The sequence below is a fragment of the Primulina eburnea genome, chromosome 14 (genome assembly GCF_022965805.1).
Source record: "Primulina eburnea isolate SZY01 chromosome 14, ASM2296580v1, whole genome shotgun sequence".
NCBI lineage: Eukaryota > Viridiplantae > Streptophyta > Magnoliopsida > Lamiales > Gesneriaceae > Primulina > Primulina eburnea.
Window position 1 is genome coordinate 1,300,164 of NC_133114.1, and position 121,491 is coordinate 1,421,654.

At 36.5% G+C, this 121,491-nt stretch overlaps 10 protein-coding genes and 1 non-coding gene across 12 annotated transcripts; 5 read left to right on the top strand and 6 right to left on the bottom strand.

Annotated features, from left to right (window-relative positions):
- The first annotated feature begins 10,031 nt into the window (after positions 1–10,031).
- Positions 10,032–14,605, top strand: LOC140812249 (putative disease resistance protein At1g50180). The gene is given in 3 exon segments (XM_073170476.1): positions 10,032–11,016; positions 11,019–11,178; positions 13,552–14,605. Coding segments are annotated over 3 exon segments (1,548 nt in total). The 5' UTR covers positions 10,032–10,161; the 3' UTR covers positions 14,085–14,605.
- Positions 14,606–18,430: 3,825 nt separating this feature from the next.
- Positions 18,431–19,996, bottom strand: LOC140812397 (uncharacterized). Its single transcript, XM_073170652.1, has one exon. It carries the CDS (start codon positions 19,994–19,996, stop codon positions 18,431–18,433), a length of 1,566 nt encoding a protein of 521 aa, XP_073026753.1.
- A 2,736-nt stretch (positions 19,997–22,732) lies between these two features.
- Positions 22,733–24,418, top strand: LOC140812398 (putative disease resistance protein At1g59780). The gene is made up of 2 exons (XM_073170653.1): positions 22,733–22,746; positions 23,464–24,418. Exons 1-2 carry the CDS (start codon positions 22,733–22,735, stop codon positions 24,416–24,418), a joined length of 969 nt encoding a protein of 322 aa, XP_073026754.1.
- A 1,473-nt stretch (positions 24,419–25,891) lies between these two features.
- LOC140812399 (uncharacterized) lies at positions 25,892–26,745 on the bottom strand. The gene is made up of 2 exons (XM_073170654.1): positions 26,434–26,745; positions 25,892–26,296 (listed from the first exon to the last, which is right to left on the bottom strand). Exons 1-2 carry the CDS (start codon positions 26,743–26,745, stop codon positions 25,892–25,894), a joined length of 717 nt encoding a protein of 238 aa, XP_073026755.1.
- A 5,451-nt stretch (positions 26,746–32,196) lies between these two features.
- Positions 32,197–36,098, bottom strand: LOC140812402 (uncharacterized). The gene is made up of 4 exons (XM_073170656.1): positions 35,985–36,098; positions 33,969–34,240; positions 33,252–33,838; positions 32,197–33,134 (listed from the first exon to the last, which is right to left on the bottom strand). The coding sequence occupies exons 1-4, from the start codon at positions 36,096–36,098 to the stop codon at positions 32,197–32,199; spliced, it is 1,911 nt and encodes a 636-aa protein (XP_073026757.1).
- A 5,043-nt stretch (positions 36,099–41,141) lies between these two features.
- LOC140812403 (uncharacterized) lies at positions 41,142–46,292 on the top strand. The gene is made up of 7 exons (XM_073170657.1): positions 41,142–41,378; positions 41,499–42,036; positions 42,181–42,577; positions 42,875–42,933; positions 43,018–43,475; positions 44,217–45,266; positions 45,666–46,292. The coding sequence occupies exons 1-7, from the start codon at positions 41,142–41,144 to the stop codon at positions 46,290–46,292; spliced, it is 3,366 nt and encodes a 1,121-aa protein (XP_073026758.1).
- Positions 46,293–63,846: 17,554 nt separating this feature from the next.
- Positions 63,847–67,122, bottom strand: LOC140812408 (uncharacterized). The gene is made up of 5 exons (XM_073170666.1): positions 66,138–67,122; positions 65,716–65,987; positions 65,408–65,658; positions 65,052–65,164; positions 63,847–64,883 (listed from the first exon to the last, which is right to left on the bottom strand). Exons 1-5 carry the CDS (start codon positions 67,120–67,122, stop codon positions 63,847–63,849), a joined length of 2,658 nt encoding a protein of 885 aa, XP_073026767.1.
- A 5,254-nt stretch (positions 67,123–72,376) lies between these two features.
- LOC140812409 (uncharacterized) lies at positions 72,377–73,390 on the bottom strand. The gene is made up of 2 exons (XM_073170667.1): positions 73,233–73,390; positions 72,377–73,142 (listed from the first exon to the last, which is right to left on the bottom strand). The coding sequence occupies exons 1-2, from the start codon at positions 73,388–73,390 to the stop codon at positions 72,377–72,379; spliced, it is 924 nt and encodes a 307-aa protein (XP_073026768.1).
- An 18,381-nt stretch (positions 73,391–91,771) lies between these two features.
- LOC140812245 (disease resistance protein RPP8-like) lies at positions 91,772–95,017 on the top strand. 2 transcript variants are annotated; one of them, XM_073170472.1, is made up of 2 exons: positions 91,772–92,904; positions 93,146–95,017. In XM_073170472.1, exons 1-2 carry the CDS (start codon positions 91,893–91,895, stop codon positions 94,810–94,812), a joined length of 2,679 nt encoding a protein of 892 aa, XP_073026573.1. In that variant the 5' UTR covers positions 91,772–91,892; the 3' UTR covers positions 94,813–95,017. The 2 variants fall into 2 exon arrangements, with proteins under 2 accessions (XP_073026573.1, XP_073026572.1); XM_073170471.1 differs by having other exon boundaries at positions 91,774–92,904; positions 93,125–95,017.
- A 6,154-nt stretch (positions 95,018–101,171) lies between these two features.
- LOC140812248 (putative disease resistance protein At1g50180) lies at positions 101,172–104,455 on the top strand. Its single transcript, XM_073170475.1, is given in 3 exon segments — positions 101,172–102,083; positions 102,085–102,275; positions 102,699–104,455. Coding segments are annotated over 3 exon segments (2,679 nt in total). The 5' UTR covers positions 101,172–101,262; the 3' UTR covers positions 104,366–104,455.
- A 1,905-nt stretch (positions 104,456–106,360) lies between these two features.
- TRNAM-CAU (transfer RNA methionine (anticodon CAU)) lies at positions 106,361–106,434 on the bottom strand. Its single transcript has one exon. It is a non-coding gene; the product is annotated as a tRNA-Met (tRNA).
- Between the last annotated feature and the right edge of the window lie 15,057 nt (positions 106,435–121,491).

Sequence of the window (121,491 nt, forward strand, 5' to 3'; positions counted from 1 at the left end):
GCAACTTGTGGAGAGTTTCTGAAGTGGTGGAATCTAGACTTCAAAACGCTACGGCAAAGCTTCGAATTAGCTGCTGCAATGCCTCGATCTTGGCTGAATTCGGCTACTGTCACCTTCGGAAATGGACAGATAGTGGTCTGGAAAAAAAGGCATCAACCTTGCTTCGAACCGTTGCGGGATTCTCGGGTTTTTGGATAGCTTGTTTGATCAAGCTCCTCGGCTATTCCTGGACCAATTTTGAGCAGCAACTGCTCTCGAAGAAACAACAGGAACTTGGCTAAGGTTGGGTTGTTAACAACGATAGCAACTGGACTTCGAAATGTTACTAAAATGCCTCGAATTTGGGTAGGAGGTTGGGCCAAGAAATCTGTTTTCCAGCAACTGAACTTTCGAATTCTGCAGGTACGGGGATGAAGCTTACAGTATGTAGTATCCCTTCGGTTCACCTATAGGTGATTACGGTTTCCTCTTCCAAGCTGAATGTGGCCCTTTTCTTGGTTCAAGTTCACGTCCGAGACTCATGCTGCAAATGGAGTGATTGTTGGCTTCTTTAATTTCAATAGGAGAGTGATTTTTGGGTTGTGAGGATTTCCCCCAAGACTGGTGCCTTCCATAATGCACGGTCTTCACATTCTCCCCTCCTTATTTTAAGTTTCGTCCTCGAAACTTGGATTAACTTGTCCTTCGAAAAGATAGGGGTATTGGTCTCTCATTTTCTCTTCGAGTTCCCAAGTGGCCTCTCTTTCGGTATGATTAGACCATTGTACTTTGACATATGGAATCGTTCGTCTTCTTAGTACTTGGTCCATTGTATCCACGATTCGGATCGGGACTTCTTTATACTTAAGTTCTTCATTCAAGTCTCCCTCGATTAAGAGTGGTTCAGCTTCAAGAATGTGGCTTGGATCTGAAACATATCTTCTTAGTTGCGAAACGTGGAAGACATTATGGATTCTAGACATATTTGGTGGGAGTGCCAGTCTGTATGCAAGTGTTCCCACTTTCCCCAGAATTTCAAAAGGTCCAACATATCTAGGGTTCAGTTTTCCGGGTTTGTTGAATCGAACCACACCTTTCATTGGTGATACCTTCAAGTATGCTTTATCTCCCGCTATGAATTCCACTGGTCTTCTTTTCAAATCAGCCCAACTTTTCTGTCGATCTTGTGCCACTTTAAGTCTCTCCTTGATTATAGCGATTTTGTCCACTGTTCCTTGGATCAACTCGGGTCCAGTGATGGCCTTTTCTCCTACTTCATCCCAATATAGTGGTGACCGGCATTTTCGCCCATACAGAGCTTCATACGGCGCCATTCCGATGCTGCTGTGAAAACTGTTATTGTAAGCAAACTCAATAAGAGGCAAATGTTCACTCCAATTACCGCTAAAGTCTAGGGCACATGCTCTCAGCATGTCTTCTAAAGTTTGAATTGTCCTCTCTGTTTGACCATCGGTCTGAGGGTGGTAGGCCGTACTGAGGGTGACCTTAGTTCCCATGGCTTGTTGAAAACTTTTCCAAAAACGAGATACAAACCTCGGGTCTCTGTCTGACAAGATGCTGGCTGGAACCCCATGTAATCGTACGATGTTATTCATGTACAATGTGGCTAGCTTGTCCAAATTATAGTTCATGCGGACTGGTAAGAAATGCGCAGATTTTGTGAGTCTATCTACGATTACCCAGATGCCATCATGGCCTTGTCTAGACTTTGGTAATCCAACTACAAAGTCCATGGAGATATGTTCCCATTTCCATTCTGGAATTTCTAGAGGTTGAAGAAGTCCTCCAGGTCTTTGGTGCTCTGCTTTGACCTGTTGGCACACAAGACATTTGGAAACAAATATCGCAACATCCTTTTTCATTCCACTCCACCAGAAATTCTTCTTTAGGTCTCTGTACATCTTGGTACTGCCAGGATGGACTGAAAATTTCGACTTATGTGCTTCTGACATTACTTCTTGTCGAAGGTTATCTATGTCTGGTACGCACAATCGTCCTTTCATCCAAAGGACTCCTTTGTCGTCGATCTGAGTGTCTTGAGACTTTGCTTCCTTAGCTTGTTCCTTAAGTTTTACTATAACTGGGTCTCGATCCTGGTTCAACTTGACGATTTCTCGCAGACATGGTTGAGCGGAGATTGCAGCTAAGGTAACCTTACTCATATTCCTCCGACTCAAAGCATCAGCTACTTTGTTTGCCTTACCTGGATGGTAGCTTATAGTCAAGTCGTAATCCTTCAACAGCTCAATCCATCGTCTTTGCCTCATATTTAATTCCTTTTGGGTGAACAAGTATTTGAGGCTCTGGTGGTCTGTGAAGATTTCGCACTTGGAGCCATAGAGATAATGTCTCCATATCTTCAAAGCAAAGACGACTGCTGCCAGTTCGAGGTCGTGAGTGGGATAATTTCGTTCATGCGGCTTCAACTGCCTTGATGCATAGGCAATCACTCTTCCTTCTTGCATGAGTACACATCCCAACCCTTCCTTTGATGCGTCACTGTAGATGGTGAAATCCTTATCTTCGGTGGGCAAGACTAACACTGGTGTAGACGCGAGCTTTTCTTTCAATGTCTGAAAACTTTTCTCGCAGTTGTCATCCCAAATGAATTTAGAATTCTTTTGAGTAAGTCTTGTTAATGGCACGGCTATGGAAGAGAATCCTTCGACGAATTTCCTGTAATAGCCTGCCAGTCCGAGAAAGCTTCTAATGTCTGTGGCGTTTCTCGGTTTCGGCCAATCTAGAATTGACTCCACTTTCTTTGGATCTACTGATACTCCTGCTTCCGATATCACATGCCCTAAAAAGGACACACTGTTCAGCCAGAATTCGCATTTCTTGAACTTGGCGTAGAGTTCTTTCTCCCTTAAAGTTTGTAGAGTGAGGCGGAGATGCTCTTCGTGATCTTCTTTGCTAGGAGAATAGACAAGGATGTCATCAATGAATACCACTATAAACCGATCCAGGAACGGCTTGAATACTCTGTTCATTAGGTCCATAAAGGCTGCTGGTGCGTTTGTCAGACCAAAGGGCATCACTGTGAATTCGTAGTGTCCATACCTTGTCCGAAAGGCCGTCTTTGGGATGTCTCCAGCCCTGACCTTCAATTGGTGGTAGCCCGTTCTCAAATCCAATTTGGAAAACACTGTGGCTCCCTTAAGCTGATCAAACAAGTCATCTATTCTCGGAAGAGGGTATTTGTTCTTGATAGTGATCTTATTCAATTCTCTATAGTCAATGCACAGCCTCATGCTCCCATCTTTCTTCTTGACAAAAAGTACTGGAGCTCCCCATGGAGACGCACTTGGTCGAATCTGCTTTTTGTCCAGCAATTCTTGAAGTTGCTCCTTTAGCTCCTTAAGTTCAACTGGTGCCATTCTGTACGGTGCCTTGGAGATGGGTGCCGCTTCCGGCACTAAGTTGATTTCGAACTCAATTTCACGATCCGGGATTGTCCCTGGTAGTTCCTCTGGAAAGACGTCTTGGAAATCTCGCACGATAGGGATGTCCTCTGGTTTAAGTTCAATCTCCTCCTTCACTACATTAACCATTGCTAGATAGATATTTTCTCCAGATTTCATGGCTTTCCATGCTTGGGATGCGGAAAGAAGTGACTTCCGTTCCTTGGATTTGCCATGATACACGACTTCTTTTTGGCTCGGGGTTCGGAGCCTAACACTCTTTCCCTTGCAATCTACCATCGCATTGTTTCTTGCTAACCAATCCATTCCTAAGATGATGTCGAACTCCACCATGTTCAGTTGTATCAATTCTGCTTGGAATAGGTGCTCATGGATACAGATTTTACACTGTCGGTGCACTCTATGTGTTTCGATTGTCTTACTAGTAGGAGTTGCTACTCTAAATGGTTCGACTAGTATTTCAGGTGTAAGCCCTAGTTTCTTAGTGAACCTTTTAGATATGAATGAATGAGTAGCACCACTGTCAAACAACACATAAGCTGGCATTTCATTGACAAAAATAGTACCTGCCACGACATCGTTTGCCTCATCTGCTTCTTCTTGGGTTATTGCAAACACACGAGCGTTGGGCTTATTCTCCCTTGGCTTGTTGGGGTTAGCATCAGCATTAGGCTTGGTACCTCTTTTCAATGGCTCGGGGCAATTAGCAATTCGATGCCCTAATTTCCCACAATTGAAACATGCTCCCGTCTGTCGGTGGCATTCTCCAGAATGACGATTATTACATTTGGGGCACGTCTTTAGTTCTTGGTAGGTTGGGTGGGACGAAGCGCCTTTGAACGACCCATTGGACTGATTGGGTCTCTTGAATGATTGTTTCCCTTGAGATGATTGTCCAGTAAGGTGCCGCTTATTCTTGTTCTCGTCTTCACGACGCTTGATGTCTGTCTCAGCTCTTATTGCTGCTCCCATTAAATCAGCAAAGCTTGTAGGTTGATAAACTGCTAAGGATGACTGAATGCGGCTGCTCAATCCCTTTTTGTATCTGTGCATTTTCAGAACTCCATCTGCCATGATTGTCGGGGCATAAGTTCCAAGGTCATTGAATCGGGAGGTGTAATCTACCACTGACATGTCTGGAGTTTGCGAGAAGTTCTCAAACTCGCTCAATTTCTGTAGTCTGACTTCTGCTGGGAAATATTGTTTGAGAAAGACATCTCTGAATTGTCGCCAAGTGATTGCTCCGGCGGCTGTCAGGGTAGGTGAGACTGTTTCCCACCACTTGCTTGCCTTATCCTCCAGGAATGGCACTATCACCTCTACTTTAAGTGCCTCAGGTATTTCTAGCAGTCGCAGTTGGGTTTCCACGCTTTTCAACCAACTCTGGCTACTCTCAGGGTCGGCGTCTCCCTTGAACACTGGGCAACGGTTCTTACGAAGGGATTCATAATGATACTTGATCCCATTCTGTGCCCGTGGTTGTTGTGGCTGCTGATTACCATTGGGGTTTCCCAAACCCTGGATGGTTGTTGCCACTATGGTGGCTATAGCTATTAAATCTGCTTGGCTCAGGCCCACTCTGGGAGGTGATGGCGGTGGAGGTGGATTTCCGTCAGGATTCGGATTCTCATTATTGTCATTGTGGTTGTTGGCGTACCGTGGGTTGCGATTGGCTCGTGGAGGTCTTCCGGCCATTTCCTACAAGTGTACAAGTTTCTAAGATATTTGTTGCACAATTTGATAGAATGTATTGAATAATTTGTGCGAAAGTAAATTGACGCCAACAAGTAATCGAACTAACAACGTTTATTGATTTCTCAATTAAACATAAACAACTGAATGGGAATTTATTGGAATGGAAAAAAAAAATGGCAACAACGGAAATAAACAAAAAAAAAGGTTCACTAAAATATTCTAATCTGATATCTCTCCATTCCCCACAGCTACGTCAGGTGGGGCTTCCTCCTCTTCGGAATCCTCCTCCGGCATCTCCGGGTCTAAAAATTCTGCCAGCTGCATCTACAGACTTTGATTCTCCGATTCTAATTCAGCAATCTGTTCCTTATGAGTCAGAATCTTCCCTATCGCGTTGTCCAACTCATTCTTTGCACGCGCGCAGTTGGCTTGATCCTTCTAGATGAGTGCCTTCTCCCTTGCCTTCCTTTCGTCTATCTCCCTTGATAGCCTTTGGTTATTTTCTGACAATTGCATGACCACCTTCCACGACTCTTCCACTCTCTCCTTATCTCTTACCCGTGCGTGACGAGCTTCAGCCAATTCTACGGTACGTCGGTCCAATTCATCCATAGCTCGTTTGGTTTGGACCCTCGTCAGTTGTAGTGACTCTCGCAGTTCGCCGTTATCTTCATTAACGAGTTGAAACATCTCATATACCTGATCGACCCTCTTTTCTGCTGCCAATAGCTTGGTAGTCAGATCCTCCACTTGCTTCCTCCTCTCCAGGTTGCTAGCTCTTAGCCTCCTAGCCGTCCTATCGTGGCGTGCTAGAGTCAAATCATCTAAACGTAGAAGGGACTGGGCGCGCGGGCGAGGTCGGGGACTGTCTAGTTGGAACGTCTCTCTATGAGTAATCGAAGCTACACTCTTACGGGCAGTCAAACGTGTGCGAGCCATTTCCTGAAATAACGAGAGGAAATGTTTAACAAGTATCGGAAAAGCGGTCAAGGAACATGATACAAAACAAGGAATATTTTCCAAGGGTTCTAAAGAATGAATCATAAGGATATTGATGACAAAGTTGGTTAGGAAAATGATTAAGCTTTTGCCAAAATTTGACTTCGTCAAATTTCCTATGGCAATCTCCCATCCGGATTATGAACCTGGTGTGCTCTGATACCACTTAAATGTCACGCCCCGAGACCGGGGTTAGTCGACACCGGCGTTGTCTCACAATCACATAATTGCAAAACAACAAGCCTCGTAGTAAATCAAAATAACCTGTCTTTTTCATAACCAATAATCGTCTTTACAATGCGATAGAAATAAAATGCGGAAGCGGAATACATGATGATAAAATTAAAGACGGAATAAATTCGACTGGTCTCAAATGGAGTTTTCTTCATTACCATCCCCAAAAGTGATCTTGCTCTTCACCCTCGATTTGTTCCTCGTTCTTATCTGGGTGGGAATGTAAGGGGTGAGTATTTTGGGGAAATACTCAGTAAATGGGGGTCGATCGAGCATAACAAATATCGAGGATATACATACGAATAATTTATCGAAATTTCAATATTAAGCATGTTGAATCAAATAATAACAAACTACGAATATAGCACTGAAAATCATCTCATTTTCTATGGTTTTACTGATCAGTCCCCTATATGTTACTCCTCTAAGGGGCGAGGCCAAAGGAACGGTTATTGTAACCCACCGCATCAGGGCCTAAACAAAACATATCGAAGTTCGGAATTTCCTTTACCATTTCTAAATCAAATCATTACAGTGCATTTCAAATAATTCAACATGCTTTCGAATATTATAACTGATATCGAACAACGAATAATTCAAGGGGTTTTATACCGAATGGAAATGAATAGGTTATGCCGATCGAATTTTTAAAGTCGTATTTAAATTATTTCCTACATATATCATTCTCACAAAAATAAAAGGATTTAGTGTGCCCAAATATTTTATATAAAAATATACATATTCAAAAGTTTACCTTAAAAACAATTAAATAATAAGTCATATTTATTAAAAGAGTATTTATACTAATAGTCACTTAAAATAACTATATTTGTGAAATTTTTATATAATAAACAAAAGAAGTCCACAACAAAATAATCAAATAAGTGGACCATATTTATTTAAGAGTATAAATATCAAGGCCACTTAAATAAATATGATTGAGCAATTTTATTCAATAAAATCAGAGGCAAAATAAAACAAAGGAGAAAACCCACTTACGTTTCAAATAAGATAATCGAGAATTGAGTTTGTGGGGAGGATTTGAAGCTTCAAATGGCTACTGGTCCAAGACAGCAACTTGTGGAGAGTTTCTGAAGTGGTGGAATCTAGACTTCAAAACGCTACGGCAAAGCTTCGAATTAGCTGCTGCAATGCCTCGATCTTGGCTGAATTCGGCTACTGTCACCTTCGGAAATGGACAGATAGTGGTCTGGAAAAAAAGGCATCAACCTTGCTTCGAACCGTTGCGGGATTCTCGGGTTTTTGGATAGCTTGTTTGATCAAGCTCCTCGGCTATTCCTGGACCAATTTTGAGCAGCAACTGCTCTCGAAGAAACAGCAGGAACTTGGCTAAGGTTGGGTTGTTAACAACGATAGCAACTGGACTTCGAAATGTTACTAAAATGCCTCGAATTTGGGTAGGAGGTTGGGCCAAGAAATCTGTTTTCCAGCAACTGAACTTTCGAATTCTGCAGGTACGGGGATGAAGCTTACAGTATGTAGTATCCCTTCGGTTCACCTATATTTATAGGCTTGAATTATCAGCTCCAAGGCAAGCTCCCATCACTCCAAGATTTCTGCTGATAGCTTAGTCAACGGGTGATTACGGTTTCCTCTTCCAAGCTGAATGTGGCCCTTTTCTTGGTTCAAGTTCACGTCCGAGACTCATGCTGCAAATGGAGTGATTGTTGGCTTCTTTAATTTCAATAGGAGAGTGATTTTTGGGTTGTGAGGATTTCCCCCAAGACTGGTGCCTTCCATAATGCACGGTCTTCACATTCTCCCCTCCTTATTTTAAGTTTCGTCCGCGAAACTTGGATTAACTTGTCCTTCGAAAAGATAGGGGTATTGGTCTCTCATTTTCTCTTCGAGTTCCCAAGTGGCCTCTCTTTCGGTATGATTAGACCATTGTACTTTGACATATGGAATCGTTCGTCTTCTTAGTACTTGGTCCATTGTATCCACGATTCGGATCGGGACTTCTTTATACTTAAGTTCTTCATTCAAGTCTCCCTCGATTAAGAGTGGTTCAGCTTCAAGAATGTGGCTTGGATCTGAAACATATCTTCTTAGTTGCGAAACGTGGAAGACATTATGGATTCTAGACATATTTGGTGGGAGTGCCAGTCTGTATGCAAGTGTTCCCACTTTCCCCAGAATTTCAAAAGGTCCAACATATCTAGGGTTCATTTTTCCGGGTTTGTTGAATCGAACCACACCTTTCATTGGTGATACCTTCAAGTATGCTTTATCTCCCGCTATGAATTCCACTGGTCTTCTTTTCAAATCAGCCCAACTTCAAGTATGCTTTATCTCCCGCTATGAATTCCGCTATGAATAATGAATATTACTAAAAACCAAAATCACAATATTTTTAAATGAAGTGCATATAGCGATTGTCAAATAAAATTCTCTTAAGTAACAAAATTATCATAATGATGTTAAAATAAAACCCCTAAACTTATTATTAAGTTAAATATCAATTTTTTTTTTGCTAACTTTTAACTCCTTGCGAATTTTGTTTAACTTTCTCCTTTTTCAAATATATATTATACATAGTTAATTTATATCATAATAGATCATTTGAAAATTAATATTGATGATTGATAATTTCATGTTAAATAAAATTTTAAAATAATATCAATCAAATAAATATGTGTAGTAAAACACATATACGTAACATTCAGTTTAAAAATACCATATATAAAAAATTTAATTTCTAACCAATGATAATAAACTATAATTCATACTTATTATAAGGATTATCTTAATTTAAAAAATTATAAAGATTATTTCATAAATTTAATGCAAATGTATAAAGTAATTTTCATTCTTTTTAATTTCACATTAATTTCTTTTTCTATGAATAAAGTTGAAATAACTCAAAATAATCAAATTATATTGCAAATAAAATATTAAAAAAAATTGCAAAAGAGCATATAGAATCTGCATGCTCTCAATATCCATTTTAATTGAAAAAAAACCATAAGAAAAATGACATTTTCTATGGTTGTAAAATTTGTAGTTCATTCAACTAAAATAATGAAATAAAATTATTTTTACTTTCAATATCAATCTTTAGATCAGAAAATTGAAAAATCACATAAATAAATAAATAAAACATTAATGAAGTAATGGTGAGTGAAATGATAACTAAGTAAATTAACAATTCTAACTCATATCTCACTTAAATTAACAAATAAATAAAACATCCATGAAGTAATTATGAGTGAAAGGGTAACTAAGTAAAAAATTTAAAAAATTAGTGAAGTAATGATGAGTGAAAGGGTAACTAAGTAAATTCATAATTCAAACTCACATATTTATAGATAGTATAGATATATATATATATATATATATATATATATATATATATATATATACAGTTTTGTTATCCTGCACACCCACCGTGCACACCTCCGTGAGCACCTATGAGGTGTCACTCACCCATTGGATGCGCAATTTTTCTATATTCCATCACATCCAATAGGTGAGTGACACCTCATAGGTGCTCACGGAGGTGTGCACGGTGGGTGTGCAGGATAACAAAACTGTATATATATATATATATATATATATATATATATATATATATATATATATATATATATATATATATATATATATATATATATTTTACATTCTTTGACTTTTGGTTTGATTCTTAAACTTCTCAATTGGAAAAAATGCACTGTACCATGTACTTAAAAAATGGACGAGGTCATTTGCTCATTTATAAAAAAATTCACACTCAAAAGAAGGTTAACTACTAAAAATTTTCTATCTTCTTCCAAAAACTCTTGACTAAATGATGGTTGACGCTGCTACAACAATGGCTTTGGAAACTCTACGTGATCTATTGACCGAAGAGGTGAAGTTTTTATCAGGTGTCGAAGGTCAGGTTGAGGATGTCGGAAGGGATCTTCGAAGGATGCGAGATTTCTTGAAGGATGCCGACAATAGGCGGGACAGATACGACTCTGCCATCGTGCATGGTTGGGTTTCAGAACTTATGGTTCTGGCAACAAGGGCTGAGGATGTTCTTGAAAAATATGCTGTTGAAGTTGCATCAAAAAGAGGATCCAAGAACTTGAAAAAAAGGCTCAAAAGATTCACTTGCATATTGGGTGAGTGTTTGGCTCTTCACGAGATAGGGAACGAAACTGCAGGAATTATCTCTCGCATGGCTGAACTCACCAAAAAATTGGAGTCTATAAGTAAAGGGGAGGGCTCGTCAAGTTTCGGATGCAATGACGATCAACAATTGCTAAGGCTGACATACGGTCATGGGATTGAAGAGCACTTCGTTGGGATGAAGAATGACATAAATCGTCTTGCGTTAAGTATGAAAAATATTGATGATAGATCATCTCGAGTGATTTCTAAATGTGGGATGGGTGGTTTGGGGAAGACCACTCTTGCCAGAAAAATTTACCAACACAAGTTCGGTTTTGAAGCTCGTGCTTGGGTTTGCATTACGCAGAAACTTCAAGCAAAAGCTATTCTCCAGGAAATATTGAGGCAACTTCTTCCGGGAGAAAACAATGAACGAGTAACGAGAATGGAGGAAGCTGAATTGGTGAGAGAACTATATGATATACAGAAAAAGAAGAAGTGTCTGGTGGTTCTTGATGATATATGGGAAATTCATCATTGGGATATCTTAAAGAAGCATTTCCGCTTGCAGAATCGAAATCCAAAATTTTGCTCACAACTCGAAATCAAATGATCGCAGACACAGAATTTGTCTACAAACTAGATTTCCTGACGGAAGATGAAAGTTGGGATCTGCTTCGAAAGATAGCTCTTCCCCTCCATCAATCCGAAGGTTAGTTTTATTATGTTGGTTGATCGATACTTGTAATAAATAAAATCCAAGCAAGTAATCTCAAAGGCATAGTTTGGTGCACTTGATAACTAAGTGATTCATAATTTATCCCTCTTCAACCTATGTTTGGCTCATTTTTTAAAAGCCCACAAAAACTAGATGGGCCCGTGATGATGTTGGTCTAGCATGGAGAAGACATCCCACCAAAGGTTAGGGATATCTGCATGATAAAATAATAAATAATATGAAATGACGTTATTAACCCCCAAAGTTTTGAATCGACAGCAACCCTAAAATTTCATTTTACCTTCTTCAAAATTCATTTCTCTCTGAGGCGGCGAGAGATAGAGAATCGAGGCTTTTGAAGCCGCTTCTTGTGGAGGTTAAAGGATATTAACAGGTAAAACTTTGGTGTTCTTCAATATTTTAATTTAATTTCGTTTGGATTGAAGAATTTATTTGGAGTTTGTGGAAGTGTTGATGTTTTTTGAAGTGTAATGCTCTGGGTTGTAGTTGATTTTCTCATATGGGCTGTACTAGCATGCAACGGTTTTCAGAAACTGAATCCTCCCATTAACACGCTCGAGAATTTTATTTTGTTTTCTTCTTGGTTGTCTGTTTAAGTTTTCCAGTAGTGTCCTATCAACTGCAATAACGTTGGAGCAATTAGTATTTAAAATATCTTATAATGATTTTATTCAATTCATGGGAAGTATTCGAAAAAAACAGCTAACGATCGCCTCCAATATGATAATGAACTTAATAATATCGCTGGAAATAAATACCATTTCACTAATTATTCATGCTGTAATGGGTTTGAACAATTCCCCAGAACACGTAATTGGTGTTGTTGGCTGAAGTTCTTCTATTTCTTTAATAACTTGAGCTTTGTCTGATTCAAACATCTCATCCTCTGCATAACAAATTATGATTATGTATCCATATAAATATCATGTACTGGTAAAGAACGTTGATAATATCAGCGGGTTTGCACTGGTTAGCCACGAAAAGCTGCAAGATGGACTAATTAATCCAGTTAACATGATGTAAATTTTTGTTATAATGTGGCAGAAGTTATTATATCATGGACAATCAAGATGAGAAGGTTATTATATCTACATATGACCCTGTTGCTACTAAAGATGTGTGGGGTGCTATGGGTACAATTCCAGGGTTGACAATAGATGAGAAGGTTTTTGCAGCTGACAAGTTAGTGGAGAATCCAAAGAAATTGGCTTTTTTTTTCAGTTTACCCGACGAGGCTCGACACTCCTTGGTCAAGCAACTCTTAAAAAAAGAGTGAGTATGATATCTACAACATGGTTGAAAACAATGATTTATTTTGTTGACTGTGAGCTTTTTCATGGATTTGTCATACTATATTCCGTACTTTGGTTTTATTTTTTTTAATATGCAATGTTTTAATCTGCCTTTGTTGTTTGGTATCTCTTTGTGTCAATATTTTAAATACATTTAAGTTAATGTTTATTATATATATATATATATATATATATATATATATATATATATATATATATATATATATATATATTATAGCATAATTTGGTGTGGACAATGAATTTTTTTATTGTTTTCTAAATTCTCTCATTTTTTTAAAGGAAATAAAGATGAATAATTATTTTTAAAATTGTTTAAAATTATTCATCATTTATGATTTTATTTTATTTATTTCTAATATATATTTTTAATAATTTTTTTAATATAATCAGGATTTTAAAAAAATAATAATAAGAATTGAGACATGCAATTACAAGATATTGATAACAAAATATAAGTTTTTAAAGTAGGGTTAATTTTGTCATTACAATTCATATATAAATTTAATCACTCATGTTAAAATCATACCAAACATTCAACATATTATCTTATCATTATATTTATCCTTGATTTATCCTTATACTATATATCCCTTACTTATCCTATCCTATGTACCAAACTGTACCAAAGTGAATATCCAAAACTAAAAAGTGATTATTGTGCCAAAGTCTTGGTGCGAAAAAATAAGGCCAACAAAATACATCTCTCTTATATTTTTTTTCTTTGTTTAGTGTTTTTCTTACCCTCTAAGTCTTCAAGATTCACGTACGTTTGGAAAACTAATTGCTTCCTTAAATATGCCAATATTTTGTAGCACAAACGTTTTCTTTTCTTTACAGGGCAACCTTTCAATTTTTGATTTCTTGTTTTCTTAACTTCTTACGACTTGAGTTGACTCTGGTGCGCTGAATGCAAATGAATTTATTTGTTATATTTATCGAACCTATTATTTGTTTATTGTTGTATACTAATGTAATCAAGATGGAGATTTATTTATTTTGCCGAATGCGCACACAGCCAACTCGAAACTTGAAGCTATAGGAAGGGAATTGGTACGCAAATGTGGGTGCCTACCCCTAGCAGTATCCGTTATTGGTGGAATTTTGCGAGGACAACAAAATTTAGGGGACTGGAATAAGGTCCTCAAGAATATGGATTCACATCTGAAGCGTGGGAAGGAAAGTGTAGGACAGGTTCTAAACTTGAGTTACAATATATTGCCTTACCACCTAAAGTTATGTTTTCTGTATTTAGGATTTTTTCCGGAGGACAAGAACATAAATGTGGAAGATGTTTATTTGATATGGATGGCAGAAGGATTGATTTCATCAGATGATAAAGGCCGAAATGAAACTCTTAGGGATGTTGCTGAACATTATTTAAATGAGCTAGCAAGCAAATGCATGGTTCAGGTGAAAATGGATTGGGGATATAAATCATGCCATCTTCATGATTTGGTGAGAGATCTATGTTTGTCCAAAGGAAAAGAGGAAAAGTTTTTTGCGGATTCTCAAGGAAAAATTCGAAGATTGGTGTCACGCCCCGAGCCCAGGCCCGCGCCTGCGTGACTGCACAATGGGCCCCTATAGCAACTACTTCGTATTCGTCCTCGCTTTACGAAAATGATTAACCCAAGTTGCTATAGAAGTCCATTGTAAACCATTATAAACTCATTTTAAATCTTGATTTTTTTTTCGATGTGGGACAAGGGTATCATAATCACCCCTCCTTCAGAACGCGACGTCCTCGTCGCGGCCTGACCCCTCGATCCACCAGCACCGAGAATCTAGAGATGGCTCCTACAGGTTCAAGAGGTGGCTCCCGTCATGTAGCACTTTGCCCCGCAGGTTCAAGAGGTGGCTCTCATGCACGTAGCACTTTGCCCCGCATAGCACTTATTTCCCGGTGTTCCATGCCGGTGACCGGCTCTGATACCATTCTGTCACGCCCCGAGCCCAGGCCCGCGCCTGCGTGACTGCACAATGGGCCCCTATAGCAACTACTTCGTATTCGTCCTCGCTTTACGAAAATGATTAACCCAAGTTGCTATAGAAGTCCATTGTAAACCATTATAAACTCATTTTAAATCTTGATTTTTTTTTCGATGTGGGACAAGGGTATCATAATCCTAAAATGTCACGCCCCGAGATGCATGGCATGAACATCGGCAATGTTCTTAAAAATTCAGTAATTAAATAAACCAAGAACACTAAGCCTAAACAACAGTCTTATTCCAAAGTAGAATTTATTCAAATAATTCGTTGTCTTACAAAACCAATGACAGAAGAACAAGTCTAATGTTCACAACTTATTCAAAAACAAATGATTATAAATTGTCTAGCCAAATCACCATCCCCAAAATTCAGCTGATTCCTGCTCTTCTATCTCATTCTCATCTGAAATACAATGTAAGGGGTGAGTGATATGGTCGTCACTCAGTAATTGGAGGGAGCATATCTTCAAATTTACAAAAAAAACATTATAACATTTTTGTTATCACTGGATCATATATTTAAACAAAAACTTATATTTGAGTAGATCTAAACATAAAACAATCAATGTCAAATATCTGGTTTAACTCCCCAGATGGGATCATAATATCTGGCTTAACTCCCCAGACCGGATCATATTATCTGGCTTAACTCCCCAGACCGGATCATGTATGTCTGGCTTAACTCCCCAGACTGGATCGTAAGTATCTAGTTTTACCCTACTAGACGAGGTCACAAACAAGATCAAAACATCTTCAAAAATATTTGTTGAAAACGATCATCATGAAATACATCGTATATTCAAATTTAAAATACCATGAAATAAATATTATAACGTATCAAGAAAATACACGTTCCACTTACTATCTTTTGCTAGTCTTGAAATCAAAGTTGACTCCAAGAGAGCTTGAGAGAGAGTTGAGAGAATTATATTTTTTTAACGTAGTGTGTAATGTGAAAAGTGAAGGGTTAAGTTTTATATACCTAGGGCAAGTTGGGCCAAGGTTGTAATTGGGCTCCAGGGCTTGGGCCTCACATCCCTCCCTCCTTATAAGAAGTTTCGTCCTCGAAACTTGGTTCCGAGAAATCTGTAAAGAGGTATGGGTAGAGTTGGCGCATCCTCTCCTCTAGTTCCCACGTAGCTTCTCGAGTTGTATGGTTTGACCATTGGACCTTGACATAAGGGATGGTTCTTCGCCTCAGGACTTGATCTTTCGAGTCCACGATTCGGATTGGGACTTCCTCATACACTAGATCTTCATTTAGTTTCCCTTCACTCACTAAGGGTTCTGCCTCTAGAATGTGGGATGAGTCTGATATATATCTTCGTAATTGTGACACATGGAAAACATTGTGAACCCTTGAAAGATTTGGAGGTAGAGCTAATCGGTATGCAAGTGTGCCGACTTTGTCTAGAATTTCAAAAGGGCCCACGTATCTTGGACTCAGCTTACCGGTTTTGTCAAATCTTGAGACTCCCCGCATTGGTGAAACCTTCAAGTATGCTTTTTCGCCAACTTGAAAATCTAAGGGTCGTCTCTTCGTGTCGGCCCAACTTTTTTGTCGATCTTGGGCTGCTTTGAGGCGTTCCTTGATGACTGAAACCTTCTCTATAGTGATTTGGATCAACTCTGGTCCTGTGACTGCTTTTTCTCCAACTTCGTCCCAATATAATGGCGACCGACACTTTCGGCCATACAGAGCCTCGTACGGTGCCATGCCGATGCTACTGTGGTAACTATTGTTGTAGGCGAATTCAATGAGGGGTAGGTTCTTGCTCCAGCTGACACTGAAATCTAGTGCGCAGGCTCTCAGCATGTCTTCCAATGTCTGAATGGTTCTTTCAGTCTGTCCGTCCGTCTGAGGATGGTAGGCAGTGCTAAGTGTCACCTTCGTGCCCATTGCTTGTTGGAAGCTCCTCCAAAATTTTGCTGCGAACCTCGGATCTCTGTCAGATAAGATGCTGACTGGGACGCCGTGAAGTCTTACTATGTTGTCCATGTAGAGGGTTGCTAGCTTGTCCAGATTGTAGTTCATGCGTACGGGTAGGAAGTGGGCAGATTTAGTCAATCTATCCACTATCACCCAAATTGCGTCCTGCCCTTGATTGACCTTCGGTAGTCCCACCACGAAGTCCATGGATATATGTTCCCACTTCCATTCTGGAATATTCAAGGGTTGTAGAAGTCCTCCTGGTCGTTGATGTTCCGCTTTAACCTGTTGGCATACCAAACACCGCGCAACAAATTCTGCCACATCTTTCTTCATACCATTCCACCAAAAATTTTGTTTCAAGTCTTTATACATCTTAGTACTACCCGGATGTACTGAAAATTTTGATTTGTGTGCCTCTGACATCACTTCTCGTCGAAGGTCATCTGTTTCTGGTACGCATATCCTTCCTTTCATCCATAGTATTCCCTCGTCATCAATACAGAAATCCGGAGCCTTCCCTTCCTTCACTTGCTCTCTTAGCTTGGTCAAATTCGGGTCGTTTCTTTGACTCACCTTGATGTTTTCATTCAAACAGGACTGTGCTGTTAGTGATGCTAGAATCGCTTTACCTGCACTTTTTCTACTCAAAGCGTCTGCTACTTTGTTTGCTTTTCCGGGGTGATAGTTGATTGTCATGTCATAATCTTTTAGAAGTTCCATCCACCTCCTTTGTCTCATGTTGAGTTCTTTCTGAGTGAACAAGTACTTTAGGCTTTGATGGTCGGTGAAAACTTCACACTTTGATCCATAAAGATAGTGCCTCCAAATTTTAAGCGCGAAGACCACTGCTGCCAGTTCCAGATCATGAGTAGGGTAATTCTGCTCATATGTTTTTAGTTGCCTTGAGGCGTACGCGATCACCCTTCCTTTTTGCATGAGCACACATCCGAGTCCCTGCTTGGATGCGTCACTGTAAACGGTGAAGATTTCATCTCCAGAGGGTAGCACCAAGACTGGGGCGGATGCTAGCTTTTGTTTTAGCGTCTCAAAGCTCTCTTCACATGCTCCATTCCATTCGAATTTGGAATTTTTCTGTGTGAGTTTAGTAAGAGGTACGGCTATAGAAGAAAATCCCTCAACAAATTTTCGATAATAGCCTGCCAAACCCAAGAAACTCCGAATTTCGGTCACGGTCGTTGGCCTTGGCCACTCTAGAATTGCTTCTACTTTCTTTGGGTCTACAGTCACGCCGCCTTCGGAAACGATGTGACCTAAGAAGGCAACACTCTTCAGCCAAAATTCACATTTCTTAAATTTAGCATAGAGTTCCTTCTCCCTCAAGGTTTGGAGTATGACTCGAAGGTGTGTCTCGTGTTCTTGCTCGTTAGCAGAGTAAACGAGGATGTCGTCAATAAACACAACAACAAATTTATCTAGAAAAGGTCTGAACACTCGATTCATGAGGTCCATGAAAGCGGCTGGGGCATTTGTCAACCCAAATGGCATCACCAAGAATTCGTAATGTCCATATCTCGTCCGAAATGCAGTTTTCGGGATATCTCCTGCTTTTATCTTCAGCTGGTGGTATCCTGACCTCAAATCTAGTTTCGAGAATATTTTAGCTCCCTTCAATTGGTCGAACAAGTCATCTATTCTAGGCAGTGGATACTTGTTCTTAATGGTAATTTTGTTCAATTCTCGATAGTCTATGCACAATCTCATGCTGCCATCTTTCTTTTTCACAAACAAGACTGGAGCCCCCCACGGTGATGAACTAGGTCGGATCTGTTTCTTGTCAAGCAATTCCTGAAGTTGTTCCTTGAGCTCCTTCATTTCTGCTGGAGCCATGCGGTAAGGTGCCTTGGATACTGGGGCGGCCTCGGGAACAAGGTTTATCTCAAATTCAATCTCTCGATCTGCTGTTGGAGCTGGCAATTCTTCAGGGAAAACGTCAGGGAATTCTCGTACTACTGGGATGTCTTCGAGTTTTACTTCTCCATTTTCTTTACTTCATTGATGAAGGCCAGAAAGGCTTCATTCCCCTCCTTCATAATCTTCCATGCCCGAGAAGCGGAGAGAATGACTTTCTCCTTAGATTTTCGTTCTCGTCTGCTTCCTTGATACTTTACTTCTGCATGATCGGGCCGTTTAAGTGTCACACTCTTGCCATTACAGTCCACAATGGCGTTGTTCTTTGATAGCCAATCCATCCCTAAAATAGCGTCAAAGCCCGACATGTTGAGTTGTATAAGGTTGGCGCTGAATTTGCATCCTTTCAAGTCAATCTCGCATTCTCGATAAATGGTGTAGGATACCAAGGTATCCCCTCCGGGGGTTGCAACTTTGTATGGTTCAGCTAGTAACTCACTATCCTTTCTAAGTTTTCTAGCAAATCGCTTTGATATGAAGGAATGAGTAGCACCACAATCAAATAGCACATAGGCAGGTAAGTGGCTAATAAGAATGGTACCTGCCACCACGTCATTTGAAGCGTCAGCCTCCTCCTCTGTCATTGCAAACACTCGTGCGTTGGTGCCCACCTTGTTCTCCTTATTGCTAGTAGATGCTGGGGTACTTTCTTTTTCTTCTGGCTTTGTGCATTGGTTCATGCGGTGCCCAAATTGTCCACACCGAAAACACGCCCCCACAGTGAACCGGCATTCACCAACATGCTTCTTCTTGCACTTCGGGCATTCTTTGACTTCTTTCTTGTACTGCGGTGGTGCTTGCCCTTGGTACTGGCCATTTGAGGCTGGCTTCTTGAACTTTTGGTTTTGGTTAAAGTTGGGCGAAGGCCTCTTGAGCTTATTTTCTTCCTCTCGTCTCTTGATGTCAGCCTCTGCTCGGATAGCGGCTCCCATCATGTCCTCAAAGTTGTTCGGCTCATAAACGGCTAGAGCAGACTGAATTCGGCTTGATAAACCTTTTGTGAAGCGGTGTATTTTCAGTGTCTCATCAGCCATAATTGTAGGTGAGTAGGTCCCCAAGGAGTGGAACTTGGAAGCATAGTCTATAACCGTCATTTCGGGCGTCTGTTTCAAGTTTTCGAACTCAGACATCTTTTGCAATTTCACCGCAGTTGGGAAGTAGTGTTTCAGAAAGGCTCCACGGAACCTTTGCCAAGTTATGGGTCCTGTCTGCGCCATCGGGGGTGAAACTCCTTCCCACCACTTGGTTGCTTCACCGACAAGGAAGGGAATGGATACTTCAACTCTTATGTCTTGAGGAACTTCCATTAGCCGCAGATTAGTCTCCATTTCCTTTAGCCATTTCTGTGCTGTTTCTGGGTCGGGACCCCCTTCAAAGGTGGGGACTCTCGCCTTCTTAAGTGCTTCATAATGGTACTTAGTCCCCTGAGGTTGTGGAGGTGGATTCGCCAGAGGAGGGTTCCCCAAGCCGTGCAAGGTCGTTGCCACTACTGTTGCTATCGCCATGAGGTCTTCACGGCTGAGGCCTCCAGGGCGTTGATTGGGTTGATCATCACCCCCACCATTGGGGTTACGTGTGTTGGCATAGCGAGGGTTGCGGTTGGCGCGGGGTGGTCTGTCTGCCATCTCCTGCCAGGAGTGTAGCTAACTAAGATGGTTTGTCGTAACTAGTAACATGGAAGAAGGTGTAATTGGAAGAGAAAGCAAGTACTGGTAAATGAATTGCTCATTAATTGAAGATAAACAGTTGAAAGTTTTAACATACTAAATAATAAGCATAATAGTCATACCAAAATCAACATTCAACCTCACCGATCCTAAAATGCTACTAATAAACCACCAATCCTAATAAGATCACTAGAACTCTAAATTATCAATATTAGCACTGAGTTGTTAGCACTAGTCCGTATCATCCTTGTTTCGTGGGTCTTCTTCTTCTTCTTCCAGGTCGGTTGGTTGCTGTTGTGACACTTGTTCTACCAGCTGGTGTTGTGTGCATGTCCTTTGATAGAGATCAAGTCTGTCTTTCATCATGGTGGTCTGTCTTTTCTCTTCCTCACATCTAACAACTAGCTCTTGGTTAGTAGTTCGGACTTCTTGGATCGTCGTCTCGGCCTCAGCTAAGTAATACGCAAAGCGTTCTACATCCTGTCGGTGGTGCTCGACCTCATCCTTGAGGTCTCTTAGCTCCTGCCGGGTTTGTTCCAAGGTTCCTCGAAGTGCGCGATTCTCTCTTGTCTTGGTTCGTAGTGCGTGTTCGAGGGTGAGGATGAGAGACTGAGAACGAGTAATCGGCATCTCCTATATTAGTATCAAGAAAGTTAGAGTGCACAACCGTAACTCAAGTTAGTAATGAATAAGGATTTGCATGGTTACTGCCACTGTGCGTGAGTTTTTTTTTTTTTTTTTTTTTTTAAACAATAATTAAGTAATTACAATTTAATTAACTACATTACAATAAATCAATTATTTAATAATTAATTAATTAATTAATATTATTTTTTTTAGAATAATAATTAATTAATTACATTACAATTAATCACTTATTTAATAATTAATTAATTAATTAATATTATTTTTTTATTAGAATAATAATTAATTAATTACATTACAATTAATCACTTATTTAATAATTAATTAATTAATTAATATTATTTTTTTAAAAAAAATAATTAATTAATTACATTACAATTAATCAATTATTTTAATAATTAATTAATTAATTATTCCCTTTCGTCAGATATAAACGTATTTTATTTTATTTATTCTTAATCGATTAAACATTAGATAATTTATTATTTTAAATTAATCCCTCTTCCCATAGTTTAATGATCTACAATCTAGTTCAATCGATCTCCAGAATTAGATTAGATTTGATTTCTTGACATCCCATTTATATTTATCTTTTAGTTAATATCTAATTATATTCTCTTGTAGATCGGTTATGATTAATCCAACTTTGAAATTTGAATAATGATAACACTTTATCTTCAAAGATTTGATTTGATTTTATTTTAAATTTAAATCACTCTTGATAAATTGGGTGGATTGAGTAGATTTGGTGAAAAATTCGGTTCTATCCTAACTATTCAATCTCACCTCCTAATAAACCGATAAAAAAAATCTTATCCTACAATCAAAATTGTAATTTGATTTATTAAATTTATTTATTTCTCTTTTTTTTTTTTTGTTGCGATATTCTTATAAAAAAAAAAAAATTTATATCCTATGCCACTGCTTCGAATTACGGCAATTGGTATCCAGCCAAAAATTAAATAATTTGGTTATTTTAATTTCCTGGATAAGGTAAAGGTTATTTTCAAGACTAAAAGAAGGAAAAGAAAAAAAATAATAAAATAAGAGATTATTATCCTCCAAAAGACAGCTACCTACTGCCACGTGAACAATTCTCACACCTATGTTCTCAACTGAATTTGGTATAATAAGGGACACGTGTGACTCCATAAATCCCAAAGATATCAACCACCAAATCCTATCACATCTAACCAAAATTTGAATTTTCTTATCCTCACTAGTCACAAATTTAAATTAATAAAATTTTATTCTGATATTGCTTCGAACTACTGATTCCAAAATTCGATCTTCTTAAGGTAACTTAAATTTCCCATCAAGATTATGAACCTATCGCTCTGATACCATTCTGTCACGCCCCGAGCCCAGGCCCGCGCCTGCGTGACTGCACAATGGGCCCCTATAGCAACTACTTCGTATTCGTCCTCGCTTTACGAAAATGATTAACCCAAGTTGCTATAGAAGTCCATTGTAAACCATTATAAACTCATTTTAAATCTTGATTTTTTTTTCGATGTGGGACAAGGGTATCATAATCACCCCTCCTTCAGAACGCGACGTCCTCGTCGCGGCCTGACCCCTCGATCCACCAGCACCGAGAATCTAGAGATGGCTCCTACAGGTTCAAGAGGTGGCTCCCGTCATGTAGCACTTTGCCCCGCAGGTTCAAGAGGTGGCTCTCATGCACGTAGCACTTTGCCCCGCATAGCACTTATTTCCCGGTGTTCCATGCCGGTGACCGGCTCTGATACCACTAAAATGTCACGCCCCGAGATGCATGGCATGAACATCGGCAATGTTCTTAAAAATTCAGTAATTAAATAAACCAAGAACACTAAGCCTAAACAACAGTCTTATTCCAAAGTAGAATTTATTCAAATAATTCGTTGTCTTACAAAACCAATGACAGAAGAACAAGTCTAATGTTCACAACTTATTCAAAAACAAATGATTATAAATTGTCTAGCCAAATCACCATCCCCAAAATTCAGTTGATTCCTGCTCTTCTATCTCATTCTCATCTGAAATACAATGTAAGGGGTGAGTGATATGGTCGTCACTCAGTAATTGGAGGGAGCATATCTTCAAATTTACAAAAAAAACATTATAACATTTTTGTTATCACTGGATCATATATTTAAACAAAAACTTATATTTGAGTAGATCTAAACATAAAACAATCAATGTCAAATATCTGGTTTAACTCCCCAGATGGGATCATAATATCTGGCTTAACTCCCCAGACCGGATCATATTATCTGGCTTAACTCCCCAGACCGGATCATGTATGTCTGGCTTAACTCTCCCAGACTGGATCGTAAGTATCTAGTTTTACCCTACTAGACGAGGTCACAAACAAGATCAAAACATCTTCAAAAATATTTGTTGAAAACGATCATCATGAAATACATCGTATATTCAAATTTAAAATACCATGAAATAAATATTATAACGTATCAAGAAAATACACGTTCCACTTACTATCTTTTGCTAGTCTTGAAATCAAAGTTGACTCCAAGAGAGCTTGAGAGAGAGTTGAGAGAATTATATTTTTTTAACGTAGTGTGTAATGTGAAAAGTGAAGGGTTAAGTTTTATATACCTAGGGCAAGTTGGGCCAAGATTGTAATTGGGCTCCAGGGCTTGGGCCTCACAATTGGCAATCAATTTGGGCGATGACGATGAACAGTTTAAAAATGCAAACTTACGATCTCTTCTATGGCTATCCAAATCGAGATATGATTCTCATGATATTACTAACATTTGGCAAAATATACTCAGCAACGCATTGCTCAGATCTCTCAAAGTCTTGGTATTGGAAAACTGCACATTTGGGGATAAAAAGTTTCCTGATGCTGTGAGAAAGCTAGTGATGCTCAAGCATTTGAGTGTAAGATATAGCTGGGTCTGGGAGGTGCCAAAATTTGTCTGCAAGCTACCATGTTTACAATCATTGGATCTACGAGTCGCGGGATGTTGTAATAAGTTACCAAGTTCGATTGGAAAGATGGGACAATTGAGGCATCTATTTGTGAACCCGGGAAATATAATAACAATTGATGGTGGCCGACTGAGACTCGATGGCTTAACGGAATTGGAGACATTGATTGGGTTCAGTAGTAAGCTCTTTGATACTAACCATCTCCTCAAATTAACCAACCTCCGACGTTTTCATGCGATTGTTGATGATATAGAAAGCTTATTTGTGGTTGTTGATCACATCATTAAACTCAAGGATCAGCTTCGGGAAGCAAGTTTAGAAATTAGTATGGGGCATGATTTGAGTTCCGAACAACGTTCACTTGTCATTGATTCGATAAAGTATTGCCCACTCAATTATTTGTCAATTTATGGGAAATTGAGGAGATTGCCGACTTGGGACCCTCAGTTACTCCAGAATCTTGTTTTTTTGGTGCTTTCTGGTAGTGAAATTGTGGAAGATCCAATGGAAACACTACAACATCTTCCCACGCTACGAACTCTTCTGTTAGGCAATGACGCATTTGTTGGCACAGAGATGGTTTGTGGGAGTAAAGGATTTCCTCAACTCAAGAGTCTTACACTTTGGGGATTGAGGAATTTAGTGGGATGGAGAGTGGAAGAAGAGGCAATCCCAAATCTATCGGATCTCTGGATCTGTGATTGTCCAAAACTGGAGATGGTTCCAAAAAGAATAATTTACATGGCTTCCATTTCTCGCACACCCTCTAATTTAATGGAGCGGTTGAGAAGGTGAGGAGAAAATCACCCCCCAAATTAGTGATATACCATTCCTTCGTATGGACAATGAGTAAGGTCAGTTTTCTGCTGAACTTTGCCTAGCTACTCTCATGTTTTATCTTGTATACACAACATTTTGGATTTGTGTGCTTCCAAACGAAAGGACAGTAGAGACCTTTTAATGTACAATGACTAATAATATTTTTGTACTCATACTGCACTTTATCCCTCAAATATTTAAAATTAATCAATAATTTTATATATATATATAATTATGTTGTCTTGTATTTTGAGATTAAAAGTATTTTTTTATTTAAAATTAAAATTTTGTTAGTAACTTAACATTGTGATCATTTAAATTAAGTTACGTTAAAAAAAATAAATATAACATTACTTAATTCAAAATTTCGAAATAAAAGTAAATTACGATGGAATGACGATTGAATGAAAATAACAATTAGTTAATGTATTTTATGTTTCTTTCTTGGGTGATTTTTATATATTTATGGATATTGCAAATTAAATCATAATATTTAGTAACTAAAGTTCAAGATATTTATTTGAAAAACGAAATTAGTACCCAAAAAAACAAGTTAGCAAATCAATTATTTCAGAACTGCCAGAAAAGCCTTCCACTTGAGCCTTTGCCTCTTCCCAGATATCGTAAATTCCAGGCTGACGCTCCTAGGCACCCCCAAATGAATTGGCCTCCTAGGATGACGCTGACTAGGTGGTTTTGTATTTTTTTAAAAAAAGATCAAAATAATAAGATTAAAAATTATTCTCCAGTTTAAAGTTCAAAACATATGATGTGGTTGATTAAAATATATAAAAAAATTATTAGTATCTATATATTATTAATCTATTATCATAATTTTAAATTTTATATATTTCATAAAAATACATAACACTCATGAATATCTTAAGGAATTTAAGATTAAAAAAAACCGCCTACACGGCCGCTTAGGCTCGTCTAAACGCTAGAACACTGATTTTTATCCCGCTATTTTGGTCTATTTTCTCCCTAAGGGCATCCGCAATGGTGTTATTTATAACACCCACCAACTCAACAAAAATCATGGGGTCCACTGTCACATACTTATTATAACAACATTTCTCTTTCACTCACATTCTTTTTAACATTAAAACTCATTATTTATAGGTCTCACAGTCCACTCAATCATCTTAAATTTTTTTCATACTAAATATGTTTTACAATATTTAAATCTTTATTCTATTTTTTAAAAATAATCTGACTTTTTAATAAAATAATTTTATTAATTTTAAAAAAAATAATATTAATATTTTTTAAATATATTTATTAAATAAAATAGATGTTTGAAAGAAATACAACGGCGAAATAATTATTTAAACAAGGGGTGAACACGATTTATTTAAAGTTACAATATAATTATGAAATTGAAATGAAACAATAACTAAGAATAAACCACACTTTGATGAAATTAAAAATAACATATGAAATACTAATTCACGGATTGTTGTTGTATTGCCCCCAGATATGCTCAACTAAGTCTGAGCGAAGTTGGTGATGAACTTGAGGGTCACGTAGCTCAGAATTTGTCCGAAGATAATCCTGAAATCCTCGGTTTGAGCCATGGATAGGTTGTGCGGGTTCGTCATCTTCATCGTTGTACCAATTTTTCACGTGACCTTCCTCATCCTCAACAATCATGTTATGCAAAATAATGCATGCTAACAAGATTTGTTTTAACTTTTTCCTATACCAATAACGAGCTGGACCCCTGACAATTGTCCATCGATTTTGAAGCACCCAAAATGCCCGTTCGACATCTTTTCTTGCGGACTCTTGTCTTTCTTTAAACAACTTCCTATTGGGATCCTCCGGGCAAGGAAAAGCCTTAACGAAAGTAGCCTACTCAGGATATATTCCATATGTTAGATAATAACCCTTCGTATATGAAGTGCTTTTCACCGTGAAATTAATCTTCGGCGCATTTCCTTGCAAGATGTTGAATATGGGAGATTCATATAACACGTTAATATCGTTACGTTAACCGGCGACCCCAAAGAATGCATGTCATATCCACAAGTCATGAAACGCGATCGCTTCAAGCACGATTGTTGGTGACCCATGTCCCCTTGTAAATTGACTTTTCCAAGCAATTGGTTAAATTTTCCATTTCCAGTGCATACAATCAAGGCTACCCAACATGCCAGGGAAGCCGTGCCTCTCATCATGCATTTGAAGAAAACATTGAACATCATCAGCATTGGCCTACTCAAGTACCTATTACCAAATATTTCAACCACGGATTTGCAGAAGAACTTGAAAAGACACTTGATGACAGTTGATTCACCCATACGTAGGTACTCATCAAGACGGTAGGTGGGGACTCCGTAAGCCAATTGAAAAATCTCAGCTGTTCATTTTTGTAGTGGTGACAATCCTTTTCTTCGCACAACATCGTCCGTCTGTAGAAAAAACGTTGAATGATTCTCTAATGCATTCACTATGCTGATGAATAACTCTCTTCGGATTCGAAATCGTCTTCGAAATATTTCATCGTGATACACTGCTGTTGCGAGTTTTCACTACCGCAAGTGTACGTTGTCAAGTTTTAGTACTGGTTAGAGTACAGATATCGATCCCACAAGAAGTGTGTATAAAAATGTATATCAATTCTTGTAATTAAAATAGCCAAGACTTTATCTAAAAAAATAAATGATCAGATTGGTTTGTTTAAACGAATTAATTGAAAACAATGAATTAATTAAATCACCGAATTGAGAAATAATAATGAGAGAAAATATCTAGAGAAATGATTTCACAAAATTTCCACGATAATTATTCACAGTTGAATTTATATTCCTGAATTCCAATCATTTAATGGCCAAGAACACTTAATTGTTTTATTCTCCCTTTCCCAAGTGACGAATAAATTGTATCTATCAACTTCGATTCAATTATTCCTAATTAGAATCTAAGTTTCATAGATAAATGCAAACAATGTTCTTACTAAGCCTCGCTAAAGTTATACGCCTTCCGAACGCTATAAACATTTAACGATGTGTCCCTAATGATCTATAATCCTAGTCCCTCTCCCGAGTTATAAGATTAATCAAACAACAAACAATTTATGGCCAGTAAATTGCAGTGCAATAAACACAGAGAAACACAAGTAAACATGAAATTGAATTCAATCTTATAAAATAACCACGTCAAATCATCGTTTCCACCAAGCTACATCATTCTCTAGAATGGGAGATTAGTTCATCACGAAATCGAAATAAAAACGACACATATTCAAAGTTTTAGACATTGACATATGAGAAAATAGAATTGCAAAAGACAGATAACAAATCCGAAGTGTCGTCTCTGTCCCTAGATTCGTCGCTCTTCGTCTTTGTAATCGATCTTCGCGTGTCTTGCCTTCGTCTCGCCTTCGCTCCGAGTCTTCCCTCTGTATTTTCGTCCAAAACGGCGTGTTTCGTGTGTTTTTTTCTCTCAAGACGGCTGTCCCCCATTTCTGACCTAAGAATCGCGAATTTATACTCAATCTGGACGCGGTGTGCGCGCGGTGGCGCGAGTTCTGGCGCTGCTGCGCGTGCCGTGCTGCTCATCTGCCCATTGCATGTATGCGCGCGGTCGCGCGAGAAGTGGTGCGATGGCGCGTTCCTCTCGGGTGTGTGCACGCGGTAGCGCGTGTTTTGGCGCGGTGGCGCGCGCTTCTCTGTATGTTCTGCTCGTGTGCATCATCTGTGCGCGCGTGGCTGCGCGTGAAGTGGCACGAGCGCACGCACACTTCTGTTGATCATCCTGCACCTCATTGCGCGCGGCTGCGCGTGATCTCGCGCAGGCGCGCGCGAGGTTCTGTCCGAGGGCTTCATGGCGCTACGTCTTCTTGTCTCTACTCGGCTTCGTGTCCGCTATTTTCTCCATTCCTGAAAAGACAATCAAAACAAACCAAAACCGCATAATTCTGTTCGAAACAAGCATAATTCAGAATGGATTCTAATGTAAATTAAGTGCAAATCTTGCACTTATCAAATCCCCAACACTTAAACTTTTGCTAGTCCCGAGCAAAATAGAATAAAAGCTAATAAAGAAAGAAAAATACGCAACTACTAAAGTCATGGATATGCGAAAAATGATATTGACCTCCGACTCATCTAATTTCATGTAATTCACGATTTCCCAAGAGTCATGTGTGTGTGTGATATGTCAATGTTCGTTTACCCCATCGAATGCTCAGATAGAGTTGTAATGCCCGTTTGCCTTACAGAATCAAGAAATCCTCAGTTCAGTTCAACTCACATTTCATCAAAATACAAATTTGTATTCACAGATCACATAGGACTTTATCGATGATTATTTGGCTTGAAAGATGGTCAACACAAGTATTCCAAAGATGAAATCACAAAATGAGATGCTTGCAAGCAAGTGATTAAAGTCTATACTCGTTGACAATGAATTTCAGGTATCCATAGGCTTAACTTGAACAACTTTTCTCCACTAGTATATTGGATAAATGTGACAAGGTTAATAGGTCTTGTAGGCTTGTAACGTTAGGCCACGTCTCACGGCTACAATAAAAGGTATGGAATTCAAAATTTGAGAGAAATATTTGAACTTCATCACTTTCACTCATTTTCATTCTCTTTTCATTCACCACCCAATTACTGTTTTCTTTTCATTCATATCCTTCATTTCCCATATTTTCTTTTTCACCACTTTTGATTCATTCTTTTTATTGTTTTTTTTTCTTTTTGAACTCCTTTCTGTACATTCATTTTTTTCTCTTTTTCTTATCAAGGAGTGTTTGAATCATTCCAACACCAATGAACTTATTTCTCTCAAAATGTAGGTAGGACAATAAGTGTATAAGCTTCATTAGGTAGTTGTTGTGGGATGTAGAATAGATACAAGTGGGGGCTAATTGTGTGTCATTGACACACACCACTTGATTTTTAGTCGGCTCAAAATGGGACACTAGGGATATATCATGTTCATTTGGTAGGCTCGAAGGCTCAACGGTTTCAAAGATCGCCTAAATCATTCCTATGTCACATATTATCCGTATTTCGCCTCGAAAAGGGCTCAAACAAGTTCTAGATTACCGTCAATCCATTAGTCAACTCATACAGACCAATCACATGCAATTTTCAATAAAAATGATATATGTGATAGGTGCACGAAGAGAATTTAAGCATCTCAAAAACTTCGAGGCTCAAAGGGCTACAATTGACAGTAAACAAAGAAAACAGGCCCAAAGATATTGTGAAAAACTGCCTAGATCATTTCTATGTTTGTAAAAGTGTCAATCAATGTCATGCAAGAATTACCAATAATCAGATATCCGTCGTCTGTTTAGCATCACAGGCATACAACTTGTCTCTAAGCAACAATAGTATCAATAAACATGACAGTGCAAAATATTTGTGACTCCTAAGTTATCATGAACACATATATATTTCAGGATCGCAATTCAGTTTTCATCATCGGTCACACATTTTACTTATCCATGACGCTACCTAACAAGTTCTAACATGCAATAAGAAATCAAATTAACTAATACTACGCAATAAATAAATTAAAAAAAACTAACTAACAAAGCAATTGCACCCCCCCAAACTTAAAGTATGCATTGTCCTCAGTGTATAGAAATGAAAAACATGACAACACATACCTCGCTCCCAAGTGTCAGAACTCGGGGCTCGAATCATCGTTCCCAGTATCTTCGGCATCCTCGTCCATGTGCTGCGGTGGTGAAAGATCTGGTGGTGGGTACTGTGGTGGCCAGGCTGGTTGTGGTGGGTAAGGAACATCCTCGGGTCCAGGTGGGAACCGCTGGGCGATCACCAATGTGAACATGAATGTATTAGTCGTTTTTCGGTGTTCGGCTTGCTCTCGGCGCTCAGCCCGCGCCTCTTGTTCCATTCGGAACATCATGTCTCGCAAACTAGATCGAGGAATCGATGGTGGTGGTGGTGGCTGGCGTTCTCTGGCCCTCTGATTATAAGTTGCCCTAGCCTCTTGCCTTTCTCTTTCGCTCGCAAAGCGTGAACGGTCTACTTCATATACTGTGATTGGGCCCTTGGCATTCAAAACCTGTTCATCGGCGCCCCATTGCACACCGGCATGAAGACATAGGGCGGTGATAGTATGTGCACAAGGGAGGCTGACGGTCATGAGTCCCGTACCAGCGCGCATGATATAACTGTGAATGAGCTTCCCAAGATCGACGGTTTTCCCAGTCATGATGGCGTAAATCCACGCCACTTTAGCCTTTGTAATTTCAGTCTGATGGGAGGAGGGCATGATCCGTGAGAGAATAAAAGATGCCCAACGGCATGGGTCACGGCGTAAATCAGATTTCTTTAGCGTAATCGGGGAGCCCTGATTCAATCGCCACTCTGCACCCTCGATGCATAAGTTCCTGATAATCTGATCGTAGTTCACATCCCCTGTGATCAACTCAGTGTACCCGTCATTTTCAAAATCCGGCAGATTGTAGATTGCATTAATGGTGGCCGAATCAAAATAGACAAGTTGCCCTCGCACCAAAACTCCGTATTCCTCATGTTTGATTCTCAAATTCGCATAAAATTCACGGACTACGGATATCACGGCGTCTGGCGGAGATTGTGCTATATCTACCCATCCCCTTCGCACAACTTCCTCAATTATATTACAGTCAAGGTGGCTCATATCTAGCCCTCTTTCATTAATGATAGATCGAGACATGGTGCTCTGATATACCCGAAAGGCTTCCTCGTTCCAAAATTTGTGAGCATCGTAGGAACGAGACGAGGAAGCCCCATCTTTTGATCTCTTTCTCGGCGGCATAATTTTCAATTTGTATCCACTCCAATAATTAACAAATATAGAGCACAAACCCACCAACAATTGCTTGAAATCTGAAAATTATCCCAAACAATAATAATGTAGAAGAAACGGTACCCTTGAAGACAATAGCTTGAGATGGCACCCGGCGGCAGGGGAAGGTGGCGGTGACGGCGGCGGCGTTTGCTGTTGGATGTGCGGCGATGACGGCGGCGGCGTTTGCTGTTGGTGGTTGGGTGGGTATTTGTTGAGGGAGGTGATGTATTGTAGGAGTTTTGGGAGAAATTTAGGCAAGGTTAGGTATTGGATTTGGGAGAGATGAATTTTGAGAGGAGAGTTTATGGAGGAGGCGGCTGTGTTGTTGTGGGAGAGAGTTTTTGGAGTAGGGTTTGAAAATAATGGGTGAGGAGATGAGGAAGATCGGTTTTGTAAAGAAAAACTGGATCTACGAGGCGCGCGGTCGCGCGGGATGTGGCGCTGCCGCACGCGCTCCTCTGTTTTCTGGAAATAATTGAGCTTGCGCGGTCGCGCGAGATGTGGCGCGGTCGCGCGCGGGCCTCGGGTGTCCTTCGATAATGAGATGCGCGCGGTTGTGCGAGAATAAGTGCTGGGGCGCACGGGTTTCTGATTTCTACAGCTTAGTTGAGGGCGCGCGGTAGCGCGAGATGAGGCGCTTTCGCGCGCATGCTTCTGGTACTTGCCCACTGATTCTAGGCACGCTGCTGCGCGAGAAGATGCGCGGTGGCGCGCATGCGTCTGTTCTTACCTCCTTTTTTTTTAAATAAATAACCTGCAAAAATAAAACGATCCAAATTAATACTTAAATAGCGAAAATTTAAAAAAATATTAACTAAGAAATTGAAATAAAATAATAAAACAAAAAGAATGCAAAAATAAATAAATGAATGTGGGTTGCCTCCCACACAACGCTTGGTTTATTGTCGTCAGCCTGACTGTCACCAGTTTATTCAAGGTAGGTCGTGAGAACTTTTGGATGCTTTGATCTCCACCCTTTGACCTTCAACATCCATTGTCAATATTCGTTGCTTCAAGTCGATAATGGCTCCAGCAGTAGCTAAGAATGGTCGTCCTAAAATGGTGCGAACATTCTGACTGTTCCCCATGTCAAGTATCACAAAATCTGCTAGAAGCCTCAATTTATCGATCCGAAGCTCAACATCTTCCACAATCCCCAATGGTGTCCCGATCGATCTATCTGCCATCTGTAAGCTTAGTCCTGTGGGTTTCATCCTGCTCAGTCCAAGTTTCTCGTAGAGAGAACTTGGCATTATATTTATGCTCGCTCCTGAGTCACAGATAGCTTTTTTCATTGATTGACCCCCTATTTCACATGGTACGATAAATTCTCCGGGGTCTTGCATCTTCTTCGGAAGGTTTCTTGGGGATGCCAACTCTTCCTGCTCTGCAGACTGAATGTTAGTTTTTAAGGTCTTGAGATCTTCAAGACTTTTTTTCTTTTGAAATTCAGCCTTTAATTGTAAAAATCTTTGGGGATAGGGAAGTAAAGAAGTATCGATGCATTGATCAAAATCAGAACTCATACCTTTCTTACCTCGGTTTCCTTTGCTTGGAGTCGACTTATCTTCCCGGCTGGGTGTGCAATCAACTTTTTTCTTTTCTCCTTCTATCATCCCAATCTCTTCATGATGTATAAAAATGGCGTTCACCTCTCTCAGATTTGAGTCTACAGTATTTTGTACTGCGCCTGATGGTTGAGACGCGAGTTGCTTCGTTATTTGCCCAACTTGCGACTCCAGGATTTTCAAAGTAGCACCAATACTTGCCATGTGGGTTTCTAGGTTGTCGAGTCTAGACTCAGTCCTAGCCATTCTCTTGCCAGATTCAGCAACAAAAGTTCCAACCAAATCCTCAAATGATGGCTTCCCTTCCCCGTTTGATGTGTTGAACCCCGGTGGAGGATTCAACACATTCTTATTGTTTGTATAAGAAAAATTTTCATGGTTTCTCAATCCAAGATGATAAGTATTAGGAGGGGGGTTACCTCGATATCCGCCAAAGCCACGATTGTTGATGTACTGAGCTTCCTCCACAATTGGCTCTTCTTCGGCAGTCACCAGTGCTACATCAGACGTAGGTTGGCCTGCTTTGTTCATTGCTGCAATCTGTGTGGTCAATGCTGAAACCTGTGCGGTAAGTGATGTGATTGGATCCACGACATAAACTCCAGCAGTCTTCTTTACCCCTGACCTCTCAGACGGCCATTGGTAGCTATTAATAGTCATCTGCTCGAGCAAGTCATAGGCTTGAGCAGGGGACTTGGCAAAGATCGTGCCACCTGCCGCTGCATCCACTGTTGTCCGTGTCTGACCATTCAACCCATTATAGAAAAGCTCAATCTGCACCCAGTCCTCAAAGCCATGATTTGGGCATCTCCGCAACAACTCTTTATACCTTTCCCAAGCTTCGTACAACTGCTCGAAGTCTGTCTGTCTAAAAGTTCTGATCTCAATCTTTAATTGTGCAGACTTCGCAGGTGGAAAATATTTAGACAGAAATTTCGTTGCCAACTCTTGCCACGTCGTGATACTTCCCAAGGGAAGAGATTGCAGCCAGCCTCTAGCTTGATCCCTGAGAGAAAACGGAAACAAACGCAGTCTAATAATATCATCAGAAAACACCATTTATTTTTACAGTATCTGTAATTTCAAGGAATGTTCTGAGATGTAGATGAGGATCTGCAGTAGCTGCTCCAGCAAACTGGTTCTGTTGAACCATATTTATCAGTGCAGGCTTCAACTCGAAATTGTTGGCATTTATAGTCCCTCGAGCAATGCCAGAGTAATGCCTGTTGATCACTGGTTTGAAGTGATCTCTGATAGGTATAGCGTCTGGCGGGATGTGTCTGTCGTTCTCTCTGTTATCAGCCATTGCTTTGATCTCTTCCCTCCTTGATTTTCTTAATTTTCTCGCAGTTCTTTCGATCTCCGGATAAAAAATAAGCAAGTCAGGGCTTTGCGATCGTAGCATACACTGTCAAACAGAAAAAAATGAAAAACTTAATCAATATAAAATAAAATAAAAATAAAAGCTCTAAATTAAAATCTAGACTAATTGGTAACAATACTGATATAAATTCAAATTTAACACTCCCCGGCAACGGCGCCAAAAACTTGTTGCGAGTTTTCACTACCGCAAGTCTACGGTGTCAAGTTTTAGTACTGGTTAGAGTACAGATATCGATCCCACAAGGAGTGTGTATAAAAATGTATATCAATTCTTGTAATTAAAATAGCCAAGACTTTATCTAGAAAAATAAATGATCAGATTGGTTTGTTTAAACGAATTAATTGAAAACAATGAATTAATTAAATCACCGAATTGAGAAATAATAATGAGAGAAAATATCTAGAGAAATGATTTCACAAAGTTTCCACGATAATTATTCACAGTAGAATTTATATTCCTGAATTCCAATCATTTAATGACCAAGAACACTTAATTGTTTTATTCCCCCTTTCCCAAGTGACGAATAAATTGTATCTATCAACCTCGATTCAATTATTCCTAATTAAAATCTAAGTTTCATAGATAAATGCAAACAATGTTCTTACTAAGCCTCGCTAAAGTTATACGGCTTCCGAACGCTATAAACATTTAACGATGTGTCCCTAATGATCTATAATCCTAGTCCCTCTCCCGAGTTATAAGATTAATCAAACAACAAACAATTTATGGCCAGTAAATTGCAGTGCAATAAACACAGAGAAAGACAAGTAAACATGAAATGAAATTCAATCTTATAAAATAACCACGTCAAATCATCGTTTCCACCAAGCTACATCATTCTCTAGAATGAGAGATTAGTTCATCACGAAATCGAAATAAAAACGACACATATTCAAATTTTTAGACATTGACATATGAGAAAATAGAATTGCAAAAGACAGATAACAAATCCGAAGTGTCGTTTCTGTCCCCAGATTCGTCGCTCTTCGTCTTTGTAATCGATCTTCGCGTGTCTTGCCTTCGTCTCGCCTTTGCTCCGAGTCTTCCCTCTGTATTTTCGTCCAAAACGGCGTGTTTCGTGTGTTTTTTTCTCTCAAGACGGCTGTCCCCCATTTTTGACCTAAGAATCGCGCATTTATACTCAATCTGGACGCGGTGTGCGCGTGGTGGCGCGAGTTCTGGCGCTGCTGCGCGTGCCGTGCTGCTCATCTGCCCGTGCATGTATGCGCGCGGTCGCGCGAGAAGTGGTGCGATGGCGCGTTCCTCTCGGGTGTGTGCCAGCGGTAGCGCGTGTTTTGGCGCGGTGGCGCGCGCTTCTCTGTATGTTCTGCTCGTGTGCATCATCTGTGCGCGTGTGGCTGCGCGTGAAGTGGCGCGAGCGCGCGCACACTTCTGTTGATCATCCTGCACCTCATTGCGTGCGGCTGCGCGTGATCTCGCGCGGGCACGCACGAGGTTCTGTCCGAGGGCTTCATGGCGCTACGTCTTCTTGTCTCTACTCGGCTTCGTGTCCGCTATTTTCTCCATTCCTGAAAAGACAATCAAAACAAACCAAAACCGCATAATTCTGTTCGAAACAAGCATAATTCAGAATGGATTCTAATGTAAATTATGTGCAAATCTTGCACTTATCAACTGGGTTCGTTGAGAAATAATCATTGAGGAGCCTCTCATGCCCGGCCACACGATTTCTTTTGATGAACCTTCTTCTTCTATATGTTTCCCTCCTCTGATATGATTCCATAAGTTGTTGGTGTTGTTGAAGTACCAATGACATCATTTCTTCAACCGGATCAAAAGCTTGCTCATCAATTTCAACATGAACTTCGTCTTCTCTTGTCGAGCTGGAATTTGAGCTAGAGCTGCCTGTAGAGTGAGACATTTTTTGAGGAAACACGTTTTAGCATATGTGTTTGCGAAAGGGTATGTTAGTCGAATGAAATTCTCGTAGCACAATGTGTCTATATATATTGTTTTCCTCATGCAACATATATTTTGCAACGGCTAGTTTCCAACGACTATTTTACAATGACAATTTTTCAAAGATGATAATAATTGAAAATCACATTAATCGAAATGAGAAATAAAATAATTAATTTAAAAAGTTAAAAAAATAATAAAAAATCCAAAAGAAACCTAAAAAAAGTTTAAAAAATAAATAATTTAAAAAATAAGATGCAGAACGCATGGGGCCATACAATAAATTTTTTTTAAAAAAAAGGAATGAACCCCCTCTCTCTCTCCTCTCCTGTGAGTGGGCATTATGGAGAGATGGCCTATTTAACACCCAATGTGGGTGCTCTTAGTAGGTTAAATAAATATCATTTGCTATATCTCATTTTGGTTCCATTCATATACAGATTTTGTAACGTTCAATCCAAATTAATTTGCAGATATTTTGTATAGAATGAAGGCACAGTCAATGAAGGCACAGTCATTGCATTAAATAATTAAAACGTGGGTTGGCTGCAGGGGTTTCGGACGGAATTTGAATACGCGTTTTTAACGCGTATTCACACGGATAAGGGGCTCTATAAATAGAGCTCCCCTCTTCATTCTGAAATCATCCCTTCTTCGAGTTTTCTCTCATCTTATAAGCATTTGAGTGCTTAGTTCTATAATATTTGTGAGGTGTTTGTTCTCCTGTATTAAGAGAGTGTGTGTTCTCTTTGGAAACACAGTGAGTGAGTTGTACACCACAAATTATTATAGTGAAATTCTTTTCATCTTGCCCGTGGTTTTTACCCTAATAATTTTTAGGGGTTTTCCACGTAAATCTCGGTGTCCAGTTTATTCTTTATTTTCGGGTTTTATTATCTCAAATTCCGCACGTGGGACCAACAAGTGGTATCAGAGCCTTGGTTTAAAATTTCTTAAAATTCTGAGTATGCTCTGTGGTTGCAGCCTTGACTGATCTTCCACATCAGAAAAGATTTTTTTAATTTTTTTTATTAAGGCATGATTATTTTGTCCAGTCTACTAAATTGTTGTAGACATAATGGCGGGAAGGTACGAGATAACAAAGTTCAATGGAAGTAATTTTCTGTTGTGGAAAATAAAGACGCAAGCAATTTTAAGAAAAGAAAATTGTTTGGCGGCTATTGGAGAAAGACCGGAGGAAATGGCAGACGATGTAAAGTGGAATGAGATGAGTGATAATGATGTTGCCAATTTACATTTGGCCATAGCAGACGAAGTATTGTCAAGTATCTCCAAGATAAAAACGACAAAAGATATCTGGGATACTTTGACAAAGATGTACGAGGTCAAGTCGCTACACAATAAGATTTTCCTAAAGAGAAGGCTTTATACTCTTCGGATGACGGAATCTTCATCGATGACCGACCATATCAACACTCTAAATACTCTATTTGCTCAACTCACCTCTATGGGGCATAAAATAGAGGAAAATGAACGTGCAGAGTTTCTACTTCAAAGTCTACCAGATTCATATGATCAACTTATCATCAACCTAACCAACAACATCCTTATGGGCTCGCTAAAATTCGATGATGTCTTGACGGCGGTTCTCGGAGAAGAAAGCAGGCGGAAGAATAAGGAAGATAGGTTGGTGACTTCGAAGCAGGTGGAAGCTTTACCGATGATAAGAGGGAGGTTTATGGAACGTGACTCCAGTGGGAGCCACATGCACGGTAGATCAAAGTCTAGAAGTAAGAAGAAAAATATTTACTGCTTTAAATGTGGCGGTAAAGGGCACTTCAAGAAAGAGTGTACGAGTAATGAAAAGGGATCTCAAGGAAATGTGGCCAGTACTTCAGGAAGTGGTGAAATATTGTTCAGCGAAGTAGCAACAGTTGCAGAAGGTAGATACAAATTTTGTGACGCATGGATTGTGGATTCAGGAGCGACGTGGCACATGACGTCTCGAAGAGAATTGTTCGATCAGTATGAACCAATCTCAGGATGATCTGTATTCATGGGCAATGATCATACCTTGGAAATCGCTGGGGTCGGTACCATCAAAATTAAAATGTTTGATGGCACCATTCGCACCATACAGGAGGTACGACATGTGAAGGGACTGACCAAGAATCTTTTGTCCTTGGAGCAATTGGATGATAACAGATGCAAAATACGTATCGAGAACGGGATCATGAAAATCGTAAAAGGCGCGCTTGTGGTTATGAAGGCGGAAAAGGTTGCTTCAAATCTGTATGTACTTATGGGAGAAACACACAAAGAAGGCAGAACTAGCTGTTGCATCAATTGGTTCAGGAGAAGAATTAACAGTGTTATGGCATAGAAATTTTGGGCATATGTCAGAACGGGGGTTGAAAATTCTCTCAGAACGGAAGCTGCTGCCGGGACTTACAAAAGTTTCATTATCCTTTTGTGAGCATTGTGTTACCAGTAAACAGCACAAATTAAAGTTTGGCACTTCTACTGCCAGGAGCAAAAGTATATTGGAGCTGATTCATTCGGAAGTTTGGCAAGCACCGGTTGTATCCCTAGGAGGAGTGAGATACTTTGTCTCGTTCATTGATGATTTCTCTAGGAGATGTTGGGTGTATCCGATCAAGAAGAAATCAGATGTTTTCCAGATCTTCAAAGATTTCAAAGCGCGGGTTGAACTTGATTCTGAAAAGAAAATCAAGTGTCTGAGGACTGACAATGGAGGAGAATATACCAGTGACGAGTTTGATGCATTTTGTCAACATGAGGGCACCAAAAGACAGTTCACAACGGCTTACACACCTCAACAGAATGGAGTGGCGGAGCGGATGAACAGAACTTTGTTGGACAGAACAAGAGCTATGTTGAAGACTGCAAGTCTAGAAAAGTCATTTTGGGCAGAAGCAGTCAAAACCGCTTGTTATATTATCAATCGTTCTCCTTCAGTGGCGATTGAGCTGAAGACTCCGATGGAGATGTGGACCTGGAAACCGACAGATTATTCTCATTTGCATACATTAGGAAGTCCGGTGTACGTTCTGTACAATGAGCAAGAAAGATCGAAGCTAGATTCGAAATCCAGAAAATGTATCTTCTTGGGTTATGCTGATGGAGTAAAGGGGTTTCTCTTGTGGGATCCTACTGTTCACAAGCTTGTCATCAGCAGGGATGTTATCTTCGAGGAAGATAAATTAAAGGGAGACAAAGGCACACCGAATTCAGAAACTACTATATTTCAGGTGGAAAATAAGACGGATGAAAGTCAAGTTTCTTGTGAAGCAGTACCAGAGCACGAAGAACAAGAACATGTTGAGTCTGAGGTTTCCAATGTGAGGCAGTCAACTCGAGACAGAAGACCACCAGGTTGGCTTTCAGATTATGTCACTGAAAGCAACATTGCATATTGTCTATTATCAGAGGATGATGAGTGATAAGTGCAAGATTTGCACTTAATTTACATTTAAATCCATTTTGAATTATGCTTGTTTCGAACAGAATTATGCGTTTTTTGGTTTGTTTATGTTGTCATTTCAGAAATGGAGAAAATAGCGAACACGAAGCCAAGGGGACTAAGAAGCGCACGACCACGAGCACGTCACTGGACAGGAGCTTGTGCGCCCCAGCGCCACTTCACGCGCACCCGCGCGCACACCCATACTTGTGCATGAAACAGAGATGCGCGCGCGATCGCGCCAACTTCCGCGCAGCCGCGCGCACAATGACACCCTTTCGGACAGAAGCTTGCGCGCCTCCGCGCCACATTTCGCGCCACCGCGCGCACGTCGCGTCCAGAAAAGGTATAAATGCGCGAATCGTCTAGGTCAGTAGGGATCGGCCGCCGCAGAGAGAAAACACACGATCATCAGCCGTCACAGGAGAAAAAGACGAAGAAACGGAGCGCCTACAGGAGATAGAGATTCAGAGTGCGAAGAACCATCGCAAATACGAAGAACGACGGATCTGGGGACAGAGACGACACTTCGATTTGTTATCTTTTCCTTTGTTTCTTTATTTTATTGCGTAGAAATGTCCAGAATCACAAACATGTCTTGTTTTCTCTTGGATTTCGTGATGAACTAAACTCTCATTCTGGAGAATGACGTAACTCTGTTGAAACGATGATTTGACACCGTTATTTATTGATTGAATTCTGCTTTCGTTTAATTGTGTTCTCTGCGTTTACTGCACTGCAATTTACTGGCCATAAATTGTTTGTTGTTTGATTAATCTTATAACTCGGGAGAGGGACTAGGGTTATAGATCATTAGAGACACATCGTTGAATGTTTATCGCGTTCGGAAGGCGTATAACTTTAGCGAGGCTTAGTAAGAACATTGTATGCGCTTATCTATGAAACGTAGATTCTAATTAGGAATAATTGAATCGAAGTTGATAGATACACTTTATTCGTCACTTGGGAAAGGGGGAATAAAACAATCTAAGTGTTCTTGGCCATTAATCGATTGGAATTCAGGAATATAAATTAAACTGTGAATGATTGTCGTGGAACTTTGTGAAATCATTTCTCTAGATACTTTCTCTCATTATTATCTCTCAATCCGGTGATTTAATTTATTCATTGCTTTCAATTAATTCGTTTAAACAAACAAATCTGATTATTGATTTTTCTAGATAAAGTCTTGGCTATTTTAATTACAAGAATTGATATACATTTTTATACACACTCCTCGTGGGATCGACACTTGTACCCAAAAGTACATTTTACTATAACTTGACATCGTGCGCTTGCGAGCAGTTAAGAAAACGCGCAACAAGTTTTTGGCGCCGTTGCCGGGGAGTGTCAAATTTGAATTTATATCAGTATTGTTACCAATTAGTCTAGATTTTAATTTAGAGCTTTTATTTTTATTTCATATTGAGTTAGTTTTTCATTTTTTCTGCTTGACAGTGTATGCTAAGATCGCAAAGCCCTGACTTGCTTATTTTTGATCCGGAGATCGAAAGAACTGCAAGAAGATTAAGAAAAGCAAGAAGAGAAGAGATCCAAGCAATGGCTGAGAACAGAGAGAATGACAGACACATCCCGCCAGAGGCTATTCCTATCAGAGATCACTTCCGACCAGTGATCAACAATCACTACTCTGGTATTGCAAGAGGGACGATCAACGCAAATAATTTTGAATTGAAGCCCGCCCTAATTAATATGGTTCAGCAAAACCAGTTTGCTGGGACTGCCACTTCTGATCCTCACGTTCACTTGAGGACATTCTTGGAGATAACTGATACGGTAAAGATTAATAATGTTCCTGATGATATTATTAGACTGCGTTTGTTTCCGTTTTCTCTCAGGGATCAAGCTAGGGGATGGCTCCAATCGCTTCCCTTGGGAAGTATCACAACATGGCAGGAGCTGGCGACGAAATTTCTAGCAAAGTACTTTCCCCCTGCAAAGTCTGCGCAGTTGAAGATTGAGATTAGCACGTTCAGGCAGACTGATTTTGAACAATTGTATAAGGCATGGGAAAGATACAAGGAGTTGTTGAGAAAGTGCCCAAACCATGGTTTCGAAGACTGGGTGCAGATTGAATTATTCTACAACGGTCTAAATGGGCAAACAAGAGGAACAGTGGATGCTGCAGCTGGTGGCACGATTTTTGCTAAGTCTCCCGAGCAAGCATATGACTTACTTGAACAGATGACAATAAATAGCTACCAGTGGCCGTCTGAAAGGGCAGGAGTAAAAAGGACAGCTGGAGTTTATGCGGTGGATCCTATTACGTCACTCACTGCGCAGGTGTCTGCATTGACCACTCAAATAGCCGCGATGAACAAAGTGAGTACATCTGACATCGAGGGTCCATCGATGGTTACTGAGGAACTATCCACCCCTGAAGAAGCACAGTATATCAACAACAGAAATCAGGGTGGATATGGAGGATATAGAGGTAACCCTCCCCCTAACACTTATCATCCTGGATTAAGAAATCACGAAAACTTTTCTTATGCAAACAATAAAAATGTGTTGAATCCTCCACCGGGGTTCAATACATCAAAGGGGGAGGGAAAGCCTTCATTGGAAGATTTGGTAGGAACATTTGTTACTGAGTCTGGAAAAAGGATGGCGAGAACCGAGTCTCGTCTGGACAACATGGAGACTCATATGGGAAATATGGGGGCCACAATGAAATCTCTGGAGACACAAATCGGACAGTTGGCCAACGCCTTGAGAGATCAGAACAGGGGTCAATTTCCTAGTAACACGGAAGTTAACCCAAAAGAACAGTGCAAGGCAGTCACTTTGAGGAGTGGGAAGGAATTAGAGGTACAGAATCCCAAAGAGAGAGTGGACAGTGGGAAGACAGTTGAAGAAGGTGAAATGGAGAAATCCACGGCTGAAATCAAAGTTGAACCACCTCCAGTGTATAAGCCGACTCTACCCTACCCTCAGAGATTCAAGAAGAAGAGCTTGGATGATCAGTTTGCAAAGTTCTTGGAAATTTTCAAGAAGATACACATCAATATACCATTTGCTGATGCTTTGGAGCAAATGCCGAACTATGCCAAGTTTATTAAAGATGTGATGTCTAAAAAGAGGAAGTTGCAAGAGTTTGAGACAGTGAAGCTTACGGAGGAGTGTAGTGCCATCTTGCAAAAGAAATTACCACAAAAATTGAAAGATCCAGGGAGTTTTACTATTCCTTGTTTTATTGGTGGTTCTCATTGTAGTAAAGCTTTATGTGATTTAGGAGCAAGTATTAATTTGATGCCCTTTTCTATTTTCAGGAAATTGGAGCTTGGAGAAGTTAAACCAACTACTATCACCCTACAGCTTGCAGACAGAAGTCTCACATATCCACGTGGGGTCGTCGAGGATGTACTGGTAAAAGTAGATAAATTTATTTTTCCTGCTGACTTTGTGATTTTAGATATGGAAGAGGATCATGATGCTCCATTGATCTTTGGGAGACCATTCTTGGCGACTGGAAGGGCATTGATCGATGTTCATAAGGGTGAACTCACCTTGAGAGTTGGTGGTGAAGAAGTTATTTTTAACATCTATCACGCCATGAAGGGATCCAATGAGGTAAGCACTTGTAAAAGCATTAATGTTATAGACTCATGTATGTCTCTTGATTGTGCAGGAATGAGAGATCCCTTGGAGAGCTGTCTGATAGGTGCGGCAGGAACTGTCGATGAAGATAATTGGGAAGTGAAAGAGCAATTAGTGGCTCTTGACGCGCTGCCAAAAGAAAAGAGAAAAGATGCACCGCATGATGAGCTGAACGTGAATGAGAAACTAGAGGTAAAACCACCTTCCCCTGATTTGAAGGAGTTGCCAAGCCACCTGTGCTATGCATTTTTAGGTGAGAAGTCGACGTATCCGGTAATTATCTCTTCCTCCCTTTCATGTGATGAAAAAGATAAATTATTGAGAGTGCTGCGAAAGTATAAAAATGCTCTAGGATGGTCGATATCTGATATTAGGGGAATTAGCCCCACTATATGCATGCATAAAATTTTGATGGAGGAGGCGTATACTCCTTATGTGGATCACCAGAGGAGGTTGAACCCAGCAATGAAAGAGGTTGTGAAGAATGAGGTACTGAAATTGTTAAATGCTGGTGTAATTTATGCTATTTCTGACAGTAGCTGGGTATCTCCTGTGCAAGTTGTACCAAAAAAGGGTGGGATGACAGTGGTCAAAAATGAAAATGATGAGTTAATATCTACTCGTACTGTAACTGGTTGGCGAGTATGTATTGATTATAGAAAGTTGAACAATGCCACACGAAAAGATCATTTTCCATTGCCTTTTATTGATCAGATGCTTGATAGACTTGCAGGTTATTGTCACTACTGTTTCTTAGATGGATATTCAGGTTATAATCAAATTGCCATAGCACCAGAAGATCAGGAGAAGACAACATTCACATGCCCCTATGGCACGTTTGCCTTTAGAAGGATGCCTTTTGGACTATGTAATGCACCTGCTACTTTTCAGATGTGTATGATGGCCATTTTTGCAGACATGGTGGAGGACATCATGGAAGTCTTCATGGATGACTTCTCGGTATTTGGCTCTTCTTTTGATCACTGTTTACATAACCTATCCCTTGTTTTGCAGAGATGCCAAGAAAAGAACCTAGTTCTTAACTGGGAGAAGTGTCACTTTATGGTCCAAGGGGGCATTGTTCTTGGACATAAAGTATCTTCTAAGGGATTAGAGGTTGACAGAGCCAAGGTGGTTGCAATTGAAAAACTCCCTCCGCCAAAGAACATCAAGGGAATAAGGAGCTTCTTAGGGCATGCCGGGTTTTATCGTAGATTTATCAAAGATTTTTCTAAGATTACTAAACCTCTGTGTAATTTGCTTGAAAAAGAATCCACCTTTATTTTTGATGATGATTGTCTGCAGGCATTTGAGAAGATCAAGAAAGCATTGGTGACTGCACCAATCATGATAGTGCCGGATTGGGAGCAACCCTTTGAGCTGATGTGCGATGCCAGTGATTATGCAGTGGGTGTGGTGTTGGGACAGAAACGTGATAAATTCTTCAGATCAATCTACTATGCAAGTCGTACCATGGATGCTGCACAGCAAAACTACACAACCACCGAAAAGGAGATGCTCGTAGTAGTATTCGCCTTTGACAAGTTCAGACCCTACTTGGTAGGTACAAAGGTAATAGTTTTCACTGATCATGCAGCTATCCGATACTTATTTGCCAAGAAGGATGCAAAACCACGCTTGATAAGGTGGATCTTGTTGCTCCAAGAGTTTGATTTTGAGGTAAGGGATAGAAAAGGATGTGAAAATCAAGTGGCTGACCACCTGTCAAGACTTGAGCGAGAGGAGAAGGAAGAAGAGGGAGCTATACAAGAAACTTTTCCAGATGAGCAGCTCTTTGAGGTAAACTCTGTACTTCCTTGGTTTGCTGATATTGCTAATTATTTGTCTTGTGGAACCCTTCCCCCAGATATGAGCTACCATCAGAAAAAGAAGTTTGTCCATGATATCAAGTTTTATTATTGGGATGACCCATTTGTGTACAAGAGGTGTGCTGACCAAATGATCAGGAGATGCGTAGAGGGTCTCGAAGCGCAACAAATTCTGGAGAAATGCCATTCTTCACCATATGGTGGACATTTCGGAGCATCACGAACAGCAGCTAAGGTATTACAATCTGGTTTTTACTGGCCTAGTTTGTTTAAGGATAGTTATACCTTAGTGAAATCATGTGATAGATGCCAAAGGTTAGGAAACATCTCTAGGCGTCACGAATTACCACTGACAAATGTTTTGGAAGTGGAACTTTTTGACGTTTGGGGCATAGATTTCATGGGACCTTTTCCCCCTTCCTCTGGCTATTCTTACATTCTGTTAGCTGTTGATTATGTGTCGAAATGGGTGGAAGCAATCGCCACCAGTACTAATGACTCTCATGTTGTAGCGAAATTCGTACAGAAAAACATTTTCACCAGGTTTGGAACACCGAGGGCCATCATAAGTGATGAAGGTACACATTTTTGCAATAGAATTTTCAACTCACTATTGGCCAAATACAATGTGAAGCATAAGGTGGCACTAGCATATCATCCGCAGTCAAATGGACAAGCTGAAGTATCCAACCGAGAAATTAAGCAGATACTGGAAAAGACTGTCAACACAAACCGGAGGGATTGGGCATTGAAGTTGGATGATGCGCTTTGGGCTTACAGAACTGCATTCAAGACGCCTATTGGGATGTCTCCCTACCGGCTTGTATTTGGAAAAGCATGCCACCTACCATTGGAGTTGGAGCATAGGGCATTTTGGGCCGTGAAGAAGTTGAATTTTGATCTGAAAGCGTCTGGCGAGGTTAGAAAGCTGCAATTGAGCGAGATGGACGAATTTCGAAATGACGCCTATGAGAATGCAAAGATCTACAAAGAACAGACCAAGAAGTGGCATGACAAGATCATAGTTCGAAGGGAGCTTAAACCAGGACAACAGGTACTGCTGTACAACTCTCGTCTGAAGTTGTTCCCTGGTAAGTTAAAGTCAAGATGGTCAGGGCCATTTGTCTTGGAAACGGTGTCCCCCTATGGAGCCGTCGAGCTAAAGTGCCATGACGGACGAACTTTCAAAGTAAATGGACAGCGAGTTAAACCCTACTATGGGACTGAAGCAAGAAATATCGACAGCTACAAGTTGATCTGATCAGACAGGGTACCGTCGGGCTGATGACGTTAAACCAAGCGGTGTGTGGGAGGCAACCCGCATTTATTTATTTTCGCATTCGCTCTGCTTCATTATTTCATTTAAATTTCATAGTTAATATTTGTAATTTTCTACATTCAAGTTTTTAATTTGAATCACTTTATTTTACTCGGAATTACAGAAGCTCGCGCGCCCCAGCGCCATGTCTCGCGCGATCGCGCGCACAGCAACTTTGCACGAAGACAGTAGGTCACGCGCGATAGCGCGACTTCTCGCGCGCTCGCGCGTGCTACTTTATTACCGATTTACAGAAGCTCGCGCGCGGTAGCGCGATACCTCGCGCGACCGCGCGCCCTGAATTATTGCTGACAGACCCGAGGACAGCGCGCCCTAGCGCGACATCTCGCGCGCCCGCGCGCCGCGTTCAGCCCCACTTCTTTAAATACCCCTCCTCGCGATTTTATAACCTAAATTCTTCTCTCCCTCACCACTCAGCCGCCTCCCCCTCACAAATCCACTCTCCTTCTCAAATCAAACTCCTCCCCCACTCACAAATTTTCATTCCAACACCACCATCTACTTACCTCTCCACCTCCCTCACACCTCAACACCACAAACACTCCTCCTTCAACACACCCAACCACCACAAGCAACCACCACTAGCGCCGCCGCCGTCCTCCCAACGCGCCGCCCCTCTGCCGCCGCCACTCCTCAGCCGCCGCCTCCGCCACGCCGGTGTTCTCTCTAGTCGTTTTCTTCAAGTAAGGTTACCGCTCCTTCCACAATATTATTGTTTGGGGATAAATTTCAGAATTCTAGCTGTGTTGGTGGAATTGTGCTCTCGATTTGTTGATTATTATTGTTGATACCAAGTGATAATTATGGCACCTCGTAAAAAATCAAAGGATGGGGCTTCCTCCTCTCGTTCCTACGATGCTCACAAATTTTGGAACGAGGAAGCCTTTCGGGTATATGAGAGCACCTTGTCTAGGTCGATTATTCCAGAAAGAGGGCTAGATATGACATACCCCGACTGTGCATTCATTAGAGAGGTCGGGCGACGAGGGTGGATGGATATAGCTCAGTCTCCACCAGACGCTGTGATATCCGTAGTCCGTGAATTCTATGCGAATTTGAGAATCAAACATGAAGAATACGGAGTTTTGGTGCGAGGGCAACTCGTCTATTTTGATTCGGCCACTATTAACGCAATCTACAATCTGCCGGAGTTTGAAAATGACGGGTACACTGAGTTGATCACGGGGGCTATGAACTACGATGAGATTATCAGCACCTTAGGCATCGAGGGTGCAGAGTGGCGATTGAATCAGGGCTCCCCAGTCACTTTAAAAAAATCTGATTTACGCCGTAAACCACGTTGTTGGGCATCTTTTATTCTATCACGGATCATGCCCTCCTCCCATCAGACTGAAATTACAAAAGACAAAGTGGCGTTGATTTACGCCATCATGACTGGGAGAACCGTCGATCTTGGGAAGCTTATTCACAGCTATATTATGCGTGCTGGCACGGGACTCATGACCGTCAGCCTTCCCTGCGCACATACTATCACTGCCCTTTGTCTTCATGCCAGCGTGCAATGGGGAGCCGATGAACAGGTCCTGAAAGCCAAGAGCCCAATCACAGTATTTGAAGTAGAGCGTTCGCGCTTTGGAGACGAAATAGAACGGCAACGGGCTAGGGCAGCTTATAATCAGAGGGCCAGAGCACGCCAGCCACCACCACCACCATCAATCCCTCGATCAAGTTTGGGAGATCGCATGTTCCGACTGGAACAGGATATGCGGGTCGAGCGCCGACAGCAGGCCGAACACCGACAGACTACTAGTACTTTCATGTCTTACATGATGGATTTCACATCGGCACTTGCCCAGCGGTTCCCACCTGGACCCGAGGATGTTCCTTACCCACCACAACCAGTCTGGCCACCACAGTACCCACAGCCGATGGATGATGATGATGAAGGATCTGGGGATGATGATTCGAGCCCTGAGTTCTGACACTCGGGTGCGAGGTATGTGTTGTCATGTTTTTCATTTCTATACATTGAGGACAATGCTTAAATTTTCTTCGTGCACCTATTTCATATATCATTTTTATTGAAGATTGCATGTGATTGGTGTGTATGAGTTGACTAATGGATTGACGGAAGTCTAGAACTTGTTTGAACACTTTTCGAGGCGAAATACGGATAATATGTGACATAGGAATGATTTAGGCGATCTTTGAAACCGTTGAGCCTTCGAGCCTACCAAATGAACATAAAATATCCCTAGTGTCCCATTTTGAGCTTACTAAAAAATCAAGTGGTGTGTGTCAATGACATACAATCAACCCCCACTTGTATCTATTCTACATCCCACAACAACTACCTAATGAAGCCGATACACTTATTTTCCTACCTGATTTTGAGAGAAAGAAATTCATTGGTGGTGTAGTGATTCAAAAGCTCCTTGAAAAGAAAAAAATAAAAAATTGAAGTGAGCAAAGAGGGAGTTGAAAATAGACAAAAAGAAAGAGAAAAAGTTCAATCAAAGAAAAATATAAGGGAGATGAAAGATATGAATGAAAAGAAAACAATAAGTGGATGGTGAATGAAAAAGAAAATGAAAAAGAGTGAAATTGATGAAGAGTTGATTATTTCTCTCAAATTTTGAATTCCATACCTTTTATTGTAGCCGTGAGCCGTGGCCTAACGTTACAAGCTTACAAGACCTATTAACCTTGTCACATTTATCCAATATACTAGTGGAGAAAAGTTGTTCAAGTTAAGCCTATGGATACCTGAAACTCATTGTCAACAAGTATAGACCTTAATCACTTGCTTGCAAGCATCTCATTTTGTGATTTCATCTTTGGCATACTTGTGTTGATCATCTTTCAAGCCAAATAATCACCGAAAAAGTCCTATGTGATCTGTGAATGCAAATGTTTATGTTGATGATGTGAAAGTTGAACTGAACTGAGGATTTCTTGATTCTGTAAGGCAAAGGGGCATTACAACATTATTTGAGCATTCGATGGGGTAAACAAACATTGACATAACACACACACACGTGACTCTTGGGAAATCGTGAATTACATGAAATTAGATGAATCGGAGGTCATTATCACTTTTTTTTGCACATCCATGACTTCAGTAGTTTGCGTATTTTTATTCCTTCTTTATTAGCTTTTCTTATATTTTGCTCGGGACTAGCAAAAATTCAAGTTTGGGGGGTTTGATAAGTGCAAGATTTGCACTTAATTTACATTTAAATCCATTTTGAATTATGCTTGATTCGAACAGAATTATGCGTTTTTTGGTTTGTTTATGTTGTCATTTCAGAAATGGAGAAAATAGCGAACACGAAGCCAAGGGGACTAAGAAGCGCACGACCACGAGCACGTCACTGGACAGGAGCTTGCGCGCCCCAGCGCCACTTCACGCGCACCCGCGCGCACACCCATACTTGTGCATGAAACAGAGATGCGCGCGCGATCGCGCCAACTTCCGCGCAGCCGCGCGCACAATGACACCCTTTCGGACAGAAGCTTGCGCGCCTCCGCGCCACATTTCGCGCCACCGCGCGCACGCCGCGTCCAGAAAAGGTATAAATGCGCGAATCGTCTAGGTCAGAAGGGATCGGCCGCCGCAGAGAGAAAACACACGATCATCAGCCGTCACAGGAGAAAAAAACGAAGAAACGGAGCGCCTACAGGAGATAGAGATTCAGAGTGCGAAGAACCATCGCAAATACGAAGAACGACGGATCTGGGGACAGAGACGACACTTCGATTTGTTATCTTTTCCTTTGTTTCTTTATTTTATTGCGTAGAAATGTCCAGAATCACAAACATGTCTTGTTTTCTCTTGGATTTCGTGATGAACTAAACTCTCATTCTGGAGAATGACGTAACTCTGTTGAAACGATGATTTGACACCGTTATTTATTGATTGAATTCTGCTTTCGTTTAATTGTGTTCTCTGCGTTTACTGCACTGCAATTTACTGGCCATAAATTGTTTGTTGTTTGATTAATCTTATAACTCGGGAGAGGGACTAGGGTTATAGATCATTAGAGACACATCGTTGAATGTTTATCGCGTTCGGAAGGCGTATAACTTTAGCGAGGCTTAGTAAGAACATTGTATGCGCTTATCTATGAAACGTAGATTCTAATTAGGAATAATTGAATCGAAGTTGATAGATACACTTTATTCGTCACTTGGGAAAGGGGGAATAAAACAATCTAAGTGTTCTTGGCCATTAATCGATTGGAATTCAGGAATATAAATTAAACTGTGAATGATTGTCGTGGAAACTTTGTGAAATCATTTCTCTAGATACTTTCTCTCATTATTATCTCTCAATCCGGTGATTTAATTTATTCATTGCTTTCAATTAATTCGTTTAAACAAACAAATCTGATTATTGATTTTTCTAGATAAAGTTTTGGCTATTTTAATTACAAGAATTGATATACATTTTTATACACACTCCTCGTGGGATCGACACTTGTACCCAAAAGTACATTTTACTATAACTTGACATCGTGCGCTTGCGAGCAGTTAAGAAAACGCGCAACAGTGAGCCATCGAGTTTCCACGAGGCTACTCAAAGCTCGGATGTATCCTTATGGATGATAGCAATGCAAGAAGAGTTGGAGGCATTAGACAGAAATAAAACTTGGGATCTTGTTACACTACCACGAGGGAGGAAAGCCAATGGAAACAGATGGGTCTATAAGATCAAGCGTGATGTCAATAATCAAGTGGAGCGGTATCGTGCTAGATTGGTGATAAAAGGGTATGCTCAGAAAGAAGGCATTGACTTCAATGAGATATTTTCTCCTGTGGTTCGGCTTACAACAGTCAGAGTAGTGTTGGCATTATGTGTGGTGTTTGACCTACATCTGGAACAGCTAGATGTGAAAACGGCGTTTCTTCATGGAGATCTTGAAGAAGAAATCTATATGCTCCAGCCAGAAGGTTTTGCGGAAAAGGGCAAAGAGAACTTGGTTTGCAGGTTGAACAAATCTCTGTACTGTCTCAAACAGGCGCCGAGGTGTTGGTACAAGAGATTTGATTCCTATATCATGAGCCTTGGATACAACAGATTGAGTGCAGACCCTTGTACGTATTTCAAGAGGTCTGGTGATGATTATATCATTTTGCTGTTGTATGTGGACGACATATTGGTAGCACGCCCCAACAAAGATTAGGTCCAAGGATTGAAGGCACAGTTGGCTAGGGAATTTGATATGAAGGACTTGGGACCAGCAAACAAGATTCTAGGTATGCAAGTTCATCGAGACAAAATTAACAAAAAGATTTGGCTTTCCCAGAAAAATTATTTGAAGAAAGTCTTGCAACGCTTCAACATGCAAGATAGTAAGCCAATATCGACCCCTCTTGCTGTTAACTTCAGTTTATCTTCCGAGATGTGTTCTAGCAGTGAAGCAGAGAGGATGGAGATGTCTCGAGTACCATATGCATCAGCAGTGGGGAGTTTGATGTTCGCTATGATCTATACAAGACCGGACATTGCTCAAGCAGTGAGAGCAGTTAGTCGGTATATGGCAAATCCTGGACGAGAGCATTGGAATACTGTTAAGAGGATCCTTAGATACATTAGGGTACCTAAAATGCTGCATTATTTTATGGAGGATCGGATTTTACACTCAGGGGCTATGTCGATTCAGATTATGCAGGTGATCCTGATAAGAGAAAATCTACTACTGGTTATGTGTTTACACTTGCGAGGGGAGCAATAAGCTGTGTTTCAAAATTGTAGACAGTTATGGCGTTATCTACAACAGAAACAGAATACATGGCAGCTACTCAAGCATGCAAGGAGTCAATATGGATTAAAAGGTTATTGGAGGAGATCGGGCACAAACAAAATGTTTCTTTGTTTTGTGACAGTCAGAGTGCCTTGCACATCGCAAGGAATCCAGCGTTTCAATCCAGGACGAAACACATTGGAGTGCAATTTCACTTTGTGCGGGAAGTAGTAGAAGAAGGAAGCGTCGATATGCAGAAGATCCATACAAAGGATAACATAGCTGATTTTCTGACCAAGCCAGTGAACACTGATAAGTTTGAGTGGTGTAGATCCTCAAGTGGCCTAGCGGAAATGTAAGCAGCAGGGAATGGCAAGATTGAAAGGATGTGTGGAGATGTGTTTGATTCTCAATCAAATCTCTAAGTGGGAGAAATGTCGGCAAAGTCAATGAAGGCACAATCATTGCATTAAATAATTAAAACGTGGGTTGGCTGCAGGGATTTCGGACGGAATTTGAATCCGCGTTTTTAACGCGTATTCACACGGATAAGGGGCTCTATAAATAGAGCTCTCCTCTTCATTCTGAAATCATCCCTTCTTCGAGTTTTCTCTCATCTTATAAGCATTTGAGTGCTTAGTTCTATAATATTTGTGAGGTGTTTGTTCTCCTGTAATAAGAGAGTGTGTGTTCTCTTTGGAAACACAGTGAGTGAGTTGTACACCACAAAATATTATAGTGAAATTCTTTTCATCTTGCCCGTGGTTTTTACCCTAATAATTTTTAGGGGTTTTTCACGTAAATCTCGGTGTCCAGTTTATTCTTTATTTTCGGGTTTTATTATCTCAAATTCCGCACGTGGGGCCAACATTGGTCCCTCCATTTTCTTAATATCAGCCTCAAGTACCATCTTCAACATTGAATCCTCTTTTTCAACTGCTCGGAATAATAAACTTAGGCAAAAACTTGTGTGAGACGGTCTCACGGGTCGTATTTTGTGAGACAGATCTCTTATTTTGGTCATCCATGAAAAAGTATTACTTTTTATGCTAAGAGTATTACTTTTTATTGTGAATATCGGTAGGGTTGACTTGTCTCACAGATAAATATTAGTGAGACCGTCTCACAAGTGACCTACTCATAAACATAGGCAATACTCATTGCTATAAAGTTATCCAAGTTTTGGAAATTGTCAAAATAACCTCTTTCTTCATGATGAAACACTTAGTTAAATTAATATGTGAAGACAATGTTGATTTCCACAAATGTAATAACAATGGGAAAACGAGGAAACATTGAAGATGAACCAGAAACTAAGCAAGAAAGATACAAGAATCATGGAGCGATCCCTTTGAGGGTCGCGAGGGAAAAGCGACGTCTTTCGGATGTTGTTGAGAGCACAGAACGGCATAACCACACGCTCCAAACCAACTCCAAATCCACCATGAGGTGGTGCTCCATACCTATGATGAATGTGACATAATGAAAAACATGGCATTTTTATTTTTTTTAAATAAATAAATAAGACTCGGCTATAGTGGTGGAAACAATCTCATATAAAAACAGTTCAAATTTTTTATGTGTTTTTCTTAAAATTGTGTCAAGAAAATATATTTCAAGCCTAAGAAATGGACATTTTCCTTGCATTACTCATAGACTAATAATTTGTATATAATATATAACTACTGCACGACAATATCTTTATGTGCATTGTCTTATTTTATTTAGACATTTTAACATCTTATTTTTAAAATAAGATATCACAGCTTATAAGATATTAGAACTTATAAGTCGTTTGAGAGCTTTTTGTTTCATAATTTTTTTGAAAAGAAGTTATAAGCTTTCCAAATAAGTTGTTTGACAGCTTACAAGCTCTCAAAATGTGTTTTGTAGTTTTTTAAAAAGAAAAGAGTTTATAAGGTTTCAAAATAAATTGTTTGACTATTTATAAGAAGCTTTTTTTAAAAATAAATAAATTTGGTTCCCAACTTATTTGAAAATATCTTATTTCAATAGTTGAACAAACCAAATTATCCTCAACAAGTTAATCATATCTCAAATCTATCCTTGTATACTATCCGATTCTTCTTATAGAAGAAAAGATATTCAATGGGAACTATGGACTATCATGAAAAGATATTTATCCAATATATCATATTTTAATGGATCATACAAACAAAGAGAATTTTATGAAAATATTCTATTATCCTTAAAAAGTGTAGAAATTACTCACTTTTTCAGTAATATTCAGCAGAAAGGAAGTTATAGCTTCTCAAAATTTATCATAAAGAAAATTATACCTATTGAAGAATGTGGTATATCTCCATTAGTGAAAAAATAATTCTATTCTTTTATTCATCAAATGAATTTTAAATTTAATTATTGAGTTATATTGAAAGTAAACTTTATTATACAAAAATGAAAAAAAAATAAAACATTAATGGTTCTTAAAGATCCGCGAAAATGTTTTTAATTATTCAATTCTTAATTGGTTTTTTATTTGGTGGAAATCATATGGTCCCTCTGCCAAAATCTTACCAGAGATTGTTAATAATCCGATGAACAAATGGATATCATTTGCTCCAAATGTCACTGCTCAGTTCTCTCAAAATTTTGTCAATGGGAAAACGTTATGTTTATTCTTCACAGAATTCGGTATCCCATGGATTTGGAAATGAAAACTTGAATCAGGATTCAATGATATTGGAATTCCTTGCTTGTGGCATGTTTGTGAGAACCGATTTTTTTATCCCATATGATTAAACAATTGTAAGGAAATTTAAGAGTAGAGGATATTCTTTTTGGATTTATTGTGTTAAAATAATATATGTATATTGGAGAATATTTTATGGAAAATCTTTAATGTCAAGATATTATTACATGCACTTGTACAAGCCTAATTTCGAAATTTTGGGGAGGAATTTTACAAGATTTGGGATATCATACAAGTAGAGGAATTAAGGTTAAATCTTACTAGAGATTTTCGAAATTTCCCTATAATATATGACTAGTTATTGTGATAGGTAGATTCTTGGTTACTTGGAAGCAAATAATCAAAGATTGCTAAAAAATCCTCCCCACCTAGCAACACAAATTTCGAATCAATGGAGGGCAAGGAGATCAAGGAATAAATCTCACCAATTTGGTAACTGAATTTTCGATTTTAGCAAGGAGAATTGGAGGCAAATATTGTGAGATTTGAGGCAATATTGAGCATGATTTAGATGTTATACTTAGCCCCATCCCTCTCCCCTATAAATAGTCCATCAACACCTAGCATTCCTACACTAATTTTCGAAATCCCTTGCTGCATATTCTCGAAATTTTCAGCAACTCCCTAGCCAAAGCTCTGCCCGAAAAATCGTCACCTAGCAATCGAACCGAAGCGCTGCGAGGACGAGGAACGCGAAGTGATCCATTCCCGAAGCCAAGCAACCACGTTTTAGCAACAATAATTATTGTAAGTGGGCTTGTTTGTAAATTTAAAAATCTCGGTTTTATGCATATAAAATTTTCGGTTTTTGGTTTTAAAATTCGATCGAGCTCCGTCACCCGTCTATACATTTTTATGAAACTTTTGGTACGTTTATGTGTTGACACTGTGAGGATACCCTGAAAATGAGTGGAATTCCAACATATGGCCCTTCACGGTGGTATAGAACCATTTTATGGCCTCGCCCCTTAGAGGATTAAAACTTAGGGACTGACGTCAGTAAACCGTTAAAGGTGAAAAATCGTAGTGTTATTACGTTATGAAATTGATGTTACGATTATGAAAAGCATGTTGTATGTATATGATATTTTCGAAAATGTTGCAAAATTTTTTGTTGTGTTCAATATGCCCTCATTTACTGAGTATTCCCAAATAATCACCCTCCTTACCACCCTTCCCAGATAAGCTTGAAGAAGAAATTGAGGAGGAAGAATCCGAGAAATTCTGGGGATGGTGAATTCTCAAGAAATTAGATTATGTTTAAGTTTATTATTATTTAGTTTTAAGTTAATACATTTCCCCATTTACTGAGTATTCCCAAATACTCACTCCCCTTATTATTTTTGAACTCGCCAGCCATGACAGCCCCAGGACCAATTACTTGGCAGCATTTTCGAGAGACCTTTCTGAAACAGTATTGTCCAGCCGAGGTCAAACTACAGAAACTGAGTGAGTTTGAAAATTTCATTCAAGCTCCGAATATCTCAGTGGTAGAATACACCTCCCAGTATAATGCCCTAGAATCATATACTCCAGCAATCATGGCGGTTGAAGTTCTGAAATTGCACCGCTTTAAGAAGGGTTTGAATAGCAGGATCCAATCAGCCCTACCCGTCTACCAACCGGCGAATTTTTCAGATCTGTTGGGCGAAGCTATTCGAGCTGAAACCGATATCCAGCGAAGGGAGAAGGAATTTAATAACAAAAGGCCTATGAATAGAGTCAATGGAATTAAGAAAATGTCAAAAACGTAAAATTTTACGTCTAGGGGTGAAACGATAATTTTTGGGTTTCCAGGGGAAAAATGATCATTTTGCACTCAGGGTAAGATTTTGGTCCTGGCTGCGCCCTGAGCACGTTCTATCATGTTTTTAAATGTTTATGCATCATGTTTATGATTTTTATGAAATTATGATAAATACGTTGCGTGCTTGGTTTTAAGGAAAATGTTACGTATATGCATGTTTTTATTAAGTAAAGAAAATGATGTTATATTTTTTGAAGGATGAGATTTAGTTGTGACTAATGATGTATATGTATACGATGATATGAGATATGATGATCTGAGGCCCGTGCTCAATGGACGGGTAATGCTGTCGCTGATGTCCCCCGCCGCCGAGTACACGGTTACATGTAGATGGATCCATCGACAGAGCTGATACGAAAGTCACAACTAATGAACTGAATTCAATTAAAGAAAATGTATACGTTTATGATGACATGAGATGACATGATTTAACATGTATATGCTGATACTATGATACATGCTATGATTATTACCATGTTTTGACAGGATACGTTTACTTATACGATTTTTACTGCAGACACGAAATGTATGTTGATTATGCTATTTTTCACTGCTGTGTGCTACATATATGTACTTGTTATTATTGGTACAGGTGTGTTGAGTCTTTAGACTCACTAGGCGTGCGTGATGCAGGTGATCTTTATGATGAGGAGACTGGAGGTGCCGAAATCTGAGTAGGCAAAACTGGTGGGACAACACGACCCGAGGACCACATGTTTTCCGCACATCATGATTTTATGAGCTTTGAGTAGACACGAGCAGTTTACACATTTTTATGATACACTGTTAATTTTCAGGATTTTACTCGTTTATTTTATTTATGCATGATTGTGGGCCGAGTTGGCAATATTTTAAACTGCTATAATTTTACTGTCATATATTTACGATTATTTTTAAATGACATATTTTTCAGTAAGGTTATATGCATGCAAAACATTTAAATGTTATTTCGAAAATAGGAGCTTTAAAAAAATATTTCAGCACTTTTAAAATTAGTAGACGTTTCACATTATCCATGCAACCTCATGGTACCGACGATCACTTCTCACCCTTTTCGACCCCGAGCTTCACATTATTTAGACTAAAAATACAAACTTTTTATTAACGTATTCAGAAGTAGCAAAAATATAAATTAAAAAACAAAAATATAATTATCCCTAACTTGGTTTTAGATGATTAACAATTTTTACATGATTAACAGTTGTGCTATCATTGGCTGGAACATATCGACATCGATTTTAGGACGACATCATTACAACACGCGTTATCTATCTATCATGACTCATGTTGCAGTTGCAGATAGAAAAATTTAATTCGTAAGTAATTAAATACGAATGTCGAGAGAAAAAAGTTCTGAAGCAAGTACTTGTATAAGATTAATACAAACAGATGGTGCAACATGATTTCTCACACATCTTCTTCTTGACTTTCTTTAGATGTGTCATCATTCCATGTGGTCATTGCCTTAATTCTTCTTAGTGCTTCTATGACTAGGATTAAACACGAAGAATTTGACTCTTACGTATTTAACAACTCGATAATTATATGAACATCATATTCAACTATGACATGATCGACATTCAAATCTTTAAGTCAACTTATGGTTTCTCGAATGCTCAAAGCTTCTGCTATCGTTGGAGTGTAGTTAACAACCAAAAGTACATAGTTACTTTAATCTCCAGGAACATGACTAATCTTCAACACAGAACGTACAAATTGTAAAATCCATATCAGAGATATACCATTTTATGTTTAGTTTTGTGTATAGATCAGCGAACCAAGTTGTCGACCATGCTCTTACTATAGAGATTGTTTCTGTGTTTGACCTGGTATGTCGAGTTACTCCTTTCGCCTGCTCTAATTTTTAGTGTAAACATTCATAATTTTTTTTAATAACATTTCTTTTGTAAGGATAATTTTGTCCGACAGATACGAAAATAATGAGAATATCAGTATACGATGTAAAATAGTAAATTTGTATTTTGTCAGAATTAGGTATTGTTCCAGATGTTACAACATCTCGGACAACTTACAGCGGAATATGATATTTTGTAACACAAATTCACTTAACATAAACAAATGGACATGATTAAATTTGCACAAGTATAAATATTTGTGCGGTGTCTTATGACAAAAATTAATCACTAGAAAACCAAATCGTTTACACGAAAACTTATTACTAGTGATTTCACGAAAATCAATTTCCTCAACAAGTTGAGAAAACAAATACTTTCTAAAACAAATAACCAAAACAAAACGACTAAACAAGAAAGCAAAACGTGTGCCAAAAGGGAATCCAAGAAACAGTCTTCAGCCAACTTCTGCACAGATGTGGTCTTCAGATGTTCCCAACATTCAAAGCAACACTTGTTATCGGCATTCTTCAAAGCAGCAACGTTGACAGTGATTTTCTCTGAGATTCAGAACGTGCAAAGTGTGCGTATTACTTCGAGTAGAAAAACGGCCACCTTCAAAGTCCTAGGTTTTCCTTTTTATATATGAGAGCCTTATCTCATAAGAAAACCTATTAAGCAAGGAAAGTAAGAGTTTAATTAGGAATAAACTCTATTTAACCATTGATATCATATCTTATCAAATCAATATCATATCTTATCAAATCATTAACATAAATATAATATCTCAATAGATCAACAGTCTAAGAAATGCAAAATTACATAATATAATCATACTCAATTTAAATCAAAAGATATAGTTAGGGAAATAATTTAATTCTATAATTTTTTTCACACTTGACAATATTATTTCCCTTCAATCTCCCCCTTTTTGCCTTTCTTGGACAAAATGAGATCAAACCCATTTATCATTTGTCAGCTCAAAGCAACTCCCCCTGAATTCAGGAATGTTTGTCTCCCCTGAATAAGATACTGTTAGCAGAAGTGTTGTTAGTAATGTTGGCAACATTCAGGACAACACCTGCACAAACTCTTTGATTTTTCAGTAAGACATGAGAAACAAGTAAAAACATAAGAAGTTAGTCTCAACAAAAAAAACGCAAAACACTAGAAGAGCAGAGCCACCATAAACATTTAAAAAAAAATAACCCTCATTCATCATCCTCATCACTATCAGTATCATCCTCCTCATCTTCATCACTGTCATCCTTAGTTCCAGAGGGACCAGCATCATCTCCCCTTTTTGTCAATGAAAGAAACCTATTGCCAATAAAACCTCGATGGTAGTAGCCATATTCTCATAGTAAGCCAAATCGGCTTTGGCCTGGGCAATCTTTTTACGGGCATGAGCGAGATGAGCCTGAGCACCAGCGACTGGAATCTTCAAATACCCAGACGTGGGTGGAGAATAGGTGGTATGTGGAGAAGGATCAGCGGCAGAGGGTGCTGAGGCAGAGGCATTCCAAGGAAGATCAACCTTCCTCTTGCCTTGCAGAAGAGCAGGAGCAATCTTGAGGGAGTCACTGGCCAAAGATAAAGGTTCTACGATGTCCTTAATAAACCCTTGTGACGCCAAGATTCCATAAATGAGAGATGGAAATGGGAGCTTGGATGACTTCAAACCGCCGATGGCATACTGCAAAACTGTGTTGAACACTAGGCGGCCAAAATTTAAGGTTGAGTTCCCAACTGCAAAGAGAGTCAGTGCCTGATCCTTGGTGACAACAGTGGTATTAGTAGTCGGAGTCCAATTGTGGATGGCAATCTTGTGCAGTACCGAATAGAGTGATGTAAGTGTAGCAGCTGAGACCTTGTGTGGATGGAGAGGAAACTTGCTGACCATGCCACCAGTTAGGACAGAAATTACCTCACTCAAATCCGGAGGAGGGCCTTCGGCAACAGCAGGTGTACCATAGTGTGCATTGATTACATCGGCTGTGAAGTTGTACACCCTGTTGCGGACAAAAACTTTTCCAAATTTTGCCGATCTCGGATCGCCAACACTCAAAGAAATATTTCCATAAAATTCGAGGACAGCCTTATGACAGTAAGGGAGAGCAGATGAGCATGTGGAAAACAGACCCCTAGACTTCAGAAACTCAATTAAATTGTACCGAAAAAATGCTTCCAAATCCACATTGCGCTCCGCAACAAACTCTTGATTTTCATAGAGAGGCCAGTTCGAGAATGCCGGCTCAGAATAAAACATGTTGTTGTAGCTGTTGGCCAGATCATAGGCAGATAGATCAATGTCGTCCTCAGTGTCCTCAACATCTGGGTCGACATCCATAGGTTCAGGGTTATTGGCTTGTCTGGCACCACCAGAAGCCGCTTCGTCAGCAGAGTCACCATTAGACTGACTAGATGCAGTTGGACTTGTAGAGATATGGTGAGCAGTAGAGGTAGATGGAGCCTTACCCTTCTGATTTTTCAAGTTGGCCATAAATTGGGCCAACGAAATTTCAACCTCACTTTCTTCAAAAGGATTCTGAGAGGGTAGTGTTGGAGAAGGGGCAGGCTCAGAAAGAGCATCATCATCATCCTGGCCGGAAGACGAGGATGACGGGACAACAGTAACAAGTGGTGCAGGCTTTTTACGAGCAACCAATTTGTAGTCCCCATCAGCGGAGTCATCTCCCGAAGTCTCTGCAGGGTCAATCAACGATGGGCGAGTGGATGATTGCCCTTTGTACCGAAACCGTTTCCCTGGTGTGAGGTCAGGATTATACCCAGCCTGTCTCTTGGATCGACGAACAAGTTGACGCAGAGGATTGAATACTTGGATAATTGGTGGATTCTCAACATCGAAAGCATTTACGGGTTCGCCTGGTGCAATTACCTCCAAAGGGACTGGATCTTCAGTCGTAAGCACCAATGGTAGAGACGATTCGACAGCGGGTGTCGTAGTAGATGTTGTCTCAATAGTGGCAACATTTTCTGTGTGCCCCATTTCACTCCGAATATTAAGGGGGTCAAAATATTTGCCTGCCATTGATGGTAAATTGCAAGTTAAGCCGAGAAAGGAGGAAAATTTCAGAGAGAAATGAGAAAATGTTGGTGCAATTGCTTAGAGTTTCTAGAACAGTTAGAATGAGTGTAATGTGAGTGGGAAGTGGAGAAACTAATCATCACAATTAAGCACAATGTAACTGCCCTTAAGTCTAACGGTAATAAAAATGAAACCCAACAAAAACTAGCCGTTAACCCCATCGATTAATTACAGAGTTAATTTTCGCACAAAACTGATTCAAAATTACCAGAAGTAACCCACATCGATTTTCGCTCCACTAGACATCGAGCATCACGTAAATTCGAGATTTTCGCACAATCTGGATTTTCATCGAATTTTCTTTTGTCGAATTATCAATATCCTTGTGTCACACCAATATTCACGGAAATATGTTTATGCATGACCTAATTATGCCTAAAACAGAATGTAACAGAAATAGAAACATGAGAGCAGATATGAGATATGTTTACAGATGAAGTGTTATCACAAATGTTGGCAACATCTCCTGACAACACGCACAATTCCCGAAAACAAATTTGATTATCTTCACACTTGGTGACTTACCAACTTTCTGAACATAGGAGTGGTAGCTCCCACACTAGGAGAACGGTCTTCATTGGACTCCCCTAGGTAGCTTTTTCCATTTTCTCCTATTTCTGTGTTAATTTTAGAAGGGGTAGCTCCCACACTAAAAGCACAGCCTTCATTGGGCTCTTTTAGGTAGCTTTTTCCATCTTTCTTCTAATCACAGACCCATCTCTTTACTTTTCAATGTTTCTTAGGTGACTTGTCACATTGGTTAGAGTCAAGTGACCAATCGTCAAGTTCCTTGTGACTAAGTTCAAATGTATAGGTGTGAAGATTTAAAAGATAACAAGGAATTGTAAGTGCATCAGAAAACTATGCTACATAATTTCAACACAACATATCACAGTATGAATGCAATGTGGTATGCCTAAGTCCTAAAAATGCACATGCAAGTTAGGTGTTGTCCGAGATGTTGTAACATCTGGGACAACATCTATCAATGATCAAACAAAACACATGCTGAGAGATTTCCTAAGATTGGAGAATATCTCAAAGTCCAATGCTTTTATGAATATGTCAGCCAATTGGTTATTTGTATCAACAAAATCAATTCTAATCAATCCTTTTTCTACTAAGTCTCGAATAAAATGATGCCTTATGTCAATGTGCTTTGTTCGAGAGTGTTGTACTGGATTTTTTGAAATGTTAATTGCACTAGAATTATCACAGTACACCACCAAAGATTCACTTTTAAGTCCATAATCTTCTATCATTTGATTCATCCACAAAAGTTTAGGAATTTTCATGTGCTTAGTGTTTTCATTTGCAAATTTCTTAATCAAATTTTTAGCATACTTGCTTTGGCACAAAAAGATGTCGTCATGCATTTGTTTTATTTGCAAACCCAGAAAGAAATTTAGCTCACCAACCATGCTCATTTCAAACGTAGATGACATGCACTCAACAAAGTCATTGGCATTCTTTTGTGATGAAGAACCAAAGATCATGTCATCGACATAGATCTGACAGATAAGAATCTCACCTTGGGTCTTTTGAATGAATAGTGTTTTATCTACCTCAACTCGGGTAAATCCAATGTCAAGAAGATAGTCAGTCAATCTCTCATACCATGCACGGGGTGCTTGCTTCAAGCCATAGAGAGTCTTTTTCAATTTGTACACATAATTTGGATTATGTGGATTCTCGAATCATTTAGGCTGTCTCACATGTACTTCTTCACTCAAGAACCCGTTCAAGAAGGCACTTTTGACGTCCATTTGAAACAGTTTTATTTTCATGTAGCATGCAATGGCAAGCAAGAGCCGAATTGAATCAATGCGGGCAACAGGAGCAAAGGTCTCATCGAAATCAACCCCCTCAACCTGTGTGTACCCCTGAGCAACCAGCCGTGCTTTATTTCGAATGATGTTTCCTGACTCATCAGTTTTATTTTTAAAAACCCATCTTGATCCAATAACATTGCCATGGTTAGGGGGTGGGACTAGAGTCCACACATTATTTCGAACAAACTCTTCAAGCTCATCATGCATAGCATTAGTCCAAAATTCATCTTTTAATGCTTCCATAACATTTTTAGGCTCAATTTGAGACACAAAGCATGAGAATCTAACCTGCGAGTACATGGTACTCATGCACACAAGTCCAACCATTTTTCTGTAGTCAATTTTATCCTTCTTCCTGGTCTGCACATCTTCACTCATTCCTCCGATGATTTGAGATGACGGGTGGTTCTTTTGGATTTTGCTTGGAATACACGGTCCATCAACGACTACCTCATTATCGCTGTGAGCATTTTCCTGTCTTTTCCAGCGGTATTTGAGTCTCCAAAAGATCTTCAACATCATCTTCAGTAGTTTTCTTCTTAAGATCTGCACAGTCATCAAAAACAACATTAATTGATTTCATAATAGTCCTTGTTCTAAGATTAAACATACGATAAGCACGACTATTAGTGGCATAACCGAGAAACAGACACTTATCACTTTTGGAATCAAACTTAGCTAGTTGATCTCTGTCATTCAAAGTGTAACATACACAGCCAAAAACATGAAAATATCTAAGATTAGGCTTCTTTCCCATAATTATTTCATAAGAGGTCATGGTTGATCCACTCCTTAGATACACCCTATTTGAAATATGACATGTTGTGTTAAGGGCTTCTGCCCAAAAACGCTTTGCAAGGTTCTTTGAAGTTAGCATTACTCTTGCCATTTCTTGCAAAGTCATGTTCTTACGTTCGGCAATGCCATTTTGTTGTGGTGTTTTTGGTGCTGAAAATTCATGAGAAATACCTTTCCTGTCACAAAAGGATGAGAATGAGCGATTTTCAAATTCTTTACCGTGATCAGTTATAATCCTTCTTATCTTCAGACTGTGGAGGTTAGTGATTCTTGTGATCAAATTTTTGAATACATCGAACATATCTGACTTCTCTTTAATGAAATTAACCCATGAAAAATGGGAGAAGTCATCAACACACACAAAAGAGTATTTCTTACCTCCGAGGCTCTCAGCTTCCATAAGACCCATAAGATCCATGTGTAGTAATTCCAGACATCGTGTTGTCCCAGGTGTTGGCAACACTGGATGTGACACGTGGGTCTGTTTACCCTTTTGACAATCCCCGCAAACATATGGTATACCAGAAGAGAGATTAGGCATACCTCTTACTGCATCATACTTACTCAGGTTCTTCAAGGTTTTAAAATTTGCATGTCCTAGTTTTCTATGCCAAAGGTCAAGATCAGTGATTTGCACATGCTTGCACGAAAGTTCCTCACCTATTTGATAGCAATTATCTGAGGACCTTATACCTGTCATAATACACAAATTGGATTCATCAAAGACTTCACAGTTATGTTTATCAAATTTAACAAACAAATTATCATCACATAATTGACTTATGCTTATCAAATTTGAATTCAATCCTTCAACATGGAGCACATTGTGGAGTCTTGGTAATCCTTCAACATTTAGTGTACCATTTCCTACAATTTTTCCTTTTGCTCCCCCTTCATAGGTCACTCTACCACACTTTTGTTCAACATAATCGATCAGATGATCTCTTGAGCCCGTCATGTGACGTGAGCTACCACTATCAAAGTACCAGTGACCTGTAGTGTTAGTTTTCAACGAAGTGTAGACAACTTTACAATGAGTTTTTACCTTTGGTACCCAAATTTGTCTTACTGTAGGTTGACAGTAGGAGGTGTTGCGGAAGGTGTTGTGCAACATTTGAGGCAACATTCATCTTGACTTTTGGTTCAAGCGATCGTCCCTGAGTCTAAAACAGTAGGGCCTGATATGACCAGGCTTAAAACAGTAATGACATACATACCTTCGTTTTCTCTTCTTAGGAACAGATGCAGTGGGTTGTCTTTTTGATGGTATGCTTTTGATCGGAGACTTAGATAGTGGCGTTGTGAATGTTTCAGTTTTTACTTTTACAAAGACGGTGGATTTTGAAGTTTCACCAGTTTCGTACACACTGTCTTTAAATCCCAGACCCTTCTTGTCATCTCTTCCCATTGAAAGAATGGTTTCAAGCTTTGATGTGCTCGAATTAAACTTGGACAAGGTTTCAGTTGCCTTTTGAAGTTCTTATTTGATATTACCAAGTTCTAAATCATTTTTGCTCAAAACTACCTCAAGTTTAGCAACCACTGCTTTTAGATCAGCATTTTCTTTCACCACCGATTTCAGTTCGGCATTTTCTTTCATGAGATTTGCATTAAGCTTGTTTCTTTTGGTCCAATCTTCAAACAGTTCTTCATAAAGCTTCTGGACACTTTCAAGAGTAAGTTCTTCACCATCAACCTCCAGATCATCTTCACTCAAGTTTCCAGAAACTGTAGAGTTGAAGCAGACTGATTTTTCACAATTGTTGCGGCCAGGTGTAGCAACACCTAGGGCAACACCTAAAGGATTCACTTGTAGCTAGTGGGTTTCTTTCAGTAGTGCAGTCATGGAGGTTTGATTGTCTTCATCAGTGGACTTCTCCTCAAGATCAGATTCTTCATCGCTTAGAGATGCATTGTAGCCTTTGTTCTTGCGTAATCTGTTTGCACACTCATTGGCATAGTGGCCGAACCCTTGGCATTCTTTACACTGCACCGAATCATACTTCCTTGGTTTAAATTGTCCCTTGCCTTCGTTCCTTGTTTGAATTTGTAACTTCGCAGGAAACCTTTGTGGCTTTTCAGGTGCAAGGAGGCTTGGAGATTTGGATGGTTGTGCATCCTTCTTCTTATCTCGGATTCTCTTCAAGTAATCACCAAATTTCTTTGTGATAACGGAGATAGAGTCCTCGCAGAGATCAGAATCATTGACTTCTTGGGATATTTGAAGGAGTTCATTATAGGAGTCATTTGAAGCTTGAAGTGCAATTGTCTTCCCTTTATCCTTTTTCTGCATGTCCAGGTTCATCTCGAAAGTACGTAATGAACTGATAAGATCTTCCAATGACATTTTAGAAGTATCCTTAGCCTCATCTATTACACAAATCTTTATGTTGAATCTTTCAGGTAGAGACCGTAGAACCTTGCTAACTAGACGCTCATTGGAGATGGCCTCTCCAACATTGAAAGCCTCATTAGCAATTTCCCGTAGGCGCCGATCGTACTCAAGTATGCTCTCCGATTCTTCCATCCTCGTCATCTCGAATTTTGAAGTAAGCATCCTTAATCTGGTTCGTCGCACGCTCTCAGACCCTTCACAGTGACATTGGAGGATATCCCATGCACTTTTAGCCGAAGTACAGTTTGTGATTAGGCTGAACATATTCGTGTCAACTGATGTGAATATTGCATTCAAGGCCTTTGAGTTGTGGTTCGAATTTTGCACTTCATCAGCAGTCCAGCCAGTTTCAGGCTTTGGTCGATTGTCCCCCTCTTGATCTGTTGCGACTGGTGGAGTCCATCCGTTAATGACACGCTGCCATGCCCGTTCATCTAGAGATTTTATGTAATATCTTATCTTAACCTTCCATAAGCTGTAATTAGTACCATCAAGAACTGGTGGTCGAAGTGCCGCGCTTGCAAACGAGATGTCCATTAGTTATTTTTCTGTCAAACAAAACAAAAACCAGAATCAGCACTTAGTATATCAAGAGAAGGCTCTGATACCACTTGTAAGGATAATTTTGTCCGACAGATACGAAAATAATGAGAATATCAGTATACGATGTAAAATAGTAAATTTGTGTTTTGTCAGAATTATGTGTTGTTCCAGATGTTACAACATCTCGGACAACATGCAGCGGAATAGGATATTTTGTAACACAAATTCACTTAACATAAACAAAAGGACAGGATTAAATTTGCACAAGTAGCCTTATGGCAAAAATTAATCACTAGAAAACCAAATCGTTTACACGAAAACTTATTACTAGTGATTTCACGAAAATCAATTTCCTCAACAAATTGAGAAAACAAATGCTTTCTAAAACAAAACGACTAAACAAGAAAGCAAAACGTGTGCCAAAAAGGAATCCAAGAAACAGTCTTCAGCCAACTTCTGCACAGATGTGGTCTTCAGATGTTCCCAACATTCAAGGCAACACTTGTTATCGGCATTCTTCAAAGCAGCAACGTTGACAGTGATTTTCTATGAGATTCAGAACGTGCAAAGTGTGCGTATTACTTCGAGTAGAAAAATGGCCACCTTCAAAGTCCTAGGTTTTCCTTTTTATATATGAGAGCCTTATCTCATAAGAAAACCTATTAAGCAAGGAAAGTAAGAGTTTAATTAGAAATAAACTCTATTTAACCATTGATATCATATCTTATCAAATCAATATCATATCTTATCAAATAATTAACATAAATATAATATCTCAATAGATCAACAGTCTAAGAAAGGCAAAATTACATAATATAATCATACTCAATTTTAATCAAAAGATATAGTTAGAGAAATAATTTAATTCTATAATTTTTTTCACACTTGACAATATTATTTCCCTTCATCTTTCTTGTTCCAAAAAAAAAGGGTCCAGAATTGGAGGCAACTACACGACAGTTGGATAAGCCATAAGAGACTTTTGTGTTTGCGTATAGTGGTCAAGGGGAAATTATAACTACTAACTTCAGGTGGCTAGCTAGCAACGTCACCGACACCTCTGCCATCGTCATCGTAACGACGACTGCACAATCACTAGCAACATCATTGAACGTAAACATTAATCGTATAACCTGGTTTAAGATGGCTATGGATTATGACCTGTGCACTGCATTTCCAAAAGACTGGCATTCAATGAATCGTATCCAAATCAATTTATTAGATCATTTAATAGATGCTCTTCGAAGGACCTTATTTAGTAAGGATATGAATTTGGTCTAAAAATGCTCGAAAGATTTTTAAGTATAAATGTTTCCATTCTGAAATACATGTTTCCATTCTGGGGTAAATGACTTGCGCATTTGGAACACAATTTCTAACATGTTTAATAATCATAAATTTTGAAACTACATATTGCTCTTCGTGCTTATTTGCAACTTCCATTTCTTCCACTTGGTTCCACAAAGTCTGTAATAACAAAAAAATCTACAATGAGTCATCATGATAATTTGAATGTCTGATCATGTAAACTGTAAAAGAAACCCAACAAAATATAAAATACATAAAAACTTGAAGAATTTTTCTAACAGGCATTGAACAATTCGTTCAACTCATAAAAATATTGTAACAAATGCTTTTCAACTCAACTTCGTACTCCTTTTGAAACGAAAGCTCGTGGTGAAGCATCCGCGAAGGAGATCGTGAAAGAAGAGTGCAGCAACGAAGGGCAGTGAAAGTTTGAAATAATAAAGACTGTAACTGTGGAAGCGGCGCCGGTGCCTCTACAACAACAGAGGCGGTGAAAATGGAGCGATGAATAAAAATGAGTTCAAACTTTTTGATCTGAAAATAAATGAGGCTTTGAGAGTGTATTTGAAACGCAAGGGCTAAAAAAATCAGAGAACAAAATAAATTATTTGGACAATATGTGTCAACATTTGAATAGCTTTTAGTGCAATGCCCCTAAGCTACCCATTTTAGACATCACAAAAAGTCAAAACCAATGATGAATCGTCTCTTAAAGTTTTTATTGTGTTTGGTTAATTCTCGGTTTTGTCTTTAATGTTTAGACCGTTTCTAACTTAATCATTTTTTTTAGTCTAATTTAGTCATTTTTTCATGTATTTGACCTAATATTGTCCAAATTCTCATTTTACCCCATCGTTTTATTTTTTATTTACCTTTTTTAGATTTGAATATGTGACGTTGTTACACCATTTGAACCACCTTAAAAGCATAAGGTTACGCGATATTTCCAGCTTATATACCATAAATCTGAATCTTTTATGGTTCATCATGTTTCCATTAAATAAAATAAATCTTACATCCTTTTGACCAAAATGTCGTCGGGTCGTGTCCACCGGATTTTACAGACTGCTCCTCACAGCTCAATCACACAATCACAACTTATGGTTCATGTTGTGAAAGCCGCAAATTTCTACTCGGTGTATTATTTTTGTGTATTTCGAAATTTGAGAAATAAAATACAAGATAAAGGCATAAGATAAGAGATAATGATTATATATATATTTGGATAAAAATAATGAGATAGATAAGAGATGGAAATTTTTTATAAATTCAAAATTTAATTCAAAGTATAAATGATGAGATAATACACAATCTGGATAAGTAGCCACCCTCTATAAATAGTAGAAGTTCTCATTCAGAATTTACACATCGAATTTTCGAGTTTTCACTCCATATTTTCGAAATTCACTCCCAAATTCTGCTGCAACATCAAAATTATGTCAAACTTCTGAAATTTATTTCCCTCGCTCGGGTGCTCGGAATCCAAGTGTGAGATCTTCACTGATCATCAAAGCCTCGAGTACTTTTTCATGCAGAAAGAATTGAGCATGAGGTAGAAACGATGGATTTAATAATCAAAAGATTATGGACGTAACGATAAACTACCATCCAGGCAAGGCGAACGAGGTAGCTGGCGCTTTAAGTCAAAAAAACATAAGTAAGACAATTCTGTCAAAGTTCTGAAAATTATTTCCCTCGCTCGGGTGCTCGGAATCCAATCTCCACCTTTCATAATATTCTTTTGTATGTTTTGAATAACATATCTAAAATTCAGCCAAATTAAATGGTTAGTTTTTCGATTATAGCTTTTGCAAAAAAAAAAAACTGCTCAGATTCTAGACCTGAACAACATACCTATGATTTTTCGTTAATAAACAGGTCAAAACAGCTTCCAAACCCGATCTCCACCGTTCATAATTTATTTGACGTATTTTTTAACGTACTATGAAGCCCGATCCAACGGTTCAATAAGGTGCAAAGAATTTTTCAAGACGACTAATTTTCCGATCGAAGTGCTGCTGCATTTTCGAAGTGTCGGTTGCATGATACTATGGTTTTCGAAATCTTCACGTTTGTATTCCAGGTCTAACGTAAGTAGGTTTGTTTTAAAAGTATAATTTCGGTTATGCCTTGTTTTGTTTTTCGAAATATATGGTCGAGTGAAATTCTTTTTCCACCCATTCTTGATATCGTATGTTTTATGTTTTGGCACTGTAAGGATTCAACTGGATATGTGTGGGAATCCCAATGTTACATAGTGGGATTGTAACAGTTATATATCCTATCACGCCCCGAAACTCGGGATTTGACACCGGCGTTGTTTAGCAATCACACAATCGAAACAACAAGCCTTTCGTAGCACAGTATAAACCGAAACCGGTTTATACATCATAATCTCAATGAAATAACATTGTCTTTACAATAACGAAATCCAACTAAATAGTAAATAATGAGGAAGCGTCTTACAATTATTAAATCATAAATTCGAACATAACTACTACCGGTCTCGTGAATCACCAGCCCCAGAATTGTTTGGACTCTTCATCCTCAACCTGTTCTTCAGACTTATCTGGGAAGGGTTGTAAGGGGGTGAGTATTTTGGGAATACTCAGTAAATGGGGGACTTTGAACACAACATAACAATTTTATAACATTTTCAAAACATATCATAAACGTACAGCATGCCTTTCATAATCGTAACGTAAATTCCATAACTTAATAACACTGCGATTTTTCACCTTTCAACGGTTTACTGACATCAGTCCCTAAGTTTTAATCCTCTAAGGGGGCGAGGCCATAAAACAGTTCTATTCCACTGTTAAGGGCCATATGTTGGAATTCCATCCATTTTCAGGGAATCCTCACAGTGTCAAACATAAACGTACCAAAATTTCGTAAAAACGTATAGACGGAACGACGGTGCTCGACCGTATTTTTAAAACAACAAAACCGAAACTTTTGACATATGCATAAAACCGAATTTAAAACAGCCCACATACAGTGTATGGATGTAATAAAAACGAAGATGCTTGGCTTCGGGATTTAGGTTGCTTCTTGTGCTTGCTCGGACAGCACTTCGGCTCGAATTTTAGGCTAACATCGGAACGATTTTCAGGCAGAGTTTCGGCTATGGAGAGTTGCTGAATTCTCGAAAATTGCAGCCAAGAATTTCGAAATCATGGGGTAGAGAATGCTAGGTATGGTGGAGTATTTATAGGTGAGGAGAATGGTGTTAAACATGGCATCAAAATCCCACACAATTGCACTCAATATCACACGATTTTTGCCTTATAGAAAACCATTCCATGATGGGTTTATTTGCTACCAATTTGTGAGATTCCTTCCTAAATCCCTTGCCCCCTCAAAATTTCGAGAATAAGGGGATTAGGTGAGGGGATTTGCTTCTAAATTGTATTGTATGTTTGACTTAATATTGAATTTCCAATGCATTCCAATATATCCCCTAAAAATATGTGTACCCAAAAATATAGTAATAAAATCCCAAAAATTTTCTTACAATTATTTCTTTATATTATTGCAAGATTTTCGGTTCTCACATCCCTCCCTCCTTATGAGAAGTTTTGTTCTCGAAACTGGATTTGGCTTGGTCTCCAAATAGGTAGGGATATTCCTTTCCCTTACAATCTACTACCGCATTGTTTCTTGCTATCAATCCATTCCTAAGATGATATCGAAATCGACCATGATCAACTGTATCCGGTCGGCTCTAAAATCCTAACTTCTTACCAAATCTCTTAGATATACAAGAATGTGTAGCGCCATAGTCAAATAATACATAAGCAGGCACTTGCTGAAAAAATATGGTATCTGGCACAAGATCGCTTGCATCATCTGCCTCCTCCTGCGCCATGGCAAACACCCTGGCATTTGGTTTGTTCTCCCGTGGTTTATTGGCATTCGCCCCTGAGTTCGACCCGTCTCATTTACCTGGTCCAGTTGTTTTGTTGCTGGCTGCTGGACAATCTGCCATACGGTGTCCTGGTTTTCCGCATCCAAAGCAGACGCTGCTGGCTCTACAACATTCTCCCAGGTGTCGTAAGTGGCAAGTTGGGCAAGGCTTAATGGCCTGGTAGCCTGAGACAGGCGAAGTTTCTTTAGATGGTTCACCGGAATGGTTTGGTTTCTTGAACGACTGACTGCCATGAGAGGATTGATCATTCATAGGCCTTTTGTTCCTAATCTCCTTCTCTCTGCGCTGGATATCAGTTTCAGCTCGGATAGTTGCGTCCATCAAGTCTGAGAAGTTCGCAGGTTGGTAGACTGTCAAAGCCGACTGTATTCTGCTGTTCAAACCCTTTTTGAAGTGGTGTAATTTCAGAACTTCATCCGCCATGATTGCCGGAGCATAAGACCCTAAGGCGTTGAACTGGGAGGTGTATTCTACAACTGACATGTCGGGAGCTTGACTGAAATTCTCAAACTCACTTAGTTTCTGCAGTCTGAACTCGGCGGGATAATACTGTTTCAGGAAAGCTTCCTTAAAACGTTGCCACGTGATTGGTCCTGCAGCTGTCACGGCTGGCGAGATTGCTTCCCACCACTTGCCTGCTCGATCTTCCAGGAAGGGCACTATCACGTCCACTTTCAGTGCATCCGGGACTTCCAACAATCGCAACTGAGTCTCCACGCTTTTTAGCCAACTCTGGCTAACTTCAGGGTCTGCAGCTCCACTGAAGGTTGGACATCTGTTCTTGCGAAGCGATTCATAGTGGAACTTGATTCTATTTGGTGGTGGAGGTTGTGGCTGATTGTCGTTCTGGTTTCCCAACCATTACAGTGTTGTTGCCACAATGGTGGCTATGGCCATAAGATCAGCTTGGCTTAAGTTGACTGTCGGCGGGGGTCCATTCCCTTGCTCGTTTTCCTGTCCGCCTTCACGGTTGGCATTAGCATAACGCGGGTTGCGGTTCTGTCTTGGGGGTCTGCCGGCCATTTCCTACAGATTGCAAGTTCTAAGAATTTGTTGTACGAGTAAAGTTCATACAATAGATTGTGCTGAAATAAATTGAAATCAATGAACCAAATAGAACAAATTTTTATTGATTTCTAAAAAAAAAAACAGGACCAATCTAAAGGAAACAAAAGTCGTGCTGAATAAAATAGCAACAACAAAAAAAGTAAAATGAAAAAGAAAATGCTCAAAATATCATAAATATGACAGAATATAGAGTCAAGCATACGAAAATAATTAAAAATTCGAAAATTTCCAAAATAGAAAGTTTTGAGATAGGCATATGGATTCGAAAAGTATATCGAGAGGATTTCAGATCAGTTGACGGAACCGAATTCGGAGTTTCCTACGAAAAATCGAAGGACACAAGCTGGCGGTTTGACTCGTTGACTCGACCGAGTTGACTCGCCGGGTTGACTCGTCGAAGTATGGTCGGAGCAAAGGCGTATGTCGGCGAAGGGGTCAGAATTACGGAATCGATGATGGCACGGCCAGAATCGGTCGAAAAACTGCCTAATTTGGCCGGAACTCGCTCAAACTCGGTTGACTCACTTGAAATTGGGCGTTTTTGATTGGTTCATCCGAACTCAAAATTGATGATTGGAAAATGTTACCCATGTATAGTATAGTGTTCTCGTAAAAGGAATTGAAAATCGGAGTAGGATTGGTAGGGTAATTTGGAAAAAATAAGATTCGGCATTAGGGTTTGTGCGCCCAAATCCGTAGATCTGAAATTCCCGTTGCATCCGAACGCGAAATCTGAAATTGATTGAGGGCTTTTGTTCGTCTATTCAAGAAGCTTCTGTAACTGGTGGGCGATCGAATAAACACTACCGGAAGCGGCCGGAATCGGCGAAGAACCGGCGGCGCGCTAAGGCGCTGTTTGGCCGAAAATTTCGGAAAAATATTTTTTTTTTTTTTTTTGAAACTCGATTTTTTGATTTTTTCCACTCGGATTATGAACCCGGCGGCTCTGATACCACTTAAATGTCACGCTCCGAAACTCGGGATTTGACACTGGCGTTGTTTAGCAATCACACAATCGAAACAACAAGCCTTTCGTAGCACAGTATAAACCGAAACCAGTTTATATATCATAATCTCAATGAAATAACATTGTCTTTACAATAACGAAATCTAACTAAATAGTAAATAATACCGAAGCGTCTTACAATTATTAAATCATAAATTCGAACATAACTACTACCGGTCTCGTGAATCACCAGCCCCAGAATTGTTCGGACTCTTCATCCTCAACCTGTTCTTCGGACTTATCTGGGAAGGGTTGTAAGGGGGTGAGTATTTTGGGAATACTCAGTAAATGGGGGACTTTGAACACAACATAACAATTTTATAACATTTTCAAAACATATCATAAACGTACAGCATGCTTTTCATAATCGTAACGTAAATTCCATAACTTAATAACACTGCGATTTTTCACCTTTCAACGGTTTACTGACGTCAGTCCCTAAGTTTTAATCCTCTAAGGGGGCAAGGCCATAAAACAGTTCTATCCCACTGTTAAGGGCCATATGTTGGAATTCCACCCATTTTCAGGGAATCCTCACAGTGTCAAACATAAACGTACCAAAATTTCGTAAAAACGTATAGACGGAACGACGGTGCTCGACCGTATTTTTAAAACAACAAAACCGAAAATTTTCACATATGCATAAAACTGAATTTAAAACAGCCCACTTAAAGTGTATGGATGTAATTAAAACGAAGATGCTTGGCTTCGGGATTTAGGTTGCTTCTTGTGCTTGCTCGGACAGCGCTTCGGCTAGACTTTTAGGCTAACCTCGGAACGATTTTCGGGGCAGAGTTTCGGCTATGGAGAGTTGCTGAATTCTCGAAAATTGCAGCCAAGAATTTCGAAATCATGGGGTAGAGAATGCTAGGTATGGTGGAGTATTTATAGGTGAGGAGAATGGTGTTAAACATGGCATCAAAATCCCACACAATTGCACTCAATATCACACGATTTTTGCCTTATAGAAAACCATTCCATGATGGGTTTATTTGCTACCAATTTGTGAGATTCCTTCCTAAATCCCTTGCCCCCTCAAAATTTCGAGAATAATGGGATTAGGTGAGGGGATTTGCTTCTAAATTGTATGGTATGTTTGACTTAATATTGAATTTCCAATGAATTCCAATATATCCCCTAAAAATATGTGTACCCAAAAATATAGTAATAAAATCCCAAAAATTTTCTTACAATTATTTCTTTATATTATTGCAAGATTTCGGTTCTCACATGGCCTAGCCTCCTTAGAGTAGTAAAAATTAGGGAATGATATCAGTAAACCATGGAAAGTAGATTAATCTCAGTGTCTTGGCCAAAATTATGCTTATGATTATGATGATGACATGTTATGAGAACCATGTTATGCATTATATGATATGTGGTTTCGAAATTTATGTGTATTTGTTATGTATATACTCAAACAGCCCCCGCTTACTGAGTGACGACTATATCACTCACCCTGTTACTCTACCCTCCATAGATAAGTCAGAAGAAAAAATAGTAGAAGAAGAATCAGACACCAGTTTTGGGGCTAGTAGTTGATGCATGAAGAAGTTTAATTAAGGTTATGTTCTTTTATGTTTTTTAATTCAAGTTGTAAACGCTTCAACATATTTTTATCGTTTTCAGAGTTAATATTGTAAAGACGATTCTATTTTATGGTATTTATGAACTAAACTGATTTTTGTTTTATACTGTACTACGAGGCTTATTGTTTGGTGATTATGTGATTGTTGAACAACGCCGGTGTCAACTAACCCCGGTCTCGGGGCGTGACACATGTCGTAGATTTTTTCAGCAACACTTACCACAACTTTGTTTCGTTTCCTACCTCAAGGTATATAGTAATTGATTTTATTTGAAAATAAAACATGGACGAGACAAAAACTTAGAATTTGTATTCAGAAATACTAAATAATATTATAACATTAACTTTTTATAGAGGATGACATTACTTGTTTAGCTACTTATTGTAGCCGGAAATACAAAACACATAAACTGAAAAATATTGCAATATTTTAGAAATAGAAAGTTGAGGGTGGTGATCGATGCTCTCAATTTCTATGTCTTGTTATTTATAGAATCCCTCTTCGCATTTCAATTTATAGACTTGTTGATAACTTTTTTAATTATTGCTTACCAATTGGTACCGGCATCATCTTGTAGTGGGTAGTTGGGTGGTTCAATCTTCCACTAGCTAATGATCAATTATCTCATTAACTAGTGAACCTGTCTTTTTGAGGTGGTGAGTCGCATCTCACATGTCTTCTTTATTTCTGTCGGAGAATCTTTTGCTTTTGGGGTCTTCGAGGAAACTGTTTTTGTGTGTTTTCTCACCACTTAGTTATGTTTTTGCAAGATGCTTCCTGTCAGTTCTTGGCAGAAAACCCTTCCCGAGTTCTTTTTTTTTTTTTGGGATCTTTTATGACCATCTTCTAATGTGAGCCATATTACAGAACTTTTAACGAGTTTCTTTGATCTCTGACAGCTTCTTATTCCACATAAGATTTATTTTCTTTTCTCAAATATTTATTATACAAATCATGTAGTTTTTCTTGTAAGTATATTTAGCAGAAAAGATCTGCACAAAGAGTAGCGGTTTAACTATAAGAGAAATGTCTAATGATCTGATGAAACTAAAAAAAAATTGAGAGTTTAATGCAAAAATTGTTACGAATTAAATTATAAGAAATTTTGAAATAAAAAAATGAATATTATGAACAATTAAGATATCATTTGATAATAAATAGTGAAAAAATAATTGAACTTTGATCGATCCTCGTAATTGGGAACCTGTTGATGAAGATTCGATAATCCAATACAAATCTTAAAATATGAACAACTTTTATTGTATCTTTTATTTTAATGTTGAAAATTCAAGTTTCGGTCAATTAAATGTAAACTGATTTTGAATTATGACTTATATTTTTTATAATTTACTATAATATTTTTTAAAAACGAAAATGATGATCTGAACATATATATGATGAAAAATGTCTACATATTATTATTATATTACATATTTCAAAGCATGTTAAGGAATGAACAGGTGATATATATTCTCAAAAATATTTTGATATTTCTCTTAAAAGAAATAACTCGATATTTTATAAGTTCTTTGATCGTATGACTTAAATATGATTAAGGTGCCATTCTTTAAATGAGAATATTATTCCGCAGCTAGTTCGGAACCATCGAATGAGCGTTCGGAACCACCGATCGTATTGTAACGTCCGAATGCCAGATTGGATCGTCTGAACTCAGGCAGCCAACAAAGAAGTATCGTGTCCAATGAGCATCGACACATAGGAGTTCGGAGCATTTAAAGAGTAGATCGGAGCATCTGAATGGTGCGGTGTCAAACAGCCGGTGACACGTAGTGTTTGGAACGTCCGATCCCGAGTTCAGTGCGTCCGAACTCTGCCTATAAATATGTCATCTAGACTTCTCTTTTTTCACACCAAGTTCAAAGTATTCTCTTGACTTCTAGTACATTATAGGATTTTTCAGCGGTACGAGTTGTGCAAAGCTCTCGGAGTATGCGATGACTATAGGATCGAGCTACGAGGCTATCGACCACAGAAAACTGACGATGGAAGAAGATAAGATTTGAGGGCTATATTTATATTTATGGATAGTAGTTACATACTTACATCACGATAAAATAATAATATAGTTGTGGGTTATAATCTCTAGGTTCAGTAAGTAAATATTCAGTAGATTTTAGAACAATTTCAAAGGTAAGTATGTATTGACTGAGATATCCAACTGAGTATTCATGCTTGTGTTAAATTTTACTTTTCATATGATTTATTATGCATGTTTTTATGTCATGATATTGTGGCAATTTCATATCATGTCGAGCATGTATCTTTGAGAACCATTTCAATAGACCTTCCTTGTAGATGATATAGCACTAGTTGGCATCAGATTCAATGGGACAACATTATATGGTGATGGGATTGTTGGATCAATTTATTTATATGAGCTTATATGTGAATAATTATGTGTTGTGGGTTGTCTATTAAGTTAAGCCCAAAATAAAGTGATCAATTAATGTTTCGGGTTATTGGGCTTTAATGTATCTAATGGATTGTGGGCTTTTAATGTGTAGAGACATAAGTGTAATTTCTGTTTTTATGATGGGCTAAAACGGAAATATCAGAAGATATTATCTATAAATAAGGGTCATGGTCCCCAGATCTCGCGTTATCACTTTCAATATTCTCTCCTCCATTAAGAAAATAGTTCTGAAGAGAAACTAAAGGATTCTCTCAAAGAAAGAGTGCGTAGATCTGGAAGATCAAGACACGTTCTAAATAATTACGGATTATGGCTTCAGGTACGCTTCCGCTTAAGTTTTCAGTCAAATTCTTAATGATTTAGCGTGATGGATTCTGCGGTTTATGGGTTTTCCCCAACAAGTGGTATCAGAGCCAATCATGTTTGAATCATTAAGATTTGTTTAAAGTTTTGCATATTATTTGGATCCAGATCTGGAAAAGAAAATTTTGTTTAAAACTTTTCTGTTATGGTTTTAGATCTGAAAATTTTTTTTGATAAGTTTTCAGATCTAAAAAATATTTTGATATTGTTTCAGATCTGGAAAATATTTTGGTTGAAAACCAAATCTTTTAAAGTTTCAGTTTTGGTAAAAAGATTTGGTTGTAAATTTTAAAGATTTGGTATAAGATTTCGATTTTTCTTCCAGTTTTGTTCCCAAAAAAAAAATTTAGGGGAAAATCGAGAAGTTGGATTTTTTTTTTCAAAAAGAAAAAAAAAAAAAAAAAAAAAAAGAGGTACGGTTCGGGTCGGGTCGTACGGAACCGGGCCGACCCGACCCATACGGATTCGGGTCGGGTCTTGCGGGCCGGATCGACCCGGCCCTTACGGCTTCGGGCCGGGTCAGCCCGAACCGTACGGCTTCGGGCCCGTCGGCCCGATCCGTACGGAATTTCCAAAAAAAAATAAATTTTTTTTTCGGTTTAGGTTTATTCGGTTAAGGTTAAATATTCATTAATTCAAATAATGATAAGGTTATATGTATTTTTACAATTGATTAATTGAAATAAAATGTTGCCAAAGTGACCTCTTTTATGGAAATTAATTTTATTTTGAAATACAAAAGAATTTCAGGTATATGTGATTTATATGAATATTCATCGGCCCAAAAGAAGGTTAATATTTTGTATAATTACATATGCACTTGTGGTGGTAAACATGTGATAGTTGTTCGGTTTTTAATGTGAATAATAAATCGGCCCAAAGGAAGGTTGTTATTTGACATGATATTGACTATCAGTGTTTGACTGCTACGCCAGGATATCACTTACAAGTTAATCTTTTGTCCAAAGATGAAACATTAATGGAGTGCTCGATATTCTGTTTATGGGGTTTGCATTATTTGAATTTATTGATTATTTTATTTGGATATTTGGTTGAGCATGTATATTTGGTTTTTGTTCTCTGTTCAGATTTGACTCCTGCAAATATTCATTCCAACATAAATTCTATTCCGATGTTAAATGGCTCTAATTTTAAATCATGGCAAGAGAATTTATTGATAGTTCTCGGAGTCATGGATTTGGACCTTGCGATAAGGGTTGACTCTCCTCCTGCCGTTACGGATAAGAGTACCTCTGATGAAAAGAGGGAGTATGAAAGGTGGGAGAGATCGAATCGCATGTGTATGATGATCATGAAGAGGGTCATTCCAGAAACATAAAGGGGCACAATGTCTAGCGACATTGCTACAGCTAAGGCTTTCCTTCAAGACCTCGAAAAGAGGTTTGCTAAAAGTGAAAAGTCTGAAATTGGTACACTTTTGGCAAGCCTAGTTTCAATGAGGTACAGAGGTAAGGGCAACATCAGGGAGTACATTATGGAAATGTCTCATCTTGCTTCAAGTTTGAAAGCACTGAAGCTTGACCTCTCTGAGGACTTGCTGGTACATCTGGTTTTTATATCTCTTCCTACTCAGTTTAACCAGTTCAAGGTGAGCTATAACTGCCAGAAAGAGACTTGGTCTCTGAATGAGCTCATTTCGCACTGTGTCCAGGAAGAGGAAAGGTTGAAGCAAGACAAGACAGAAAGTGCTCATTATGCCTCTACCTCGAAGGATATAGGAAAGAAAAGGAAGGATAAGGTTGCTGCGGATACACAGCCTCCGAAGAAACAACAGAAGAATCCTAGTGATTCTCAAAGTTCTGGTTGTTTTTTCTGTGGCAGTGATGGGCATATGAAGAAGCAGTGCAGTAATTATCACGCTTGGCGTGCTAAGAAAGGTATGCTTCTGAATATGGTTTGTTCTGAGGTTAATTTAACTTCAGTGCCTAGACACACGTGGTGGACAGATTCTGTCGCAACAACTCACATCAGTGTGTCTATGCAGGGTTGCCTGGATTGCCGAAAACCAAGTGATGCTGAAAGATTCATCTATGTTGGTGACGGCAAGAAAGTTGAAATTGAGGCAATAGGAAAATTTAGATTGTTGTTAAAGACTGAAATATATTTGGATCTTTATGAAACATTTGTTGTGCCGTCTTTTAGACGGAATTTGATTTCCATTTCTGCATTGGACAAATTTGGTTATTCTTGTTCTTTTGGAAATGGAATATTCAGTTTGTTTCTCGATTCAAAATTAGTTGGTTCTGGTTCTTTATCAGGATACGATAATCTTTATTCTTTGGATGTTATTGCTTCATTTAATGAATCCCTGCAAACAAATAGAGGCATTAAAAGAAAATTAACCAGTGAGAATTCAGCTGCGTTATGGCACAAAAGATTGGGTCATATCTCTGAAAAGAGAATAAGGAGACTCGTGTCAGACGAAATTCTCGAACGTTTAGATTACACAGATTTTAATAATTGTGTTAATTGTATAAAGAGAAAACAAACCAACAAAAGGAGATTTGAAGCCAACATGTGTTCAGGCGTCTTAGAAATTATACATACTGATATTTGTGGACCATTCACTTCGGCTTCTTGGAATGGTCAACAGTATTTTATAACGTTCACAGACGATTTTTCAAGATATGGCTTCATTTATCTCATTCATGAAAAGACACAGTCATTGGATGTGTTCAAAAGCTATAAAGCTGAAGTTGAAAATCAACTTGGTTTAAAGATTAAAAGCGTTAGATCTGACTGTGGTGGTGAATACTATGGTAGATATGATGGTTCAGGTGAACAACGTCCAGGACCTTTTGCTAGATTCCTAGAGGAATGCGGTATCGTCCCACAGTACACTATGCCGGGTTCGCCCACTATGAATGGTGTTGCTGAAAGACGAAACAGAATGCTTAAAGACATGGTGAGGAGTATGATCAGTCATTCTACCTTACCAGAATCACTCTGGGGAGAAGCACTAAAGACCGCAGCATATATCCTTAACAGGGTTCCAACTAAGGCAGCGACCAAAACCCCTTATGAACTTTGGACGGGTAAAAAGCCCAGTCTTAAGCATCTGGACATTTGGGGATGTCCAGCTGAGGCAAGGCCTTACAAGCCTAATGAAAAGAAACTGGAATCAAGGACGGTTAGTTGTTATTTTATTGGATACTCTGAAAGATCCAGGGGGTACAAGTTTTATGATCCCACGAGTAAGTCGATTTTTGAGACAGGAAATGCCCGGTTCTTTGAGGATGTTGAGTTTGCGGGGGGAGATAAAGTAAGAGATATTGTCTTTGAAGAGGAATATGTAAATATTCCCACAGGTGTTTTGGACATTGATCAGGATCATATTCCTCACTTTGACCAAGACACAATACAGGAAGACAATATTAGAGATCCTCCCATTCCAGATGAACAAACTCAAGCACCTCCAGAACCTATGCCATTAAGGAGATCCATTAGAGAGCGGAGAAATGCAGTGCCAAATGATTACATTGTATTTCTTCAAGAACATGAGACAGACATTGGATTGATGGAGGATGATCCTATTAACTTCCTTCAAGCCATGGAAAGTTCTAACTCTCAAAAGTGGAATGATGCCATGAATGAGGAGATAAAGTCCATGAAGGACAATGACGTATGGGATCTTGTCCCATTGCCTAAAGGTACGAATCCCATTGGTTGCAAATGGATATTTAAAACCAAGAGGGATTCGAAAGGCAATGTGGAAAGATATAAGGCTCGTCTTGTCGCTAAAGGCTTTACACAGAAAGAAGGCATTGATTATAAAGAGACTTTCTCTCCGGTTTCTTCGAAAGACTCTTTAAGGATTATAATGGCTTTGGTGGCGCATTTCGATCTTGAGCTTCATCAGATGGATGTAAAGACTGCGTTTCTAAATGGTGACATTGATGAAACGATTTATATGGTGCATCCAGAAAATTTTGTGTCCAAAGACACAAATAATATGGTTTGCAAATTAAAAAAATCCATATATGGGCTCAAGCAGGCATCTCGACAATGGTATTTCAAATTTCATCAAGTGATCATCTCGTTTGGTTTTGAGATGAATTTGGTCGATGATTGTGTGTACCATAAGTTCAGTGAGAGTAAGCATATTTTTCTGGTTTTATATGTTGATGACATTCTACTCGCTAGCAACGATATAGAGTTGTTGCAAGAAACCAAGAGATTTCTAGCTAAGAATTTTGAGATGAAAGATCTTGGTGATGCATCTTTTGTACTGGGTATTCAGATACATCGGGATCGTTCTCGGGGTATTCTTGGATTATCTCAGAAAGGCTATGTCGAGAAAGTTCTCAAGCGATACGGGATGCAAGATTGTAAACCAACAGATACCCATGTGGCTAAGGGAGACAAATTTAGTCTCAAACAATGCCCAAAGAATGATTTTGAGGAAAAAGAAATGCAGAAGGTTCTCTATGCATCTGCAGTGGGGAGTCTGATGTATGCTCAGGTTTGTACACGTCCAGATATTGCGTACGTGACAGGAATGTTGGGACGGTATTTAAGTAATCCAGGAGTGGAACATTGGAAAGCAGTCAAAAGGGTTTTACGGTACCTACAGAGAACAAAAGATTACATGCTCATATATCGGAGGTTGGATCAGCTTGAGATCATTGGGTATACTGACTCCGATTTTGCTGGATGCCAAGATAGTATGAAATCTACGTCGGGCTACATATATCTCCTTGCTGGAGGTGCCATTTCTTGGAAGAGTGCTAAACAGTCACTTATAGCCTCTTCCACCATGGCAGTTGAGTTTGTAGCGTGTTATGAGGCATCCAATCATGGAATATGGCTGCAAAATTTTGTCACAGGACTGCGCATTGTTGATGGCATTGAAAGGCCACTAAGATTACATTGTGACAATAAATCAGCAGTTATGTATTCCAATAACAACAGGAGCTCGACGAAGTCAAAACACATTGACATCAAGTTCCTGGTTGTTAAAGAAAGAATTCAGAGTGGAAAGTTGTCTATTGAGCATATCGGTACAAACTCTATGGTTGCGGATCCGCTTACTAAGGGACTACCACCCAAACAGTTTCATGAGCATACTGCTAGTATGAGTGTTATGTCAATTGAGGAAATTCAGTTTTAGTGGGAGTTTGTTATTTTAAATGCTTTTCAGTTGTAGACATTTTCAGTTACAGTTATGTAAATTTATTTTCTGCAGAAATAAATTTCAAGTTAAGTCACACTCTGATTATGATTTAAAGTTTGATCTCGATAAGGTTAAAGGAAGGACCAGTTGGAAATAGGCATGTTACGGTCACATTGCATGAAATTTCCATGCTACACATCCACTTCATGATCCATGTCATTCAATTGTGTTGGCATATGTGACCATTGATGGGTCTAGTTACCTTGAGTGTAGCGAAGACTGCTTTGATCCTATGTTGATGTGATTGATGGACCGGATTGGTTATAGATACATTTCGGAATGACAACAATTTTGAGCTCATAAGGTTATTTTCACGAACATAATTATAAAGTTGCACATATAGCCCAAGTGGGAGATCGTTGGATCAATTTATTTATATGAGCTTATATGTGAATAATTATGTGTTGTGGGTTGTCTATTAAGTTAAGCCCAAAATAAAGTGATCAATTAATGTTTCGGATTATTGGGCTTTAATGTATCTAATGGGCTGTGGGCCTTTAATGTGTAGAGACATAAGTGTAATTTCTGTTTTTATGATGGACTAAAACGGAAATATCAGAAGATATTATCTATAAATAAAGGTCATGGTCCCCAGATCTCGCGTTATCACTTTCAATATTCTCTCCCCCATTAAGAAAATAGTTCTGAAGAGAAACTAAAGGATTCTCTCAAGGAAAGAGCGCGTAGATCTGGAAGATCAAGACACGTTCTAAACAATTCCGGATTATGGCTTCAGGTACGCTTCCGCTTAAGTTTTCAGTCAAATTCTTAATGATTTAGCGTGATGGATTCTGCGGTTTATGGGTTTTCCCCAACAGGGACAACATTCTATGGTGACCCATGACATTGTAGGTCCATGTCATTTTTAGATATGCGAGTCACCCAGAGTTAGATCCGCTACGAGGCTGCTTATTCTTGGTGTCTTCTTGTATGAGAACGAGTTTCCAATTTGATCTCTGATTACCAATACATGGTTCATGCATGCACATCTAGGTTTTTATACTAATACGTTACGTACTAGACGATTTGTCGCTCACGTCCATGCTTTCATCTTTGATACCTTATTCCATGGGGCATGTCTCAGGTTTGACGGGCCAGGAGGAGCCAACGAAAGTTATTAGAGATCGGTGTCTTCAGGGGAGTGTTTCTAGTGGTTGGTTTTATATGTTGTTATTTGAGTTTTTAGATACATATTTGATATGATTATATCATACTTATTCAGGTTTTTTCCGAACTTAGTGGATGATACATTGATTATATTTTCTATTGATTTATCAGTTTTTGCATATTGTGGTATTATTTATTGCATACAAGAAATGTCTAATTTAGGTGTGTCGGCAAGAGTGCTACCAGTGTAATGATATTAATAACTTTTATTTTAGAATAATCGATTATTTATTATAAAAGTACGAGTTTTTATTATTTATTTACTAAATTGTCCTTGTGTCATATGTGCTAATTATTAGAGGTATGAATATATTTGTCTTTTTGGTATACAATTAATGTTGGATATTTGTCCATATATATTCCACATCTACTATTATTTATCATATTTTTTCTTTAATTACAATTAAAAATAAGATCAAACCAAACTATATTGGATAAGAGACGGATTCATAGATTTAGGGATTAGAATTGGATTTTTTAGAAATACAACAAATGTATTTATCACCATATCCTACTTTATTGTTTATTTACTAAATTGTCCTTGTGTCATATGTGCTAATTATTAGAGGTATGAATATATTTTTCTTTTGGTATACAATTAATGCTGGATATTTGTCCATATATATTCCACATCTACTATTATTTATCATCTTTTTTCTTTAATTACAATTAAAAATACTAGCAAATCAAACTATATTGGATAAGAGACAGATTCATAGATTTAGGGATTAGAATTGGATTTTTTAGAAATACAACAAATTTATTTATCACCATATGAATTATTGGATTAATGTGATATATACACTGTTATACCGTACTTTTGTAATTTTTATATTTTTTTCGGATATTAGAATTTGAATTTTCTTTTTTCTTCATTTTTGGTTGGACTATTTAATTCCATATTTACATCTCGAATCTCAAGGTTCAATAGATTTTTTAGAAATACAACAAATTTATTTATCACCATATGAATTATTGGATTAATGTGATATATACATTGTTATACCGTACTTTTGTAATTATTCTATTTTCGGATATTAAAATTTGAATTTTCTTATTTCTTGATTTTTGGTTGGACGATTTAATTTCATATTTACATCTCGAATCTCGAGGTTCAATAGATTTTTTAGAAATACAACAAATTTATTTATCACCATATGAATTATTGGATTAATGTGATATATACAATGTTATATCGTACTTTTGTAATTTTTTTATTTGTCGGACATTAAAATTTGAATTTTCTTCTTTCTTCATTTTTGGTTGGACGATTTAATTCCATAGTTACATCTTGAATCTCGAGGTTCAATATCTTTATTATATCTGTTGTTTTGGAGACTTAGAATTTTTCCGACTTTCGTTATGTTTAAAAAATACTCACATTTATATGATCTATAGTTTCAATTTACAGCTTTAACTTAAATAAATTTTATAGCCAGTGATCATTATTTATTACAAAGAGCAAATCAAACTATATTGGATAAGAGACAGTTCATGGATTTAGGGGTTGGAATTGTATTTTTTAGAAATACAACAAATTTATTTTTCATCATATGAATTATTGGATTAATGTGATATATACACGCACGTAAACATGCCTAGAATACAATGTGCATAAGTTTTTTCTTTTTCTTTTTGTTTGTTTGTTTGTTTTTTTTTTTCAAATTCGATGTGTACCTAAATTATTGAAGAAAACGTAATAAAAAATTAAAAAGTTATTGAAATGCAAGGTAATGAGGGATTGATGAAATATTAACGAATAATTTATATTTCTCTAACCCAAACATTTTTGGGATGCCTCTATAACCAATGAATGACAAATGTTTTTTCTTGTACGGATCCTATTTCAATGAAAACATGATGAGTCTACACGTATTACTTTTACTGTTATATCGTACTTTTGTAATTTTTCTATTTTTCATATATTAAAATTTGAATTTTCTTCTTTCTTCATGTTTCGTTGGACGATTTAATTCCATAATTATATCTCGAATCTCGAAGTTCAATATCTTTATTATATATGTTGCTTTGGAGACTTGGAAGTTTTCCGATTTTCGTTATGTTTAAAAAAAATCACATTTATACAATTTATAGTTTCAATTTACAGCTTTTTAAATAAATTTTTGTAGACAATGATCATTATTTTCATTCTCAAGTGAATGTGTTGAGTTTTTTTGATCCAAATGAGTTAATGTACTTCGATTGAACAAAACAATCAAAATGGACGAAATAATATTATTGCTAATCTAAAGTGTATTGCTTTGATTGATCTATGTATAATTAATGTATGTTCTTTAGTGTTTAATCTAAAGTGTATTACACGTATTACTTTTACTGTTATATCTTTCGTAATTTTTCTATTTGTCAGACATTAAAATTTAAATTTTATTCTTTCTTCATTTTTTGTTGGAGATTTAATTCTATAATTACATCTCGAATCTCGAGGTTAAATTTCTTTATTATATCCGTTGTTTTGGTGACTTGGAAGTTTTCCGACTTTGGTTATGTTATAAAAAAATACTCACTTCTAAATAATATATAATTTCAATTTACAGCTTTAATTTAAATAAATTTTTGTAGACAATTATCATTATTTTCATTCTCATGTGAAGGTCTTGAGTTTTTTTTTGGCCAAATGAGTTAATGTACTTCGATTTTACAAAATAATCAAAACGGACGAAATCATATTAGTGTATATCTAACTTTGATTGATATATGTATAATTAATGTGTGTTCTTCGGTTTTTATTCATCTACTTTTTATTTGTTGGATACATAAATTTTTATATTAATAAAAATAAATTTAAATTTTTCGTACAAAATTTGAATTAGGAAGTTGCATTCATATGCATTGGATTTTTCTATATTTCTCATCAATAATAAATTTATCCATATATATATATATATATATATATATATATATATATATGCCTTCTTTTATTTTATTTTGTGTATTTTTTTAAATGTTTAGGAATTCAATCTCTATTATTGTCCTTTAGATTCAAGTCAATTGAAATGTAATGTCATTTAAATTAAAACATATTCAAGGTAAATTATTTATCACAAAATTTTTTATCTCCATAATTATCTTATTATAATGATTTATATTACTTCATCTCACATAAATTGTAATTAACACATTAAATTTGCAGTAAATTTTTTTTAAAATCGTATTTTAATTTCATTTGGATATGTAATATTTTATCGATAAAAATTTTCTTGTTTTTTTTATTCAACTATAATATATGTGCTTCTTCTTATTATTCTTATAACGTAGATATATTCGTTCATGTTTTTTCTACTTTATAATAATTTCATTTTTGATTCATGTAATTTGAATTAGTTTTTTCTTGTCAACCGATAATGATTCCTCAAAGAAAATTGTATTGTTTCTTCAATATTTCCGTACAATTACACTTTATATAACACGTGTTAAAAAAAATTTCTCGAGATTGTATAAGGAAAATTGTTTAATTTATTTTCAATTATCATTTAGTTATGTTGATAGTACTTAAAAAAAACTATATATGACTATTTTGGTTTTCTATATTTTAACTTTTTTTCAGATTTCAAATCATATTTTTTTAAAATTCAAATATAAATGTATATATAATGATTATCCTATATTATTAATAAGAAATTATATGATTGAGTGAAATATTGAGTTGCTAATTGATAGATTTTTTAATATTATTAATTCGATAAAAAATGTTAAAACGTTGAGAAAATGTGATGTATTTAAAAAAATAAAAAATATATTTATTTCTTGATTCTTAATTCTCTTCATTCCTTCTTTTTTCCCTCTAATTTTGTTTTCAAACATGATTATAAATCAAATTTTTACCTATGAATAATTGGTCTATGACGTCGAAATGAATGTCATTTTTTAAAAATAAAAACTATACAAGTAAAGTTAATTACATTTTAGATTTTATTATGTGATCATCTTTCTCACATTTTATTATTTGTATTTAGACATAAGAAGATGGGTTTCTATCATTATATTTTAAATAATTGATTTGTTTGTTTCGTTTATGATGATTTATTATATATTCATTCAAATTTTTATTATTTTAAGACATGATGATCCAACATCTTTCTTTAGGAAAAACTTAAATTACTATTATTTGATTTAGAGTGATGCATAACCTAAAATATAATGCAATGTAAACCAATTTTGATGTTGTAGTGTTTGTCATTTGTCTTGTAAAAGAATAAAATATGGAAATAACATGTTTTTGGGTGGAATATAAATATGTTAGGATATGAAATAAATTAGAGTTGTGTGAGCATAATATTGAACTGAATTTTTTGATTATTGTAAATTGTTTGTATGTGTTAAAAAGATAGAGTTGAAAACTTATTCAAGTATGAGTTTAGTTAATTTACAGGGAAAATATATGTCTAAACATGAAGAAACCCTTAGAGAACCAAAAAGGAAACCTCGCAAGTTTCATTTCAAATTAGAACTACTGAGAACAATAATAATGTGTTGTCAATGATGTTGCAAGATGTTGATAAACCAAGTGAGACTTCAAAAAAATTGAAGTAAAATCTGAAACGTGAACGACTCAAATAAACAAAATATGAAGTCCATAAGATAAAGAAACAAAGCAAGTATTAAATATATTAATCAACATCAAATCCGTTAATGAAAAAGAAACATGAAAATCAGATATGATGTGATTGCTAAATTTAATCGAACAAAGAAGCAAGGGAAAAAAAAAGAGAGAAAAAATATTGAATGATTCAAAAATCAAACTAGAGACTGTGAGAACCTGAAATTCCAGCAACTAAAAAAGTTTCAGTAGCTATCAAAATTTCAGCAGCAACTCATATTTCAGAAGTTGGTATTTTCCAGCAGACATGTATTTTTCCAGCAGACAGAGTCCAGCAGCAGAAGAGCAAGCAGCAGCAGTAGCAGAAGAGCGAGGAAGCAGCAGACAGTTACTGATTCAGATTAGACTTGTAACTGAAGCATTAACATGGAATAAAGGCTGTTAATGTCAGATTATGGTCATTAATTGGGGGGCTAACAGTCAGAATATTTGCATATAAATAACACCCTCAACCTCTGAATTGGGTTACACAAATCTTGAATTATCACTTGAAATAATTGAGATAAGATAGTGCTTATTTTCGGGCAGTAGAAAGCAGTAGCGAGAGCAAGCCTATTTCCAGAATTCAACCGAAACTTTATAGCAAATCACAGTAAGTGGGCTTATGTATAAATATCTTGAAATACGTTTGATAATTCTGTTTTAAAGTTCAGTTTCCGTATGTTTAATTTCTGATATATGATTTTGAAGCACTGATACCCCCTAGTGAACTAATGGTAGGAATATATATTCTGAACATTTCTGAATTCTGATTCTGATTCTGGCCTCACCCCTTAGAGGAGAGAACATATAGGGGACTGATATCAGTTTAGCCACGAAATTCACTAACGTGCTCAGTGCTTACTAATTCTGATTTCTGTTCTGAAACCTGTGATCTGATTTCTGTTCTGAAAAGATGAGTTTCTGTATATTATTGTATTACTGTTTTGTTGAAAATGATTTCGAAACTGGGAGTTATTCCCGCCCCTGCTTACTGAGTGACAATCATATCACTCACCCACCAAACCATCTCAGATAAGAACGAGGAAGAGTTGATCGAAGAAGAGGAGCAACGTCAGTTTTGGGGCTGGTGATGAAGATCGTTGTTCTTAGTTTTGATTTATGTTTTATTTTCCGCTGCATCTGTTAAGACTCTGTAATATTTGGTTTTACATTTCTGCTGTAAAACAGTAGTGATTCGAGTTGTATCAGACAATAATTATTTCGTATTATGAATAAAAGACTGGTTTCTGAATTTTGTACTTCTGAGGCTTGTTGCTTTCGAATGAAAATTTGAGAGCAACGCCGGTGTCAACCAACCCCCGTCCCGGGGCGTGACAGAGAATATTGAAGAAATTAAACCATGGTTTTTTGAAATGATAGATAAACTGTAAAATAATATTTGTAATTGAAAAATATGTGAAAAAATTATGTGTCTACATTAATTTACGACCAATATTCGTAATGCACTCAAATTCGTTACACACATGCAACACACGTGCTTTGTTACTAGTACGATGAAAAGTATAAGTATGTCACGATATTTTATACGATATATAGTTTAATGATATTCATAATGAGTTGTTAACATTTAGTTGACTATGCTTTACAGGTTGTTGCTTCAAATAAAAAACAGGAGCCAGCTAGCTTTTTTAGTATATTTTATGGAAAAGATTCTTTCGGAGCATGTGTTGCATTTTATTCGTAATTTACTGAATATTTTAATTTTATTTTAATTTCTAAAAGGCCAATTGGTTGATTATTTTGTAACTATCACATGGGAAGTAGTCGTAGTTTTGTAAAATAATTTGATATTTTATACGAAATACAGCTAGTTTTTTTTTTAATTAAAAAACGCATTTTAATCTTGTAATAAAATACAAATAAGTCGCCCATCATACATATATATTTTTTACATTCTTCGACTTTTTGTTTGATTCTTATCCTTCTCAATTGCAAAAATGCAGAATCAAAAATGGACAATGTCATGTGCTCATTTATACAAAAAAATCAGAGTCAAAAGAAGGTTCAATACTAAAATTTTTCTGTCTTCTTTCAAAAATACCACGTGATATACTATCTTCTTCCAAAAACTCTTGACCAAAGGATGGTTGATGCTGCTGCTGCAACAATGGCTTTGGAAACACTGCGTGATCTATTGATCGAAGAGGTGAAGTTCTTATCAGGCGTCGAAGGTCAGGTTGAGGATGTCGGAAGGGATCTTCGAACGATGCGCGATTTCTTGAAGGATGCCGACAAGTGGCCGGACAGATACGACTCTGCCATCGTGCGTGGTCGGGTTTCAGAACTTATAAATCTGGCAACAAGCGCTGAGGATGTTCTTGAAAAATATGTTGTTGAAGTTGCATCAAAAAGAGGAGCCAAGAACTTGAAAAAAAGGCTCAAAAGATTCACTTGCATATTGGGCGAGTGTTTGGCTCTTCACGAGATAGGGAAGGAGACCGGAGTTATTATGTCTCGCATGGCTGAACTCACCAAAGACCTAGAGTCTATACGTAATACGTCAAGTTTCGAATGCAATGACGATCAACGATTGCAAAGGCAGACATACGGTCATGAGATTGAAGAGCACTTCGTTGGGATGAAGAATGACATAGATCGTCTTGTGTTGCATATGAAAGATATTGATGATAGATCATCTCAAGTGATTTCTATATGTGGGATGGGTGGTTTGGGGAAGACCACTCTTGCCAGGAAAATTTTCCAACACAAGGATATACTATTGTGTTTTGAAGCTCGTGCTTGGGTTTGCATCACGCAGAAACTTCAAGCAAAAGCTATTCTGCAGGAAATATTGAGGCAACTTCTTCCGGGAGAAAACAACGAAGGACAGACAATCGAATCTATGGTGACAAAACTATTCAATGTACAGAAAGAGAAAAAGTGTCTGGTGGTTCTTGACGATATATGGGAAATTGATCATTGGAATATCTTAAAGAAAGCATTTCCGATTGAAGAATCGAAATCCAAAATTTTGCTCACCACTCGAAACCAAAGGGTTGCTGACGCAGGATTTGTCCACAAACTAGATTTATTGACGGAGGATGAAAGTTGGGATCTGCTCCAAAAGATAGCTCTTCCCATCCATCAATCTGAAGGTAAGTTTTATTCTGTTGATTGATCGATACTTATAATAACCAAAATCCAAGTCCAACAAAATAGATCTCTCTTGTATATATTTTTTCTTTGTTTTGTCAAGAATCACGTTGGGAAACTAATTGCTTCCTTAAATATCGATATTTTGACAATATTTTGTAGCAGAATACTTTTTCTTTTCTTTACACGGCTCACCCTTCAATTTTTGACAATATTTTGTAGCCAACTCGAAACAGTTTGAAGCTATCGGAAGGGAATTGGTAGGCAAATGTGGGTGTCTACCCCTAGCAGTATCCGCTATTGGTGGAATTTTGCGAGGACAACAAAATCCAGGGGACTGGAATAAGGTCCTCAAGAATATGGATTTGCACCTGAAGCACGGGAAAGGTGTTGATGCCAATGATAAAAGGGTAGAACAGGTGCTAAGCTTGAGTTACAACGTATTGCCTCACTACCTAAAATTATGTTTCCTGTATTTAGGATGTTTTCCAGAGGACGAGGATATTGAGGTGCAAGATGTATATTTGATATGGATGGCAGAAGGAATGATTTCATCAGACGATAAAGGGCGAAACGAAACTCTTAGGGATGTTGCTGAACGTTATTTAAATGAGCTAGCAAGCAAATACATGGTTCAGGTGAAAATGAGTACTCGGGGATTTAAATCATGCCGCCTTCATGATTTGATGAGAGATCTATGTTTGTCAAAGGGAAAAGAAGAGAAGTTTTTTGAGGATTCTCAAGGAAAAATTCGAAGATTGGCAATCGATTTGGACGATGACGACGCGTGTAGTATTGCACAGTTTAAAAATGCGAATTTACGATCTCTTCTATTGCTATCCAAATCGAGCTTTGATTGTCATGATATTACTGACATTTGGAAAAATCTACTCAGCAACGCATTGCTCAGATATCTTAAAGTCTTGGTATTGGACAACTGCACATTTGAGGATAAAAAGTTACCTCATGCCGTAAGGAAACTAGTGATGCTCAAGCATCTGAGTATAAGACGTAGCATAGTCGTGGAGGTGCCAGAATTTGTGGGCAAACTTCCATGTTTACAATCATTGGATCTACGAACGCGGATAGATATTACGTTACCGAGTTCGATTGAAAAGATGGGACGATTGAGGCATCTCTTTGTGAATCTGGAAGTAACAAAGACGAATGATGGTGGGAGACTGAGACTCGATGGCTTAACGGAATTGGAGACATTTATTGGGTTCAATAGTAAGGTCTTTGATACTAACCATCTCCTCAAATTAACCAATCTCCAATGTTTTGGTGGGTGTGTTACTGATATAGAAAGCTTATCCGTGGTTGTTGATCACATCATTAACCTCAAAGATCAGCTTAGGGACACAAGTTTAGAAATTTATGTGATGGATTTGACTTCCGAACAAGGTTCACTCATCATTGATACGTTAATGCATTGCCCACTCAATCATTTGAAAATTTATGGGCGATTGAGGAGATTGCCTACTTTGGACCCTCAGTTACTCCAGAATCTTGTTTCTTTATCTCTTTATGGTTGTGAAATTGGGGAAGATCCGATGGAAGCACTACAACATCTTCCCACGCTACAAAATCTTCGCTTAAGCGAAGACGCATTTGTTGGCAAGGAAATGGTCTGTAAGAGTAAAGGATTTCCTCGGCTCAAGGATCTTACATTTTCTCAATTGACAAATTTAGTGGAATGGAGAGTGGAAGAAGAGGCAATGCCAAATCTTTCGGATCTCTACATCAGTCATTGTCCAAAACTGGAGATGATTCCAAAAGGAATAATTTCCATGGCTTCCATCACAGACCTGACCATATTTGGCATGCCCTCTAATTTCATGGAGCGGTTGAGAAGAGGTGGAGAAGATTATCCCAAAATCAATCATATACCATTCATTCATTTGATTTGAAGGCTAACGTCATTTTTCTGCTGAAATTTACCTAGCTACCCTACCCTCACGTTTTATCTTGTATACACAACATTTTGGGTTTTGTGTGCTTCCAAACAAAATGGCACTATAGACCTTGACATAATAATGAATATCTTTGTACCCATTCTACAATTTATCCGTCAAATATTGAAAATTAATATATGTTTTTATTTATTTTAGCGTATTTGATATCTTAAAGGTCGTACACACATACTTGTTGGACAATTTATTATTATTTAATTTTTAGCTAATAACTACATATGCGCAAAAGAAATTAAGTAAATTGGACAATTTATTATTATTTGATAAATACAATCCCTGTTGTTTTACATCATTAAACCAATAGAATTTGTATTGCGCGGGAAGTGAGGATGTATATTATATACTTAATTGGCATTCGATCCGTGCATTTTGATTAATTTTTAATATAAAATATAATTATACATGTGGTAATTTTTTGTGTAAGATACAAGATTTGAATTCAATTTTGTTATATTTTGTTTTCTTTTACAAATAAATATTTTATGGGGAAGAGATATTTTGGGCAATAAAATTTGGTATGACAAATAACCTTCAAAATAAGAAGATGAAAAAAATAAAATGTTATATATTACTTTATACATATTTCCACACTTCCTCAAATTTCTCAAAATATTTTTCGTTGTTATTAATTTTTTCAAATTTCTAAAATTTATTATAATAAATAAGTTTAATAATATATATTACGTAGTTGACTTCTTAAATAGACAGCCAAACCAACAAAAGGATGATTAAATATTTATGCACGTTTATGTGTTGCTCCCCCAAACATTATATTAATTGAAGGATCTTGTTTATTTTAAATATAATAATTGATTGTGAATTTAAATTTATGAGCTAGTACGAAGACAATATTGAGATGAGAAAATAAATATAAGGAGGCGTAAAAAAAAAATGCGGGAAAATTGCATTTACTATCTCCGTAACATCTTAAAAAGCATAAAACCTTCTATATATAGCAAGTACTATTCGTCTTCAAATCTACAACAATTTCTTGAAAATGCAGTCTATTCACTGCGGAGAACTCGCAATCTTCTCCAGAAAAAAATATACATAAGATCAACACTAACCAAGTTTTTAAAGGTCTACGGCTCAAAATCATGCACAAATGGATACATTAGCACTTTTCAGTTCCAAAAAAATTTGGACTCAAACACTTTCTTGTGTTTTGCTAGGTTCTTAATTAACATCCCAGCAAAATTACCAATTCCTAAAAAGCTTTGAAGTTGTTCTTTTAATTTGTTTGGAAAAATTATCACCTTTTCTACTATGTTGTCCTGCAAAATTATTCTAGACTCGTCGATTTCTATTCCGGGGAATTCAATCTTTCTTGTATTAACGACTACTTTATTTTCAGATAAAACCAGTCCTTCTTTTGTACAAACTTTAGAGAAATCTATAAATATTTGATATGTTCTTCCATATTTTTAGAAGCTATTAACACATCATCTGTAACGTACTATACTTTTAAGTATTTTAAAATTTGCGGAAAAATAAATATTTTCTCAAATAAATAGTAATCATTCAAATTGCGATAAAATAATATGTTCATCTAAAATTATTTGAAATAGAAATAGTTATAAACAAAGTTTGCCAAAAGGGTAAACATTTAAACAACGTAATCAATTTCGTAGAAAATTAGAGTAGTTGAAACAACATGCATAAAGTTCTTAAAACATAGGCAGTCCTCGGGTTTAGCCTCCTGCGCAGTCCAAGCCGGGTCATTGGTCCCCACCTCTCGTCTCCTCATACTCGTTCTCACCTGCATCGATCAAGTCTAGTGAGTCTAAAGACTCAACATGTATAAAATAGAGCTAGCAAGTAATACATAATAAAACCACATACATCTTTAAAGTAGAACGTACATACTTAAACTTGAACGTAATAACATAAACTTGGACGTGTCATCATCATAAATTTTTTCATAAACATACTTGCATCATACATACTTGAACATGCATAACTTCATCATTTTGCGTAGAGATATGTTTCAAAGCAAGTGACTCATACATAAATGCGCCTGATCAGACTAAACCACAGTATTGGCGACAGGGAAGATCCAGTACCACATACATGAGATCTCCGGTCATACTTTATCGGGTGGATTGGTCCCTGGTCATGTTTTACCGCTTTCCAATCCTGATCTAAACCCGGTCATGCTTTACCGGGGTGGAGAGGTCCTCGGCGACGTTCACCGACTTCCAAACCCGTTCATAATTGGTCACAAGAGTAATTGTCATGAACGATTGGTACATGAGTAGCGATAGATTAGGTGTGTTGTGCTATCATAGCATATTTAATTTAAATAAATCAACAAAACTCGATCTATCAATTGCAGCTATCTCGATTGTTAGATTTTATGATTAACTGTTTTAACAAAACGAAAATGCTATTTTTAATTAATATGGAACGCTATCGTGCCCAGTTAATTATTGATAAGTTTTGACTGGATGCTGGGTTTGGTCAATTAATTTAGGAAAACGCAAGAATTTTAGCGGTTATCCCTATAATTCCAATGTCATGCACCGGGACGGGGGTTAGTTGACACCGGCATTGCTCTCCAATTTACATTCGAAAACAACAAGCCTCAGAAGTACAGAATTTCAGAAACCAGTCTTTTATTCATAATAATCATTGTCTGTTACAACTCAATGACATGTTTTACAGCGAAAATGTAAAATCATAAAATTACAATGTCTGAACAGATGCAGCGGAATATAAAACATAAATAAGAACTTAGAACAACGATCTTCATCACCAGCCCCAAAACTGACGTTGCTCCTCTTCTTCTATCAACTCTTCCTCGCTCTTATCTGAGATGGGTTTGGTGGGTGAGTGATATGATTGTCACTCAGTAAGCAGGGGCAGGAATAACTCCCAGTTTCGAAATCATTTTTAACAAAAACAGTAATAAAATAATATACAGAAACTCATCTTTTCAGAACAGAAATCAGACCACAGGTTTCAGAACAGAAATAAGAATTAGTAAGCACTGAGCACGTTAGTGAATTTCATGGCTAAACTGATATCAGTCCCCTATATGTTCTCTCCTCTAAGGGGTGAGGCCAGAATCAGAATCAGAATTCAGAAATGTTCAGAATATATATTCCTACCATTAGTTCACTAGGGAGTTTCAGTGCTTCAAAATCATATATATCAGAAATACACATACAGAAACTGTACTTTTAAAACAGAGTTACCAAACTGAATTTCAAGATATTTATATATAAGCCCACTTACCGTGATTTGCTATAAAGTTTCGGTTGAATTCTGAAAATAGGCTTGCTCTCGCTACTGCTTTCTACTGCCCGAAAATAAGCACTCTCTTATCTCAAATATTTCAAGTGATAATTCAAGATTTGTGTAACCCAATTCAGAGGTTGAGGGTGCTATTTATAGGAAAATATTCTGACTGTTAGCTTCCCATTTAATGGCCATAATCTGCCATTAACAACCTTTATTCCGTGTTAAATGCTTCAGTTACAAGTCTAAGCTGAATCAGTAACTGTCTGCTGCTTCCTCGCTCTTCTGCTGCTGCTGCTGCTCGCTCCTCTGCTGCTGGATTCTGTCTACTGGAAAATACATGTCTGCTGGAAAAATACTAACTTCTGAAATATGAGTTGCTGCTGAAATTTTGATAGCTACTGAAACATTTAGCTGCTGAAATTTCAGGTTCTCACATCCAAGGTTAATTACTTGTAACTGTATGAATAAATAATATGTTAGTCGATGAACAGTGACACAATTGAATAATAGAAATCCCTTGAATCGAGCTTGGTAATATTAATTTACATTTTATTAGTTTTTCATCTTGATTAGTTATTTCTTCTTGCATGTTAAATTAGTTCTAGTATTTTATTAGTTTTTATCAAACAAATCCCCATTTTATTTGCATTTTACTCGAAAGAAAATCATCCCCCGTTCCCTGTGGATTCTACCCTACTCACCATTACACTAATTTTACTTAGAGAGTAGGAATTTAAGTTTGGTGGGTCAACGACAGCACACCAAATTTTGGCGCCGCTGCCGGGGAATGGTGCAAGGTTATTTTTTTTCGAGTTTTGTTATTTTTTTTTTTTGTCTCATTCTTCTTGTACATGTGATTCATCAAGAAAAGAAGAATTTGAGAATTTTTTTTGTTGTGAAATACTTCAAGATGTTTCATCGACAAGTATTCACAAGTTTTGCCCAACAAACCGAAGAACCATTCTATGCAGAATGGGAGAGATTCAATAATTTAGCAACAACATTCAGGAATCATGATTTTTCTAACTATGTTCTTCTTCGACTTTTCCTTAAAGGTTTGAATTCAGTTACACGAAGATGGGTGTTTAATGGGGCACTGACAACTGGTAGTCCACTACTTAGTCGACAGGAAGACGGTGTGTTATATTTGCTAAATGATATGTCCAAATTTGACTGCCATCAGTATTGAAATCCTTCGCTGCAGAGTTGGAGCCACCAATAAACTCCAGGAATTAGTCAATCTGATTTTTCTAGGCCCATTGTGCAAGAGCGGAGCCACGTGTATGCCCCCAAATGAGATTTTCTACTTTTAATTTTTTTTACATTGATATTTTAGCTCAACTTGTATTAACCTAGGTAGCTCGGGTAGAAAAAGAACGACAAAGCTCATAGAAGTTAATTTTTTTTTATTTAGCTCAGGTTTCCCAAGTAGAAAAATAAAGACAATCGACAAAAATTAAAATTTTAGCTCATAAAATATAATTGTTATGAATTTAATTTGCATGTATTAGTTTTTCACTTTATTAATCAAATTTTTAGCTCAGATAGTTTCAAATTTTTGACTCTGCCACTATCAGTGTAGGCAGCTTAGGCTAAGGGAAGCTCCACCCATGGAGGGGAGATACAGAAGTAATTGATTTCGAAGTTCTATAAATAAATTTTTGTGTTCTTATTTTTTCCTATTTTTACTTTGAGTAATTTATTTCAATTATTTATTCAATCACATTATTGACTTGTTGATCTATTTGCTTTTAGTCCGCAAACAATATGCTAAAATAAGTGAAAAAATACTTTATATCAAACTGATTTGAAGCTTAACAACCTAGAATTAGTGGTATAAAAATCGAAGCATTTTCAAGAAGTATAATTTTGTAAAAGAATTTATTCACGGTTCTCTCTAGGCCATATTTCTTGTTTAGTCGATCATAACAAATGGTATCAAATAGAGTTAAATTTGATATAAAGATCAAACTTTTTCAATCTTTTTTCTTGGATATATATGTTCGACAAAGATTAGCATACCTTATCGAGAATAGTAAAGGCGAGCTCGCTGCTACAGGTTGAAGCCATATTTTAAGGCATGATGTGTGAGTCTTATCCATGTAATAAATTGAGCTCACAACTAGATATCTAGTACGTGGGAATTAAGAGTAATGATTTGACTCTTAGAGAAAGACCTAATGATCTCAATACAAATAAAAAAAATATAGACATTTGTTAGTTCAGTGTGAAAATTGTTAAAGATTAAATTATAAGAAATTTTTTAAATAAAAATGAATATATATGAACAATGTGAATATCATTTGAAAACGTATAGTTAAAAAAGAATCGAACTTTTAATCCATCCTTATACTTGAGATCCTATGGATGAAGATCGGATAAATCCAATATGAATATTAAAAGATGAACAATTGCTATCGTAATTTTTCCATTTTAACTAGGAGTGAGTCTCATGTGAGACCGTCTCACGGATCTTAATCTGTGAGATGGGTCAACCCTATCCATATTCACAATAAAAATAATACTATTAGCATAAAAAGTAATACGTTTTCATTGATGACCTAAATAAGATATCTGTCTCACAAATACGATCCGTGAGATCGTCTCACACAAGCTTTTGCATTTAACTAGTATTCGAAAAGTCAAATTTTGACATTTATAAGTAAACCAATTTGGATTTACGACCGACATTTTTTATGAATTAATCACTATCATATTATTTAAAATGGAAACGATGATCCGAAGATGTGATAAAAAGTGTCTACACATATTATTAGACTGCATATTTCAAAACAAGATCATGAATTTAATAATTTTAGCTTTCCAAAGTGTTGACACGAGTCCACGTACAAAGAAAAAAGTAAAAAATAAAAATAAATGTGGAGACTAAAATTTAGCTTGACAGGTTTTAGATTCAAAGAAATAGGGACCATCAATATTAATGATCACGTGGGATGGTCGTCTGGCATTGCTATTATTGGCTGAACTAAAGAAATTTCAACTACGAGGTGAAAGAGATAGATTTTAACTAAATTAATGTTTGCTAAAATTATCATTCGCAGACAGTGAGCAGGCTCTCGATCCGTTTACTCTGTAACCACAGAATACACTAGCTTCTTCCTAGAACTCTTGACTAATTAAAAGATGGTTGATGCTGCTGCAACAATGGCTTTGGAAACGCTGCGTGATCTATTGATCGAAGAAGTGAAGTTTTTATCAGGTGTCGAAGGTCAGGTTGAGGATGTCGGAAGGGAGCTTCAATCGATGCGCCGTTTCTTGAAGGATGCCGACAAGAGGCGGGACATATACGACTCTGACATCGTGCATGGTTGGGTTTCAGAACTTATGGATCTGGCAACAAGGGCTGAGGATGTTCTTGAAAAATATGCTATTGAAGTTGCGCCAAAAAGAGGAGCCAAGAACTTGAAAAAAAGGCTCAAAAGATTCGCTTGCATATTGGGTGAGTGTTTGGCTCTTCACGAGATAGGGAAGGAAACTGCAGGTATTATCTCTCGCATGGCTGAACTCACCAAAAAATTGGAGTCTATAAGTAAAGGGGAGGGCTCGTCAAGTTTCGGATGCAATGACGATCAACGATTGCTAAGGCAGACATACGGTCATGGGATTGAAGAGCACTTTGTTGGGATGCAGAATGATATAGATCTTCTTGTAATGCGCATGAAAAATGATGATAGGTCATCTCGAGTGATTTCTATATGTGGGATGGGTGGTTTGGGGAAGACCACTCTTGCCAGGAAAATTTACCAACACAAGCTCGGTTTTGAAGCTCGTGCTTGGGTTTGCATTTCGCAGAAACTTCAAGCAAAAGCTATTTTCCAGGAAATATTGAGGCAACTTCTTCCGGGAGAAAACAATGAACGAGTAACGAGAATGGAGGAAGTTGAATTGGTGAGAGAACTATATGATATACAGAAACAGAAGAAGTGTCTGGTGGTTCTTGATGATATGGGAAATTGAACATTGGAATATCTTAAAGAATGCATTTCCGCTTGCAGAATCGAAATCCAAAATTTTGCTCACCACTCGAAACGAATTGATCGCAGACACAGCTTTTGTCTACAAACTAGATTTCTTGACGGAAGATGAAAGTTGGGATCTGCTTCGAAAGATAGCTCTTCCCATCCATCAATCCGAAGGTTATTTTTATTATGTTGGTCGATCGATACTTGTAATCTCAAAGTGAATATCCAAACCTAAAAATATGAAATAAAAAGTGATTATTGTGCCAAAGTCTTGGTGCGAAAAGTAAGTCCAAGAAAATACCTGTCTTATATTTTTTTTCTTTGTTTATTGTTTTTCTTACTCTCCAAGTTTTCAAGAGTCGCGTTTGGAATTTAATTGCTTCCTTAAATATGCCAATATTTTATAGCACAAACTTTTTCTTTCCTTTAAACGGAAAACCCTTCAAGTTTAGATTTCTTGTTTTTTTTACTTCTTACGGCTTGAGTTGACTCATGTGCGCCGAATGCAAATGAATTTATTGAACCTATTATTTGTCTTATGTTGTGCTACTGTCATCAAGATGGAGATTGATTTATGTTTGGCAATTGTGCACACAGCTGATTCGAAAGAGTTTGAAGCTACAGGAAGGCAATTAGTACGCAAATGTGGGCGTCTACCCCTAGCAGTATCGGTTATTGGTGGAATTTTGCGAGGTCAACACAATTTAGGGGACTGGAATAAGGTCCTCAAGAATATGGATTCGCACCTGAAGCATGGGAAGGAAAGTGTAGAACAGGTTCTAAACTTGAGTTACAATGTATTGCCTTACCACCTAAAGTTATGTTTTCTGTATTTAGGATGTTTTCCGGAGGACAAGAATATAAATGTGGAAGATGTATATTTGATATGGATGGCAGAAGGATTGATTTCATCAGACGATAAAGGCCGAAATGAAACTCTTAGGGATGTTGCTGAACGTTATTTAAACGAGCTAGCAAGAAAATGCATGGTTCAGGTGAAAATGAATGGGAGATTTAAATCATGCCGTCTTCATGATTTGGTGAGAGATCTATGTTTGTCAAAGGGAGAAAAAGAGAACTTTTTTGAGGATTCTCAAGGAAAAATTCGAAGATTAGCGATCCATTTGGGCGATGACGACGCATGTAGTGTTGCACACTTTAAAAATGCAAACTTGCGATCTCTTCTATTGCTAAACAACAGAATAAAAGCTTATGATATTTCTACCATCTGGAAAGATCTACTCAGCAACGCATTGCTCCGATCTCTCAAAGTCTTGGTATTGGAAAACTGCAAATTTGAGGATGAAAAGTTTCCTGATGCTGTGAGAAAACTAGTGATGCTCAAGCATTTGAGTGTAAGATATAGCTGGGTCTGGGAGGTGCCAAAATTTGTCTGCAAGCTACCATGTTTACAATCATTGGATCTGCGAACGCAGGGACGTATGACGTTACCAAGTTCGATTGATAATATGGGACGATTGAGGCATCTCTTTATGATTCCGAGAGAAACAACAATGACAATCGATGGTGGAATACTAAGGCTGGATGGCTTAATGGAATTGGAGACATTGATTGGGTTCAGTAGTAAGGCCTTTCATACCAACCATCTCCTCAAATTAACCAACCTCCGACGTTTTGGTGGGCTTGTTCATGATTTAGAAAGTATTTCCGTGGTTGTTGATCACATCACTAAACTCAAGGATCAACTTCAGGAGGCAAGTTTACAAATTTATGTGGGGCATGATTTGAGTTCCGAACAAGGTTCACTTGTCATTGATACGTTAATGTATTGCCCATTCAATTATTTGTCAATTTATGGGAAACTGAGGAGATTGCCGAATTGGGACCCTCAGTTACTCCAGAATCTTGTTTCTTTGTCGCTTTCTGGTAGTCAAATTGTGGAAGATCCGATGGAAACCCTACAACATCTTCCCACACTACAAAGCCTTTCGTTGGTCGAGTACGCATTTGCTGGCACGGAAATGGTCTGTAAGAGTAAAGGATTTCCTCAGCTCAAGAATCTTATGCTTTGGGAATTGAAGAATTTAGTGGGATGGATAGTGGAAGAAGAGGCAATGCCAAATCTTTCGGATCTCTGGATCAGTGGCTGTCCAAAACTGGAGATGATTCCACAAGGAATGATTTCCATGGCTTCCATCAGAAAGCTGGCCATATGGGGCATGCCCTCTAATTTCATGGAGCGATTGAGAATTGGAGGAGAAGATTACCCCAAAATCAGTCATATACCATTCCTTAGTTTGTGACTATATTTATAATTAATAGAAGATATGTACGTGAGTTGCATGTGTAACATACAAAGATGGAACATACAACAACCATAATTTCTCATGATATATTTTGAATTAATGAAGTTCTATACATAAATCATATCATTGAAAAAGAAGCTACAAGTTTTACAAGTATTCATCGAAGGAAATTTTACAAGGCATAAAACATGAAGATCGTTGTAATATTTTAAAAAAAAATTTATTTTTCAAGCAAAAAAAAATATTAAAAAAACATAAGAAAAATTTTAAAATCTTATAAATCATTTTAAGTAACCATAGATGTAAGATTAATTTGTTTCACATAAAAAAGATTTGAATTCATTCTTATTCCTCATTTTCTATCAATTTGATGTATATAAGAAATTATTTCGCATCAAATCATTTTAAGCTCATTTTCATTCTTTTGAAGTGTTTTCTCATGACACCAAATAATTATTTGGTTTTGTCATGCATAAAATTTTAAGGTTTGGCCCACTAACACTCAAGTCAGTGTAATTCTCATTTTGTTCACAATTAGCTTTGTATATAGCTTTGCACGGTGTATGACAAGTATAAGAAATAAAATTCTTGTATTTGTTAACAAATATAACATTTGACATGCAAATCAAGAAAAGTATGAACTAAAATATTAATATTTCAATATCATTCAGTTTTGTTGGATTAAACGTGCATGAGTTAGAGTAGTATTGAAATTGATGAACTTTTAGGAAGTTCTTGTGCATATGCTGACATTGTGCCGCTTATTTTAAAATCTATTAAAGATATAATATATTTTTTAAAAAAATGGACTAAAAATTTTATTCCAAAATAAAATTTCATTTTCGTTTAATTTATTATAAAATTCATTAATACGTGAAACACAAAAAAAATGTATTCATTAATACTATTTAACGAAAATAAGGACATATATATAAATTCATACAATTTATGTTATCCATATATGTTAATTTACTAAAGTTAAAAATAAAAATTGACATAAAAACTCATGAAGTTGTTTCACGGTTCAATTTTGCGAAACATGTCTCCTATCCTACTCGAACCATGAAAAAACATTGATTTTCACTCCGAAAATGTACCGGGTCAACCTATCTCAGGGATATATATCCACGATATCAGCTCACAGAACACGTACTCAAAAATTAGACAATTATAAATTTTGAATAAAAGTGTATACTTCATTTTCATTCTATTTATTTTAAATACATTACTTAATGGAAAATAGAAATCAAAATGGAAATAGAAATCAAACAAAGATGATTGTTTCACATAAGACCTACTCAAAAATTGGAGAACTAAAAATTTTGAACAAGAGTGTAAACTTCATTTTTCTTCGATTATTTTCAATTCTTTAACATTAATTAATAAAAATGTCAACTCGTCTTAGAGATATATTTACTTGATACTGTCTTACATAAGACCAACTAAAAAAATTGAAGAACTATAAAATTTTGGAAAAAAAAACGTAAACTTCATTTTTATTCTAACAAAAAAAAAGATATAAATAAACAAAAATTGTTGAAAATAAATATTCAAAATATGTGTATTGAATATTTGAATGTTAAAAATAAGAGTTGTAAAAATTAGAAATTTGTGTGTGATGATGAAGGTAATGATGTAATTTATTTTTTGGATTATTATCAAAGAAATTCTATAAATAGCCTCATAATTTTTGAAGAAATTCACAATTAAGTTGAGAGAAAAATATTATAAAGTGTGTAGTTTGATAATTTTGAGAATTTGATATTTTTATTTTTTTTACCATAAATTTTTATTTTTTCATAACACGTTATCAGCATGAAGCTCTAAAAGTCCTCCATATTTTTCCAAGCTCCAAAATAGAAGAAAAAGATAACAAAAGTAATAATATTTATTTTACTGTTTATTGTGTATATATTTAATACATAATATAATGTTATTATATAAAAATATACTTATCGGACTTTATGTATTAACGAGCGGGAAACATTGGCGTGCATCCAGTAGGAATTGAACCTACAAATTCGCCAATTATGAGTTGGGCGCTTTAACCATTCAGCCATGGATGCTTAGTGGGGATCCTCGTACATGGTGAATAACAAAATTCCAATTAAAATGAAATCTTTACGAGAAATCAATGCAATTTAGGAGGAATCAATAAAAGGACATCAATTCAAATCCTGGATTTTCGAATTGAGAGAGATATTGAGAGAGATCAAGAATTCTCATTATTTCTTAGATTCATGGACCCAATTCAATTCAGTGGAGTCATTCATTCACATTTTTTTCCACCAAGAACGTTTATCAGAAATAATAAAAATAAATTTTTTAAAAAACTTGTTATAAATCCTGGGAGGATGTTAAGACGACATCTCACACTCTCGGTAAGGGATACGACAAGTATAAAAGCCAATAAAGTTTTTAAACAAAATACCATATGACACCTCATTATAATAATGTGATATACATAATTATTTAAACATGACTAATATTATATACACCATATTATTACCATAAAATTATAAAATTACATACATTTATTTTTTTTGTATACCAACGGTCATAATTAAGCGGTAACAAAACAGCTAGTTTTTGCCCTATAAATATGATCTCACAAACACATTCAATCACTCCAACTTTCTATTCTTCTCTAAAAAATTATTCTTCATCAAATTTTCGAAGAAAAAATAAGATGGTTTTCTCAAAGCTATTTTTAATTATTTTGGTTATAACACTCCCGAATCTTGTATTTATCGAAGAATATCTTCTTCGTGTATTTTCTTTATTTTTACGAATGCTTGTACTTGTTGTTTATCCATTACTTTGCATTGCAATATTCATTAACTAATAAAATACATCATAATTTTTTTTAGTACTACCATGTCAAATTTGGCAAAGCTCGAATTCATTGCTCTTGATATTACGGGAAAAAATTATATGTCATGGACTCTCGATATAGAAATGCATATTGAGTCATTTGGTCTAAATGAGATCATAAAAAAAAAAATAGCATATCCACATCACAAGAAAATGCAAAAGCCATGATATTTTTGCGTCGACATCTCGACGGGGGATTCAAATGTGAATATCTAATTGAAAAAGATCTCATGGCTTTGTGGAAGGGATTAAAAGAAATATTTGAACATATAAGGGAAGTTATACTTCCCACCGCCCGGGATGAATGGAATACGTTGAGATTCCAAGATTTTAAGAAAGTTAGTAATTACAACTCGATGATGTATCAAATAATCTCACAATTGAAATTTTGTGGGCACGAGATTACTGAATTGGAAATGCTTGAAAAATATTTTCCACTTTTCACGCATCGAATATAACTCTATAACAACAATATAGATTACGTGGATTTTCGAGATATTCTAAACTTATCGTCTGTCTCCTTGTGGCGGAAAAGAATAACGAGCTGCTAATGAGAAATAATCAGGCACGACCCACTGGTTCAACGGCATTTCCTGAAGTAAATGTCGTAAAAAAAAAATGAATTTAAAACTGGAAAACAAAATCAAATTTATAGACAAGATTTTGGTCGAGGATGAAATCGAGGTTGTGGTCGTGGACGTGGACGCAGCCGTGGTTTTGAAAATAATCGAGATAGTTACTTCTATAACTCGTCTCAAAAGAGCGTCCCAAATCGTCCACTGAAAAGGCATCATGAGAATATGAGTGTTAATGACCATCACTCAAAAAGATTTGAAAGTTCTTATTTTAGATGTGCTACTCCAAGACATTGGTACCGTATTTGTCGAGCTCCTGAGCATTTTGTAAACTTTATAAAGAATCAATAAATGGGAAAGAAAAAGAGACCAACTTCATTGAGCACAGTGAATCTTTGAGTGATTCAACTCATTATGATGCTGGAGATTTTTCTGATTGATTTCTCGAACAATGATTAATTTGCTGGTAGAATAGATATGTAAAATATTTATTTTTTCATGTAGTCGTATGATAATGTTTTATCGTGTGTTATATTTTTACATATGTATTGTATTGTATTTTATTTCTATAAATGTATTGTCGGTAATTTTATTTCATTGCATATTTTTTTGAAGTTCAAATATGAAAAATGCTATGAACAAAGCTGAATTTTGCATACCTGATAGTGGTACAACGCACACTACCCTCCGAGATAAAAGATATTTCTTGGAACTAAAACCAACAAAAACAATTGTGAATACAATATCAGGTCGTGTAGACTTGATTAAAGATTGTGGTAGAGCAAATTTTTTTTACCTAATGGTACAAATTTTTTGATCAATGATGCTTTGTATTCACCACAATCGAAAAGAAATTTGTTGAGTTTTAATGATATATATTCACATGGGTATGATACTCAAACAATGAATTAAGGGAATGAGAAATATATGTGTCTTACCACATATAAATCAGGAAATAAATATGTGGTTGAAAAACTACCAATGCTCTATACTGGATTGCATTATACACATATAAGTCTCATTGAATCAAACATGGTAGTTGATAATTCTTCAATATTAACCAATTGGCATGATCGATTAGGACATCCTGGTTCAACAATGATGCGAAAAATTATAAAAAATACACATGGTAATGCATAGGTTGAATTATTGATTAAACTTCTGCAACTAATTGCTAGACCAATGATTATAAAAACAAAGCTACCTATTTCTATATGTGGACATGTAATTTTACATGCCGCTGCATTAATTCGCATCAAACAAAGTGCATATCATAAATACTCTCCATTGCAGCTTGCATTTGGTAAAGAACCAGACATTTCTCATCTGAGAATTTTTTAATGCATGGTGTATGTGCCTATTGCACAACCTCAATGAAAGAAAATGGGACCTCAAAGAAAGATTGGAATTTATATCGGTTATGATAGTCCATCAATCATTCGATATCTTGAACCGCAGACAGGCGACGTGTTCACAGCACATTTTGCTGATTGTCATTTTAATAAGGAAATCTTTCCAATGTTAGGGGGAGAAAAGAAACATACCGAAAAGAAAATTACATGGTATGTATTATCATTGTTACATCTGCATCCAAGAACAAAACAAAGGTGAAAAAGATGTACAGCAAATTGTGCACTTGTAAAGAATAACAAATCAAATTTCAGATGCATTTACAGATGCAAAAGAGGTAACTAAATCATATATACATGTTGTAAATGCCCCTGCTCGAATTGAAATTCCAAAGAACTAATTGAAAAAGCTCATGATGTCGTAAAACGCCTGAAGCGTGGAAGGCCAGTCGGTTCCAAGGATAAAAATCCTCGAAAAAGAAAATTCATAGAGAAACACAATGATCACAAAATAGAGAATGATGTTCCTGGAGAAACACGTGATGATCACTAAGTAGAGAATGATGTTCTTGGAGAAACACATGATGATGAAAATGTTCTGTCAGAACCACAAATTGACGAGAATCGTGAAATCTCTATCAATTATATTAATACTGGAAAAATATGGAACCGAAAATATATAGAAGAAATTGGTGATATATTTTCTAATAATGTGGCAATCGACATCATAAATGATAATTAAGATCATGAACTAAAATCTTTTGGTGAATGTAAAAATCGGCAGGATTGGATAAAATAGAAAAATGTCATCCATCTTGAATTGGATTCGTTAAATAAACGTAATGTTTTTGGACATATAGTCCTTACACCTGAAGGTGTAAAACCTATTGGATACAAATAGGTTTTTATTCGAAAGCGAAATGAGAAAAATGAAATAGTAAGATATAAAGCTCGACTTGTTGCACAAGGTTTTTTCTCAAAGGCCTGGAATTGATTATGAAGAAACGTATTCTCCCGTGATGGATGCAATTAAGTTTCGTTATTTGATTAGCTTGGCGGTATCTGAAAATTTAGAAATGTGTCTTATGGATGTTGTTACATCTTACTTATATGGATCACTTGATAGAATATATAAATATATATATATATATATATATATATATAAATATATATATATATAAATATATATATATATATGAAAATCCCTGCAGGATTTAAGATGGCTGAAGCACAAAGTTCAAAACTCATATATTGTTATTCTTTGAAATTACAAAGATCATTATATGGGTTAAAGCAATACGGTCGAATGTGTTATAATCGGCTCTGTGATCACTTGATGAAAAAAATATATGTAAATAATTCAATATTCCCTTGTGTTTTCATTAAGGAAACAACATCCGGATGCGTAATTATTGCTGTATATGTTGATGATTTAAACATCATTGGAACGAATAAGGAAATACAGGAAGTTGTGTCATACTTGAAGGAAGAATTTGAAATGAAGGATCTTGAAAAATCAAGTATTTTCTGGGTTTACAAATTGAACAAAAAGAATGTGGAATATTTGTTCACTAGACAAATTACACAGAAAAGATCCTTAAATGTTTTAATATGGATAAATCAAATCCTTTAAGTACTCCAATGGTTGTTAGATCATTAAACATAAAAAAAGATCCATTCCGTCTATGTGAAGATGATGAAGTTATTATTGGTTCAGAAGTACCGTATCTAAGTGTTATCGGTGCCCTTATGTATCTTACAAATTGTACAAGGCCTGATATATCTTTTGCCATAAATTTATTGGCAAGATTTAGCACATATCTAACAAAGAGACACCGGAACGGAATTAAACATATATTCCGTTATCTACGAAAAACGACAGACTTAGGACTTTTGTATTCAAAAGATGATAATCCAAGTATAATTGGTTATGCCGATGCTGGATACTTATCTGATCCACACAAGGCACGCTCCCAAACTGAATATGTATTTACTCGTGGAGGCACTGCAATTTCTTGGCGTTCACAGAAACAAACACTCGTAACAACTTCATCAAATCATGTCGAGATTATTGCACTACATGAGGCAAGCCGTGAATGTGTGTGGTTAAAATCAATGACCCAACATATCCAAATCTCATGCGGATTATAATTTGACGAGAAGCATGTGATACTATATGAAGATAATGATGCATGTGTTACTCAAATGAAAGAAGGATACATAAAAAGCGTCAGAAATAAAAATATTCCTCCTAAGTTCTTCGCATTCACCAAAGAGCTTGAGAAGAATATATATATTGATGTCCATCACATTCAATCAAGTGAAAACTCATCAGATCTCTTCACAAAGGCACTTCTTACGACAATATTCAGAAAACACATATATAATATTGGGATGCGCAATCTACGAAGTTTGTGAAGAATTGTTCATGTCAACATGAGGGGGAGTTTACGTGACTGCATTCTTTTTCCCTTACTATGGTTTTTATCCCAATGGGTTTTTTCTAGTAAGGTTTTTAACGAGGCAGTATAAAAATACGTAATGAAGAGAATCATTATGATCATCATCACAAGGGGGAGTGTTGAAAATTAATATTCAAAATATGTATATTGAATATTTGAATGTTGAAAATAAGAGTTGTAAAAATTAGAAATTTGTGGGTGATAATGAAGGTAACGATGTAATTTATTTTTTGGATTATTACCAAAGAAATTCTATAAATAGTCTCACCATTTGTAAAAAAATTCACAATTGAGTTAAGAGAAAAATATTATAAAGTGTGTAGTTTGATAATTTTGAGAGTTTGATAATTTTGCTTTTTTACCATAAATTTTTACTTTTTCATAACAAAAATAATTATTTTAAAATAAGAAAATAGTTCATTTTCTAAAAAATGGAATGTAAATTTCATTATTCTTCTATTTATTTTAAATTTCAATAAAAATATAGTTTTTTTTTAAAAAAAAACATAGAATGTAAATTTCATTTCAATAAGTGGTGACTGAATTTTATTTTTCTTCAATTTATTTTAGAATCCACTAATAGATGGGAGAACAAACCATGTATTTATTTTTACTATTATTTTAAATTTTATTAAAAATATATATTTTTTATAAAAAAAAAATGAGTGAAAATTTCTAGGATAAATTTAAATTTCATTCTAAAAAATGGAAATTAAATTTTTCATTCTCAAAAATAGTAGTTAAATTTAATTTTTTCTATTTATTTTATAATTCATTAATAACAAGGAAAAAATAAATAAAATATATATATTTATTATTGTTATCATTTGAATTTCATTAAAGATATAAGTTTTTTTGAAATGAATTATTACTGTTATTTTAAATTTCATTAAGATATATATTTAAAAATATAGAGTGCAGATGTCATTCCAAAAAATGATAAATAAATTTAAATTTCATTCTAAAAAATGGTGACTAAAATTTTCATTCTAAAAAATGATAGCTAAATTTCAATTTTAGAAGTCATTAATAGCTAGCAGAAAAAAAAAAGACAAACAAAAAATAGAAATGTAAATTCACAATCCAAACTCATATATATGCTAAATTTTTATTTTTCTTCAATTTAGTTTCCATTAATTAATAGATGAAATTAACAAAACAAACAAAGTGATATGTATTAATGAATATTATTTAATGAAGATAAGGACATAGTGTAAATTCAAAATTATTCTTCAATTTAGTTTATATTTGTTGAGGATCGAAGTTGAGTTTAGAGGGGGGGTGAATAAACTCTACACGTTTTTCGTGTGGATGAAGTACTAGAATCCTGTTAAGGATAGTAGTCGATCTTGTGAGAATACTTTCACCTGATTACAGTAGAATGTGCGGAAATAATCTGATGAAGTAGTTGAAAAACAATAAAACAGTAGACAGCAGTTGTTTATGGAAGTTCGAAGATAAACTCTTCTACGTCTCCCCTTCTTCTGTTTCCAGAAGGTATAACTAAAAGACTTTGGATATTACAGTACAACACTTGTACACACCCACTTCAGAAGGACTTACACCTCAGCCTACTGAAACTCTTAGTTTCTCAACTTACAAAAATATGGAACACAAAGTTCTGAAAAGACTCTTTTCAGATTACAGACTCTTCTGATAAAATATTGGTGCAGTAAAGATTGTGAAGAGTGTAAGAATTAGTAGCACAAGATGATCTTTAACAAGATCAGATATAAGCTGTGAAGCGTGTGCTACTTTTCTTTGTGTTGAACTTAACAACGCTCAAGGACGACTGATATTTTTCTGATAAGAGAGTAGCTTTGTTCCTTGAAGAATGATATTATGCGAAGTGTCGTGTAGAACAAGGATTTGATCCAAGTATATATAATCGACTGAGTTCAACGTTCATAAACAGAGAAGTCTTCAGATAACTGATACAATCAGCTTTATTACCGAAATAGGTTCCTGCAGAAAAGCTATAAAACAATCAGTCTTGTTTTATACTCAATTTGGTAATATGCATTAAATGACTCCGTATAGTATTTAATGCTGCAATTAATGCTGGTACTAGGAACACCTTAACGGTAACAAATAACGTTAGCAACGTTAGAAATCATTCTCTACTGGTTTGTAAAGTTATCCCTCTTTCTACTGGTTTAGTTTTACTAGAGCAGCAGCTACTGATAATCTATCAAGTTGTTCTGGTTTGCTGGTCTACTGGTTTTAGTTAACATCGCCACAATAAAATTCATATCTAACAATATTCTATTAATTAATAGATGAAAACAAAACAAACAAAGTGACATGTATTAATGAATATTATTTAGTCAAGATAAGGATATAGATATAAATTCACAATTAAAACCCATCATAATTCAAGCTCATATATTTATAATAGAGTAATAGATTAGTTTAGATTCCATTAATTAATAGATGAAAACAAAACAAACAAATTGACATGTATTTGTAGGACCGGACACTTGCCGCTTTACCAATAGCTATAGCTAGTAGTAATGGTGCAACTCAAATCTTTTAAACCGCACAGCAGCTCAAGCACCATTGTTCGATCGTTTTACCAAGCAGGGACAATTATTGCATAAAACAAATCTCCCTCCCAATAATTGCACTCCTTGCAATCAATGGGAATCGAACTCGTGACCTTGGCTCTGATACCAATTATAGGACTGAGCGCTTGCCGCTTTACCAAAAGTTATAGCTAGTAGTAATGGTGCAACTCAAATATTTTAAACGGCACATCAGTTCAAGAACCACGGTTCGATCGCTCTACCAAGCATGGACAATTATTGCACCCAACTGTATTAAAGAATATTATTTAATGAAGATAAAGACATAGATGTAAATTCACAATTCAAATTCATATATTAAATCATCACAATTCAAACTCATATTTTTATAATAGAGTAATAGATTAGTTTAGATTCCATTATTTAATAAATGAAAACAAAACTAACAAAGTGATATGTATTAATGTATATTATTTAATGAAGATAAAGACATAGATGTAAATTCACAATTCAAACTCTTATATTTATAATAAATAATAATAATAATAATAACAATAATACATTTTTATTTTTTTCAATTTAGTTTAGATTTCATTTAACTAATAGATAAAAACAAAACAAACAAAGTGACATGTACTAATGAATATTACTTAATGAAGTTAAGGACAATTATTCTTCAATTTAGTTTAGATTACATTAATTAATAGATGAAAACAAAACAAATAAAGTGACATGTATTAATTAATATTATTTAATGAAGATAAGGACATAGATGTAAATTCACAATTCAAACTCATATATTTATAATAGAGTAAAATAGAGTAATAGATAATAGATAAATACTAATAGACTAGTAGCATCAATTGTATAATAAAAATAAAAAAAATTGATTTTCTAAAAACCAATTTGAATTATTTTGTTAGTTATCTGAGTTTAATCTCTTCATCATGTTAAACGATGTATAAGAATTTATATATAACTACTTTCAAAATTATTTTCCAAATTAAAATTCAAACATTTGATTTTATGTTATATAATAAATTATAATGAACACAATATATATATATATATATATATATATATATATATATAACGAAATGAATTGAAAGAATTTTTAAAAAAAATTTATATATTCAAACACTACGTATAAAGCAGAATAACCTAAATATGAATCAAAAAATGAATTTTATCAATGCATAAATCATAATTTACATTAAAATTATGTATCACAAATAATTAATTATATATCAGAATCGATATTTCGTAGACGAACATTGATGATTGTTAATTTTTTTGTTAAATACAGTTTTAAAATAAAAAAATAAATCAATATTTAATGAAATACACATTCAAAGAAGATTATATCGTAAATATTAAATAAAATCAAATAAACTCATATAATAATTATTAAATATAGATTTTAAACTATTAATATGATTTTTACCATTAAAATTTTGAAATACAACAAAAAAAACTTTTATAAAAAAATATTCTGTTATTTAGCGAATTAGTTAGTTTAATTTCAAATAATTAAATAAATATATTAAATATCATAAGTAAAAATTCTGGTATTTTGTCAAATGTTAATCAATTATCATGATAATTATATTTATTATAAGGGTTATGTCATATATTGTTTTTACAGTAGAAAATAACTTAGTGTTTTTTTATTGCTCATTAAATCTCTTTTCATGCATTACATATTTAGAGTTTTTATTGATGACTGATTTTACGAGAAAATACATGTAATTTTTTAGTCATACAATTTAATAAAGTAATCATGTCTATAACATATATATTTTTTATAGATATTTTTTCAATTTTTCATATTTTTTTTGAAATTTTACTATATTTAATCAAAAATAAAATTATATATGTATTACATTATAAATTTTAATGTGGATATTTATTATCTCACTTGAAAATAAAAATATGCGAATATATAATTTTTTTACAATCAAGTTATTTCCATATACATGAAGTAATGAAGAATTTTAGAAAATATATAATTTATATTTGTCATTAAGCCTCTAAATATGAATCATGGTTATGGTTTTTTTATGTATTTGTGTGTGCTCAGTTCTTATATACATATGTACATTAGACATTTCAAATTATTTGTCTTCTATGATCCATTTTGTCACATCAAATAGGCTGTAGTATTGAACATTCGAAATAATTTTCTTTTTAAGTTTTAGATTTGTAGTATATTAAATTATTTGCAATATTTTTTTCATTTACTTGACTGTGGAATTTTTAATTTTTCTTATTATTGATTTTTTTTATTTTCTTAAAATTTGATAAATAATTTAAAAATATATATAGAAACTGAAAATTCATACTACTAAATTTTGTGTACTAAATTTATAAATTTGTATGATATTTAATTTTAAAAAAAAAACATTATATTATGATCCATTTTTAATATCAAATAAAATATATACAATATATGAGACAGCGAAACTAATTGTTTAACAATTATGCAGTAAATTTATATATTAGAGAGCTGATTTGGAATTGAAACTAAGAAAATATTTTAGTTCTACTGCTTCATATTATAACTAAACTATTTGAATTCTTCTATGAGATTCATATTTTATGAGATTATTAACGTATTGAAATTCATATTTGTTGATATAAATTTTCCTAATAAATTTATTAAACTATTTGCTTTCAATTCTTTTTTAAAAAACCTATAAAATATGTTAGTATTAAACTTCATATTATTATATTATATTATATTTATCATGTTATTTTGTATATTATTGTACATATATTTAATTTTTTTCATATATCACTCGAAAAAATCAGGTGTTAACGATAGTTTCTCAACAACCGTCGCAATGTTTTTGTTATTTAAAATGTTGCGACGGTTTTAATAACAAATGTTAGCAACAGTTTATAAAACGTCGCTAATTAACGACGTTTTAAGCAAAACCGCCGCTCATTTGTGACAGTGCAATGGAACCGTCGAGACCTGTCGCTAATTAGCGACGGTTTTGCTTCGACTTTTTTCATAAAACTAGCGACCTTTTTCATAAAATCGTCTCTAACAGCGACAGGTCAAACAACCATCGCCGATATAAAATCGCAACGGTTATAAAAACCATCACTATTAGCGACGGTTTACTTAATCTATCACCCATAGCGACGGTTTTAAGAGAAACCGTCGCAAAGTGTCTATAAATTTGGCCATTTCGGTCCATTTCCTCCACATCTCTTCACATCCGAAATATATTTTTATCTTTTAAGGATTTTGTTGTTTGCTTATTATCGCAAGATTTAATCTTTTCATACATTATTTACAAATTTGAAAATCATTAATTTAGATGATTTGGGGAGATTATTTAAAAAATTTCTAAATAATTATAAAAATAAAAAAAATTATAAAAAAGAACCAATTAGCGACAGGATATGAAAACAACCATAGCTAATTACGTCATATTCAGTCGCTGATTAGCGACGGTTTAGTCGTATTCCGTCGCTAAATTGGCGACAGTTTGTAACAAAGTTGTCGCTAATTGAGTGATGGTTTATGTCAAAATCGTCGCTACTTTAGCGACGGTTAATCTATTCAAAACTGTCACTAATTAGCGACGAGTTTTGAGAAACCGTCGCTATTAATTTCTGTCGCTAACACCCAAGCTGTTTCCCGACAAATGGAAAGCCCAACGACAAACCTTCCCCCATTTTCGGGAAGTAGGGGGATTTTCTTTCTCTACAACTAGTTCTATATAGAACTACTTCATAGATTCGTTATCTTTGTTATCGTGGAATTCTTCATCAAGATGGATCGCCCTTATGCAGTCAACGAACTCATACTAATGCTAGGACTTGTCGCATAAGGAAGGGAGAGAGAGCCCCCCTCCCCCTCACTGTCTCAGTTGAAATGAGAAGCCCTTGTCATGCCCCAGGTTTAGAATCCATTAGTCACAAAGAACGAGCCCCACTTACTCCTTTTCTCTATGATCCTTACCTTTAGCGACGGAATAAATCATCGCTAAGTAAAAAAAATAAAATTGTAGTGTATCTTTTTGTGAAACTATAATTTATTATATAATTATTTCACTAAAAATATAATTATAAAATTACTATAAAATCATTGAAAAAAACATGTAGAGAGAAATTAAAAAACTAAAACATTTAAATGTAGTATAAAGATAGATTATTTGATAAAACTAATTGGGAGTTACATTTTATTCTTAAAGTTGTATAAACTACTACAATTGGAAAACAAAGCAATGATCCACACTTTTATAGGTAAATAGGAAAAGACACGTGCAACGCACGTGGAAACACACATCTGTTGTTGATAAATGTTGTTAGAAAAATGAATTGAGAAGAGATTATTAGTTTACAACTAATTAATTATTTTCATGGTATTTTATTTTGTCAAACAGTAACATTCAATGTAATATAATTTGTACAACATGTATTATAACGTGTAAAGGTTATTTATTCAAAAATTGTTGTGTATTACAAATCTAATCAAATCTATAATTGTTGAAAAATATTTTAGTAATCAATCTTAAAAATATAACATAGATTTGATGTCATAAAAAATTATTAAAATAAATATGAGATAAAGAAAAATTATAACCCATAGTATTGAACACATTATTTTACCACTATTGATTTAAGAAAAATAAAAATATAATATAGATAATTCATTCTAAACCTTAAATCAAATAACTGTATCAATCTTTTCTTCCTTTATATATTGCACTTTCCTCTCTTTCACGATTTTTCCCTGTGTCATTCGTCTTTTCTTCTTTGTGAAAGAAGCAATATTATCATCGTCTTAAATAACAATTCTTGTGATTTGTCGCGGTCAATGATTTACATTTTCATATCTTTATTCTTTGATGATTTTTTTGTTAGATGAACTCTTTTTTTTATATTTTTTATGCTGAAATTCTTTCCTTGCAAGAATAGCAATAATTTCATCATCCTTAATATCCATTCTTGTTTTGTCATCGTCTTCTATTACTTGTATGTCGATATAGTTAATGATCGATACATTTGTTGGACATTCTCATTTCTTTTTAATTTCTTATTGTTCGAAATATACTGATCTATTTTTTCTTACAATGCTTTCGTTGTTTAAATTTATGCTTGGATTTGAATACCTTCAATTACAAATTCTAACATTCCGTCTTTCATTTCACTTGTCCATTTTGAGAGAAATGTATATTCTTCTCTATTTAGTGTACATGTGGATTCAATTATTTCATCTATCATGGAAGTGAAAATTTGTATAAGTAATTAAATCTATTTCTTTACATATATAGATTGAAAAGGAAAAAGACAAAAACATGTACTATGTTGTTCCTCTTGAAAGAATATTTTCAAAAGAAGAAAAGTTCGATTTGATAGAATTATTATCTTGAATTTCTTTATTAGCTTCCCTGGACTTGTATTTGGGTATATTTTGATGCCAATCATTCTCTCCATTCGGAAAAAGAAGCGGATATAGTAAATGATAATAACAACAAAAAAAATGTTTAATTCTATGATTGTGACCATTACATCCATGAATTACAATGTCTCTATCATATGATATATTAGCATTATTGCCTTCGATCCAAATGACAACTTGATCATATGTATGCGTATTGTAACATTGTTGATCCACAACAAAAAATTTCAAATATGTAGCCTAATTTCCTCAAGAGACGACCAATCCTATTATGCATAATATTTGAGCGTAAAGGTTTCTTTTCAAAACATCCATTAATAGTCTCATTTTGTCTTCATCGATATCAGTATTTCTCATTGTATTCATTCTATTATTTAACTCATTACTGGTATTCCAAAAATATAATTGGAAATGAGATGGACCAGCCTCATCGGGCGCCATAGGTGGAAGAGTGTGAGATTCAAATTCAAACTTTCTTGCTTCACAGTAGCGACATATATTCATAAGTTTCAATTCATGCAGATCAACAAGTGATTGACCTAACAAAAAAATATCAAATATGATGATAATAATAATAAAAAAAAAATGCAGTTTCCCGATACATCATAAATATGTATGAAATTAAACTTGGTTGTACCTTCATGAATCAAAACTTTCAGTAACCAAAGTGTATTTTAATTTCCTTATTTAATTTTGTAGATGTGCTGAATTCACATTTATTTAATCTTTTTTTTTCTTCTAGAATTCACAACATTATTAATGTATTGATATTTTTTGTCCATCGCCAAATCCGAATATTTGTTTTCGAAAGTGCAACGCCTATTAAATGTCAATACATCTGCAAATAAAAAAAAAAACCGAACAACTTGTTATGACTCAAATTTGAATATAGATTATTTCAATTAAATACTATAAATTTGAAATCTTCAATTGATATACCTTGGTTAGTACCATTTTCAATTGATGGATTGGTTGCTTCAAAGAACTTACTGTTTAGAAACATAATTAGTCACAACTTTTATTTCAATATTTTATCAAACATGCAAAGGGCATTAAACAAATATAAATTTTTATCGATATGTCTTCGAATTTGAGGAAAAAGATTTTTTTGCCCATAATAAACCGAAATTTTGTAAATTCAAAGATATAACAAATATCAATATTAGTACCAAAATTAGAGCTACATTGAGAGATTAAAAACTCATTAAACGGCAGCCTATGAAACTCGGATGGCGACGAAAGAAAGATAAGAAGGAAAAAAAGGTCGACGAAAAAGTTGTAAAATACTCCTCAATATCGGTATCAATAGAAAGATTATGACGAGATTTTTTCGATATGTATTTATTTATAAGTTTGGATGTTGTACGTCGGCAAACCGACACTTTTATAGGTATATGGCATTGTGTCTTTTCACAATTAAAAAACAAATCAATGATCCACATTTTTATATGGCAAAAACTTATGTGTGACGGTCTCACGGATCGTATTTGTGAGACAGATCTCTTATTTGGGTCATCCATCAAAAAGTATTATCTTTTATGCTAAGAGTATTACTTTTTATTGTGAATATGGGTAGGGTTGACCCGTCTCACATATTAAGATCCATAAGACGGTCTCACATAGGGCTGGGTACGGTACGGTAGACCGTACCGAACTACGGTACCGTATTCCGTACCGTAAATATCGGTATGGAATTTTTTCATACCGATATCGATACCGGAAATTCGGTATACCGCACATTCGGTGTACCGAATTTTCGATATGAAAAATTTCATACCGGATACCGTACCGACACCGAAAATTTTGTCCGTATACCGAAAAAAATTCGTTATACGGTATAACGACATTTTTTCGTTATATCGAACTTAAATTTAAAAAAAATTAAAAAAATTATTTTCGATATTTCGTTATATCGAAAA

What these genes read in the sequence shown, in the direction of transcription:
- LOC140812397 (XM_073170652.1), bottom strand. Translation starts at nt 19,996, where the DNA reads ATGGCAGACAGACCACCCCGCGCCAACCGCAACCCTCGCTATGCCAAC.
- LOC140812399 (XM_073170654.1), bottom strand. Translation starts at nt 26,745, where the DNA reads ATGGGTGAATCAACTGTCATCAAGTGTCTTTTCAAGTTCTTCTGCAAA. An exon ending in CTTTGGGGTCGCCGGTTAAC is followed by an intron (nt 26,297 to 26,433) that starts GTAACGATATTA and finishes TATCCTGAGTAG; the next exon opens with GCTACTTTCGTTAAGGCTTT.
- LOC140812402 (XM_073170656.1), bottom strand. Translation starts at nt 36,098, where the DNA reads ATGTCTCACTCTACAGGCAGCTCTAGCTCAAATTCCAGCTCGACAAGA. An exon ending in AATATGGTTCAACAGAACCA is followed by an intron (nt 33,839 to 33,968) that starts GTTTGCTGGAGC and finishes GTTTTCTCTCAG; the next exon opens with GGATCAAGCTAGAGGCTGGC. An exon ending in TGGCTTTGGCGGATATCGAG is followed by an intron (nt 33,135 to 33,251) that starts GTAACCCCCCTC and finishes CAAACGGGGAAG; the next exon opens with GGAAGCCATCATTTGAGGAT.
- LOC140812403 (XM_073170657.1), top strand. Translation starts at nt 41,142, where the DNA reads ATGGCTGAGAACAGAGAGAATGACAGACACATCCCGCCAGAGGCTATT. An exon ending in TTGGATGATCAGTTTGCAAA is followed by an intron (nt 42,578 to 42,874) that starts GTTCTTGGAAAT and finishes TTCTATTTTCAG; the next exon opens with GAAATTGGAGCTTGGAGAAG. An exon ending in CATCACGAACAGCAGCTAAG is followed by an intron (nt 45,267 to 45,665) that starts GTATTACAATCT and finishes TACAATGTGAAG; the next exon opens with CATAAGGTGGCACTAGCATA.
- LOC140812408 (XM_073170666.1), bottom strand. Translation starts at nt 67,122, where the DNA reads ATGGACATCTCGTTTGCAAGCGCGGCACTTCGACCACCAGTTCTTGAT. An exon ending in CGGCCACTATGCCAATGAGT is followed by an intron (nt 65,988 to 66,137) that starts GTGCAAACAGAT and finishes TGAATCCTTTAG; the next exon opens with GTGTTGCCCTAGGTGTTGCT. An exon ending in CCTAAGAAGAGAAAACGAAG is followed by an intron (nt 65,165 to 65,407) that starts GTATGTATGTCA and finishes GTACTTTGATAG; the next exon opens with TGGTAGCTCACGTCACATGA.
- LOC140812409 (XM_073170667.1), bottom strand. Translation starts at nt 73,390, where the DNA reads ATGGCCGGCAGACCCCCAAGACAGAACCGCAACCCGCGTTATGCTAAT. An exon ending in ACCATTGTGGCAACAACACT is followed by an intron (nt 73,143 to 73,232) that starts GTAATGGTTGGG and finishes TCGCAAGAACAG; the next exon opens with ATGTCCAACCTTCAGTGGAG.
- LOC140812245 (XM_073170471.1), top strand. Translation starts at nt 91,893, where the DNA reads ATGGTTGATGCTGCTGCTGCAACAATGGCTTTGGAAACACTGCGTGAT. An exon ending in TCCCATCCATCAATCTGAAG is followed by an intron (nt 92,905 to 93,124) that starts GTAAGTTTTATT and finishes AATATTTTGTAG; the next exon opens with CCAACTCGAAACAGTTTGAA.